Source organism: Xyrauchen texanus, chromosome 31 (genome assembly GCF_025860055.1).
Source record: "Xyrauchen texanus isolate HMW12.3.18 chromosome 31, RBS_HiC_50CHRs, whole genome shotgun sequence".
NCBI lineage: Eukaryota > Metazoa > Chordata > Actinopteri > Cypriniformes > Catostomidae > Xyrauchen > Xyrauchen texanus.
The window spans coordinates 9497134-9641312 of record NC_068306.1 but is presented as its reverse complement, the minus strand read 5'-3'; the positions used below and the strand labels follow the sequence as shown (position 1 = coordinate 9641312).

Here is a 144179-nt window from a genome sequence, read left to right as displayed (position 1 = left end):
TGTATCTAGGTAACAACTCGAGAAGACGTCACTGTGTTAAGTGAAGTATTAAAGTTTGTCTCTTTGGATTTACCACAAAAACTTGCCATGCACAGAACAACACTTGTGTTTGTCTCCCGCAGATGCATTGAATTTTGAATGATGTAATGAATATTAGTGTTTGTCTGCCACGAGCCCGCTGATAAATTGCAAGATGTGTGAAGAATGTGAGCTGCTCCCTGAAGCTGTTCTATTTGGACACAAGCAGGTAGGAGAAATTCATTATACCATAATAATTGTGATCGGGAGCCTGCAAAGACCCAAATTAACGCCATCACAAGCGGTTCACTTCCGCGATTTGGTACAAACCTTTTCAAGCGGACCAGGGTGAGGTTCGCGGGTGTGCACCCGAGATTGGAAAACAGCGTTTACATTATCCAAGTGAACCAAACTTTTACGTAATTAGATCACGGGTGCACACCAAAAGTGCTAGTGTGAAAGCACCCTAAATGAGAGCGACTCAAACGGCTTTATCTCATCTGTGCTATATATGATTGTTTATTTTTGTTGTTTTTCATCAACAACTAACTGTAAAGAAAAGAACGGGTATTAAAAAAGACATTATTCAATGACAAATGGATCAAGTGGACCTCATATTTGGACATGCATTACACAGAACAACTTTTTCTCTCAACATGCAGTGAAAGGACTGCTTTAACTGCTGAATGCTCCACCGCTATACTACAAAATCACTGGTGAGTGAAATCTAAACATTTACCAGCCAGTTACCAAATATATACATTTTAGCGTGAAATGTGTTTGCCAATGAGAGTGATTTCCACTCATTGCAGTGAAGGGTTTCTCATAGAGTAAAAGATTGATCTTGGTATTTAAGATCCGATATCTAATGAAGATGGCGATGCATTGGTAAATCTATATTTATACCCAGCCCTACATTCATCAGTCATTTATAGTGGCCGGCTGTGGCTCAGGTGGTTGAGCAGGTTATCTAATAATTGCAGGGTTGGCGGTTTGATTCCCGGCCCACATGGCTCCACATGCTGAAGTGTCCTTGGGCAAGACACTGAACCCCAAGTTGCTCCCAATGGCAGGCTAGTCCCTTGCATGGTAGCTCTGTTGGCGTGTGAGTGTGTGGGTGAACGAGACACAGTTTAAAGTGCTTTGTAGAATCACTAACAAAAAATTAATAAAATAAAGTTTTGGATTGAAGGCTAGCAAAAATGTTATGCCTGTATTGTGTTGATTTGAAATCCTGTTTGTTGATTGGTCTGTCTTTATAGGGATAAAAGTTGTATGTTTTTGTACTGAATTATTATTAGTTTTCATGAGAAACTATAAGCCATTTGTTGGTTGTTTCCCTCAAAACATGGCACTATCAAACTATTGCTCTGTTCTGGAATCGTTACGGAAAGCTGATTGAAAACTATGAATTATTTTCAGTGTGGTGACGCTAGTGGCACAGAAATGACACACTTCACATGTACTGTAATAGTCAAGAGTCAGTCGCACTGGGTGAAGATAAGGGTTACAGTTTGTTAAAATATGATGCAGTTGATACATACTTGCTGAAATCAAAGAGTATCTGTTATCTGAGGGTGGTGTTTTTCCCAATAGCGACTTTGTCAGCATTTTGATTGAGGTCTACCTAAAGGGGGGACCTCTGAAGGTGACCTGACTTAACCTGACACCACAGGAAACCAAACAGCTTCTGACAGGCATTTAACAGCGGATGGGACTGTTGAGATGAAAACTACCCCTCCATTTCTCCATTGCCCCCCATGGAGACAGAGCCATGTATCCGTCAGCTCGCTCAGGGAGGGAAGGTCAAAGAGGAGAAGGAAGACAACTGAAGCCACTCTTCAGAATCAAATAATTAAAGTTGTTGTCAGATGTAAATTTCCTGAGGGAAATAAAAATGGGTTGGTGGCTGGGGATGTAAAAGCAGGATGAAAGGACACTGTACGTAGACTAGTGCTGATGGAGGAAGCTGGGCAGGTGGAGGAGAGATGACACATGTGGATAGATGTTTTAGAAAGGAAGTCAGGCGTGGTGGACACTAGTTTTCATAAGATGATGAGAAGATCAGTTAATTGTATGATGACAGAGAGTGTGCCTATATATCCAGTGTGAATTTCAATATGAACACTGGTGCCAATGAAGTAAAGCGTTGCAGTTTTGTTCAGGTTACATAAGGCTGTCCAAATGCTGATCTAATGTGAGTGAATGAAAATGCCAATAATTCTTCTATCCTCATGTTGTTCCAAACCCGTATGACATCAATTCTTCCATAATTATGTTGGGCAGAATGTTAGCCTCAGTCACCATTCACTTTCAATGGAAAAATTATGCATTGAAATTGAATGGGGACAGAGGCTAACAATCTGCCTAACATCTCCTTTTGTATTCCATGGACAAACTTTCCTTTAGGTTACACAATAATTTTGGGGTAAACTGTTCTTTTAAGTAGCACTGTCATTTGTAAATGAATGGGTAACACTTAAGGACCCTTGTAAAAAAACTAGAATTCTGGCAAACTAGCCACAAATTTGATGCAAATTTGATGATCATTATTTTCACATGCAAATGAGCTTGTGATTTGCCACAAATGTTTGTCAGAAGTTTGCAGCCCTTCACCAGTAGTGGTGAACCTGCTGCAAACCTTTGGCGACAATGAACAGTTTGCCGCAAATCTAATTTGCATGTGAAAATAATCAGTGGCCAATTTACGGCAAGTTTGTAGCAAATTTGTTATTAACTTTTGAAAGGGGATGTATGTTCTCTTAAAGGGGTCATGACATGAGAAACCAAATTTGCCTTGATCTTTTGGTATATAAGAGGTCTTTGTATCATTAAAACGTCCTGCAAGTTTAATATTTTAAGACGTCCTCCCCATTCTAAACGAATCATTTATTTAATCAAGCTCAAAATACAGCTCGTTCTGGATTCATGGTTAGAAGTGACGTGTCGGTTAGAAGTGACGTACCAGCGTTTGCATATGACCGCCTCCAGCACAAGATAACTACGATTTAAGCACAAGACAACTACGCTCATTTCAGTATCGCCGTCGCCTCACAAGTGTTCAGTCGATGGACAGCGAGCTCTGACAGAGACTACTTGTGCACAGGAAAATTACGATGCCACACAGATGTGCTGTTCCTGGCTGTGGTCAAACAAAACCTCTGAAGAAGCTGCCGAAAGATCCAGACGTCAGGGAAAAATGGATGCAGTTTATTTTTTGCGGACGTTCCAGTCACGGCAGTGTTAACTTAAGCGTTTGTTCTGTACATTTTAAGGATGACTGTTTTGAGAACAAATCTCAATATGATGCTGGCTTTGCCAGAAAACTGTTGCTCAAAGATAAGTCCGTGCCGACTATTCTGGGAACAACGACGACACAAACTGTAAGTAATCTATTTTAAACTTTAAACTACTTTTTAAAGCGCAATTTCATTCATTATGAATAATCACAGTGTTTTTACTTAGTTTACTTGCATATTGTTCTGGCTGGGAGCGTCAATAATTGATACATAGGCACTGACGTTAGCCAATCATAACAGTGGGCGTTAACACTGAAGTCTTAAATGGAAAACGCCCCCAAAACAGACTGTTTGAATCAGAGGATGAGAAACAGGGTGGGAAAAGGTCATAAATCACTAGATTTTAAAAGTTTTTCTTAAAAAAAAATATATTAATACTATAATTGCACCTAAGGGAACATAATAATACAATAAAAAAAACCATGTCATGACCCCTTTAACTATGTAATTACTGTCACATAAAATATTATATATCAGGAACCATAGTAGGTCATTTAAAAAATGTATGTTCAGTATTTACAGTTAGCTCTCAAGTTAACCATTAAGCCTACTAGTTTAGCATACAACTAGGGATTAGCCAGCTATTTTAGCATTCCGCTTTCTGACTACTTTTTTAGCATAGCATACCGCTGGCGAGTAGCCTGCTTGCTCATCATGCTGGTAGCAGTATAGCCTGCTAGTTTAGCATGCTGCTAGCAATTAACTTACTAGCTTAGCATGCTGCTTGTTGATTAGCCTTCTAGCTTAGCATTTACAAGTTACTACACTAGTTACCTGTTTTTATTATTCGTAGATTCTACTGCAACAAAACTATTACCCAAAATATTATTTTGATTTTCCAGAATGAGATATTGCAATAACTTTGTTCTCTGTAAATTTTTGGGGGTTCCAAAGGAAATAGGATTCTGTGGGGGATTGAATATTGCAATGTATAAACATGACAGCAAAATGGTGTAGTTATGGCATCTACCAGCAGAGGCTAACTGGCTCATGCTTCTCAGGCAAACACTGAACTCTCCCATACTATAATGTGGATTTCTGACACACTTGCCGCAAATTTGCCACTCATTATGCTCGCATGAAAATTAGTTTTGGGAAACTCTTCAATGCCACCAAAAGGTTTGCTGTAGGTTCACCACTTCCAGTGAAGAGCTGCAAACATCTGTAATTTACACAAATTGGAAGCTCATTTGCATGTGAAAATAATGGGTGACAAAGTTGCTGCAATTTTGCATGAATTTTGTGGCAAGTTTGATAGAACTCATTACTGAGTTTACTGCTTCATACATTTTTGTTGAAGCACTAAACGGAGCTAAACATTAAACAGGCCCTGCTCCATCCAAGTGTCAAGATTGCCTGGGAAAAGATGAACTTTTTGCATTTTAGCAGGTGATGTGGAACCTTATGTGCAAGTCAACTACTATAAAAAATGTTTTTATAAAACAAAAGTTGCCCTCTGGCTAGAATGCATTAAAATCACCACCCACAGAATAAAAACATATCATCTGATCATTAAATTTGTCCTACAATGTTTGTTAGAGCTGCTGTATGATAATGAGAGTGGAAGTTTTATAGAAATAAGTTATAATTATAACACAGAACAAACTAAGAGTTCAGGAGTAAGATTTTTACTTGTCTGTTCCGTGTTCACTGCAATACTTGTTATTGCAGTGAACTGCAATACTTGGGGTACTTACAGTACATGTATAACCAATCAAAAATTCAGCCTTTGGGCCAATTACTGCTTTTATGCAGTTTATTACAATTGCAACAGATATGTCCATTCAGAACAATACAGAGGAAACCCTTTGCACCTTTCACAAATCAATTTTAAACACAACACAAACAAGCAAGCCCTGGAGCGACTTCTATAATTATCAACCTCCAAAGCATAGAAAATTATAGGCTCTCAAGGTGAATCTAGTGAGTTTTAATCTCAAGTAGCTGGCATCCCTTTCTCAAACATGGGGTAGAGGATAATTAGAGATAATTACGTGTGATAAATACAACCGTCCTTGCTGCACTCCAAGGTCCATGTCACGTGATCTCCCCCAGCCCACGCAGGAAGTGTGTTTCTACGTGGACAATTGACAAAGCTAATAAATTAAATGCTGATTAACTCCCATTTAAATTGGATCTGCTGTCTATGTGAGTTTGGTAGAGCAAGGTGCCTGCTGTTTTCCTCTTTTTCTAAGGCTAATTTCTGAGTCCCAGTGAAAGAAATGTCTATAGCCGTGGCCATGCATTCACTAGGATCTGCGGTAATGATGGTTGCTGACATGGATTCATGCTTATCATTACTTTGTGCTGTTTACAATTACACCTTGGCCAGCTTGAAAGTGTCTGCGGGGAAGCGGTATTAAGAAAAATGCCCAGCATTACATTTTAGCCTGCAGTGCAAAAATGCCTATCCATCTCTCATTCTGTTAGTTAACAGATGGATATCAGAATATTGCATTAAAATGGGCTGGCCGGGACATTTTCAGAACGTTCCTCACCCTGTTGGACAGGGTTTTTTGCATGTTTTTGTGTGCGCGCAAGAAAGACTGCCAAAAGTTAGTTAGTGATGTCCAATTTGCGAACAAATCATTCTTTTAAACAAATTCTTTAAATGATTTGATCGAAGCTTTGGTAGATCAGCCGACTGTAGGGGAGGATTTGTTTAGATGTAAAACTGTGAAACTGTAACAATGTTGTTATCAAAATGGAAATGGGAATAATTTATAGAATAACACAATAAAAATAAACATTATTAATAATATTGGAAACACTATTGCTAGTGATGTTCTTGAAAAGGTTTTTAATAATAACGTTGGAAGAATAGAAGTGATTTAGCTGATGTTAGAAAAATCTTTATTTTTTTTTTTTACGATTTCTTGACACATGTTCAGTTCACATGTACCCTCAGATCATGGTTCCAATGATGCATGCCAAATGTCATTTTGACTGAACACTGCGTTGTTTAGAATATGTCCTGACTTCCTGTTTTTTGGCAACATCACCAACTTCATCATGATATTATTTGCTAAGAGTTGCAAAAATGTATATAAAAAATTACAGCAACAAATAACTTTTGTGTGTTTCATATTTTAGTGACAATTAGGCTAGATAAGATTTGTCGTCGGAGAAGTGGAAAAATGATACATTTAAGCTATTGCATGAACAATTTGTCATGCATTGAATGGACCAGTTTTAAGGCACAATGAGTAAAACCAGAAGAAAAAATATATTATTCTTCTACGCACGGCTGGACTGGGAAGAGAAATCTGCCCAGGATTTTACATGGCAACTGGCCCAAAAGTTGTCCTTTTCTGCATATCGCCGCGCTGTTTTGTGGTCCGTTCTGCATAACGCGGCGGCTCATTTGAGCTTATTGCACGTTTCACGGCTGGCCCACCGGCCTGCTTGATACTCCCAATTGGTTCACTGGGAAAATGCACGGTATACCAGATTACCAGTCCAGCCCTGCTTCTACGCCAAAGGGATCAAAAGGTATATGTAAAAGAAAAGTGAAAATTTGAGCTAATGATGGCACTATAGAGTTTGACTGGGAGACCCCAAACCTGGCCTGATGACTTTTTAGACCACCCCCAAATGTCACAATTTCAGTTCATAGGGCTGCCATATAGTCCAAGCCAGAAGATAATAACACTAACAGATACAACAGGGGCTATGCCCCTTCGAGGCTTGGCCCCTAATGTTTTTAATCAGGTTTTCCAAACCCTCCGCTCTCATTGGTCAGTCAAACAAAATGCCCCGCCCCCAAACTCACACATTGGTTTAACCAATGTTACTGTGTCGGGCTGGATTTGAAATACTGTTTTCGTACTTTCATTGTAGTCAGGTTGTGACTAGGTTATCAAAAGTTTTTAAAATGTGATATGTATACCATATATACCTTGGCATTTTGCTTGACTCCACCCTTAGCTTTGATCCTCATATAAAATCACTCACTAAGACTGCCTTCTTTCACCTCCGTAACATTGCTCGCCTCCAACCCTTTTTCTCTGCTAGTGATGCTCAGATTTTGGTAAACTCCTTCATTATGTCCCGTCTTGACTACTGCAACGCACTTTTCCTTGGTCTCCCTGTTAAATCACTTAAAAGGCTACAATATATTCAAAACTCGGCAGCCAGGCTGCTCACCCGTACCAGACGATCAGCACACATCACACCCATTCTCCACCAACTCCACTGGTTACCAGTTCCGTCCCGGATCAAATACAAAGTACTACTAATCACCTTCAAAGCCCTCCACAACCTTGCTCCCCCCTACATCCGCGACCTCCTGACCCCGTACACTCTTTCACGCTCACTGAGATCCTCTGACCAAAATCTCTTGGCTATCCCTCGCTCCAGACTTTCAACCCTGGGTGGCAGGTCCTTCAGTGCATTGGCCCACAAACTCTGGAACAGCATCCCACAACCTCTTACGTGACTGTGCTTCTCTTCCTTTCTTTAAAGCACATCTCAAAACCTTTCTGTTTAATGATCATTTCTCCACAACAAACTCATAGCATCATACAGATAACATGTCTTTGTTGAATTGTTTTGGTTTGTTTGCAGTTGTGTTTCATTGCCTTTCCACTATGTAAAGCGACCTTGGGTTTGTGAAAGGCGCTATATAAAATAAACTTATTATTATTATTATATTATATGTATACCTTAAGCATTCAGAAATAAAGTTTGCATCTTTCTAACTGTAATTGTGCACATATAAGACGATTTTACTGAAAGCAATTATTTGCAATAAATCAGCAGGCCTTTAGCGTTTTGAGTGGCATTAAGCTGAATTCTTCCACGACAATGGGCACATAATCATGTCTTTTAGACATTATTAATGGAAACTGCTAATTTTTGCATGTCTAAATTGTTTAAAATATCAAATATGTACGTATCAAGGACATTTTAAAAACTGAAACATCAAGGGGGCCAAATCTTGCAACATCTGCCTAGAGCTCCCCTCAAAGCATTTAGTTCATCTTTACAAATTAGTTTGGACACATAAAAAATCTTTACTGTATTTACTATCCCTCTTTTCCCTTTATGTGTGCCACATTAATCCACCATAGATTTTCTCTCTATCTCTTAAAAACAGACATTTTCTCTCTTCTCCTTGAAAAGACACACTTCATTATCCCTCTTACATCTGTGCCACATTTGCATTACCAACAAGTTTAATGTGGAGGTGGTTTTAAACTTGAATGGCATTTGAGAGCATCTCTCTGGCTGAAGTTTCATTATTGACACAGAGGCGGGGGTCATATATACATAGTGAGCCTGTTTTGGTTACGGTTTCATTAACTCATGTCAGTCCCATCAACACCTCCGACGGCGCATTCAACACGTGTGTGAGTGGCAAACCCGGGGATTGTGGATTGCCAGATCACTGATGTGCGTATAAATGACGACCATATGTTAAAACAGTGAAATGAAGCATCTGTTAGGAAATTACTGAAGTGCAGTGCCAGTAATGAGTATATCTCATCCGCAAAGGCACATTCACAACATAAACTCAGGGCCTGACAAATGGATGCGGTGATTAAACTCGGAGACTTGATTTTGAACATGACACATTTGTGATGGTAGAAAACAGCAGCATAAGTGTGGGTTCTTTGTAATCAGTGTTGAGAGGCAGCACGTATTTGACGTGCCTTTTCAATCAAAAGCAATCAGTAGTTAACCTATTACTGCAACTTGCCTAGCTGGCAATGCATGACTCATGCAAATCTATGTTGGAAATGTTTTGCTGGACTAAATTCTGCTTATGTTTTTTTGACACAATTATTGCCAGAATGTTTATCCATCCATCCATTCATCTTCAACCGCTTATCCGAAGTCGGGTCGCGGGGGCAGCTGCTCCAGCAGGGGGCCCCAAACTTCCCTATCCCGAGCCACATTAACCAGCTCTGACTGGGGGACCCCGAGGCGTTCCCAGGCCAGTGTGGAGATGTAATCTCTCCACCTAATCCTGGGTCTTCCCCAAGGCCTCCTCCCAGCTGGACGTGCCTGAAACACCTCCCTAGGGAGGCAGCCAGGGGCATCCTTGCCAGATGCCCAAACCACCTCAACCAGAATGTTTATTATTAATAATGTTTTATTATTCCTTTAATACAGGGATTGTCCTGGAGGAACCTGAGGTAAGCTACCTTGCTCCAGGACATAATAGATTATGGATCAGCCTGATCTCACATAAATTTCGGCAAGTGTATGCCGATTTTTCTTTAGACGAAATCGGTATATGTGAAAACAATGCCTCCATATTTTAATTAATCTACACCCAACCAAAACTTAAATCTAACCCTAACCATTAGTAGAGACCAAATGCAATACTATAGATTAAAATGCAACCTCCTTATCATGCTTGTGATACTTTCTACAAACATGATCACTTCCTCGTTTGAATGGGGATTGAACTGTGAACTCCCATGCAACTTATGCAACGTCATAACAGTTGTGCCATGAGGGAAAGTAATTGTTGTTGAGCTGTTCCAAATATGTCCAATGAGAGATAGGGCATGTTAGTGAGCCGGCATACTGTTGCAGACTTCCCGAGTGATCATGTTGCATGGATCAACCCTTGTGGGGTTTAAACTTACAACCTTTTGGAAACCATCCAAGCCTAACCAACACATCTGGTGCATATTGTTTTGGATGCATCCATTCGCAGGGAAGGCCTCCATTTGACAGCATAAGAAATAGCCTTTATCATTTTGACATAACCAGTCCTTGGCCACATGGCTACAGTTGAAAATGTTCCTACAGGAACTGCTTGGCACCAGCATTGGCTTACTTTATCCTGGTCTTTACATTGACTTGACTCACCTCTGAGTAAATGGACCTGAATAAACCGCGACCTGGAGATGTCACTTAAGTTAGCGATTGATTAATTAGTCTGCTCTTGAACACATGGTTCAGGGACAGTTAATCTTTAATGAGATTATTTAGCCCAATGGCTTTAACCTGGATTCAAAGCTCAAGCTTGGCTGATTCCATCACTCAACTGCGAAAAGACCACCAGGACCCCTCACACAGGAGCTGTTTTCTGAGATACATCAAAGTTCTTCAAATAGTTCTTTGAATGAAGGGAATTGATTTATACACTATCCACAGTCCACAGCACAGTGTGAACCCCTTTAAGACTTGATTGTTTGCATCTGTTGCGACAAGCTAAAAGGAGGACCGGGCATTGTTGTTTCATTCAGGATATATTTAGGTTAGTGGAACACGAGTCCAGAAGGTGTTGAGTAAGTGCAGTGTTGAATACAATTTGAATACTTAGGATTCAGGTTTTACAACAAACCCTAACCAGAATGAGGAGCATCCATACGTGCAAGCATTGTAATTAAAAGATATCAATGCATTGGCAAAGAAGGTCATGCAAAGTAATCATCTGCACCTCTTGATATGACAGTGTCATGAATCAAACATGCACAGTTCACATCTTTGACGTGTGAGAGTATAGTTCAGATATCAGATGCTTGACATTAAATGATTAATGTGTGATGTTATAGCATCCCAGTACTTTACTATGACATCATGGATGACATCACTGTGAGCTTTGAGGGCAGTCACAGGTTACCAAGTATTGGCAGTGCGCCATGTCCTCTGTCTGTTTTATCATGATTAGGCCAGTGTTAAAAGGCGCAACTTTACACAGACTATTAAAGAATAATAGGTTGGAGATTCTGTTACGTTTCCACACGACCTCATGTTACTTTGAAGGCTGTTACGGTGTGTTTAAGCATTCCATTCAGGCATACAGTAATGCTCAGCTGGATGACCAATTGGACAGGTGTCATATCTTGACATAGATCAGATTAAAAACAAACAGTACAGTTTAATAAATAATTGAAACAAGGACACGAACATCAAACACCAGCTTCAAAGTTATTCTAGTGTGGACTAAAAATAGAATAGAATACATTTGCATGTTTAAATTTTATGAAAATTCCATATGGAATTTAAAGTCGTAAATGGGATGCAAAGCTGTGGATTGTTAACTGAGTGTATAATTAGTGGAGTTCACCAAGGCAAGCATCACTATTGTTGTTGTACATACTTAAAATAAGGGATTTGATCAAACCCTAAGTATTAAGCTATGTTGTGTAATGCATCCCACACCATTTGTGCATGAATGATACCTCAAATTGTGTAGCTTGTTGAGGATAGGGGTACTAATTATTTTCTACATGGACTTGTGATTTTCACCTGGTGGATTATACTATAAAAGGGTGAAAAATTACATAGACTTAGGCATTGAAGGAGTGAACCAGAGCCATATCTAGGGACCAGAGATAGCACAAATCTAGGTTACAGCGAGGCACTTACAAAGGAACTGAATAGGGCCAATACATATACAACATTTAAATATGTTTTTAATGTGATAAAATCGCTTATTTACCTTTTCTGAGTAAAGTTATTTCTATCGGGAAGACACGCAGGCTTGAGTGAAGTTTACGATGCCATTTATTTAATAAATGTAAAACAGAAAGTAATGTCTGTCTCTTTGGCGTAGGCCCCGTCCGGCGGTCCGAGGGAGTTGTATCCGGACCCGTCATGTCCTGCCGGAGATAGGAGGCAGGGGCGAGGAGCCTACCCCCCGTGCGGGACAGGGCTCAACTGGTGGTGGTGGGGTGGTGGAGGTTGCCGTGTTAGCACACTGAAACAGCAATTTATAAGCAGACATATAAAGCAATGGCTTGCATGTGATTGGCTAGGAGTTACCCAGCTAATGATGTGATGATGTACAGCTGCTAGTCTTCCTGCTAGAACTACACTGCGCTTCCATATCCAGTTTTACAAAATAAAAACTAAATCCCTAAAACGACCATAAAAACAATGGTTTTAACAAATTTACAGCTCAAATGACACAAGTTTAAACAGAATAATTAATCTATGTGCTTTTGTAAAATAAATAAATAAAATGGCTTAATTTTTCTGCCTTTAAACCCGCTAAAAATCGGCCCCATTTACTTGTAAGTGTCTCACTGTAACCTAAATATTTGCTAACTGTATATACAGTATATATATACACTCACCTAAAGGATTATTAGGAACACCTGTTCAATTTCTCATTAATGCAATTATCTAATCAACCAATCACATGGCAGTTGCTTCAATGTATTTAGGGGTGTGGTCCTGGTCAAGACAATCTCCTGAACTCCAAACTGAATGTCAGAATGGGAAAGAAAGGTGATTTAAGCAATTTTGAGCGTGGCATGGTTGTTGGTGCCAGACGGGCCGGTCTGAGTATTTCACAATCTGCTCAGTTACTGAGATTTTCACGCACAACCATTTCTAGGGTTTACAAAGAATGGTGTGAAAAGGAAAAACATCCAGTATGCGGCAGTCCTGTGGGCTGAAAATGCCTTGTTGATGCTAGAGGTCAGAGGAGAATGGGCCGACTGATTCAAGCTGATAGAAGAGCAACTTTGCCTGAAATAACCACTCGTTACAACCGAGGTATGCAGCAAAGCATTTGTGAAGCCACAACACGCACAACCTTGAGGCGGATGGGCTACAACAGCAGAAGACCCCACCGGGTACCACTCATCTCCACTACAAATAGGAAAAAGAGGCTACAATTTGCAAGAGCTCACCAAAATTGGACAGTTGAAGACTGGAAAAATGTTGCCTGGTCTGATGAGTCTCGATTTCTGTTGAGACATTCAGATGGTAGAGTCAGAATTTGGCGTAAACAGAATGAGAACATGGATCCATCATGCCTTGTTACCACTGTGCAGGCTGGTGGTGGTGGTGTAATGGTGTGGGGGATGTTTTCTTGGCACACTTTAGGCCCCTTAGTGCCAATTGGGCATCGCTTAAATGCCACGGCCTACCTGAGCATTGTTTCTGACCATGTCCATCCCTTTATGGCCACCATGTACCCATCCTCTGATGGCTACTTCCAGCAGGATAATGCACCATGTCACAAAGCTCGAATCATTTCAAATTGGTTTCTTGAACATGACAATGAGTTCACTGTACTAAAATGGCCCCCACAGTCACCAGATCTCAACCCAATAGAGCATCTTTGGGATGTGGTGGAATGGGAGCTTCGTGCCCTGGATGTGTATCCCACAAATCTCCATCAACTGCAAGATGCTATCCTATCAATATGGGCCAACATTTCTAAAGAATGCTTTCAGCACCTTGTTGAATCAATGCCATGTAAAATTAAGGCAGTTCTAAAGGCGAAAGGGGGTCAAACACAGTATTAGTATGGTGTTCCTAATAATCCTTTAGGTGAGTGTATATTGGTAATCATCATTATGCTACAAGTGTGGTCGATTGAGCTTAACTTGTATTGAACCCAGAACATTCCTTTAAGTAACCACCTTGCAATCATCTAAAACACCTTAGCAACCACATAGCAATGCCCTGGCAAACAAATGATTATGAAGAAATAAATTTAAGATGAATTGTATGACTAAAATGCATTGTAATCATTGTCTGAGAAATATTTGAGTAATTAGAGCTAATCAAGTTTTTGTGCACATACAACTACTATGGATAACGTAATAGTTTATGGGTTCTAATCACATTTCAGTATAAACTTGTTTAGTGCAACTCTGCAGTAACATGGAATGATCTGATTAAGTTCAGATCTGATTAAATTATCAGAACCAGTTAATCAATCACAATCAGACAGAACCCCGTTGTTGGGCCAGGCACCCCTTCACTCGTCACACGGATCATTTTCTGTGATACATTTCAACCCAAAACTTGATTCCCATTGGTCACTAAAGTATTCAGTCTAGCCGGTATGTCTGTGACCCAAAGATTCTAATCTTTTCATCTTCAAACTGGCAAGATGAGGCTTTCAATTAATATTTAATTTGGCACTGACAGAATGAGCAACCAAGGGTAACACTGAGTGGTCATTGAGTGTTACACCTTCCATAGTGTCACCTCAATGTTTCTCAGCTTTCCAATTAACGTAGGTCTCCTGCAGCTCAACTACATTAACACACACACACACGACGTATATATATATATATATATGTATATATATAAATATTTGTATATGTATGAGTGGCAATGGGGGGTGGGGGGTCATTTGTTGATATATATATATATATATATATATATATATATATATATATATATATATATATATATATATATATATATATATATATATATATATATATGTATATGCACACCTATCAGCCACAACATTAAAACCACCAGCCTAATATTGTGTGGGCCCCCCTCATGCCACCAAAACAGCGTCAACCTGCATTCTGAGATTATATTCTTCTCACAAAAATTGTACAGAGCGGTTATCTGTTGCTGTAGACTTTGTTAGTTCAAACTAGTCTAGCCATTCTCTGCTGACTGCTCTCATCAACAAGGCGTTTCCATCCACAGAACTGATGTTTATTATTTTTGGCAACATTCTGTATAAATTCTAGAGACTGTTGTGTGTAAAAATCCCAGGAGATCAGCAGTTACAGAAATACTCTAACCAGTCCATCTGGCACCAACAATCATGCCACGGTCCAAATCACTGAGATAAACAAAATTCCTCATTCTGATGGATGATGTGAACATTTACTGAAGCTCCTGACCCGTATTTGCCTGATCGTATGCACTGCACTACTGTCATTCGCATGGATGGTTGTTGGTGCCAGATGGGCTGGTTTGAGTATTTCTGTAACTGCTGATCTCCTGGGATTTTCTCGCACAAAAGTCTCTAGAATTTACTCCGAATTGTGCCAAAAAAAAAATAAACCATCCAGTTCTGTGGACGGACTTGCTTAATTGTCATGAAAATATGATCTAATGTTACAATGCAAATAAATAATAATCAATGGCCTTCAAAATAGGCTTTATTTTCTTTGAGCAAAAAAAAAATAATTTCTATTTCTATTATCTCTTTTGATATTGGGGTAAAATATAAAGTAGCCATCTTGACTTTTGTTGTTTCAACAGAACACATTGTTTCAACTTGCCTTGATTAATATACTCCCAGTTCAGTAATACAATAATAAACCAGTGATTCAGCACCCATCTTGCACGTGGGTAAACTGCTCCCTCATTATGTTTGGCAAATGCTCTTCTGCAGTACACATGCTGACTTTGGCCTCGAGATGACAGCTTGGCACAGGAACAAAGGAGAGGTGGTGGAGAGGAGAAAAAGACAGAAAACTAGGTCAAGAAAATCCCTGATTTTACAATCCTGCACACACCTCATGTAACACTGTATTAGGTCCATGAAGCACTATGCATCTGTACTATACTCAGTGGTGGAAATGGCCGAGATTCACTGGGGGGACCCTAATGGAATGGAGCCTTGCACCTGAAACCTGCACTACTGGATGCACCCTAATCTTTACTCTCTCTAGGCTGTTCAGGTCACTCTATATTCTGCCCATTTTCCTGGTTCTTGTCCTTATTTTCCTTATCTTGATCCTCTGCCTTCTCTCTCCTAGCTTTTTTGCCAGGTGGTCCAAAGTAATTTAATAATGTTTTTCTCATCCTACCCAACTGTCTGTCTCTCTTCCATTCAAACTATTCTCTCTCTTTCTTTGACTATCAACTAAAGATAAAGAAAGTGTCAAGTAGTGACAGGTCAGTGTAATAAAAAAATAAAATGGTACAGTAAAAGTCCATAGTGGCTTGATAATCTGCATTAATGACAGCTAACATGCTTAATTACATATCTTTATATTGACATACATAGTTTCTATTTACAATACACATTTAGGCTAGCATAACTATGGATATAATGCTTAGTAAGCTTGTGGCAGGGCGGAGGGCGGGGCCGGGTCGCGATCCTACACACCCGGTCCCGTATTGGGCTAATCAAGCCTTCGAGAGGGATGAAGGTCGACTGCAGAGGATCGTGCGGGAGAGAGAGATCGTTAACGGACATCCGTCATGTGTGTGTTTGTCTTTTAAGTTTTATATTAAACTATTATTTATATTGACAAGCCGGTTCTCGCCTCCTCCTTTCCATGGATCCCTTTACAAAGCTATAATAGTTAAATGAGTAAGGACTTTTAAAATAGTATCAGTAGTGATGCACCGAAATGAAAACTTCTAAAGACATTTTTACTAGATAAAATAATAAATAATATATATATATATAAAAAATAAAAATAGCCAAATCTACTGGATATTTCTCCTTTTCCCTCATAATGAATGAAGCATGACAGAGAGATGCATTCCCATTGACTTTAAAGAGTCGACTAGCAAAAACTGTACTCTTTTGCATCTTACATTAGTTGCATTATGTTTTCACTCTCAATAAGAGCAAATGTGCTGTTTATACTAATACAACCATATTTATGTTGTGTGTGAAGAATATGTCCATCATTGCTGTGTATTTTAGTGCAACCAATTGTTTATCACATGAAAACTCATACTATAGCACAAAATAAAACACTTCCACTGTCCTTTTCCGGTCCAGTTGGTTTCTCATTTCTATTTCTATCCCTCCCATATTTCTCCATCCTCTCTCCTAATGCTGGATAGAGATGATGGATCAGCCTCCACACCTGGATAACCCTCCTCTGCTCTTCCCCCTCCAGTCCGGCTGTGACTCCCTTCCCATCAGCCATTCCTTTTGATCTGCCTTTTCAGAAATCCCCATGACTCAATCACACAAGACATCACATGGAGAAGATATTTCCATGCTATTATATTCAGTTCTTCTATTCTATTCTATTCTATTCTAAAACAGCTTTCTATTCTGTTCTATTATTTTCTGTTCATTTCTATTCAAAAATAATTTTTTATTTTATTCTAGTCGATTCTATTCAGTTCAACTGTATTCTAAAAAACATTATATTGAATTATATAATTTTCTGTTCAGTTATTTTCTGTTCAGTTCTATTGTGAAAATCTTTCTGTTTTATTCTAATCTATTCCATTCCATTCAGTTCTATTCTATAAACATTTTCAATTCTATTTATATTATGTAATGTAATTAGTTCTATTCTATTCAGTTCAGTCAATTCTATTGTGTTCTACAGAAATAACATTTCTATTATATTCTGTGCTATTCTTTTCTGTTCAGTTCAGTTCTATTATGTACTTTTTTGTTCAGATCTATTCTAATCTAAACACTCATTCTATTCTATTCCCAATGTTTGTGAAACTCATAAATTATCTGCTGTATCTGAACAAAACTGGTTTTAATTTATTGTTTTTAAAGGTCGACTGAGATCTATTAATATTTAAATTAGCGCCTGCAGCTCTGACAATGGTAAAATATTAAAATAAATTCTGAGTCGAATTTTTTCTCAGATCGTTATTTTTAAAGTTAGAGAAGATGGAAAATAGCATGTAATCACCAGCAACAAACAAAATAAGATAAAAACTTTACTCAAAGTTAATGAAGGTTGAATTCATTTCAGATTAATTACTATGTTTTTGAACACCTTGATGAATAAAGCATATAAGGGTACATAGAACAAACAGAGCAAAAGATGCACAAAAGAGGCTTTTTAACTTAAAATATTTCAGATTCATATCAAAAGACTGTTTGTCATTTTGAATATTGCATATTTATTTTACTCCACAAGGACGTCCAGGTTGTTCTGCCCTTCAGAAGTTTTTTTTATTTTTACATAAAAAGTATAATTAAGCCTGGTATTCTTGCTTGTGAATGTGCTCTTAGGCTTTTGTGTATAAAACTGTGTCTAAGCGGCCACAGTATGTGCTAATGAGCGACGCGACAGGGAACATCCTGGTTTTCTCACTTATTCAGCCCTCATCTCTGCTGAGACAGCAAGGCCTGGCCCAGGGGAGGAGAGAGAAAGAGAGAAAGAGAGACCATGGGAAAGGTGAATGGAAATGAGGGCAGGAGGAAAGAAGTGGAAAGCAAGAGGGAGCTGAGATGAGCGATATGCAGGAAATATTGTGGCAACATGTGCAACTTATAAAATAAACATGTGTCTTTTCTTTCTGTAAAAGGCTTTTTCTGCCAAAACTACATTTTCCATGAGACTCAAATTATGTTAATGCATTAGATCAGTCTGATAAGACTGGATTTTCTCCCATAATGATTTGCCCTTAAATCATAAATTAAGGTGAACTCATTTGCCCCATACCACTACACTCATAAACCGTTTCGGTGGCATTTTTGGTTTACAGCCAGATTAACAAGCATGCTCACATTATTAGTAGTATACAGAAAACAAACACAATTTGTCAGCCTTTTACATATCACATTTTACATGCACAAAATATAAATGAACAATGGCTAGCTCCTACGTTTATTTAGGAACTCAAGGTGCATAAGTCCTCTAGGAAACAAAATGGTCTGTACAGTGAATGTTTCTAGCTGACGTGATCACACGGGAACTGTTTATGTTGCTGTCGAATGTTCCAGGACTGACATTGGACCCCATTCTGCCAAGTTGCTGACAAGCGCCATCCCCATCAGATATTTTTGCATCAGTTCAAATATATTTACATAATTTTGTGGAGTCACTAATAACGTGTTGATTGAGCAGTCTCAGAGACAAGGGTTCTAGTTTCATGGAAACCAGGAAGTAATTGCGTTCACATAAACAATGATGAGCATGATTTGGAGGTTGCATATTCCCTTCTAAGATCAAATGTTTATTCCACTGATGGTTAGATTCACTCGTGTCCATATGTTCAACAACACTTCCAACTTCGGCCACTGGGAGAAGTGTTTCAAATTTCGGTAAGCACAGGCCGATTTCAGCTGAAGAACTTTTGAACTTCTGTCTCCAAATTCACAGTGAGATCAGTCTGTTATTATCACTGGCTCATTCCATCAAAACTTTTGTTTGATGCATTTAAGTACAATACTGTATTTCGCTTTGTTTTACATTAGATTTGACATTTATCTGCACCAAATCTTCATGCAAAAAGGTGAATTGTGATTAGATCTTATAAATATCAGTCAGATGATCTCTTCCTCCAGTCTAAGTTTGAGGTTCTTGTCTGGAATGAGTGTGAGTGGTGGTGGTGTAGTGGTCTAAGCACATAACTGGTAATCTGGTAATCAGAAGGTCGCTGGTTCAAGCCCCACAGCCACCACCATTGTGTCCTTGAGCAAGGCACTTAACTCCAGGTTGTTCCGGGGGGATTGTCCGTGTAATAAGGGCTCTGTATGTTGCTTTGGATAAAAGCGTCTGCCAAATGCATAAATGTAAATGTAAATGGAATGAGCTGCAAAGCAGACTTGATTTTATGCTAACAGACACTAGAGACTAGGGTGACGCAAGCCTACATATACAGCTATATATGAAATAAACAGATATAAACGTGACAGATTCCTATCGCAGACTCTAAACAAAAGTAGATGAATCATTATATTCATTTACAGAAGTATTTCACAATTTGAGGGGCTCATTTTGAAATTAGTTGTAAAGCAGAACGACAGACAAGGCCAGACTTTTGATTGGGGATTTTCTTGCTTTGTTCCAGAGGATGGACTTCAGCAGTCAAGCACTGTGTGAATACCGATAGCGCACACTGACACTCAGGTGACGAGAGCCAACACAATGGCAGAGGCTGTTTAATTAGTGTTTACTTCATTCGCTCTGAAGTTGAGCTGAGCCGAGTCAGAGATCCACTCTGAAGACAGACAAGCTCTCAATGTGGAATAAGAGACCATGAAGTAATGACCATGACCTTTATATCTGAATCTGTATCTGTCTTTATCTTTTTGACTCCCTGTTTGTCTCTTTATTTCTCTCTTTGTTGTCTATATGTATCTTTACCTCTCTCTTTCTCTTTCTTTGAATTGTAGGGTGCAATGGTGCTAAAGGCACACCTTAAGGAAAATGTTCTTTTTTATTTTCTTTGTTTTTCTTGTTGTTGTTCACAAAATATATCAAGATAGAATTGTTTTTTATTATTATTAAATATTGATAGAACAACATAATTTGTGTGAAAAGATTTTTTTGATTAAAAATTCAGTTTAAAAAAGTGGCAACCCCACACTTGGTGTAAAAGGCCCCAGGGGGTTTATAGTGATATAGTGTAGATATAGGGACAAAAGTTATACTGCAAAATGTGGCTACTAATAGAAATAATGTTCTATAACGGAGTGGTGGTGGCATAGTGAGCTAAAGCACATAACTGTTAATCAGAAGGTCACTGGTTTGATCCCCACGGCCACCACCATTGTGTCCTTGAGCAAGGCACTTAACTCCAGGTTGCTCCGGGGGGATTGTCCCTATAATAAGTGCACTGTAAGTCGCTTTGGATAAAAGCGTCTGCCAAATGCGTAAATGTAAATGCATAAATTAAATTTTTAGATAGCAAGATTTACAAAATTCATGTTAATTAAAAAAAAAAAAAAGGGCATTTCATAAAATCTCATGTATTCTTTAAACAAATGAATCCCCATTGTGATTATATAATTCAATGTGAGCCCACTATGAACATTTTTCATATAAAATCTATTCTCCCCACTTAAGAAAAACAATGTGTTTTATGGAGGCCTTTAGCGCCTGCAACAGGGGGGCTTTTTACCCCAAAAACTATTATTAAAACATTTGTATTTAATTACCTTAAACAAAACAACAAATAACAGATAAATATTTTGTCTCAGATTAAATATGATCATTTCAAAGATTTTCAATAGCTACATAAATTATTAAACATATCAAATTGCTTTAAACCAAACTTTAGACATTACATGCAGTGATCCCATGGATCTGGACAATTTTGCAATGCATAGTAACTAAGAGGTGTTTAGGAAAGTTCTGTGTTATTTTTTATTGCTATTAGTGTTTTGGAAGAAAATACGATCAAATGTGCCTTCTACCCAGTTGTCCACTATATGCATATTTTATCCATTTCCCTACACCAATCAGAATGAAAACAGAAACATAAAAGTACCAATCTCTCTTTTCTTTCATGTGTGATGTTAGCTAAGCTAAGGCAAGCATCACTATTACTGCTGCACATACTTAGGGATATTGATTTGAACCAGAGGCATCATGCCCCCTCAGATTTCTGAGCAAAGTGTATTTTGAATGGATTATTTTAACTTCCAAAAATGTAGGCAATTTGTTACTTAAATTCCTTAGACCCTGGTGCCTCCTAAAAATAAAATAAAATAAAATGTTGTGGCTAAACGACCTGACCCTCCCTCTTGTTATCGTTGCCCTGCCTCTGTGGGCCATCCTTCAGCCAGGCTCACGATGGGATTGGGAAGGAGAGAGAAGAGGCGCATAATTAATAAGCCTCATTTGGACAGCGGGTTTGAACGAGGGATACCTGATGTATGTTTGTCCTTGACACCGCTGCTAAATAAACATAGATCTTCTCATGGATCCGCCTTCTATTCTCCATGTGTGCACACACTGTCATCCTTGCAGGTTCCAGGAGCAGAGCGGTGAGGAAACCCTGGTGCGGGTTGGATGAGTCGCCAGGGAGCACCGCTAGCGTGCAGGGCTGCCTTCCCCTCACACTTGCCGCGGCCCTTGGGAAGACAGGCTGACACAGAAGCCGCCGCCCCTCGCGTTGCGGACTACGGAAGGGCGCACGAGCATCAGTCAGACCACGCCCTCTTCCTGGACCATTCCTGTGGACACCACCCCTTCCTGCACATGCCCCCATTCACAATGATGACACCAGATTCCCTGTATATTTGGAATACTTTCCCCCATGGATACTTTATTGAACCACCTTTTGGACATTTTATGTTATTATGCATATTTTATGCAACTGTATCTCTGCTCATCCCACCACAAAAATCAATTAAATAAAAAGGTGCATGACACCCCTGATTTGAACAAAACCTCTAGTATTAAATTTCAGTGCATAGCTCGTTCTGTACAATTTGTGCTATAAGAACATGAATGATACACGTGATGCAGGTGATAAAACTGATGATAGAATATCCCATAGATTTACTTTGAAGGAGGAACCCAAGTCATTTGGGCTCATTTGACCCAGAACACTCCAAAACTGTAAAGCAACATGCTAAAAACACTCCTAACACCTTAACAACCTCACACTGTGCAATCATCACTCAGAAAATGTATAGATCTTTTATTTATTAATTTATTTATTTTACAATTAGATGATAGCCAGATGACAAAATCAGGAATAAAAACGAATGTTGAAAAAGAGAAAAAGAAAGTAAAAATGAGAAGAAGACCTGCTAAAGGTGCAAAACATGAGCAGGTGTGGATGTGAATACTCCTCTCTTATTCTCAATCGGATTCTTATGTAATCCTGTCTCAGATCTGTCTTGCATCATGGGTCATTGTGTCTGCATTATGGTCTCTGGGGAAATAAAATACTATTACTCTGATTCTGTCTTACCATATCAGAGGTAAACTAACAGCACGGTGTCAACGATCCTGTTTTAGTTTCCAGTTGACCTTGTGCTAGTTCACGTGTAATGTTGCAGGGGCTTGTCAGAGCAGTTTCACCTTAACTGCATTGTGTGAATATGAATCATTTATCTGGATTAAGGAAATTATGTTTAAGCTTCTCAGTTCTAAGTTAAAAAAAATACAATAAAATCCTTCTCTCTGCTTGTTCTCTGCTATTTCACCCTTAGGGGACCAAAAAGTTCTCCAAAGAAACACATTCTTCAGGGTTCCCATGATCATGGAAAACCTTGAATTATCAGGGCATTTTAAAACTTAAGTACTGTATGTAATTTCTGGGCCACTTGCGCCAACGAACAAAATCGCACAATTGCACACACACACACACACACACACACACACACACAAAAAGAAATTTGAACAACTTTGAGTCAGTTCTTTCCAATGAATTCAACAAAACAGCTCACAAATCGGTCTAAATGGTTCATTTGCAATCAGTAATTACAAATACTTAGAATGGTCATGGAATAGTCATGGATAACAATGTTCAAAAACAACTTTATTTAACAAAAAAAACACACACATACATATATATATGTGGAGCAGAGGGGGGCGGGGCCGGGTCGGAATATCGCAGAATTACGGGCATCCCTCCTCCTTCCCGGCTTTCGGCACCAATGTAACACAGTTCAGGATGGGCAAGGAGGAGGCGAGAACCGGCTTGTCAACATAAATAATATTTAATGAAAACTTAAAACCAAAAGCACAAACATAAACACACATGACGGACATGCCCGTAATTCTCTCTCTCTCGAACCATCGTCACCGGCCGCCTTTATCCCTCGCGCCTCATCAGGCCGATTGGGGACCGGGCGCGCGATATTCCGACCCGGCTCCGCCCCCCTCATATATATATACACACATCAACTTATATCTGCATTAACATAATTTGGCCTGTGCTCTTGTTTTCATCCTTGTCCTCCACTACTGATGACTTGCTAATGATTGATTTCTTCAGACAAAACTGAGGGTCAGTCTGGGGCCAGTCCACACCGTGTAGATTCAAATCCTCCCGCGTAGGCCATTCAGTCTGTTTCCAACTTGTGTATCCATAAAATAAGTGGCAAAGGAGAGGCATCAGGACATTGAAACTAAAATTGTCCTTCCAGTGGCTATGAGGTGTTAACTCTAATGTGAGGACACTATCTTAGCAGGAGACAACAAAAGGGAGGGAGAAAGAAAGTAGGAAAAGGGTAGCTTCAAAATGGTATAAAGAGAATGTAAGTAAAACTACATGTGGGGATTGGTGCTTGCCTGTGTTAAACTTGCTGTCACAATGCAATGATGTTGCTATGTAGTTGCACTGTATTTTGTTGTTTTTGTAGCACATTGCTATGTGGTTGCTAGGGTGTTTTGGGTGATACCACGGCGTTACTAAGTAGTTGCTTGTTAAATGTTAAAATATCACCGTACAAGTCATGTGCTGTAATAAAAGTGTTTTGATGTCCTAAGACAGTAGTATGTGAGGAACATGCCGAAAATTATGTATTTATGAACTGATAATCTGCCGTTTCATTCTTGATTTGTATGAAAGGGAATAAAAGTAATTGGTGTTGTAGTGCCTCTAGTGTTCATTTCAATGGGAAACTGCAGCGATACATACAGTGAGCCACGCAAAATTAATTTAGCAAAAAATGTAGGTATAGAAACATGTTTATATAAGGCCAGGTAGTATTTTAGTCCCTAGATATGGCTCGGGTTCCTCCAATGCAAATCTATGGGTTTATTTTTAGCCAATTTATCTTCCGGCAGGGAAAAGTTGCATATATTAGCACACTTCTTTGCAACAAGACGCACAATTTATATGAATCATATCTGTAATGCATATGTGGGATGAGTTATATGCCAAAGTATGTATCATAGTAATGCTTACCTTAGAACCAGTAATCAACATATTTGTCAAAAATAAGAGCCCATATAACTGTTAAATATCATTATAACATTGTATAACATTATTAAAACTACTATACTCTCCCTCTTATTGCCTTCAGATATTATAGACATTTTATTCTATAAAGATACAGTATTCTAGCACAGATGACTGTGAATGACTCAGCAGAAAGATTCAGCCATTTCTAAAACACAATCTGTGTTCAGAGTGTTGTTAGAAATGTGGCTCAGGTGGTAGAGCGGGTCGACCACTAATTGCGGGGTTGGTGGTTCGATTCCTGGCCCACACGACTCCACATGCCGAAGTGTCCTTGGGCAAGACACTGAACCCCAAGTTGCTCCCAATGGCAGGCTAGTGCCTTGCATGGCAGCTCTGCCGTCATTGGCGTATGTGTGTGTGTGAATGGGTGAATGAGTCACAGTGTAAAGCGTTTGAATACCGTTAAGGTTAAAAAGGCACTATATAAGTGCAGTCCATTTACAATTTGTTTTGTTTTTGCAGCATTCTATATTTGTTGCACAAGGAATAGCTGGGATGAAAGAGCTTGTAATGTTTCACGTCTGGATAAAATATTGTACTAAGAGTGAATGTAGCCCAATAGATGCACATGAGATCATTAGCCCCACAGGATGCTAAGCAATTCAGCTTCCCACATCTGTGTATAATCCAGTTGTATTAATTAGCTTGTGCAAGATGTCTAATAATACACCATAGAAAGAGTACACTTAGTGAAAAAAATCACCCACAACACAAATGTTAAGACAAATAGACATTTTAAATCACTTTTTTAAACCAAAATTGACTATTTGGTCACTTTTAGAAACATTTAAGCCACACTTATGTCATTGCATTACATACTATACAAGCATAAAACCAATTTGCATCTGTCACAAAATTATATTAGACCGCTTCTCAGAAATGTAAGTGCAGCGTAGTTCTTGCAGGAAGACTAGCAGCTGTACATCATCGCACCATTAGCTAGGTAATTTCCAGCCAATCACATGTAAGCCGTTCTTTATAAGTCTAATCACATTGCTGTTTCAGTGTGCTAACACGGCAACCTCCACCACCCCACCACCACCAGTTGAGTCCTGTCCTGCACGGTGGTAGGCTCCTAGCCCCTGCCTCCTATCTCCGGCAGGATATGACGGTTCCAAGTACAATTTCTTCGGACCACCAGACGGGCCTACGCCAAAGTGAGAAATTACTTTTCTGTTTTATATTCATCAAATAAATGACATCTTAAATCTCACTCAAGTCTGCAAGTCTTCCTGATAGAACTAACTTCACTTTTCTGAGCCATTTTTCCAATTGCTTTTAACCAACTGGTGTTAAGGTAATTTTTAGTGGCTATATGAAGCCACAGGTGTCGTTTATGGCATTCTGGACATGCTCCACAAATTTTTGACAAGCAGAAAGTGTCCAAATAGTGTTTGTCTTTATTTAAACTATATGTCTGTTTTATCATTTGAAACGCAACAAACCTCTTTTTGTGAGATGTTTTGATTGAAAGGTGTGTATGTGCAATATTTCTTTAAAATAAATGTCATTGGTTTTATATTTTGTCATATAATGCAAAGACATTTATAAATTTGTAATTGTGGCTTAAGTGTCCAAATACATTTTGGACACTGTATATGAATGTAATATATTTTATTCCATTACAGCAGCAATTGTACATTTTCTGATATGAAATTTACAGCTTATATAAAACGACAATTCAATGTCTCATCTGTTGCAGTCTTGTCCTGCGAGACCTTTGCATATGCCAGAGTCTCCTTTGGCCCTCAGCACACGTGATCAAGCGCTTATGCTCTGTGGTCCGTCTCTGTGAGCTATTACCTTGTGTTCATAAATTACGCAACATTTGCCCCAAAACTAAAGTTACACAAGCATTCTGGACCTTGTAAGGGAACATTTGGTATGCCAGATAATCCAGGCAAAACTCTGGCTAAAAAAGGAGTTTAATTTGGTTAACTTTGAGAGCTTTATATAATGACCTCACTGCCAAATGTGCAATACGGAATAGTCTTCATATGAATGTTGTCCTTTTGGTTTGATTTGATTCCCTATACACAAAATGTGTTTCTTTGTACACATACACATATTTTAAACATGAACTGTGCTAATTACAGTACTCTACCTGTTGCATGTAAATAAGTAGATAAAACGATGGCTGAAATAGCATGCACCTAAATTTGCATGGAAACCTCACTGTTGAATTTACCACATCTGTTGATTTATGAGTTTGGTTTGGGTGAGACTAGATTCAAAAGCATTGCTTGAAATGGGAAAATGTTATGTTTTAAACCTGACATGTGCAATCACAGATGGGCAGCAGGTGGACTTGGTCTGAATTTCATAAATGTATTCAGTTTTCACCTTCCTGTGTCCACTATACCAGCACACAACTGTCCAGCATGCACAAATCGTTATCACTATTATCATCACCGACATACCAAAACCTTATTTTCTTTAAATCAGTTTGCTGCAACCGGAAACAGTGTGAAAACCTAGAAAAGGGGCTGATGTTTGGGAAATGGAATAAAATCAATAGCATGAGATTACATTTTTAAGATAAAATCTAAATATTTTATGTTAAAATATTTTGTTTTATTTTATTTTAATTAGTTTATATTTTCATTTCACGCATTAAGGAACATCAGTTAAAGTACGGGAACATTAAATAAACCGTACATTTTGCCACGGTCAATAAAGTACACTTTCTCACATTTCTCGCAAATGATGTCAGAGCACTCACAAGAACAGCTTTATTTTGGGAAAGCTATCAGTTCAAAGCCAGTGCTTATGGTGTTATTAAGGAGCCTTTCTCTCATGGTTGAAAGAATGAGATTAAATCGAGTTTTAAAGACCTGAAAGAGTAGTTAGTCATATCTCCAGCTTATTTTTATCTCTTATACTTACGATTTAATATTTACACTTATTTAGGGGTTCAATTTGGTAACACTTTAAAATAAGGTTATATCTATATATATATACATTAACATTATTAACAAAATTTGTTACGATGAACTAAGCATGAACAACACTTGCACAACACTTATTAATATTTGTTAATGTTAAAGGAATATCCCGAGTTCAGTACAAGTTAAACTCAATCAACAGCATTTGTGGCATATTAATTACTACAAATATTAATGGGGACGTTCCCCATTGTAAAAATGCTCTTTAAAATACTCACTGTTTCAAATGTATAGCTGTTAGGGATACCTTGTCTTGTTTCACCTTTGCCCTTTGTTTACCTTTTTTGTCCCTTTTGTTTTCCGTAGTCCTTTGTTTAGCTCCACAGTCTCCCTGTTAGCGTTCGTGTTCTCTGTCATTGTTTTCACCTGTCTTCATTAGTTTATCATTGGTTTCTGTTCATTCACCTAGTTATCTTGTTTGAGTTCTGTTTGTTCATTGGTTCCTGTCTTCCCATGTCCACGTATTTAACCCTGTCTGTTTGTTTAGTCACTGTCTATCGTTGAATGTTGTTAGCCTGGTGTGTGTGTTCCCTGCCCGTTTTCCTCAGTCTTGTGTTTATTTCCCCATTGAGGGTTTTTCCTTTGTGTTTGTTTATTGTCTAAATTAAATAAAGTAGTTTGCATTTAGATCCGCTCTTCTCGTCTGCCTCCATTCGTAACAGAACGATAGACCGCCCAAATATGGATCTAGCAGCTTTCTTTATGGAACTGGCCCAGGCGGATCTGACCTACCGCGAGTACTCCCACTTTTTTCCACTGTTGCCATCCACACCGGCTTTGACGACACATCCCTCAAGACCATCTACCGGATCGGGCTACCAAGCCTGTGGTCTTGTCCGTCCCAGCACCAGTAGCCATGACCGTCCAAGAGCCAGCGCAAGTAGCCATGACTGTCCAAGAGCCAGCACCCCTCGAGCCTCCCAGGGCTCCTCCTTCCGAGCTTTCCAGAGCTCCGCCTCCCGAGCTTTCCAGAGCTCCGCCTACCGAGTCTTCCAGGGCTCCTCTCGAGCTTCCCAGAGCTCCACCTCTGGAGTCTTCCAGGGCTCCGCCTCCCAAGTCTCTCAAGTCTCTCGAGCCTCCCAGGGCTCCTCTCGGGCCTCCCAGGGCCCCGCCTCTCGAGCCTCCCAGGGCTCCTCCTCTCGAGCCTTCCAGGGCTCCTCCTCTCGAGCCTCCCAGGGCTCCGCCTCTCAAGCCTCTCGAGCCTTCCAGGGCTCCTCCTCTCGAGCCTCCCAGGGCTCCGCCTCTCAAGCCTCCCGAGCTTTCCAGAGCTCCGCCTTCCGAGCCTCCCGAGCTTTCCAGAGCTCCTCCTTCCAAGCTCTCCAGAGCTCCGCCTACCGAGTCTTCCAGGGCTCCTCTCGAGCTTCCCAGAGCTCCACCTCCCGAGTCTTCCAGGGCTCCGCCTCTCAAGTCTCTCAAGTCTTCCACGGCCCTTCTCCCCGAGCCTCCTACGGCTCCACCTCCAGAGCCTCCTACGGCTCCGCCTCCCGAGCCTCCTACGGCTCTGCTCCCAGAGACTCCAGAGCTTTCTAGGGCTCCGCCTCTCGAGCCTCCTTCGGCTCCACCTCCCGAGCCTCCTTCGGCTCCACCTCCCGAGCCTCCTTCGGCTCCGCCTCCAGAGCCTCCTACGGCTCTGCTCCCAGAGACTCCAGAGCCTTCTAGGGCCCCGCCTCTAGAGCCTCCTTCGGCCCCGCCTCTAGAGCCTCCTACGGCTCCGCCTCCCGAGCCTCCTATGGCTCCGCCTCCCGAGCCTCCTACGGCTCTGCTCCCAGAGACTCCAGAGCCTTCTAGGGCTCCGCCTCTAGAGCCTCCTTCGGCTCCGCCTCCCGAGCCTCCCTCAGCTCCACCCCTAAAGCCTCCTACGGCGCCCCCTTCCTCGGCTCCGCCTCCCGAGCCTTCCTCAGCTCCGTCTCCCAAGCCTCCCTCGGCTCCGGAGGCGGAGCCTTCCTCAGCTCCATCTCCCGAGCCTCCCTCGGCTCCGCCTCCAGAGCCTTCCAGGTCTCTGCCTCCTGAGCCTCCTACGGCTCCGCCTCCCGAGCCTCCTACAGCTCCGCCTCCGGGACCTGTCCCTGTCCGATGGCCTCCTCCCAGGTCCCCTGGGCCGGCCCCTGCTCTGCGGCCATCTCCCAGACCACCTAGACCTGTCCCTGTCCAAAGGCCGCCCCCCAGGCCTCCTCGACCTGTCCCCGTCTTGTGGCCGTCTCCCAGGCCTCCTCAACCTGTCCTTGCCCTGTGGCCAGCTCCCAGGCCTCCTGAACCTACCCTTGCCCTGTGGCCAGCTTCCAGACCACCTAGACCTGTCCCTGTCCCAAGGCCGCCTCCCAGGCCTCCTCGACCTGTCCCCATCTTGTGGCCGTCTCCCAGGCCTCCTCGACCTGTCCCTGTCCTGTGGCCACCTCCCAGGCCCCCCGAACCGGTCCCTTTTCCCTGTCTGCCCCTTGTTGCCCCCTGGACTGCCTGTCTGCCCCTCGTTGCCCCCTGGACTGCCTATCTGCCCCTCGTTGCCCCCTGGACTGCCTGTCTGCCCCTCGTTGCCCCCTGGACTGCCTGTCTGCCCCTCGTTGCCTCCTGGACTGTCTGTCTGCCCCTCGTTGCCCCCTGGACTGCCTGTCTGCCCTTCGTTGCTCCCCTTGGTCTGTCTGCCCACCACAAGCTCCCCCCCCCCCAGTCAATGGACATTTGTTCTTCCTGTTTTTTGTTCTGTTAATTATGCTACCTCATCTGTCAGCATGATGCCGGAGAATCACATTCAGTCTTTTTGTACATTACGTCATAGTTTTGGTGTGCACAAGCTCGAGCACGAGCAACATGCAGCTGGCTGCAGTTCACTTAACGGCCAGAGGTGTCATTAATAACAAGGGTTTCTAAATCTCACATACTGCGCCTTTAAGAAAAGTTTTTTTTTTTTTTTTTTTTTTGTAGTTATCAACACTATGCCACAAATGCTTGTTATTGAGCTTAACTTTTATTGAACCCATCATTCCAACATATCCTAATACCTTTTTTAAATGTAGTATTAGTAATGCATTATGAGCTAACGTGAACTAACAATGAACAATTGTGTTTTCTATCAATTAACATCAGGCAAGATTAATAAATGCTGTTAAAATCATAAGCATATTAATTTATTATGCCTAATGCATTAACTAATGTTAAAAAAAAGTGTTAACTAAAATGATTTGGTCATACTTCCCACCTCTGATAGATTTATAATAAATATGTGGCCATAAATATTTTACCTTTCCATCCCCAAAAGCTTTACATAACCCTTATTTGCATCGGCAGTATCACGTTCAAATAGCATTCCTTTGTCACTCTTCTCAGACTTGAAACATATCCATGCAGCGCATTATGGAAATGCAGCATACGTGCACTGACTCAACTGTTCGTGACGCGCGCCGACAATGCCACACGGACCGCAGCCCGCGCCCAATCCCGACAGTAGATGGCAGCAACCCAAGAAACCATATGCGTCTGGTTCACCGCAGCTCTGCCTCTCTCAGTTGTGCAGCAGCACTCGCACTGGAGGCAGGACGTCAAATGAAACAGAAGAGCCGCCAGCTACTGCTCCTCTCGAGTTTTACGCGTAGCCTGTCCTCCGCACCCGGAGACAGCACGTTTTGAAACCGCCATGGAAGACAAATCCAACTCGTTCTCGAGCAACAAAGAGGAGAAAGCGGATGGGAATAATGTGTTCCAGAGGCAAGACTCGATCTTGAAGAACAGCATGGGGAGCCAGAATATGAAGGACCACGGCAACTCAGTGGGTGTCAAGGGGGACCGGGAGGAAACCATGGTCGGTTTTGACGATTTAGACGCTGCGTCGAGGCAATCTGGGTTTATGCAGCGGCAATTTGGAGCGATGATGCAGCCCGGGGTGAATAAGTTCTCCTTGCGGATGTTCGGGAGTCAGAAAGCTGTGGAAAAGGAGCAGGAGAGAGTCCAGACTGCTGGATATTGGATCATTCACCCTTATAGTGATTTTAGGTAAGGAGTGTGGAAAGTCACCTTCCGCGGCGCATGCCGTCACGCATACCACAATAAAACGGGCTCTGCTTGTGCTGTCCAAACACACGCTCATCCATGCGTATCAGAGGTGCTTTTGCCATAATGTTCCGTGGCGTGTTGGAGAGACAAAGCCGGAAGGCACGCAATGCCCTTGGCATGAGTAGGGGTGAATGTCATCTTGGTGAATAAACGGCACAGGACGTGCCATCATTGGGAATTATGGTGTTGCATACAGTAGATATGTGGTGCGCGCTGTGAATGATGCACCACTGTTTGGCATTGTAAACACATAGCTGTCAATGAGGGTGGCTGTAAGATCACAAATGATGGAAAATCTATATAGACTGTTCTGTGGCATACACACTCGGATTACTCTATTGTTTTAGCTCGTGGTACTGTACGATGGCGTGTGGCTCTCACCAGGTAACAACCCATGCCAATTTTAGCTCTGGGACAGTTGATCTAAAGCAGTTTAACGCTAATCGCGTTAGTCAGGTGAATGAACGGGATCTGCAAACACAATGGCCCCCAGAAAAAAAAAAAACATTTCATGTTCAATATATCTTGCTTATCTGAGATGAAAATATATAATACATTTCAAGGATACTATGGACAAAAGCTCTAAGGCTTTACATTTTACCCTGCAGTAAATAGATAGTTAGGAGGTGGTTAATGTGAATTATTACATAACCAACACACTCATCATTTTCAAAAGTAATTTCATTTTTCCTGTACACCAGTGGGATTTGGTTAGTCCCCTTGAGGTTTTAAAGTCTCCAGTTAGTTTCTCACTCATTATGCCTGATGGATGGATAGTTGGATGGGTATATTTAGTCTTTGAGGTGGGCAAAAAGACAAATATTGTCTGTAAGAATGAAACAGACTATGCTGAAGAATCAGATTTTTTCTAAATATATATATACTGTGTATATGCATGTGTACACACACACCACACACACACACACACACACTCACACACGCACACACACACAATTTATAATATATACAATTGTATAGATTTATGTTATATATATATACGTATCCTATATAATATCTATTAAAACGCCAATCAGAAGGATTTCTGATGTTCACGCTTGTGTTGAAACACATGACTCGCATAACATAAGATATAATTATCGTTTCCGGTGTATCTCAAATACTATATATGCTGAAAGCACCATAACGTTTACATGCTCTCTCTCTTTCTCTTTCTCTCTCTCTCTCTCTCTCTCTCTCTCTCTCTCTCTCTCTCTCTCTCTCTCTCTCTCTCTCTCTCTCTCTCTCTCTCTCTTTCCCTTTGCCGTTGTGCGCACGGATAGGTGACAAGGCACCTCACGTGCTCGTTTTGCCCTGGCAACTCCGCAGGAGTTCTTTGCAAACACGAGTTTCACTTCCCATCTGGCCCAACGCGCCGCTCTCCATGGTACTGAAATCAACAGCTCCTCGCGGTACATGCGGAGAACACTATCCGCACAGGGTCATTAGCTCGATTAGCAGGGTCACTTGGTGGGATATGACAATAAGGGGGGAAAAACTTTGAAGTTCTTCATTTAGGCATAAGATATGTTAGTCTAGTGGTACCATTTTTGTTTAGCATGCAATGACAGCCGGGCTAAATTCCCAACATACTGAATTATTTAAATAAACTAAGCTAAAAATTGAAACAGCACTTGATTGCCAGTGATCAACATGCATTTTTGTTGTAAGGGGAAAGAAGCTGTAACATTTTGATGCAAAATTATTTTGTGCTCCATGTGGGACAGTTTGCCTGTTTGGAAGGACAAGAGGCCAGTTGGTAATTAGCTGTGCAGAGTGTAAACCTCACTCCCTTACCTCAAGAGGTACACTAGCGACTGACACTAGGGGCTGTGGCCTTTAACCTCCTAGTTAGCTCCCATGCTGGAGATGCCGGTTCAAGGTTTGCCTGTTCAAAATAGTAATTATTTTTGCAATTCTGTGAAAAAAGTAACTAATGCACTACATGTAACAGTTGATGAGCAGGTAAAAGGCTTCAAGACTTTTGAATAAATTTGATTGGCTAATACTTTCATTGCATTCTTAGATGACCATGCTTCAGTTCTGCAGGTGGTACACCTGATTTTGAGCCTTTGATCAGCCTTGCCAAATGGGCTTTACATCAAAGAGAGAAACATAGAGGGTGAAAACAGGGGAGAATGGAAGCTATGGAGAGGAAGAGGTTGATAGCAAGAAAAATAGAGTGATTTGAAAGGGAGAAAATGCATGACAGGCAAAGAAAAAACAGTGCAAGTGTGCTTTTGACAGTCATCACGCCTTTAATGGCCGGACCATGTGACTATTCTACACCTCCATAATACACTGACGCACTGGCTACACTTGGCAGACATTAATGTTTCTGCTCTTTTAAAATGACATTCCTTTTCTCACCCACACATGGAACTGCTCTTTTGTACCTCTGTTATTTTTCAGTATGTCAGAATAACAGTTACTGGGTGTTGGTGCAACTAGGGGCACTTTTGCACTTCTAGAGAGAAAACACACTTTTTTAAATCTCAATTTAATTTATTTTAATTTGTCTACTTACAATGTCCGTCATGCAGTGTATATAACTGCATAACAGGAGAAATCTGTCATTTTTGTATTTAATTTTTCTGAACCAGCAATTTCATTCCCACATCTCAAATCCCCTTTCATTCTGCTGCAGAAATGACATTTTAATGTATTATTTTTAAATAAAAAGCACACTCCTTTCTCTTTCTAAGGATAATTTCATATCAATGGTAGCATTTCATATATATTAAATCAAGTTTATAAAATTCAAAAAATTGGTTTTACTCTTTGTTTAGATAATCACTGTTATACAAATTTTCAATTAAATCTTTTATAAAATAATATTTATTATTTTAAAAGGCATAAAATATACAGTGTGTGTGTGTGTATATATATATATATATATATATATATATATATATATATACCAATCAGCCACAACATTAAAACCACCTGCCTAATATTGTGTAGGTCCCGCTCGTTCCACCAAAACAGTGCCAACCCACATCTCAAACCAGCAATCATGCCACGCTCCAAATCACTGAGATCACATTTTCCCCATTCTGATGTTTGATGTGAATATTAACTGAAGCTCCTGACCTGTATCTGCATGATTTTATACACTGCACTGCTGCCACACGATTGGCTGATTTGATTATTGCATGGATGATTATTGGTGCCAGAGTATTTCTGTAACTCCAGATCTCCTGGGATTTTTACACACAACTATCTCTAGAATTTACTCCAAATGGTGCCAAAAACCCAAAACATCCAGTGAGCGGCAGTTCTGCAGATGGAAACTGCCTCTCAGCAGAGAATGGCCATACTGTTTCGAACTGACAAAGCCTACGGTAACTCAGATAACTGCTCTCTACAATTATGGTGAAAAGAATAGCATCTCAAAATGGCGCTGTTGTTTTGCCACGAGGGGACCTACACAATATTTAGTGGTTTTAATGTGGTGTCTGATCGGTGTTTATAGCGTCAGTCACCATTCACTTTCAAAGCATCTTTTTCTATACAATGAAAGTAAATTGAAACGGAGGCCTTCATTCTGTCTAGTCTCTCCTTTTTATTTTCACGGAAGAAAGAAAGTCGAATGGGTTTGGCTGAAACATCATGAGGAATTTTCATGTGTTTCTAATCTTTTTATTAAACATAAACTCCAAGGACATAAAAGTTGAAGCTACTGTTGTAGAAATTTGAAATGGCTCCCTAATGGTAAACACAGTCATGAATTTATAATGTTGTAAGAAAACAAGCAACATCACGTGAGTGACACCAGCATTCCCATGAGCAGTTTTGCTTCTGAAGCGTCAAAGGAAACCCAATATCCAGAGATATCGCAATGCAGCGGCTGTTTAAAGATTAATAGGAAGTTAGTAAGATTCATTATTCATTGTTTTCAAAAAAGGGCTCATGCTTGACTTCATGTGGCCTGAGCCCCTTTGTCATCGGCTCTTGTCACACGCAAGTCAGTTGTATGTTTCTTTTATCGGTCCTCCATATTGCATATCATCTGTCTCATGCTTTCTGCATTTGTCCATCTTCGGAAAACAGCCTTTGCTCTGGTCATAATTTGTCACAGGGGAAAGGCAACTCTGAATGATCTCCAAGGGTAGTGTCTCCTTCCCAGAATTTCTTCAGCGTTTCAGGTGACTTTGAGTTTTGTTTAGTTTTTTTGTTTTTTTCCTTCTTTGTAGCAGGATTTATCAGGTAACAGATGAGCTTGGGTCATATCTATGGCTTATAAATTAATCACACAGGTTGTCGAAAAGCAGGATTTGTATGTGAGCTGATTCCACACAAACAGCATCTGATTCCTAAACCCAGATTAACCTCTATTTTTAGGGGCATGCAAGTTTGTCTTGCATTATTGATGCTTTTTGCTGTTGCTTTTGGATGCTTGTCTTAAAGATGTGTCCCAATGTCTAATGAAGGTCTTTGTGAGTGTGTGTCTCACTTTTTCCAAACTGATGCCCCCTGGTACTCTTAAAATAGCCTAACGCTGTTTTTTTCTTCTCACGTATAATGCAGAATGCCCGGTTTATTAATACAGTATGACTGCAGAGCACCTCAAACAGGTCACAGTAGGTTAAATGTTCATTTAACCCAATATAATAACTCATTTACTCACTCATGTTATTCCAAACACATATGCAATATAAGTAATTGGAATATCTCCTTTCATGTTTTGCTGTGAAGGCGTATGGGTTTGGGACAAAATGTTGGTGATTATATAATGAGAGAAATAACATTTTTGGATGGACTATACCTTTATTAGTGATTTGTGTCTTTGATGACCATCTTTTAATTGTTAATACCAATGGGAACCAAGTTCCACACTGTCTTGAAGCTCTTGTAGAACAAAAAAGAGCATTAGAGCATTTATATCGCTTGTGTTATGATTGCATCCTTTATGCTTGTCTTTAGTATTCACCAGTGGGACAGATGGTCACATGGCAACCATCCCACCTCTGACAATGCAGCCCGTCTGTCATTCGGTCAACAAGGCTACAGTTACAAAAGCATAACGGCCTGTCACGCCCCTTTTAATACCAACACCTCCATTTACTCAATATGCCATTCTTTCACAAACCCAGCCATGCTGCAACCAACACATTAAACTGCATTAAAAAACAAATCCATACATTATGGTTCAGACTTGAGAGTGTATGCTATTTAAAAGTAGTTGCTTAAAGAACATAAACAAAATATGATATCATTGTCGAAGGCATTTTAATAAAAATGTCTAATATTTATTCAAAAATAACTGACACAAATCAGGTTAAAGTGTTGGCACCTATGGCCATTTCCACCTTAATTTGTTTAAGTTTGAAATCTCCACTTTCACTTTCGTAATGTTGTCATTTTCCAAAGTATGCAGTTATGAAGAGCGTTTTCTAAAATCTTGGTTTTCATTGGAGGAAAATGCCATTCCAGTGTATGGCATAAACAGCTAAATTAATGTTTTTTCAAGCTAAAATGTTGTTGGTGTAACTGGTTCTGCTTGACCCGCTCCGAGTGGGATTTGAACCGATGTCAGTCAGCATGGGAGGTGAGCACGCTAAGGAGGAGGCTAAAGACTACGGCCTCTAGTATCAGTTGCTTGTGCACCTCATGGCACCAGGGGAGTAAGGTTTACACACACTGCACAACTTTCACGTACCACCTGGCTCCCATTACATAGGCCATGTCCACATTAATCCATTTAAGTTTTAAACCTATGTTTTCAGTTTCCTAAAGCCACTGTTTTCCAAAGTAAGCAGTTATGAAGTGCGTTTTTGAAAATGTTCATGTTCGGTGGAGAATACATAGCAAATGGTCAATACTAAAACGTATTCATTTGGAAGTGGACTATGTTCTGATTTACAACAGCAAGACGCCAAAATATTGCTATGGATATCGCTATATCAGTCATGACCATTTTAAGTGTGACTCCAATGTTTTGTACACACACAAAATTATAATGTATTGGATTCAATCCTGCATTTAAATGCATCTGTCACTCCCAAAACTCTGCAGTGTGTACGTGGCTTTAGACACCTCCCTGAAGTAAAAATAACCGATGTAGATACTATTGACCAAAGATAGCCGTTTACACCAAACCCCAGGACAATTAATTGATACTGGATTGGTAGATATTTATAAAGCAAGGCTGGAGAGCTTTTTTCATTTGCAGGGATACATTACAACCAAGTGCATCAGCCACATCGGAGGCACCAGCCAGGGGGGTTTAGCATGAGATAGGATTCTTGAAAGCATCTATTTTAGTTTGTGGATGTACGCCGTTATCAGTGGCTGGGACATTTTGTGTGGTTCTCTTGGTCAGCCCGGCGCCCGTCAAAATACGTCTGGCTTACAAGACACAGGAGCAACATTAATGCAATTACAGCATGTGTGCGGGTGCACTCTGAAAATTGTAATGTTGCAAAGATCTATGGTATGGTATAGAAAGCTGACTCATGTCTATTTTTCATATTGTGCTGAGGAAGCTTTCTTCACATTGTAGGTGGGATGAATAATTCCACCATTGTAGCTGTGTTCACTAATTACTTGTGTTTGGTTTGGCTTGTTTAGATTAGATTAGCAGTTTTATAGGATAAGAGACTTCTTGAAGTCTAGAATAGATACATTTATGACTGGGCCTTTTTACATGTAACAGTATGTAAAGGATGTAGTCTGTAGTCAATCCAGGCACTGGTCTGGTCTAACACAGCAGAAAAACCCTGGGTGACATTAAAATGTGGGCTGACCAATGTTTCATTTTATCTTGACCAGTAAATATCAAAATAGCCTACAGATAATACTGCTGTTAGGAAAGAAGGGGGGATTTTGACAGCATTTTCAGTCATAAAAAATGTACATCATGGATGATAAATGATTACTTTTAGTCCTGCATTTTCTATTTAAAGGGGTAGTCACTCAAAGATGAAAAATCTGTCATCAACAGATCATCATAATGAATATTTTCTTTCATTAACACCCCCATTTTGTTGAAAACCAGTACGACTTACACTCTTCTGCCAAGTAAGTTGATGTTAGGCAGAAAGTTAGCCATAGTCACCATTCATTTTCATTGTATGAAGAAAAAAAAGAGTGAATGTGAAAATTAAATTATATTTAGGGTGAGAGTGAAGAAATAATGCATTTTCATAATTAATATTTACCTCAGTGCTCAGTTGTTAAAGACGCTGGCTGCCACCCCTGGGGTTCGCTAGTTCGCTAGTTCGAATCCCAGGGCGTGCTGAGTGACTCCAGCCAAGTCTCCTAAGCAACCAAATTGGCCCGGTTGCTAGGGAGGGTAGAGTCACATGGGGTAACCTCATCGTGGTCATTATAATGTGGTTCATTCTTGGTGGGGCACCTGGTGAATTGTGCGTAGATGCTGCGGTGGATGGCGTGAAGCCTCCACCTGCTATGTCTCTGTTGCAACTTGCTCAACCAGCCACGTGATAAGATGCCTGGGTTGACGGTCTAAGACGCGGAGGCAAATGGAATTCATCCTTCACCACCCCAATTGAGGCGAATCACTATGCGACCACGAGGACTTGCACACAAGCACATTGAGAATTGGGCATTCCAAACTGGGAGAAAAAGAAAAAGAAAATCAAAATTGTGCCAAACCCTTCTTCAGTGCCTTTTCAGAAAAAATATGCTGTCTTTAAAGCAATTTAATATGCAGTAATTCCAAATCCAGCTGTTCCATCAATTCAAGTCTTTTTAGAAAAGGATGTCTTGTTACATAACTAATGAAGGTTTGAAATTATAATGTGATTCTTCTCGCTGGAAGGGCTGTGCACTGCATCTCCTGCCAAGCAGCTGAAAATCTCTCACATCAGAATCAGAATGAGATTTATTGCCATAGTGCTCTAGTAAAGAGGGAGCATTAAAGAAATAGGACAAAGGAATATGGTTAAGAACAAATGAAGACAGTTGGACAGCAGAATATAATCATGAATTGACATTTTATAATAATTTTTGTAGCCATTCAATGTGTCATTGCATAACACTATATATAGCACAGCACTGTGTTCAAACCAGGTGTGATAAGGCAAAGCAATATCTGATAATAGCTATATCTTCCTTTGGTAATCTAAGTTTCTGTCCTTGCAAGATATTATGTCAGTTACTTGGATTCTATTTCTGTTGTGTTGCCTTTGTGTAGACCTGCCCACAGTGAAATCTCATTGTTTTGATTGGCTGTGTAGTTGTCACATTATTACAGTGTACATTACAAATTACTACCACACCTGGTTAGGACACGGAGTTAGGTTAGGATTATGAACTAGGTTAATTATGGTAATGTTGTACACTGTAAAAAATGAAAAGTTGAGTAACCTTAAAAAAGTAAGGCAACCAGCTGCAAAGCATTTTTGAATTTACTCAACTGCAGGCAAATTAGTTTTACCAACTTAACAATTCAAGTTGGATTGCAAATTCCATGAAATGAATACAATAATTTCAGCAAACTCAAAAATATCAATGATCGTTAAATTCAATAATCTTGAATTATAGCTTTCCATAATTTTCAATATTCTTAAAAATAATATGATATAAAATATTTTTAAGTAGATCTATATTTCAGCATAAGATCATGTATCAGCCCCACCAAAAGACCAATTAGTTGGTCTAACTTAAATGGTGGAGTAGATTACAAGTACTTCAAACTTTTAAAAGTTGAATCAACTATATAAATAAATAAATGTAATCAAAGCAAACACTAATCACCCTGATGGTGACTTTAAACACAGCACAACTTTTTACTGCTAAACATAATTAAAAACACATAAAGAGCAAAAACATCTATTAATTCAAAACAGATTATTTACAAATTATTTACATGTCCTCACAAGTAGGCACGCTTTGACCAAACAAACTTAAATCAAAATTCAAAAGGGGATTGTGGGTAGAGTCTTTAGCCAGGTGCATCAATGTGAAGTTCATAGTGCTCAGCCTTATCAGGTTCGCCCAGATTTTGACCCATGAATTTTCAAGACTTTTCCATAATTTTAACAAATGGATAATATCAATAAAGTTATGAGTCAAAATCAAAGATTTAGATTTTCACATATTTCCTGATTTTCCGTGGTAGAGCCTGGCTTTATAGACTTACAACAGTAAAATTTAAACTTCCATTTCACAGAGCTGCATTAAGTTTCAAATAGGGGGGTGTTAGAGGGTCAGTGATCAAACTGAGCATGCACAAAATTTTGTATGTGCTTACTGTTTAAAAATGTAAGTTCCTCTGACTTAAATGGCATAAAAGTTGACTTAATTGATTGTTTTAAGTAAACTCACTTTTTTCACATAATATAGTTCAATCAACTTTTAAAATAGAGCTTATCTGACAAAATTAAAGTTGGATTTAGATTCAACCCTGCCAGTGTTGTGCGCATAATATAAGATATTTAACTTTAATTTACTACAGTCCCTTACCCAAGTGTACTGTATTGCTTATAAAAATGTTAGCTATGTAGCTAGTTAGCTAGCTATGTAGCAATTAGCACTGTGCATATTTTACTTGATAAAGTTCAGTCATTGTTTATTTAAGGATGTTTTGAAACAGTATGTTGAATTTAGTCCAAGATACAAACTGCTTTGGAAAAAAATACCAGCTAAATAACAAGCTAGCTTGCTAGCTAGCTAGTTAGTTAGTCAGATAGTAGACAATGTAAACACTGTCTTTGCATTATTTTCCTTGTTAAAGTTCAGTCGTTATTTTCAACGAGATTGTGATACAGTATTCATAAAATTTGTGAAGTGTACGAATTGTAATTTCTGGACTCAGCAGGCCATTTATGGTATAGCGTTACCAACCGCCTTCAAGCAGTGTCCGCCTTTCCATTCACCTCTGTGATGATTCCATTCATATGTTTTCAAACACAAGCTTATTCCTGCATGTTCAAGTGCTGCTGTCTCAGCAATTATAGCCTGTACATTTAATTAGCTTTCTGTGTAGCTTACAAGTAAAGCATGCCACACATATATGCTGGTAAATGCACTACATGGCACATACTGTAAGCATGAGCAACCCTCTCATGTTATGATCTCACTCTTTTATTTTCTGTCCTGTCCTGTGGCTTCTTGCCTCCACATCTAGTGTGTAAAGTGTCAAGCTGTACTACGCAGTCAGAGAGCAGCAATCCAGCAGGAAGTGTTGGTGGTGATATCAAAAGGGACAGGGAAATGAGCTCTAGTGCATCATGTGTGGACTGCAGGCATGAGCTGTACTGAGCTGAGCTTTTAGAGTCAGCAGCTTCAAGTTCCTCGGTGTCCACATTACTGAGGAACTCACATGGTCCGTCCACACTGAGGCCGTTGTGAAGAAGGCTCACCAGCGCCTCTTCTTCCTGAGACGGCTGAGGAAGTTTGGAATGAACCACCACATCCTCACACGGTTCTACACCAGCACTGTAGAGAGCATCCTGACTGGCTGCATCACCGCCTGGTACGGCAATAGCACCGCGTACAACTGCAAAGCCCTGCAAAGGGTGGTGCGAACTGCCAGGAACATCATCGGAGGTGAGCTTCCCTCCCTCCAGGACATATACACCAGGCGGTGTGTGAAAAAGCTCGGAGGATCATCAGAGACTCCAGTCACCCAAGTCATGGGCTGTTCTCACTGCTACCATCAGGCAGGCGGTATCGCAGCATCAGGACCCGCACCAGCCGACTACATGATAGCTTTTTCCCCAAGCAATCAGACTGTTGAACTCTTGATCTATCAGGATCAATAATTAGCACTGCACTTTATTAATCTATAATCTCACACTGGACTGTCAACATATTCTCCTCAATACAACTGCTATATATATATATATACACATATATATTTCATATACTCCCACTTATTGTATTGTATTGTATATTCTGTTCTATATTCTGCATTGTATATAATTATTGTGTTGTGTAAGTATGTGTACATCTGATTTGTAAATTGTTTTGTGTAAGTATGTGTACATTTGATATGTAAATTGTTTTGTGTAAGTATGTTGTTTATTGTAATTGGTATATGTCTCGTCACTGTCATGACTGCTATGTTGCTCGGAACTGCACACAAGAATTTCACCTACTGTTGCACTTGTGTACATGGTAGTGTGACAATAAAGTGATTTGATTTGATTTTGATTTTGAAGGTAGTCCATTAGACAGCACCCAGAGAAACATTGCAGATATCTGAGGGCATTTGGAATGATGGCATTCCAGCAGAAAAGAGCAGAAATTGAATCTTTCCAGTCCAGCTACATCACATCGTCTTGGTGAATAGGCCTAGTATTGTTTGATTTCATAAATAGAATAATCATAAAATGAAATTTAAAATGCTTTTTCGTTCTAGTTGGGCTAAAGGAACTTTCTGGTGATGCTGATTGGCCAAGGAAGCCTTGCTAGTTAAGTTATTTAAGAAACCTTTTGGAGACACCAGCACACCAGCATTCAAAACACAACATATGCTGGTTTTTTCAACAGTGTTTTATTCTGATATTTGCTAACAGAGCAAATGCTTTCACCTTTTCAAGTGGTTCCACTTTAACATGTCGCTGTTTGTCTTCCCCGGCAGGTTCTACTGGGACTTGATAATGCTCATCATGATGATGGGTAATCTTATTATCATTCCTGTGGGAATAACCTTCTTTTCCGAGCAAACCACCACCACCTGGCTCATCTTCAATGTGGCCTCAGACACAATCTTCCTGGTGGACCTGGTCATGAACTTCCGAACAGGGATTGTGAATGAGGAGAGCTCAGAAATCATCCTGGACCCAAAGGTCATTAAGATGAACTACTTGAAGAGCTGGTTCGTGGTGGACTTCCTCTCCTCCATCCCAGTGGATTATATCTTTCTAATAGTGGAGAAAGGTTTCGATTCTGAGGTCTATAAGACGGCACGAGCGCTACGTATTGTACGGTTCACCAAAATCCTCAGCTTGCTACGTCTTCTCAGGCTTTCACGCCTCATCAGATACATCCACCAGTGGGAGGAGGTGAGGGGACAGTGTGTGTGGGTGTGTGTGATGCAAATTATGATGCAGATGGCCTTTAGTAACACATCTTGGATTTGGTAGCTTCAAATATAAAACACACATGGGCATGAACGAGAGTTGATGTTATTTGACATTGTAAGTGTTTGTGTGTGCCTGTGTGAGACAATCGACCCAAGGCATTGTGAGCTCAGGTGTTGTTCAGCAGCACAGGTCCTATCTCAGAAACGTCTGATGCATGCTCTTCAGAGATGGAGAGATATATTTTGGGGTTAAGGTAAGCATATCTGCCACTTAGCCCTTGGTGATAACTCAAGAGCTGCATTGGTAAGAGGAACCAAGAGTTCTTCAACATGGCTAGTGTATCAGAGAATAACTATTTACTGCCTCTGTATTCATGCTAGAGCACTTTACTCCCACCTCTGAGACACCTCAAGCTAAAGTATAGAACATCAATCTTCAAGTGATGCATTTGGCTTGCACACCCACCCCAACTGTTTGGTTTCACTAGAACGTTGTTAATTTAAAAGCACTTATGGTCACTTTCATCAGAAAAGTATAGTATGCTTCCCTTCAAACCTACTATTATCTTCAGCCAATTGTGAAATACATGATGACTTATGTTATGAAACTTACTGTTAGAAAACACTGCAGATTTCCTTACAGTCTAAATTGTTTTTCCTAGACACTTATGAGATTAGATGGAGTGCAAATTGTGAGCTTTAAAGTATATGCTAGGTTCTATAGAAGTTTATTGTAGAAATTCAATAGCATTTGTGGCATTTAGACTCATCCCTTATGTTCTTTAAAAAAGAAGCAAAAACGTAGATTACAGTGAAGCACTTACAGCTGAATTGAATGGGGCCAATTTCTGGAGGGTTTAAAGGCAGACATGTGAAGCTTAAAATTTTATTAATGCACTTACATTTAGACTTCTGTTACATTTATACTTCTACGGCAGTCTGGACACCCTTTTTATCCCCCTCAAGCTCTCAATGAAACACAGAACAGTTGTTAGAGGTATCTTCCTCTCCTGGCCTCGGTGTCCACAGACATTCCTCGGCCACGTCCACATCACCACATACCCCCGTCAACTGCCAAACCGAGGAACCGTCTGGCCTGTCACTTACACCCCCTTAAAAGTCTGGAGAGCCAGATACCAGCGGGTGACTAGTGTGTTGGCATCCTTCAGGTCCGAACAGAGGGTGAAGGCCATCCCAAGCAGCTAGTAACAGAGGGTAAGGACCACCCATTTTCATGGCCAGGCAATCCTTCTCAATCGTGATGCACTATGTCTCTCATACCGAGAGCTTCTGACTAATGTACAGCACAGGGCGCTCCTCCCCCTCCACTACCTGGGACAATACAGCCCCCAACCCTCTATCCGATGTGTCCGTCTGCAACAAAACAGACAGAGAGAAGTCAGGAGAATGCAAGTGTGGCCCACAGCAAAGTGCACCTTTCATCCGTGTGAACGTCTGCTGATACGGCTTTATCCACTGGACCGGATCTGGTGCACTTTTGAACTGCAAATAATAGGGGCTCGAGCTACTTGTACCAATTTTGAGCATCTTCGTGCACAAACTTACAAATCATATTCTTTAATATCTCATTAAATCGTTCGACCAAGCCGTCCGTTTGGGGGTGGTAAACGCTGGTCCGAATCGATTTAATCCACAATAATTCATACAGATCGCGTAGTGTATGTGACTTAAACGTTGTGCCCTGATCAATGAGGATTCCTTTTGGAAAAATCCCCATAGCCCACCTGCTGTTTGCTCTAATTGCCCAACGAGGTCCATGCAAATTCTTTCTAATGGGACCTCGATCGATGGAAGGGGGCACAATGGTGCTCTTGGGGTGGCATGTGGATGCACCAGCTGACATTCATGGCATGCTGCACACCACCTGTGAACATCGTTGCGAATGTCACATGTCCACATCTCGGCCGTCAGCTCGAACAGCTCGATGTAAGCCTCAGGGTCATCTTGCGGTCCCATCTTAGTGGGCGTGGCTGTAGTCACGGCTGGGGTCATGGTGCAAGATCACTCCTGGAGTACTAAGCTACAAAACACCTGCCACAGTGCCTGTTTGCACTGAAACACTCGTTCAAAACACTCTTTTAGTGCAACACACAAACAAATGGCTTTTCAGTCCAAACAGAATCACACTCCTTCACCATTGTGCATCTCTTTCTCTGTTCTCCAGTAGTCTGGACACCCTTTTATATTCCCCTCCAGCTGTCACTGAAACAAAGAGATAATTTCCCACAGGTGTCAATCCTTGCCGTTCTTCCTCTCCCAGTCTCAATCTCCACAGACGTCGCTCGGCCACGTCCAAATCACCACACATTGTAATTAACAAATTCTATCTAATGAGCTTATTCATAATAAAATATTCCTTTAAGTTTCTTGCATCTCAGATTTTTTATTGAGAAAAAGACCTTAGTGATCCAACACATCAAATTTCTCATCAAATTATTCCGAGATCAAATTATCTGACTCTATCCACATTTTGTAGATCTATTCTATAGGCCTACTGTACTTTATTCAACAATTGTCTCATTTGTTTATATTTGAACTCCAAAGGAATTTTAGGAGAAATTTCTGAGACAAAATGTATACTTAATCCAATAAATCATAATACAGAACTTCATAAAGTCTCCTGAGCAAGAACAGTTTCTAACAATAACATTTTCCTCTAAACAAATCACTTTCAGGTCACTTTCATCAATAAAATTTATTTTCTCTATTTTACTATTTAAATTTACTAAATGTATTTTACTATTTTCTCCAGCAACGATTCAATAAGTTACAGTTTAGATTATGAAAATTAACCTAATTCAGACAACCCTGGTTCCTTGCTGTTGCAGATATGTTACATGATAAAAACAGTAAACAGTGTTTATGGAAGCTGATCTGATTAGGTATAATTTGAAAATGCCACAGCAAATGCTTTTGGGGTGTGAAGCTACAGCATATGCAATAAAGGAAGAGCAGATTACTATGCCCAAAACAAAGTGAGCTGCCTATCTAGATAACAGAAAGACCCCAGCATACTCACTGTGAAGTGCTTCTTCATTCTTTACTCAGAGCCAAAAAGAAATTTGAAACAGCTAAGCAATGACATACTGTTTGCGAACATTTAGACACCTGCCATGCTGCTGCGGGAGGTGATTAGTGGTACATTTAAAAATGAGGATGCTCAAAACTACATGTAAAACATCAACTAATATGACACTAAAATGTCTTATCAATGCTTTCATGCCTTATTCAATGAGTAGAATTCACACCAGATCAGTAAAATAAGCTGTTTTAATCGCTCGATGATGATTTAAAGTAGTATATATGTGTAATTTACCTTGCGCATTCAAGCCGCTAATGCGCTAACATGATATATGCGGCCATAATATGTACCGGTTATGCTCTGTTATTGGAATTTATGATGACACTGATGGTACTGCACTGATGAGTGTATAAAAGAGTGTTCATGGGTATAATAATGTCAAAAGAATGAAGATAGGCATGGACAGATGTGTGAGTAAATGGGCACTTAACATTATTTGAGTAGATTTTATTTCATTTGTACACTAATTCTTCTTTTTCCGGCTGTTCCCATTAGCGTTTGCCACAGCAGACCATCCGTGTTCCACATATTTGACTTGGCACAGGTCAGAAATCAACATAGACCAATGGCCAGATTATATCAAACCTATTTGTTATTCGATTTTGTAGGAAGTGTGCAGGGCCTGAACTTTGCTGCATTCTCAGATGACTTATTTTGGCCAAATTATAAAACAGAATTGCATGGGAGACCTGGCAGTCCATCTTATTCTGGTTTAACCCTAGAAAGCATATTTAACTTCACCCCCATTCAATGCATATGTAGGTAAAAAAAGGCCCAGGTGAAATCTAGATACAGTATGTGGTGTGCCCATGTAGAGACAGATACAAATCAGTCACTTACAAGGTTTCATTTCAGTTAGGATGCTTTAAATGGCAGCTTCTGACAGTATGTAGGCCCATGATATTCAACATGCAGCATCCGGCCTGCAAACCATCTTTTTGTGGCCCGTTTGATGTTGTCATGACATAAAATGATTAACTTGCATGAATTTTGAGGTGTCCATTTTCTAGAGCCTTTACGCTAATTCTCAGGATTGTTAAGTTACTGGAACGTTATAGAGGAAAAGAAACAGCAAAAGAATGGATTACATCTGATTATAAACTATAACATTTGCCGGTGTTAGTCTGCTCATGCATTGATAGAAACCGTTTGTGTGCAAGCTGTCTCTTCCACACACGTTCATTAATTCCATAATGCGAGTCAATGAGTGTCAGGTGACAAACCCATTTGAAGAGCTCAACAGAGATATATAGTACGCTCGCCGTGAACAGTAATAACGGGCGGAAAAAAGGTTTATCCTGCAATAAATGAGTTATTAATCTGTTCCCAAATGCTTTATTATTAGTTATTTGTGTTAGTTACCTAAAAATAACTATTAAAAGCTGGTAATCATAGATGGTAATGATTTCACACTGAAGCACATTTGCAGCTAGTGTTGGATATAAACTCAGCAAAAAAATAAATGTCCTCTCAATTTTCAGCAATCTTAACATGTGTAAATATTTGTTTGAACATAAAAAGATTCAGCAACTAAGACATAAACTGAACAAGTTTCACAGACATGTGACTAACAGAAATGGAATAATGTGTCCCTGAACAAAGTGGGGTCAAAATCAAAAGTAACAGTCAGTATCTGGTGTGGCCACCAGCTGCATTAAGTACTGCAGCGCATCTCCTCCTCATGGACTGCACCAGTTCTTGCTCTGAGATGTTACCCCATTCTTCCACCAAGGCACTTGCAAGTTCCCGGAAATTTCTGGGGGGAATGGCCCTGGCCCTCACCCTCCGATCCAACAGATCCCAGACGTGCTCAATGGGATTGAGATCTGGGCTCTTCGCTGGCCATTGCAGAACACTGACATTCCTGTCTTGCAGGAAATCATGAGAGGAATGAGCAGTATGGCTGGTGGCATTGTCATGCTGGAGGGTCATTTCAGAATGAGCCTGCAGGAAGGGTACCACATGAGGGAGGAGGATGTCTTCCCTGTAAAGCACAGCGTTGAGATTGCCTGCAATAACAACAAGCTGAGTCCGATGATGCTGTGACACACCGCCCAGACCATGACGGACACTTCACCTCCAAATCGATCCCGCTCTAGAGTACAGGCCTTGGTGTAACGCACATTCCTTCGACAATAAACGTGAGTCCGAACATCACCCCTGGCGAATAGTCAGTGAAGAGCACTTTTTGCCAGTCCTGTCTGGTCCAGCGAAGGTGGGGTTGTGCCTGTAATCAGTTCAATGGAAAGGAGGAGGCGAGAACCAGCTTGACAATATAAATAATAGTTTAAATGGTAAACTGAAACAAAAGACAAACACACACATGACGGATCTCTCTCTCGTCGCACCACCATCTGCCATCAGCATTTTTCCCTCTCAGAGGCCCTCCGCCCTGCCACATTCCTCTCTCATTCTCTCAGGCTGGGGAGCCCCTGGCCTGACGCACATCCCCCTTTCCCTGGGGGAGGGTGTTCTTTAAGCCTGGTCTGCAGGCAGGTCATCCCCATCTACCTGGACGAGGGAGGGGACAAGGGGAGGGAAACAGAAATAATTAAAATGGGGGGGAACTTCCTGTAACAGTGTAGTACCCCCCAAAAAAAAAAAACACTGTAAAATTTAAACGAGAGGGAAAAGGCCAATGCAGAGCGGCAGTGAGAGAGAGAGAGGAGAGAGAGATTAAAAAAAAACCTACTCGCCGGTTCTCCGATACACCGTCGCATGGTCCTCGATCACTTCTCCACCCTCTCAGGCGGACGACAGCCGCTTCTCCCCGGGCGGACCGGAGTCAGACTCACGACCCCCGGCGGTCAGAACGCCCCTCCGCATTCTCGGTGACTCGTGGGGACACTCCTCCGCCCCTGGCAGCGACCCTACCGCTCCAGGCGGTCGGGGAGAGACTTCCCTCCTCCCCTCATCCTATCTCTCTATCGTCGCACCACCATCTGCCATCGGCCTTTATCCCTCTCTGAGGCTTAATTAGCCTGATAAGGGACCGGGTGTGTAGAATCACAACCTGGCCCCGCCCTCCGCCCTGCCACAGTGCCCATAGGTGACGTTGTTGTAGGTGATGTCTGGTATGGATCTACCTTACAACAGGCCTACAAGCTCTCAGTCCAGCCTCTCTCAGCCTATTGCAGACAGCCTGAGCACTGATGGAGGGATTGTGTGTTCCTGGTGTAACTCGGGCAGTTGTTGTTGCCATCCTGTACCTGTCCCGCAGGTGTGATATTCGGATGTACCGATCCTGTGCAGGTGTTATTACACGCTGTCTGCCACTGCGAGGATGATCAGCTGTCCTTGCTCTCTCCCTGTAGCGCTGTGTTAGGTGTCTCACAGTACGGACATTGCAATTTATTGCCCTTGCCACATCTGCAGTCCTTATGCCTCCATGTATGTGTGTGTGTGTGTGTGTTTGTGTGTCCATAATGTATTAAACAGCAAATTTTGCGTAATCTACTTGCCTCATTCATACAACAAATTATTTCCAATAAAAAGTGTGGTGGTGGCGTAGTGGCTAATGCACAGGGCACACGGCCACCACCATTGTGTCCTTGAGCAAGGCACTTAACTCCAGGTTGCTCTGGGGGGGATTGTCCCTGTTATAATTGCACTGTAAGTCGCTTTGGATAAAAGTGTTTGCCAAATGCATAAATGTAAATGTAAATGTAAAAAAAAAATTTATATTACATATAAAATTATAAGAGTGTGGCTCTTGAGGCTAAAGGGACCCAGCTTTCCAAAGTTTAATACCTCTGATGTAGACAATAGACAACAGGGTAGCACACTAGGGTTTGGAATAGAGCCTTTGTTTTGGTGGCCTGTGTGCCATTAATCTCTTAAAGCAAGTTCATCTGCTGTTCAGCTGGCAGCTGCCCAAGTTAGTTCAGATATAGAGTCTTGTGAGTAGGCGAATCAACAATTTCTGATCAGTCCTAATTGTAATGCAGATGTACCTCTCAGGAAGAATAAAACAAAGTAATGCAGCCAGCAGTAACCAGGGTTGATTCATTACCATTGTTTATGCTGCACTTTCCAGTTATATTGGCTCTATTAAGACAAAGACTCCATTAACATCATTGTTTACTTGAGTTAAGCGAACAGAGGCGTAGTTTCAACAAAGTAGAAATATGTTTAGTAATCAAAGAATTTTGTTGTTTATAAAAAAAAAAAATATTTGCTAGAGTAAATGTGTGTGGCGGTTGCCCATGCAAAACCAGACGTCATGGTGCTAGGGTGTTGTGAGAGGTTACCATGAAATTGCAATGCGGCATCTGAAGTGTTTTGATTGTTTTCTGTGTTGCTCTCAAGTTGCCAGGGGTTTCTGGGTGGTTTTGCATTTTCTTAGGCATTTTGGGTGTTTTTTTATGTTGCAATGCAGTTGCTAGGTTGTTCTTGGTGGTTGCTAAAGCATTGCAATGTGTTCTGATGGATTTCTAATTCATTGCTATGCATTTGTTATGGTGTTTTGGGTGGTTGCTGGGTGGTTGCTAGGTAGTTAATTACGGTGGTTGCTAGGTAGTTAATTACGGGTCCCCCCTCAAGTCTTAGTGATATTTTGGTCTCTAGATATATGGCTTGGTTGCCAACTTCAATGTAAATCTATGGGATCTTTTTCCAGTTTTATCGCCCACCAGACAGAATGGTAAGTCAGATCGCTTTAAGACAAATTAAAAAAATTTGTCATTACAGCTTGAATTACTTTAAAGCTGCTTTGAAACAGTAAATTGTGTAAAGCGCTACACAACTAAGAATTGCTTGATTTGACTAGAAAAAGTAATAGCACTTTTCTCCTCATTAAGCCGCATGATTTGAGGTGTCATTCCTGTAAGTAGCACAAACCACTTTTGTTTAGATCCTTCAACCTAGAATGAGCAACTAATTAAGTAGAAGTTCCTCTGAAAATGTTGATTCAGAACTGTAGGCTAAACCAAGCGGGAGGCACCGAGCACTTATTTACGGCATCTCCAGAAGCGCCCACATTATACACACCATTTCTCCTCCCTGATATTCGACTGATGCATTCTGGGTAATGACTGTATCTCTCTCACTCCCTCTCTTTCTCTCTGATCTCACTGTGGTTCTGTTATCTATGTGAAGGCCATATTCTGACATGTTTTCTCTTTGTGAATCATAACAAGATCACATATTTATATAGGCATATATAATTGGGTTCAAAAGTCTTTGTCCACATGTGAAAACGTCTGAAATGAATGAAAATGTAGCATTTATCTGTTTTGATAGGTTTTTATTCATTACAAATTCTATTATCAGCTTTGCAATTTGAGTGAAAAGTTAAAACTGAACCAAGTAACTTTTTCAGTGTTAAAACACTTCCTTCTATTTCAGCTTAATATGCAAAAACAGTCATTCAGAGGTTACATTATTTATTTATTTTTAAACTGTAAACGCTTTGTTAAATTTTTTTTGTAGTCTAAAACTTTCAGTTTATATCCAGGCTTAAATTTAATATCGAATCCCAGGTTTTTTATGTGGACTCCTGTATTTATCACATATTCTCATCACATACTATTAAATATATCATTGCATATGTTTTCAAACTCTGGCAACTTTAAACCTCCTTTCCCTTCTCGTAGAGATGTTTTTATGGGGAGGAGTGCATGTTTATTTCCGACCTGGTGTTGCGCTCCTTGAGCACACTGTGAGCACAGGCTAGCCCGGTGTTCGCCATCACTGTCCGAATGCACACGGTGACTTATCTCCAGACTAGAGCAGGTCTGTGTGCTCTATACTTCATTATATATGCCTCTGTGGAATAACCGCCATGTTGAGTGAAGTCACAGCACATTTATCGGCTCAAGCGCAGCTGTTGTGCGAGTTAGTGTGTGTATCATGCTGCTGCAGTGCATCATGGTGCAGAGTCTAAATGGGCTTTAATGAAACCTGGAGTGTGAATCAAGAGGCCGCCGCGGCAGAGCATGCTGCATGGTGGTTGAAAAATTTAGATTATATAGGCATGCTAACATGAATTCTATCTATCTGCCTCTATCTACCTCTTTATCTCTGTCTTATATCCTTGCCTACTATCTTTTTGTTTTCACATAACGTTGTTGAATCACTCTCTTCCATTTTACTTCCTGTCTCTCACTTCCCCCATGTCTGTTTCTCTTTTTCTCTCTCAATTTCCTCCAATTCCTTCCAATTTCCATAAGACACCTTAAAGGGATAGTTCACCCAAAAAGGAAAATGTTCTCATAATTTACTCACCCTCATAATATTCTAGGTGTATACGACTTTCTGTCTTTACCAGAACACATTTGAAGGAATTAGAAAAATACAGTATCTTAGATCAGTAGGTCCTTAAAATGCAAGTGGATGGTGATTCAAGTTTGAAGCTCCAAATAGAACAGATAGTTAGCATACATGTCATCCATACGACTCAAGCGGTTAAATTAATGTCTTCTAAAGCGACATGATCGCTTTTGGTGCGAAAATAACTTTTTTAACTGTAAATCGTGTCGTAATCGTAATCACATTGGCACATGAGACACACGAGAACTTAGGCATGTGCGACACTCATGGTAGAATAGTGCTGTTTACAGTCGAGAAGGAGGAACGCAGTACAGAAGCTTGGTTGATTTTGGTAGATCTTTATTTATCTTCTTTTTTTTTTTTTACTCACAATGGTGCATTTGTGTGCTTATCCTGGATGTCTCAAACGAGAGCAGAACATGAGATTAGGTCCGTAACATGGCAACGCGAAAAGGTCACACGAGAGACCGTGCGATCTCCACCCTCTTGTGAAGCATACCCTCACGTTGGATTATAGTTGAAAAGTACAAAAATAATGATCTTTTTCTGCACCAAAAGCTATCGTGTCACTTTAGAAGACATTCATTTAACCACTGGAGTTGTTGGTTTGCATCGTCAGACATTGCTATACTTTATTCATATAGGCTCAATGACTAATGTAACATTAGTATTATTGTTTTGTTTATATTTGCCAAGTTATAAACCAAGTATCTCTGTGCTCCCTAAATGTACAGAATGTCCAGTAAAGATTTTAAATCTTCTTATTGACGTTCTTCTTTTCCACAATACATCACACATACATTTCTTAACCAGAATCTCCTCAAAGTGTATCAAAGCTGAGATTTTCTGCTGTTACATCACATGGATAACATTGCACCACAGTGGAAAAAATAATGGCATAATAGCTTCTCTTTTCTCCTCTAGGGGGAATCGTCATTCTCACTTTATTTTCTGTGTCTGAAATGCTCTTAAAAGCTTGTTTTACACTATTTTGATTGGGATAGAGAGGGTCAAGCATGTATGGGTGGTACTGTATATTACAGTGAAGGAATGAAAGGAAAAGGGGAATAGAGAAAAAAAACGAGGGCTTGGAAATGTATATTTTAAGTGATTTTGAGAGAAGAGAGCCAATATAAACAGATCAGGGCAGGGGGACGAGTGAGCACTCGAATTCCCAAGTCATTGAGAGTCACATCTGTCCATTTGCTTTCAACACCAGCTTTATATCTGCTCTGTGAAGGCCTTGTAGTGTGTGTGTGTGTGTGTGTGTGTGTGTGTGTGTGTGTGTGTGTATTAGTGTAGTTCCCACAACAAAACACAGCTGTTCCCTCCCAGTGCCCAGCACAGGTAACATCACCAACCAAACAGTTTTCACATTCCAACAATTGAAAGAGAACAGATATTTAAAGAAGCCATATCATGGAAAACAAGATTTTCCTGTTTATTGTTATATGTTTTTGAAATAAAAGAGTTAAGTGTACTATTACATACGCTAATGGAATACTAGCAGGAATGCACACATACATGCATATATTGTATGCTGAATATGATTTAAAAAATGGTACATTAAATTGCATATTAAAGCCAGTGAGGGCTGTCTAGTTATCAGATCAGAAATTAAAGTAGTTATTTAAAATTTGTGAATTAAATTTTGTATATTGAAATTCTATGTGATATACTGTATTCCTCATAGTATGTTTTGTTTAGTACCATACATTTTAGCATCCAGTTTGTATGGAACATATGCTGCAAAAATTGGTCATTCAGAAACCACTATGAACACATTAACATGATCGATAATGTTTACATATGTAAAAATTAATACATTTTTAGTAGGATATCGGTATCATATCATGTACTGATGCTCATAAACATGCTCCGTGACCAAAAACTGTTGCCATCTGACTTCATGCACAAATGCAATTCTGTAAACATTCAGTGCACAAATTAAATTAAATGATGAATTGAATGACAGCCTTTTGCGGTTTAATAATCACATTGGGCCACTTAGCGACCTGCTTTTTCGGAAGTGAGAAGCTACATCAAAACTACAAAGAAACACTTCAAAATTAAAGCTTCCACCAAAATAAAATCTGAATTTAAATGGGGAACAAAATATGAAATAAACATATCACTACTGTATAGATTTGTAATATTCACTGTAATACTACTACTACTAATAATAATAATAAATCAATGGTAATTGTATTATATTTAAGCAATATCTCACTGTGATGCTCTGCTATGCAGCACTTTATTATTGACCAAAAATATGTCCAAATTGTATTTTGGATTGTGCTGTGAGGTTCTGTATAAAAGCACTTCATTTGATGGAAATATTACAATATTATGTTGAAAACGAATTGTTCTATTTTCATATGATTAAAGATTTTGTAATTTATTCAGAGACAATTTTGATGATCTAATTTTAATAAATGGTTGATATGGAATTGAGAGAAAAAAAAACAACAAAAAAACAGGTATTGGATTGGCAAGTACCGAAAAGAAAGAATCGGTACTTGTACTCATTCTCAAAAATATATATAAAAAAATTGTATAGGGACATACCTACTTTTCAGTATTCAGCAACTTGGCCAACCCTTGCTAGCAACAATATGAAGTATGCCAGTATGCAGCAGATAGTAGAGTGATAGGAAATTTACATGTAGAAGATTTAAAGGTACAGTAGCAAAAACAGCCAGTTTAAGGGTGGAAAACATATCTTGTGGGGTAAAATGTGGTAGAGTTTCTAGTGGCCCTAAAGTCCAGTAGGGCCCACAACAAATCTGAAACTGTATTATTTTAACAGGTAAGGGTCCCAGAGCAATATATATTCAGTGGGACCAGAATCCCTTGCTACGGCCCTGCCTATTTCATATGTTTGGCCAATATGACTGTTTTACTCATCAGTTATCACAGAGTAATGTCTTAAATAGTCATACATTTCTCCAGAGAGGATACCTTCATTTTCTTGTTTTTTGTTTTCATTGTTTTAATGGGGATTGCAAATAAGCCCTGACATTTGCCCATAGAAACAAAACCCAGATGATACTATCTCTTTAAATAAGTCTCAACCTGACTTTCAGGTGGAATAATTCATCAGTGAGCTGCTAAATTGATCTAAAAGGGGAAAATACGACCTATGTACTCAGCTCACTTAAGAAAGGAGCACAGTACAGGGGCAGAGTGATATTTAATGATGACAAAGTTAGTAAACTGGTCTGTGATGAGGTCATCTGACCAGCCCCAATTAGACCTCTAGGGTTCTTTTAGGCTGTTGTTAATCCTGAGGGATGTTTTGCAGGTCTCATCTTGGGTTGTGCCCTTGAAGAAAACCTCTCAAAAACTGACCCTGTACACTTGCCCCATAGACTTCCATAGTAGGTGCACCACTGTAAACATGCAGTATCTGTCAATGGAGCCTAAGTTGCATTTATCCCAGAATATTCAATTGTGGACATGATTAGGACAAGCAAGTGTGTTGCTGTCTTGGTGCTTGGCACCCAAAGAATACACACTGTATTCAAATGTCACATTTGTCAGGTCAATGCTGGCCTTTCTAAAACAAAAGGTCACCAAATCCCAGAGTAAATGTTGCTCCTGAAAAGCGACTACATCACTTTGGTCGGGGATAATACCTTGGTTCCTGTTCATTGTTCGAGTCTTCCTCTGCAGCCAGACTCTCTCTTTGTTGTCCACCTGTGAGTTTTTTTAAAGCACCTGTGCCTGTTTTTGATGACTCACCATTTCCCCCGCCTCTGCATAGCACACAGGTGTCAGAAAGCTATGCTAGGTGAGGGAGTTAATGCTAGGTGAGGACAGGTGATGATATGGCGTACTTGCCACCTCAGCAAGACTTTGCACCAGTGCCAGGTATTAAAAACAGAGGCACAAACAGTTTGATTGCACCTTTAAGAAGTAAGACCAAAGCAGGGCACCAACCCTTCTCCAAAAATATAACACAGCTGAGTCAGGATAAGCTGGTTGCCTTGACAGCAAGATTCCAGTGATGTATGATGACGTTGAGCACTATTAGTTTTTCGAGGGTGAATAAAACTTGAAACCTTGAAACACTTGAACTTGAAACCTATTGGTTGTGTTTGCAGGTGTTAGATGTGGTATGTGCCAAAAGATGAAGTGTGTCACTTTTTCAGTGCTAAAATACTTTCTCCTATCCCAAATTAATACTCAGAAACAACAAGTAAGCCATTTATGTTTGATTTGCCTGAGAAGTGTCAATTTTGTGGCTTTGTGGATTAGCAAAACATAGGTTGCTATGTTTGATAATCCCGACCAGCCCGACCAGCAACATTGGCTTAATAATTGGCTTGAGTTTGGGGCATGACTAACAGTTTGCTTTTATTTGTCTACAGGAATACTTATAATCATGCACATTCCCAACCTGCTCTCATAGATTCATGTTACTATACTGGCATTTTTGCTAGAGGTGCCAAAACAACGACTTTTATTCCTTTTCACACAAATCATGAGTAAAATTTAATTTTATCAGTTCATATCACTTGCACTATAGTGCATAACTTGGTGATACATTTTAATGTTTGTATTACACAAAGAACTACATTTAAGCTTGTTGGGTGTGATCAAACTGATAGAGCTTTGCATCTACGATGCAAAGGACTGGGGTTTGAGATGACACATGAGTGAAAAATGTCTTAGAAGCACCACAAAATCATTCGTTTGCTTCAGAAATTGCATTTTTCTTTTCCCATTTGCTTTTTATGACACTATTCCTTTTATGTTTAGGTTTAAGGTCTGGTGTAATTCAAAACTCAATAGAGCATTAACATTAAAAACATTTTAAAACCTTATCAAAACATACTATGGCATTTGTATACTCTGCTGTGTATTTGACGCTGCTAAACCAGAACTTCAAATGCATACTAGACTTTAAAATCAGATGAACCGCGGTACAAATGCATACCACATTTACATTTACATTTATGCATTTGGCAGATGCTTTATCCAAAGCGACTTACAGAGCACTTATTACAGGGCCAATTCCTCCAGAGCAACCTGGAGTTAAGTGCCTTGCTCAAGGACACAATGGTGGTGGCTGTGGGGATCGAACTGACAACCTTCTGCTTAACAGTTTAGCCCACCACGCCACCGCCACTCTCCAACCCACATAACCAACTGATATACTCAAAGTCTAGATAAACGTTTTAATGCAAAGAGGAACTATGACTGCTAACTGCCCTCCATTTGTAACCTAACCCCTGTCTACTAATTTGCTCTAATTGGCCCCTGGCATCCTTTGAACGCCCTCTGGGGGGTGGTACCGACTGTTGAGAGCCCCTGGTATAGGAGAAAATGTAACTCGCTTTTAGCGCCACACAGTGGGCATTTAATGTTTGAACTACCACATGTAGAAACCATGTAATTTTGCTAAATGTTGTCACGGTCATGTAGTTTTCATGAGATCTGGCTGCATATTTCCAAGTGAAACAAGATATTCAACAAGAAAATATGTTAGGCGGGACTTGATTTTATCCATTGGGAATTGATTGGATCGTGAAAATTGGGCATACACTGCAAACTATAATTTAATTTGAAATAACACACTGATGCATTGTGCATAATGGGAAAAATGAATATGCATTAAGAAAGTACACTTTATGTTGACTTAATTTTGGTTACATTTGGATCACCTTGGAGGCCTTCATTGGTGAGCCAATGGATTGTCTGGACTGTTTGCAAATTCTGACCTCTGACCTCTAATTATATCGAAAATACTTTTCTCTTTCTCACACACACTCTAAAGGAAGAAAGCCTAAAAATGGCATGCATTGAGCCAAGGTGAGATTTCAGATATGCAAATGGAAGGTTTAAGTGGCGGCCGTAATTGGCTAAAGGATTGTTTCTGTAGATGCTTACACAAGCCTCTTGAGCCTCTGTTACCCTCTCACTGCTCTGTGTGTGCGTTTGCATGTGAAAGCTGTGTGCCTTCTTCAGCAGGCTAAAAGATCAAGCGGGGAGTATATGTGACTGGCTGTTTGGCACACCAAATCTCCTTAACTGGAAGTGTGTGTTAATGGTCGGCAGCCTAAAGCAGTCCTGAGAATCTAAGCAATGTCTGTAGATGGGATTCATTCATTTAACAGACATTTACACTTATATAATGCTATTTGGTCAATTTAGTGATTGTTTTTTTGAGGATGATAGGACTGTTATTTATTCAAAATGTATGTAGACCTCTTTCTGTTATTTGCATCTATTTGTTTGGCTGAATCCCATGAAGAAATGTCTGGGTCATATTTCACCCCAAAATCTAAATAAATTCATGAGTCATTGAATAATTTTACATTTAGACAAAGTCTTTGATTTATTTGCAGATTGTATTTTTGTCTTGCTACACTTTAGAAGCCATTTGAGAGCAAATGTTTAAATCCTGAGTCTCAACGGTGCAGTTTTGGCACAAGATTTAAAACCTTTTAAAGTACAATTACATATAAATATTTTCTATTAAAATCCTGCTGATTATACGTGCATGTGGGAACTATTCCCAGATCAGTAACCATAATTTGCAAAGATAAATTCCAGGGACCAGGTTTGTTTTGTCCCAATCGCTTTCTTGTGCTCTTTAAACTCATGTGTCTTAGCTTAATTAGATTTCTCAAGAGGTTCCCTTTTGTCTGGGCAGGCTAATGCAATTTTTCCTCTCTTCCTGTCAATTAACAATTAATCTTAGCCCAAAACTTGCCCCTGCTCCACTGTATGGAACAGCGGACAAACGGCGTTACTGCAGCCCGCAGGGCAATAAACAAGAACTAGTCGTTCTTTCGCTTGTTGCCCCTGGGCACCAGACACCCATCGCCCCAAAGGAGAACAGGGGATGCTGGGTAATATATACACAGTGTGCGAAGCTGAATCAATCTCTTACCCTCCAGGGCGAGAACCAAATTATTACACTGCTGCTTCATTCTCCAGTGAATTTAGAGCAACTCTGGCAGATTAAAACAATTTGCGCAAACATGCTTTTGCCCTCAGTGGTTGATGTCTCATGCTCTGTCTCATTCTGTCTCTCTGCCTGTCTTTCTTCCCTGCTTGCATGTGTTTGTGTGCATACTGTATGTATATCTGATATTGCTTAACACATTCAAATTACACAGATGCCTATGCATCATGGTCTTGCACGTAGTGAAACAGTGTGGACTTTAACACACATCGCAGATAGGTGCTTATCCATTCAGAACAATGTTGTCAGTCTTTCTCAATTAGAGGTATCAGCTCTTGCCAACTATTAGAGAATATCCCCTGCCTTGTCCCGCACTTCGCTGTTCACTGTGCTAGTGGGGATAAACTTGGATGCTTCCATTTTTGGAAGTTCAACTCTATTTCTCACGCCACTGCCTTGCAACAGAACACAACATGGAAAAGTGATTTGTCTGTTTTCCATGACATTTAAAAACCACCTACTGGGGTTTCTTGCCTTCTGAAGAACAGCTTGCTGGAGTTTTGCATCTTTAGTTATACTTCACTACCTTTAATAACTTTGCACTTGCTAAGCATATGGTATGAGATTTGCTGAATCATTCAAAAGCCTATTTTCTAACCTCTGCCTCCTGTTGGCCACAGGCGAAAATGCAGCTGTAAAATCTCATATATGATTGTTGTAGTTTTTTATGATACATGCAGGACACTGTGTGAATAATGCAGATGTAACTATTCTGCAACACAGTCTTGTCTTCATTACTCACAAAGTACTATTACTCCTGAGGCTTAGCATGACAGTCAAACACATGCTAAGATTTTAGCGTTATGCTAACTTCGGCAAGATTTCCACCTTCGACCATGGTTGACTGCACTCACATTTCTTCAAAACATTTCTGCAAATGTTGTGTCAGCAAACCCATGCATGCAATAGTATTTACAGGCAGAGAGCATTTCTCTTTTGCTAGTTTTCGGATGAGCTAAAAATACTCTAAAAGACTCTTTTAAGCTGTTAATAGACCGCAGAGACAGGTGTGATTTCTCAGGACACCTATTTCAGTGATATCTGTGAGGTAGTAGGGATATTTTGCATGTTATTTTGAGTTTGTTTTAAGCTGTGATTCCATCAAGCCTTTATTATTATACAGAGAGCAGCATTAATACAGTCTAGATGCCCCATCTAAAAGACCACTTTGGATAATGAAGGAGAGGCATGGACTGTTTAAGATTGTTAAATCCACAGATATGGTCCCTTTTTTCTGTAGCATTGGCTGTGTATATAGAGTAGATGTGGACAGATAGGTGGAGGTCATCTCTACTACCACAAACCTCATCCGAAAATCGACGGTTAGGCTGCATTCACACGGCAAGGTTCAGTGAGCTCTAAAATATCTAAAGAAAGCTCTCCATTAGCACTCTTATTTATTTCAATGGCATCTGCGTGGCTAGCCCAGGGTTCCACAGAAGTGCGTGACATTGAGGCTGCAATCTTTGCTTATGGTTGCTAAGTTGCAGGATCAGCTATAATTTGACTGATCACTAGTCAGTGGCAACAGATAGGGGAAAATATAGGCTCAGTAATTTCACGCTTTTAAGAGCATAACATTTTGAACCCCTGGCAAGATCTAATGCACAGATCCATTATTTTGACACATATTTGTATTTGTCCTCCTTGTTTACATTTACTTAGGACATTTTTTATATTACTAATCCACCAAAATGCACTTATCTAACAGCCATATCTGTAAAAGATCTGTAAAGTTATTTGGATTTTTACAAAATTATCTTTAAAATACAGTGTCCTGAAAAAGGGATGTTTCTTTTTCTGCTGGGTTCATATGAATGTATTGTATATGTGTATGTATTTTAGGAAATGGTCACCATTTATTCAACTTGTTTCACCATTTTAAATCACCTTTTTGCCTTAGCTACTTCAAATGGTCCTGCGGTGTGACAAATATTTTTTTTAATTTAAAGTACAAATATTGCATTTAGTCTACCAGTAAATGAGGTCATAATAACTGCATGCACAATAATATAAGAATGTGCAAATGCAGTTTACATTTTGTTTAGATAGAGTACACCATGTCACACTGCAGGGTATGTCAACTTCCCAAATGTATGTAATTTCAACTAGTACCCAGATGCATAAATCATCACTTATGTGTAGGTAATTTAGATTAATTTTCAGCAGAATGATCCGCCATTACAACATGCTTTTGAGATTCTGGTTGAGTGATGTCACAGTGTGAGGGTTGATTAATTATAATGTGTTGGTGCGTTAATGGGTCATTACCATGTGGGTTTCCGAGTTAATGTACTGAGACATGTTTTTTGAGTTACATTTGTCACTGATTTTTTTGCCCATCTGTGTTATGTTCCCCTTGGGGAGCTTTCAATTATGGATATTTACTGTAGCTGAAAGTAATCTTAAAAGGAAGTTGCTAATTTGTACGTTCGAACTGATATTAATGTGCCAACCATGCAAATGTGCTAAAACACACACTGTATGCTATCCAGTTACCCGAAGATGTAACTTAGGACAATTGAACTAAAAGTGGAGTAATCCCTTTACAATTAAACGGATGCTAATCTTCACTCTAGTCATGTGATTGCGTGACACCAGGCCAAGTAATGAGATTTTGCTAGGAAACAGCGTTTCATTGTCCTGCATATGAAAAACGATGCAATCGTCAGTGAAAATTTACTCCAGTCCTGTGATGATGTCACAATGAGTGAAAAAGGTTTTCATACCTTGAGTATTGAAGCTGAATCAGTCTCATGGATACTTCATTGTAATGGTGTTGCTGGTGATGATCATTGGATGATGACGCAAATGGTAACATGAAAAATTATTTTCATGAATGTTTTTGGCAGGCCCAAGCTTTATAACAGAGAAATATTTAAATCCAGAGGCTGTCATTTACTCAACCTGTATGACGAACACAAAGGTAGATTTTTATAGCAGAATGACAAAGCTGATCTGTTTCATTCACACAATTATTAATACATTTTGGAGTGAACTATTCTGTTATGCAATGCCGATATATATATATATATATATATATATATATATATATATATATATATATATATATATATATATATATATATATAAATATATATATATGAGAGAGAGAGAGAGAGAGAGAGAGAGAGAGAGAGAGAGAGAATGTCACCAAAACAGGACATCTGCTTTTTAGAGAAAAATGGTAGAAAAATCAAATCCTCCTTTAAGAAGTCTTTGCAGTGTTTAAGCCTCTTTATTCCCCCTCTTTCATGTTTGTGATTCTCTTTTATGGCTCAATCTTGTGTGTGTCGTCCAAACATTAATGTTTTGCAATCATCATTTGCTGCTCTGGTCTTCTTATGCTCTTAAATGATTAACTAAAGCAGAGACCATAAGCGCGAAATAACAAGACCAAAACATTTTTGAGGGTAAACAAGAATATAGATGGTAATTGTAAAGAATGATTCTGGTTCTTATTCTGATTCACTTATGAATATTTTAGTACTTTTGCAGGAGCACCCCTTATCCCCAATAATGGGTCCTCCTAACTATATAGCTTACTGAATAAATAGAAATTCAACACTACTTTTGGCAACAAGTTTTCTAAGTATGACTTATTACACACAAATCTCTGTTCCAAATGTGTATCTTTAAAGGGATGCTTCACCCAAAAATGAAAATTCTCTAATCATGTACTCACCCTCATGCCATCCCAGATGTGTATGGCTTTCTATCTTCTGCAAATACAAACAACAATTTTTCAAAAATATTTCAGCTCTGTTGGTCCTCACAACACAAGTGAATGGTGATCAAAACTTTGAATGTCCAAAAGGGACATAAAGGCTGCATAAAAGTGACTCTGAAGTGATTTGATAGGTGTGGGGGAGAAACAGATCAATATTTAAGTAATTTTTTACTGTAGTCCCTTTAAGTAGTCTACATACTGTAGATTTAAGTCTTACAAACGTTGATAGTACACATCGTTTTCAGTTGAGTATGACAGAAGTAATGATTCACATTTGAGTAAGTAAAACAGGAGCCACTTTATCAGATCAATTGAGAGAGTCATTCAGGGAGTGATTCAACTGATTCAATCTGATAACATGAGTTCAAAACTGATTTGTGAGTCCAATCGATCATTTCAAAGACCAGTTCATGCTGTAAGAAAGTTGTTGCGGACAACCAGCAAGGACAGCGTAATAGAGCAGGACAGTCTGGTTCTGGTGGGAAAAATATAATTAATTATTACCATTCGGGAATTAATTTTTAACAATAACTTATAAACCATTAAAGACAGACCTACCACTAGCTCAGAGGTTGTTTAACAATGGTATATGCTTCTGATAAAGCAATCAAATAGCCCAATTTCAATGTAATATTTAAAAAATCTTGTTTTATAGCACAATTCCTTGTGACAAACTTTTCTACCCACAGCAAAAGAGCCCTGCGTGAATGCTCACTCGCATGACATACCATGAATGACGCAATAGAGACTCCTAACCCTACACTCTCAAACTACTTATATATTTGGATATTTCTAAATGTGTTGCATTTTAATTTAAATATATTGTTTCTATTGTACTTCTACAATTGTGAAGCATTGTGAATGACATAATCGAATAAAAAAAATTGGGAAAATGTAAAACTATTGATTTAAAATGGTTGATTATTCTCTTTGTATTATTTCACAGTATTGAGTATTTCTCTCTCATAATTCAAAATTTCAGACTGCAAGTACACAACACAGATAATTTTATTATTATTATTATTATTTCATATGTGTTCCATCCGTGTCATTGTGCGAATGCAGGCATTTAAAAACCTTTAACGGAACCAAACATTATGAACAAGGTTGCAGATCTTTCTTTTGCTGTCCAGATTTCCGTAATCTCACCATTGTCTCTCTCTCTCTCTCTCTCTCTCTCTCTCTCTCTCTCTATCTCTCTCTCACTCTCTATTTCTTTCTAGCATGTCCTAATCCATCTAGACTGCAGTCTCAGCACATACTGTATGAGTGTTGCCAAATTGCTGCCAAGTCTCTCAGAGCGCCCTCTTTTCCTCTCTGTTTCAGTCTCTTTATATTTTATTTACTCATTTGTCAGATGACCTTCAACAATGGACACATCACTCCGGACTACAGTCTAATGAACTGACATAGAGAATAAAAGCTCTTCAAGATGTGCAGACCTTGTAGCCCTCTCTCTTCCACCAATGACTGCTTGCATCTCTGTCTCACCTCACCTTGTGTTGTTCTCTCTTTTGGGACTGATACACATCCTTCCCAGTCAGTAGGGTGAGTGGATCAGGATTTGTTTAAGCCTTGATTGTTCCCTTTATAGAGTTAGAGCTGAGTCTGAGAATGGACTGCCTTTGGCCTGACTTCACTTCTCCCTCCTGCTCCTCTTCCTTCCACAGAACACACTTCCTTCTTCACACTAGACCGGATCCAGTGCTACGCTGGCTATGACAGCTAAAATGGCTAATCTTTTTAACCATCTGAGGAAGTGAAGCTTAAATCAAAATGGCAATTGCAGCACATTTGACTTCCGTAATGTGACATATTTCCGAATGAAACTGAAAATCATCCATGAGCATTCCTTCAAATTTGACTACATTATACGAGAACATGAATCCACTTTTAAAAACTAGAAAGTGGGCTAAGAGAGAAAAATGTCCGCCATTTTTAAATCAGTGCACTTTTATGCTTTCTGCTGGTTTTACATTGAGATCTGTTATTGGAAGATTACAGTGGGAGTGTGTGTGATATCTGCATGCATAACTCTGTGTGTCTACAGCAGAATGCTCCCATTGGAATGAATAAGCCAGGATGGCTAAATATGGTCCTTTAGATTAGAGGCAGTGGCAGAGGTTAATGAAGTAGCTTCTTTCTTTAAAACTCAGAATGGATTAGTTAGCTGTACAACTGCATTAACTGCCCAACTCAAGATTTGACTAATCAAAAGTTCAGTCTCTAGCACAGTGCTTTATGTTGCGCCCATGACTGCAATGAGAATTGCTGTGATTTGATGTATACATTTTTTAATCATAGTCTTGATTATACTAAGCGATCAGAAAGCTCTGGCAGTCTCGAACACATTTATTTTTTTTACTCTCATGAGGACAGTCCCCAAACATAAAAACAGAGTGAAGAAACATTTTTAGTCTGTTTGAGAAAGAGACATTCACTCAGAACTCAAAGCATTTCAAGTTGTCTTTTAACTGTCAAGATTGAAGGAGTTTAATGAGAATTCAGGCCTTATGGTGTGACTATCATTATATTACATGTCTTCAACACCAATATGTCATAATATAGATGTTTCTTTAGTGTCAACTCTTGTAAACCACTAAATGTTTGTTTGACAGCAATTTCTTTTCCCTTTTTCTCCCAATTTGGCATGCCCAATTCCCAATGTGCTTTTAAGTCCCCGTGGTCATGTAGTGATTTGCCTCAATCCGGGTAGCGGAGGACGAATCCTCCACATCTGAGACCCTCAACCCACATCTTATCACGTGTCTTGTTGAGCACTTTGCCATGGAAACTTAGAGTGTGTGGAGGCTTCACGCCATCCACCGTGGCATCCAAGCTCAACTCACCACACGCCCCACTGAGAACGAACCACATTATAGCGACCACGAGGAGGTTACCCCATGTGACTCTACCCTCCCTAGCAACCAGGCCAATTTGGTTGCTTAGGACACCTGGCTGGAGTCACTCAGCATGCCCTGGGATTCAAACTAGTGAACTCCAGGGGTGGTAGCCAGCATCTTTTACAACTGAGCAACTCAGGCTCCCATATACCCACAGGAGTGGCTGCTGCTCAGGTGGTAGAGCGTTGGTCACTAATCGCATGGTTGGTGGTTCGACTCCTGGCCCACACGACATGCTGAAGTGTCCTTGGGCAAGACACTGAACAAGCTAGCGCCTTGCATGGCAGCTCTGCTGTCATTGGTGTATGGGTGAATGATTTCACAGTGTAAAACGCATTGAAAACCGCTAAGGTTAAAAAAGAGCTATATAAGTACAGACCATTTATTATTATATATTTATCATATTATTATCTATATCAAAAATGTTATATTTTTATAATACATGCAGCCATAATTTTGATCATCCGCATAAAGTCTGGTCCACTTGCAGCTTATTCTGGCCAAGAACTGCCCACTTAGATAGGAAAATGCTGCCTGACCAAAATGTAAATTGATTAAATCTAGCAAATTGTTTGTATCTCTAAAAACAAATCGTTATAAACAGTTGTGCACAATAATATTTTGTCTCAAAAAACCTTTTGAATATCTTTTTTATAATATTCTATGCCACAAACCTTGTAATCTTTGTCAAAGTCAGAAGGTAGTTCTTCAGTGTAGTTGTCTGGGAGCTTTTAAATACTTATTTTCTTGCAAATTGATAAAGATCTGTGCATTCCAACTACTGGAAACAGTAAGCCAATCAAATCAGTGCTAAATGGTCCATGGGTAGGGTGACCAGATTTGTGCTTGTGGTAAATGGGACAGCCCCGTCCCAGCAAAAATGAAATTGACGTATCCTTACCTAGGCGCAGATCAAAGCGGAGTAGAGGGAGCATCGAACCTGTAACTGTTGTCACCTTGTACTTTTCACTGCCAGCCGTTTTTCTCAGAGTGCTCTTGACTTTCAAGAGTTTATCATAAAATGCAGAGCAGTCCAGTCCAAAATTAATATGTACAGAAAGCATTGCCTTCATGACTGCTACACTGAGTCTAGATTTATCCGGTGTCCATGCTGCGTTCATTAATGATAGCACACGCTCCTCAGATGCAGATGTCCCAAGCAGGCATAACTCTGCGACCTTGGATAAGTCTCAGAAGTTGATGGTCTTGCTCTCCAGCTCATGAAAAACATCTGTCCATCTCTCAGACATGGTCGTCTTGTTCATGTTCCACTCAGTGATGCGACGAGTGACAATGTTTTTAGCGCAAGCCCACTCATCAAAGAGTGTCGTTTCATCAATCAAAACGAGAGCTGGTATTCTGGAGTAGAAGTGTTTGAGGCTGCTCTGAATGTCTTTCCACTCTGGGATGTCTCTCAGTAGGGCCCACTCGAGTTTTTCTGTGTTCTCCAATGAGTGGCTCCAATTATAGAGGTAATCCAACGATGCTGGATAAAAGTTTCTCACTGCACAAATGAAATAATCTGCTCGCATGTGACCTTTATCAAGGGCTTCCAACTGCTTTTTAATGTAAGAAGGTATGAATGATTCCTCCAGCTTGACCTGCAAGACTTTTCTCAGGTCATGAATGTGCAAAGCCACTTCAGTGGCTGATATGTGGTCTTGCTCTACTATCTCCAGTGCATCAAACATTGCAAACAGTTATATTTGCCTGAAGGTATTGTTTTCCAGGAATCTAAGATGACATGTCTTCTCTCGGGTGCAGAATGGAATACATTTACCATCATTACCGATGTGTGGATGTTCACTTGTGTAAATGATCACAGGCTTGCTGAGTGATGTTGTCCCCAATCATGAGTTTGGCATTTGAATCATGGGAGGTCAACTATCTGACACAACCATTAATTGTGGCCTTGATCAATAATTTAACTATGGTAATATAGGGCTCTATAATTAGGGATAGTGAATGATCTTGGCTGCTGACTAGGTTATGGCTATTGTAGTAATGTTGCAATGCAGGCAATAAGTGTCTCTTTCTGAGAGTCTCCCTTTCCCTTAATATCTCTCACTGCTGTCAACCTTTAAGCCTCTGCATACACATTAATCCTTTTAAGGAAATATCGGTATGTAAAAGCCAAGCGGACTCTGGGTATGTGGCCATTTAATCAGACAGAGTAAGAAACAAAAACACAGAAGTAATAGAATTGGTTGAAATTCTTATGATTTGCCTGAGATATATATATATATATATATATATATATATATATATATATATATATATATATATATATATATTCTGCAGAGAAAGGTTACTGATACATCTTAATATTGACAAACAAATATGGATATGCATTGTGGCCACAACATTGGACTTGCAGTACGTGAATGAGTTTAATCGATCTGGCTTTCCCGGAACTGCATTTTTAATGGACAATTGTTCCAATTGAGAAGGTACAGAATGACACATAAATGAAAGCAGGAACCTTAAACAACATCTACAGAGTTTAATGTTACACAGAAATGACAGACAAACAGAGCAAAGTCCTTACAAATGAGATAAATAAGGTATAAATCCAAAAGAAAAGCTATGTAACAGATCAGATTGGAAAATAGAAAATGACTATACAAGGAAACTTTCATAAGAAAAAAGTTTGCTATCTGTGCTGTTAAGGTGCTAATGGGAAATACAGTACAGAAGCAAGTACACGGCTGGTACCCGAGAAATGCTGTTGCAATAGAAGCTAGCAGTTTGTGTTGTTTAGCCTGATGTTCTTGTGTTACATCCAGAAATCGATTGACTATGCCCTCAGACCATAAATAAGTTGTGTTTAGCATAGAAATGTGAGGCCCTAGGCGTGATAGGTTTCAAGGTTTGCTTTAGAAGCCCTCCACACCAAAGGTGATCCTAGGATTTCAATCTTAGGGAGGCTTAGCCCCCAATGACACTGTAAGATGACACATTTAATGTGTTCCACTCTGTTGTATATATTTATTTTTATTTATTTATTTATTTATTATTGTTGTTTTTTTACTGTGTTTACATATTTCAAGATAATATTAATTCAGAATATTGCTATTCTCTATAATAAACACACTTATAAATTTAAAAAAGCTAAAATCTAATATTTTTTAGATTGAAGTTTTATCCTACTAAGAGAGTTTTTAAGCATCATAAGAATGTCCCCACAAATGAAAACAAAGCATATCTTTCATTTTAAGTGCTGTTCATGACTGGCAAGCTACAAACAAAACAACAGTAGCCTAAGCAGTTCAGCGGCTCAGCGGTTAAGGTTCTGGGTTACTGACCAGAAGGTTGGGGGTTCAAGCCAAAACACCACTGTTGGGCCCTTGAACAAGGCCCTATCTGCCCCAGGGGCTCCGTATCATGGCTGACCCTGCACTCTGACCCCAGCTTAGCTGGGATATGTGAAAAAAATTATTTCACTGTATATATGCAGAAATGTATGTATAATGTGTGACAATAGATCAATTATGTTTATATGTTACTCTTAAATCATCCAGCCCCTATCTCTCCTTGTTAAATGAGATTCCCTAACAAAACAAACAACATGTCTCCTCTCTTTCAGTCAGTCAACAGGTGATTATCCTCACTCACTCACATATAAAATGGTGGAAAGGGGCGTATTCCGTCAGTGGGTCAAACCAATGATATGCTTCTTCACACCCCACATTGCAGTGCTATTGGCTCTCACTATAGTCAATAGGTTGGAAAAGCCACCAAAGCAGCCTCACATTTCAAACCAGTGCAGTGCTGCCGCTCTTTGAAAGATTTGCGTGCTGCCTACAGAGTCACATGCCTACTATATGCTCTAAACAACAATAGTGTTACAATAACACACAATGTAAGTTACTAATATAACATCAGCCATATACCTGTGTCTTGTTATTGATTTGTACAATATCTAATTCAACAGCAAATCAAATTGGCCTAATTATTTTATATTCGCTCCTGATATTATTGTTTACAATTATTCCAAAGGGGGGAAAAAAAATCAATATGTCTTTCCTTTTCTTTTCTGCTAATGTCACCCAGGCCATGCTGGCTTTTGGTTAATGTTTACCAATATCCATATAGCTGTTTAGGCATTATTACAGCACTTTGAAAGATTGCACAGGCAGCGTTGAATCATTTTGATTGACACACAACAGTAAGGAGAAGACAGAAGTTAATTGAAAGAGTGGTTTTGTATGGAAGCTGTGTGTCTTGTTCAGGGCTCAGTGTGGCAGACCTCAGATTAAGAGAGCAGAGAAGTTAAGGTTATCATGCTCTTGAGACAAAAATAGACCCAAATCAACCCAGACCAGACAGAGCTGTGACACTGGGAGGATGCACCACTTAAAGCATGCAAAGATGTAGCAGCAAAAACCCTACCGCCTTTCTGTTGCCCATTTCCAGTAATTCCAGACCACAACACAGGGCCCGGCACGTGTTTTATGCCCCAGATTAATTCCTTAAATGTCAGTTGAAAATAAACATAAGGAGAGAATTTATATATAAGAGTAAGAAACTAGATTTTTCTTTTTCTGAAAAAAACTTGCTGTGCAGTTGCTAGTGTGTTCTGGGTGGTTGCTAGGGTGTTGAGGATGGTTGCTGGGGTGTTGTGGGTGGATTATTGTGTTTAGTGGTTTTGAGTGGTACTTTGGCCATTGCTTGGGTCATTGCATTCAGGGGTATAAATAAATAAATGAAATAACGTCATGTTTATTTAGCACTTTTCTGATACTACACTCAAAGTGCTTTACATAGTGAACAGGGAGATCTCGTCAACCACCATCAGTGCAACATCCACCTGGATGATGTGACGGCAGCCATTGTGCGCCAGTATGCTCACCACACACCAGCTATTGGTAGAGAGGAGAGTGTAGAGTGATAGAGCCAATTCATGGATGTGGATTGTTAGGAGTTTTAGGAGTAATAGGGTAGTTGCTAGGTCGTTGCTAGGTTGTTGCTTGGGAATTGTGGGTGGTACTTAGTGTGTTTAGTGTTCTGAGTGTTTGCTAGACCATAGTTAGGGGGTTTAGTTTGGTTGCTAGTGTGTTGTGGGTTGCCGCTGGGTGATTGCATATTGGCCCAAATTAAATCAGCCCACCCCCAAGTGTTTGTGATATTCTGGTCCCTAATATGGTTGTTGGGCCATTGGTAGGGTCTACTGGGTGGTTGCTAGGGCATTGCTTGGTGGTTTCTAGGGTGTTGTAGGTGATTTTTAGTGTGTTTAGGGGTCAGAGTGGTTGTTAGGGGGGTCTTAGTATTTGGTAGGGTCTTCTAGGTGGTTGCTAGGGTGTTGAGTGTGGTTTCTAGGGCATTGCTAGATGGTCACTAGGGAGTTGTGGGTGGTTTTTCACCGACCTTGTGTATTGACCATTTAATCGGATATTGGTATTTTAAATGAGATTATCATTAAAAAAAAAATTACATATCGCCCAGCCCAAAGGGGAAGTACAATTTTTCATGAAGTAAAATTAATACATTTTATGGAGACCCACACAAACACATGTACTCAATTCCATATTGCAACATTTTGTTTTTGAGTAGTGTATGGGCAATACAAGCATTTTATTTTATTGAAAAACTTTAATAAAATAGCAAATTATTTGTTTGTGGTATGGCTCTTTCTTAAAAATGTATCTACCAAAAATGTACAAATTGGCTCCTTAGTGAAAAAAGGTTCCCGACCACTGCCATAAACCATCAAGCTCCAGAAAAATGCACCATAAAAGTAGTCCACAGGGCTTGTGCACTATGTTCCAAGTATTCTTAAGTAATTTGATAGCTTTGTGGGAGGAACAGACCGAAAATTAATTTTAATTAAGTCATTATTCACTGATAATTGTGCCTTATTCCAAAGCTCGCATCCAGAATGTGACAAAAATGGTGCATTGCATATTTGACTACACATGCAAGAAGGAAAAACTTTTTGGAATTTTTTAATCAGGACGCAGACTAGATAAAAGCTTTGGCAAAGATGAAGATTATCAGCAAATAACAATTTAAATTTTGGGTCTGTTTCTCACACAAAGCTGTCTAATGGCTTTAAAAACCTACAATTCAGTGCACAAGTTGTATTGACTTCTTTAAGAGCTGCGTAACGACTCAAAAATGTCTATATTTGTGTTCCTCGAGAAAAGTAACCGCAAACAGGTTTGGAACTAATGTACATGAGTAAACAACTTCAAGTAAGAACTTAAATTTTTGGGTGAACTGGATGTTGCAGCTTAGCCGTAGATTACTGGGAAAGATGTAATGTTTAGAAGTGGCTTTACTATATATCAAGGAATGTAAAAACCATGCCCTCTTCCACTCTTGCCTGATCTGATACTTTAGAATTCAGCAGGATGTCCCACATTTCAGCACACTGAATCTTGAGGCTCTGACAACCTTTGAACTTGTGGACATCTTCTCTGTGTTTTTGAAGAAAGATACTCATTTTATTCTATGGACGTAAGACGGTGAGATGACCTTTGGATCAGCGGCATTCTCTCTCCACAAAGCTTTTGAACTTCAATAATGGAAGTGTCAGATGTTTTTCTGCTCTGCGGTAAAACAGAGCCAGCAGAGATGAGTTGTTGTTACCCCTGCACACACACACACCAGCAACCGATCCAATGTTTTTATTGACTGTTCCTTTTGCTTGAATTAATAATGTCTCTAGTTACTAAATTACAGCAGGGATTAGTCAGAGAAAACTGGCTCCATTGGGCAGCAGTATCTGGGCTTTACAATTTATTTGTTTTTTACTTTTATGATATTTTTTTTTATGTCTCAAAGAACTTTAATTTGTCTACAAGTATATGTATACATGCCGTAATGTTTGGACAATTTGGGCAAAATCTTCTGCCATTTTCTAGTGGACTTTTGTAATAATAGGATCAATTGGGCAGATTCAATTCATATAAAATATTATTGGCAAGAGAAACTTAAGTGTACATTGTCAATGCATTATTAGACACTATACATACAGATACTGTATAAAACGTTGTGGCAGGGCGGAGGTTCGTGATCCTACACACCCGGTCCCGTATTAGGCTAATTAAGCCTCTGTGAGGGATAAAGGTCGACTGCAGAGGATTGTGCGGGAGAGAGAGATCGTTTACAGACATGTCCGTCATGTGTGTGTTTATGTTGTCTTTTAAGTTTATCATTAAACTATTATTTATATTGAAAAGCCGGTTCTCACCTCCTCCTTTCCATTGATCCTTTACACCATTACTTACTAGGTCCTCATGGCGGTGCAGTTACTCACCTCAATAAGGGTGGTGGAGAACAAGTCGCTTCTGAGACAGTTATTCCATGCATCTTATCATGTGGCTCGCTGTGCATGACAGCCACAGAGACTCACAGCATGTGGAGGCTCATGCTATTCTCCACGGAGGCTCATGCTACATTTACATTTATGTATTTGGCAGACGCTTTTATCCAAAGCGACTTACAGTGCACTTACTACAGGGACAATACCCCCGAAGCAACCTGGAGTTAAGTGCCTTGCTCAAGAGCCCAACAGTGGCATCTTGGTGGTGCTGGGGCTTGAACCCCCAACCTTCTGGTCAATAACCCTCAGCCTCAACCACTGAGCCACCACTGCCCATGCTACACACACAACTTACCACGCACCCCATTGAGAGCGAGAACCACTAATTGCGACTACGAGGAGGTTACCCCATGTGACTCTACCCTCCCTAGCAACCGGGACAATTTGGTTGCTTAGGAGACCTAGCTGGAGTCGCTCAGCACACCCTGGATTCGAACTTGTGACTTCAGGGGTGGTAGTCAGCGTCAATACTCGCTAAGCTACCCAGGCCCCCTGTTGTTATGCTTCTTGTGATTGTCTTCAATGTGATTATTCCAAAACGGGCAATTAATCGACCTGGCTGATATATGTGCTTAAATATCATATGCATTTTTATGTTATCGGACTATAGGTAAGGCGCTAACTGATTTAGAATAAGTTAAATATGGCCATTATTAATCGGTATGACCAATAAATCTGCCTGGACATCAAATGCATTTTTTCCATATCAGACTTTGATTAATCACTGATTGATTTCTACAATAATAAAACAATGGCCAAACATTGGCCAATAAACCAAAGCCTAGATATTGTATGCATTGTTTTCTGAGGCAGTGATTGACTCACTTATGGCATGTGCTTTATTCATTACTTTCATTTACATTTTTTCCATGTCCTTACACTTCCTTTATTCTCTAGGCTTCCTGCTTTTTCTCAGTCTATATGCATCCAGACTTCCATCTCTGTTCCCACTTCCTCCATTAAATCCCTCATTCTTGCTTTTTCTGTATTTTTACACATATTTCACTGACATTAGGCCACCCATTGGTTCTCTGCTCTCTTAGATGCCTGTCAGGTTGTGTTGAGTAGGACGTGACAGTGCTAAATGAATCAGTAATGGACTGAATCAGAAGGTTTAATGACTGGGGCTGCGCTCAAAGTTCTGGCCCATTCTCCACCACACCACGGGGTACGATTCACAGGCCCTCACACAGATGATGTAATTTCCATGCGGCAGTTTGCCAGGCACACTGTAAAAAGCCTTCTTCCTCTAGAACAGTGAAACCCCCCCAAAGCAAATGCAATGAGTCACATTTCGTCTTCTGTGGAAAAGCTCTTCCACTTTCTTTAGCGTTTTGGGTCGTATTAAGATTCCTAAAAAAAGTCACATCTTACCCTGAAATTGGTAGGCCAAACACGGCTCCAAAAAAAGTGATTGGATGCTTAAACCACACTTAAAAATGTACAAATGCTATAACATTAGAAAACTAAATATGAAACATAGTGGCATCTGCAGATATCTTAGAACTAACTTCACTTTTCTTAGCTATTTTTGCAATTACTTTTCAACCTGCTGGTCTCTTAGGCCACTTCCATAATACGTTTTCTTTGATAACACATTCATTTAGCTACATCTGGCCAAGTGGATACATTTGAAAATACTGTCTTCGCCTTGTAGTGTCAACAGGAAAAATGGTGATATTTGCAAATGATGACGTATTTGTTGTCATGTGACGCAGTCATGCAATCCATTCAACCCAAAACAATCAAGATGGTGGCCCATTTTGTAATGGCATTGTTGTGCCTACTTTCCACTTTGATTGCGTTGTTAAAGATTAAAGCTACTTTGAACAACCTTAACATTGCATTCCTTCAAATGCGACAGGAAATTTACTCATAATCGCTGTCCGGCAGCGTAACATGAGGACTAATGCGTTTTAGACTGTACATGGAAATGATACAGTGCCACGCTTCTTACATTTTCCATGCACAGTAATGGGATTTTAAGAGTTTTCAGATGTTTTAGTGAGGACGAGCAACTTTTGAAAAACTTTTTCTAAGTTATCTGGATCAATGTGGACATACCCTCAAGGTGATTTTGTACAGTGTGAAGACGAATCCCCTCAAGTTCACACAGGTTTAATTTTGAACAATAGGCACATATCTATAGTTTCATCATTTGAAACCTAACCATCTTAATTTTTGTATATTTTGCTTGAAAAGTGTGCCGTTTTTTTTTTTTTTTTTTAAATAAAAAAAAAGTCTTTAATGTGGCTGTATAGTGAAAAAAAGAAAAATCCAATGAATTTCAAAGGAAGGTCATACCTGCTGCAGCTATTTTCTTTGACATCCTTCCCATCCTTGATTGTAACGAGTCCAGTCGTAGATTATAATCCTGGGAAATTAGTCCATGTTAATCCTTGGTAACCTTTAATAGAGGTCATGCACAACCTCACAGAAAGGAATGTCAGCACGCATTACTGGATTAGAAGATTAATTTCAAATTTGTTTTATGTTCTATTGTAATGTCACAATGGGATTGATTGCAAACAGGAAACATGGAATGTCAGTCAAGAAAGCCAAAGAAAATCTATTTTTTCATTGCAAAGCAGTAGTATCATACTTGCGTTAATACAATGCATTGCAACACACAGAGATAAATCTACCATTTCTTTTTTTTCTTACATAAAAATCTACAGTTGCTGCAAAATTGCTGCAAATTCGACACTAATAATTATCACATGCAAATAAGCGTATTATTCACCACAAATGTTTCCTCGTGGTGGCCCATGCTATTATCCGCGGCATCCACGCACAACTCACCATGTACCCCACCGAGAGCGAGAACCACATTATAGCTACCACGAGGAGGTTAACCGCACGTGACTCTACACACTCTAGCAACCGTGCCAATTGGTTGCTTAGGAAGCCTGACTGGATTCACTCAGCATGCCCTGGATTTGAACTTGTGACTCCAGTTGTGGTAGTCAGCATCTTTACTTTACAGGCCCCCCAAGTATGCTAATTTTAGCACAAAAAAAAAACAAAAAATATATATATATATATTTTTTTTTTTACATGGCTGTATAGTAAAAAAGTCCAATGAATTTCAAAAGAAGGAAATACCTGCTGCAGCTATTTTCTTTGACATCCTTCCCCATCCTTGATTGTAATGAGTCCTGTCATGGATTTTAATCCTGGGAAATTAGTCCTTGTTAATCCTTGATAACCTTCAACAGAGGTTGTGCACAACGTCAGTTTAGAGTGACAGAGAGGAATGTCAGCATGCAATACTGGATTAGAAGATTAATTTCAAATTTGTTTAATGTTCTATTGTCACATTGGGATTGATTGTAAACAGGAAATATTAAATATCAGTCAAGAAATGCAAAGAAAAACTATTTTTTTCATTACAGTGCAGTAGTGTCATACTTGTGTTGATACAATGTAAAGCTACATGAACTGCAACACAAAGAGATAACATTAGATTTTTTTTTTGGGCAAAGTCTCCCCTTACAAAACTCTAATTGAAGCAAATTTGACCCTAATTATTATCACTTGCAAATTAGTTTATTATTCACCACAGATGCTTGCCAGAGGTTTACAGCTTTTTACTAGTAGTGGTGAATCAGCAGCAAACATTTTGCGACAATGAAGAGTTTGCTGCAAAGCTCATTTTAATATGAACATGAACGAGTGGCATACTTGCGGCAAGTTTGCATCAATGGTCTTTTTTGCGGGAATCTTCCTTTAAACAATTTGATTGGATGATTTGGTACAACAACAATTATACAGTTTATTCTGTTAGCCTGTGAAACCCACACAGGAAGAGACTGATAAACTCTTTAATGGGATTAGAGATACATAAATCTGATTGAGGCAATTGCAATGCCTCCTCCGCCTGTCCCCTGATGATTGGAAGGGTATGAGATGCCAGTAAATAAAGCGTTGACCTGAATTTTACTTTAGCCATCCTGTTTTTGATGAAGGGGACCCCACACTTTTCAAATGTAACCTACTGTATACCAGTCTACCCCCAATATATTATACTGTGTGCATTTGTATGTCTGAGTTAATGTATGAATACAATAAAAGCAATAACAATGTAAGATACAGAAATACTGTATTTGAATAATTATTTTAGAATATAACCTTGGAAAAAAGGAGTTGCAGCAAAGTGGTTCAAAGCCAGACAGTCTCTAGTCTAACAAAACCTGTTTAAGCCCCACCATGCGTGTGCGCGCACGTGTGTGTGTGGTGAGATAGTGATGGAATGATGATGGAGGGTCATGGATCTCTGAAACATCAGGCCTCACAGTCGTCAGCTAATTTTAGCCCTGCTGCACTGTACACTGCTACAGTATCTCTCAAAAGGTAGATTAATAGAGTTACAGAAGCCTCTACTGTATCACCGCAGCTCAAGCCCATTCCCAGAGACAGCAATGGGAGGAGCGAGAGAGAGAATGAGAGAGAGAGAGAGAGAGAGAGAGAGAGAGAGAGAGAGTGGAAATACAGAAGGAGGTCGATAGGACAAAGACAAATAGGGAATAAAACATGAGAGAGAGAGAGAGAGAGAGAGAGAGAGAGAGAGAGAGAAAGAGAGAGAGAGATTATGGAGTTGGAGGGTGATAGCCCTTAGCATGGTAACCATAGTTTCTCCCAACATAAACAACAATAAAAAAATAAATAATATATATATATATACATATATATATATTTACTATGGAATTGCCATGTTTTTGAACATGGTACCATGGTGTGGCAGGGCAGAGGGCGGGGCCGGGTTGTGATTATACACACCCGGTCCCTTATCAGGCTAATTAAGCCTCCGAGAGGGATAAAGGCCGATGGGAGACGGTGGTGCGACGAGAGAGAGATCGTTGATGGACATGTCCCGCCCCCCGCCCTGCCACACATGGTTACACCATAGTTTTAGGCATATATCCTGTACTATGGTAATACTGTTATTTTTTGACATGTGCTTGTTGTGATACCATGGTACTCTTTGAAGTAACTTGAAGTACCATGCAAATACTATGGTACATGAATATGGTAATGATACAGTGCCATTGAATATCATGATATGTATCCATACCTGGTCTCATAGAATCATGTTACAACGTCTATATTTTTATGTGGCTCGTTGTACGTATCGCAGCAGTTTTCCAGGTGCTACAATGACAATGACTATTATTCACATTCACAGAATTTACATTCATGAAACACTTTCTTTGTGCTCTGATCCTCTTACAATGCTATCTTATGAGATCAAAACACTTACACTGTACCGTATGACTTGTCAGGGGATCTGCATTGTGTAACCAACTACATTTACAAGTTTGTTTAAGTGTGGTATCTTTAGCATTTGCATTGTTCATGTCAGATTTTCTTTTTCTGACACTATTGGTTAGGTTTAGGTTTAAGGTTTAGGGTATGGAGGTAGGTTTTGTTAATTTAACACTCGATAGATCATTAACAAAATATTGTCAGTTTGAGAGAAAATTTCTGGGGAGCCCCCAGCATGACGTACACCCCCTTTCCCTGGGGGAGGGCATGCCCTAAGCCCAGTGTGCTGGCAGTTCATCCCCGTCTACCTGGACGAGGGAGGGGACAAGGGGAGGGAAACAGAAATAATTAAACTGGGGGGGTACTTCCTGTAACAGTGTAGTACCCCCCCAAAAAACACTGTATAATTTAAAAGAGAGGGAAAAGGCCAAAGCAGAGCGGCAGTGAGAGAGAGAGAGAGAGATGAAAAAAAAAATCTTACTCGCCAGTTCTCCGATACACCACAGCTTGTTCCTTGGCCACTCCTCCACCCTCTATCGAACGACAGCCGCGCCTCTCCGGGCAGATCAGAGGCAGACCTCCAGCCCCTGGCGGATGGAACACCCCGCCGCGTTCTCGGGGAACAGAAGGGGTCTCCACCACCCCTGGCAGCGGTTCTCCCGCTCCAGGCGGTCGGCAGCGAGCCCCTCCCCGCTCGCGGTCGGTGGTCTCAAACCCCGCCGCGTTTCAGTGGCCGGTAGGGGACTCCTCCACCCCTGGCAGTGGCCCTGACCACTCCAGGCGGTCGGTTAGTAGCCCCTTCTCCCCTCACGGTCGGCGGCCATCGTCCTCTTTCAGGCGGCTGGGCTCCTCGTCCCCCGGCAGATGGCCGCGGCTGCTCCGTTGGGGTGGACGGTAGTGGCGAGAACTCTACTACGGTGTATCCCTCCTCCTTCCTGGGTTTCCGGCACCAGTGTAAAGTGATCAATGGAAAGGAGGAGGCGAGAACTGGCTTTTCAACATAAATAGTATTTTAATGAATAAACTAAAACAAAAGACAAACACACACGACGGACATGTCCGTAAACGATCTCTCTCTCCCGCACGATCCTCTGCAGTTGACCTTTATCCCTCTCGAAGGCTTGATTAGCAAAATATGGGACCGGGTTAGTAGGATCACGACCCGGCCCTGCCCTCCGCCCTGCCACACCTGGATGCAAGTTAAGGTACTGTACCATATAAACATCAGTGCTTCACAGCCAGGGCTTTAGTTGTACACTGTAATGAAGCCATTAGCCCTGAATGAATAATATAGCTGAACGCTCATTTGTTTGTTCTTTAAAAAATACACAACTTCCTGTGTCCATGGCAATGCCTGGCAGTGGTTATGTGATGCTGGTGGCAGGGGCGTAGCAGTCATTTTAAAAGTGTGTGTGTGTGTGTGTGTTGGGGGTGCACAACTGTCTGAACTGGTGGCTGAAACAGACCCAACACTTGTACAGTATTGATATATTACAGTATATATACATTTGTGTCATAAGTATTATATTAATATATAAGTATTATATACTTCTATTTATAGTATTTTAAAGGTTCAAGTATTGAAAATTTATTGCAAAATGTTTCTAAATTAGCTGCAAATATAAAGGGCATCTTGTGGAGCACTTGCTTATGTTTCACACATTACAATAAAATACTGAGCACAAGCTGGTCCTGAATAAATTATTTAATCAGTTACAATAATGACAATTGTGCATGTGCACAATTTTATTTTCACTCTGTGCTTGTGCGTTTTCGGATTTAAATGTATCCAAGTGGCTCGAGTGTTTTGACTACATTCACCAAAATGTATTCAGATCCATTTAATGATTTGTTGTGGTGACAGGTGAAAGGTGGTGACAAATGAAATGAGTTAGTCACTGAATCAATGATCATAAGACAATTTAGACAATCCTTTAAAATTAGTTTGTCTACAGACCTACAAAGAGACTTTAGTCAAGGTTTTAAGCATTATAAGAATCATTCATTAATTAAATAGCTTCTGAGCAATACTTTTATCAAAAAACACCAGTAATAGTTTTACAATAATTATAATGATTTTCAATAACATCTGTACGTTTTCATGTATAAAAAAGCATTCCCTACATTTTGTAGACTACACACCAACATAGAGGTAAAAAAACAGGAGCTGATATTAAAAATAGTTTTACATAGTTAACACATATCAAGTAATCTATTAAAATTGGCAAAAAGAACCAATCAAACTTTTACCTCTTACTTACAATGTGCAATTTCCTGCAGTGCATTTAATGTAATAAATGGTCTGCACTTATATAGTGCTTTAACCTTAGAGGTTACCAAAGCACTTTACACTGTGTCCCAATCACCCACACATTAACACTCACACTCATACACCAATGGCAGCAGAGCTGCCATGCAAGGTGCTAACCTGCCATTGGGAGCAACTGGGGTTCAGTGTCTTGCCCAAGGACACTTCAGCATGTAAAGTCATCTGGGCCAGGAATCGAACCTCAAACCCTGCGATTGGCAGCCGACCTGCTCTACCGCCTGAGCCACAGCTGCCTCAATCAAGAACAATATGCCAATAAATAACTCTCGTTTGTGTGTTCCTCATCTCTAAATTACGAATTTAGTTCAACATCAATGCCGATAACAAACATGGATAAATGATCATTGTTGAAATCAACTTTGTAGAAATTAATGGAGCCACTTTGATTAGACTATCTGACTGATGGCATATTACGTAAGGGCTTAATATATTGGGGCCTATATTGTTTTGGCTCATAAAACTCACCTGTGATTGGCTGGATGGTTGATCAATCTGCCCAAAGTAACAAAATGCAAAGATTAATGTAAACAAATACACCATTTGGACTTGGTATGGGTTTAACTTGAAAAAGTGCGGGGGACAAAATCACCTTTTTAGCGGCTGCTACACCCTTCGCTAGTGGTCGGAACTTATAAGTTCCATTTGTCCTTCCATCAATAACCTTGAGTATCAATTGGCTCTATGTCATTGGTTAGCATTTATATAGCGCCTCACCTCTACATGACATACATGTAGTGTTTGTTAGTGATCAGGGCACAAGCCTGAGGAACATTTTTAATGACCTTCTTTCTTAATACACAACAATTATTGGGTTAAAGTACATTTTTAATATAATTAAACTCTTCTATTTATACTTTTAGATATTGATTACAATAATTGATTATAGCATTTCCCTTGAGTCTCTCCGCCATCTTGGATGAAAATGCACATTTTGTTTTCTTTGGAACACAAAAGCAGATGTCTGACAGAATGTTCAAGACTGACAGCCTCAGTCCCCATTCACTTTCATTGTATGGGACAGCGCAGCGTCAATATTTTCTCTGTAAATCATGACACAATTTGTATTTTCTGGATGAACTATCCATTTAAAGCTGTTAGTTGATCATTCTGTAAAGTGAAATAGATATTGCAATTTAGCTAACTTTTTTATCCAAAATGACTTACAGGAAAACAATTGCAAACATGGTCCATTTTGTTCAAAGGTACAATGGGGATAAAACAGGTTTGTGACCCTAGTAACTTTTGGAATTCTCGGAATCACCTCCAACTATGCATTTCACCAGAGGACTCAGCAGCTTTAACAGTTAGTTAGCCACAATTCTAGATGGGGGAACTTGTTATATGTGTTTGCAGGTATTGGCTTTTGATTAAATTGTTTTTACTGTAATTGAGGGTCTTTCCCATGTCAGCGGTTTCCAGATATTGTGTGTCTGTCCAGGAGGGATATTTACAAGGACTGGAAAAACCAATATGGATACAGTGCTAGTTGCATGTATATAACATTCACACCTCAGGCTGTGTTGTTGAAGGTTAATGTGTTTTGACAATATTTTTGACCTCACACCTAAATGACTGTTACAGATTTATGTGGGAGTTGCCGTTTACAGGTTTTATTCAGAAGTCGTTTGAGAGTGTGTTGTACAATGTTATTTATTTTTCCACCAAAACTTAATTCTGAACTGTAGGGGTTTGACTCTTTGAGTTGCAAGTGCATCGATTTGCACGATTCATCGTTTTTTCATTCGATTCAAAAGTTATTTTTTTGCAAATTCAATTCAATACACAATTAAATTGGATTCATAAACAATTCTATTTTGTTTTTGTTTTTTAAATACATGTATAGGATTTTTTTAAACATTCCTGCTAATGTTTATTTGGCAAGAAAATCAAAAACAAAATACTTAAGATAGTGTAGTATACCAGAAGCAGCTTGAAAGCAGCTTGGAACGTCTTGGTTACCTTGAAGCATAATCCTGTTTCCCTGAGTGAGAACGTCTTTATGCAGAAAATGTGACTCAATGGCACGAAGCGAGTACCTTTATGGAGCCCATGATGTAGCTCCCTAGGGGCAGCGTCATTTAAGCACCATCAGCCAATAAATTGGCATGATTGTATAATGGCTTCAGACCACGTGACTCTCAGGGCATGTCCCAATAATATACGCAGCGCCAAATGCATTGGCGTATCATCACGGAACTTAGTACACATCATTGGTACCATGGCCTTATGTTACCTATTCAGTTTGGGGACACAAGTTAATAAAACCTTTTCGATAGACTAGACTGTTCTCGAATAGCACACCAACAAATTAGATGGCATGGTGGCATAAAGGATCTGAGGCTGTATCTCTACAGTGCTTTAGTGTACTGTCATGAAACTTTGTCTCTGCCATTGTCACTAAACCCAGACCTCACCATATAATTTTGGTGACAGCACAACGTATTGGTCAAATGTTATAATGAACTGTATTCTAACATAAGCAATTACGCTTATGTTTTTTATACCCCTTTTCTTAAAATCATAATCAGTAAAGTGCAATAATACTTCCTTATGTGCCATTGGTGGGCTTGGCCCCAGTAATTGCTGTTTGCATCTATATTTTAATGTTGTCAATGTCAAGGTAAAATTAGTTTCTGATCATGTTTCTCATTAGCAAAACTACAAACCATAATAATCTGTCTATGACAAAAGTAATACAGCTCTTTCCATTTCAGCAGGAATGTTATGCTCCATATTTATCTCACTAAAAGTGTCAAACTATAAGCAAAGGACAACAATTTCACCAGCCTGTTCTGTTAATCCGACACATCTTTGCAGTAATGCAAAAAAAGTGCGGCCACAATAGGTCACCACGTCTCACTGTGGGTTTTGTCAGGCATAAAATTAATTTAACCCATCATTGCAAACTTGCAGCCCCATACCATAAACATCCTTTAAAATGCCATAAAAATCACACACAACTGATTCCAGCTGTTTGCGAAGCAAAATCAATCCTATCGAGTTAACATAGATAACAATTACCTCCTGCTTCAGATCCTACCTTAATTTGGTATGGAAAATATCCCTGCAATACAGGCTTTATTATGCAAAACCTGTTCAGTTTCTTCGGCCAGGGGTACGTAATGAAATAACGTGATTGGGATAGGATAGAAAGGGAAAGATGTGAGAAATTAATGGTTTTTTTATGCAAATGAGGGATGGCTGAATTAGCGAGTGTGCCCAAGGAGGCGGTCAGGAGAGAGAATCGTTTTTTGTCCAGAGGCAGTGTCATTGAAATCTTTTATCCCGTGTCGTTTGCTAACGATGGCTAGAATATTCCATTTTAATGCAAGCTTGTCTGATTAACAAATGGGATTTGATTGGTCTCTTTATTCATGTCAAACGAAACCGGCTATTTCTCCAAATGATCAACCTGGCAATGTTATGGTAATGATCAACCTAGGTAATGTTAAAAGTTGGTTGGATTTCACCTGTAATTGTAACTTTGACATTTGATTGTAGTGATAGGATTTAGTCATTATGATTTAACTTAAAATACCTGAAATGTCTACTTGATGTTTCATGGCGGCAGGTATCACATTGTGAATTCGGTAGGTTGAAAGTTATACAGCTGAAATTGGTCTGTGCTTACCAAAATATAAACTGCTGCCCCCAGTGGCTGAAGCTGGAAGTGCTGTTGAGCGTGTGGCGCCAAAAGTGAGCTGTTTTTCATTTTAAATTGTGTAACAAAGTCGACATGAATGCATATTTTATAATCCCTACCACCTAACCCTAACTCTAAACCTAATCATCAGCGGAGAAATCTTTTTAATTTTAGAGTGAAAGTTTAACCTCCAAATCAAACACAATAATTTATTTGAACGATTACTTCCTGATTTCCATAGGACCAGAACCCATGTTTCGGAGGAAAAATGATTCCCTTGCGCTAGAGGAATAATGTGATTATTATGTGATAAAAGTATGCTAAAATGTCTGATAGGGGATGGTGCTTGTAAATAATTCAGCTGAATGGGGTTGATTTCAGGGTACATGAACTTTGGGAAGCAACATGTCGATTTTCCATGGGATCGTGTTAATGGCGACAACGTGCATTTAAACCCATATAGATGTCAACATGATGTCTGTTCAATGTTTTTATTAATTTAGCTCAGTTTCCACACTTAATTATTTTGTTGTGAGTAATTTGTCCCCAGTTATGAGTCTCTCATTGTCTGTTACACAGAATAAAACAGCAAATGACTCCTTATGAGGACTCTCTTTAGACATAATGATTTTTATACTGTACGAACTATAGATTCTATCCCCTAACCCTACACTTAATCCTAACCCTCACAAAAAAATTTCAGCATTTTACATTTAAAAAAAAAACATTGTTTAGGATGTTTTTTAAGCGATTTTAATTATGGGGACACTAGAAATGTCCTCATAAACCACATACTGTATATAGCATAATTCCCTTCTAATTACCAGTTTGTAACCTAACAAAATGTCCTCGTAAACCACCCAAACCCACACACACCTTCCCATCCCTATTAATTTCTTTTGCATTATTTCACTCCTTTTAAAATTGCTACTCCCTTTCACCTTGCCAAGCTTGAATTGATTTTTTAGTAATTCAAAGCGCGCTTTTACCCTTCCTTGTCTCTGTTGTGCCAGTTCACAATGTAGTTTGCATTTGACTAATCGGATGCCGTGTTTATATGTAATCTCATATCATTTGTGGCTATGTCCTCAGTTCTCTCTCTCTCTCTTTCTCTCTCTCTCTCTCTTTTCTTCAGTCTCTCTTTGCTCCTGGCTACATTGCTCCCATGAGTACTCAAAACACATGCTAACATCCAAGTATTTTGCTAAAACAGATGGGGCTGTTGCAGAAGGTTTAGCACTACCTAATATTTCACGTATATACGTGTGGGTGGTGTTTTCAATGAAAGTCACTCTAACGAAATGGATTTAACTGGTGGGTTTTGACCCAAAAACTGTCTTAGGACAGTTGTAATAGGGTCTCAGAATGCATGGACAAATAATACAATGCAACCATCTATATGATGATGCATAGTTAGGGTAACAAAATTAATAGGGTTATCAACTCATAATAGGGTGGATACATCTTTCATTATTGACGTAAAAGGCTATGCGTCCAATCAGACTTTATGTATTTTGGCACATCTGTAACTTTAGAATATTTTTATTTTAAAGCTGAAGTATATGATTTCCCACATGGTTTCATAGAAACACATTACAATACCTACATTTAGACTCAATCATTATTACATGGATTGTTGTACACTTCCTGGTAAAATGAACACAAGAGGTGCCAAAACAACAACTTTTATTTTCTTTCACACTTTTTGCTCTGTTCCTCACACTACTATATCTTATGACATCAAAATAATTTTACTATATTGCACGATTAGATAGGCAGTACATTTTAACATTTGCATTACATAAACAACTACATTTACAAGCTTGGGCGGCTGTGGCTCAGGTGGTAGAGCGGGTTGTCCACTAATTGCAGGGTTGGTGGTTTGATTCCCGGCCCACATGACTCCACATGCTGAAGTGTCCTTGGGCAAGACACTGAACGCCAAGTTGACAAGCTAGTGCCTTGCATGGCAGCTCTGCTGTCATTGGTGTGTGAATGGGTGAATGAGATGCAGTGTAAAGTGCTTTGAATACCGGCAAGGATAAAATGGTGCTTTATAAGTGCAGAACATTTACAATTTGTTCCAATTAAATTGCACAGCAGCTCAACTGATAGAGTGTTGGACGTGTTGGACTTGTGATGCAAGGGACCAGGGTGTGAGTCCTGAAGTGCATGTGAGTTGTCACATGAGCCAGAAGTGATGCTATTGCTTATTTTTAAGGTTTATTGTAGGGAGGTAGGTTTTGTTGATTAAAAGCTTGATAGACACACCTGAAAACCTCATAGTTTTAGAGAAAATGGAACTGGCTTTTGGTGCAACACAGAGGACATTTTACAACAGAACTGCTGTATAATGTCACCTTAATCAAGATTATTTCTTTTTTATCTCTTCATGAGATCAGATTAGTAATTCAGACTGATCTCACAGTGAAATTGGAATCAGTAGGTTGACTTTTCTTGAGCTAAAATTGGTACTTACCAATATTATGCTTCGCATAATTGTACATTTTGATCTTCAGCCTGTGTCATGCTAATAATTCTGCATATATTTCTGTACAATAAATGTTGGTACTCAGTATCCAATGTAAAATCTGTGCAGCAAAACAAGCAGAGAATTGCTGTTCTGATGCATTGTGTGGACTGTGAAACAGCTCTTTTCATTGCCGTTTTATTGATGCAGAACTTGATTGTGTATCATGGCTTTGAGTGGGTGGAAATGGGTAATGTGTCTGCTCCACTCTTGTGTTGACTGTTGTCTTTGGAGTTTAGTATAATCTTTGTGAATCCTCCAGGGCAGCGACTCGTCATTCCGTGAGACGCAGTCCTCCCGCAATTTTCTCTCTATTCGCTCTGCATTATTAGCAATATAAATCTACAAGGAGGTGAAAAGCTTGACATTTGTGGCTCTGCATGTCTACAAAGCAATTCAGATACATTAAAACATCACATTCACAGATTATTAAGGAGAACGATATGAACAGGAAATGAAGGATAGTGTTTTAGAGTAGAATATCTGGTGTATCTACCAGCTTTACTATTACTATGTATACTATGTATGTTGATTTTCCCATGTCTTTTTGAGTTACTGTTTTCCATAACCCTATCCTGACCAAAATCTGGGTTCTTTTATGTAACAACTGAAACTTTTTTCCTTGTCTTTCTCTTTCAGATCTTCCATATGACGTATGATCTGGCGAGTGCAGTGGTAAGAATCTTTAATCTGATTGGCATGATGTTATTGCTGTGTCACTGGGATGGCTGTCTTCAGTTCCTTGTGCCCCTCCTACAAGACTTCCCTCCTGATTGCTGGGTGTCACTAAATGGCATGGTTGTAAGTATCCAAAACCTTTCTTCACTCTTTTTCGGAAGTAATTCCACTTCAAGTTTCATTTAAGACAGAATACGTTTGTCTTTTTTCCCTGTTAAAATATCTTGACATCTATTCAACAAGTTTAATTTACTTGAGAAACAAAATTGTGTACTGCCACATAGTTTTTTCTCATTTTAAGCATTACCCTCATTAAGAAAAATACACTTTATTTTTCTGCATATTAATGTTGTATGAAGTTTTGCTTCTTAAGTAAATGTATCTTGTGTAAAGGATGTTTTAGATCCTTAAAAGGTGCTACATTTAATATTTTGTACTGTATTAAATCATAAAATTACCATAATATGTCATTAGAGATTTAGGAAACATGCTATGTTGAAATACTGGTTCCCCTGATAACAATGCTACAACCAGTATATTCTACTTTAAAGTTCCCATTCCAGGATCGAATTTCTGTGTGATCCCACCCACTGCCCACTCACTAATAGTATTTTGACACTGCCGGGTTGCCAAATTTGAACAAGTTTTCAGGCAAACCACACTGCGTGCTGCAGCCATGGAAGCCAGCAAAGGAACAGATTCCACCCAACCTAAAAAAGCCTCGCCATCCTTCTAAAAACCACCATGACCAGAGGTATAGTAAAACAAGGATAAATATTGGAGATTTCATTGGAAGATGGAGACAGCTTAAACCCCAGAAATTCTTTAAAACGGATGCTGAGTTGGCTAATTGGCGTGTCGACATTCTGGCAACCTGCATGAGCTTTGAGTCTGGGGCGGGGCAGACTACTCTCCAATAGTTTGAATTTGGACTGCAGTACCCATTTCAAACACTTGTTGTAAATACTGATAAAAAAATACAGATATATTTGCAGAGTTGCATTTGCCTCCATGTGTCACAATACTGAAAATGGATGATGCTGTTGACAAATTAAATTAATTTAGATCAGGTCAAAATGATCATTTGGACATTGGATAAGAAAATGATTCAGTGGAAATGTTCTTTAAATGTTTTTCATTAAGTAACTTCAGAATGACAATAAATATCTGCTGGGTTCATGTCGTCTTGGAATTACTGTAATTAGGAGATGACAACTCTGTTGTTGTGAGTACTTCACATCCTCAGAATTAGAAATTATTTGTTTCTATGGCAACTTTGGTGGAATAATAGGGTTCAAAACAGTGTTACTATGAGTGCAAACTTTAATACAGTGAAAAAGACACTCTATTAGCATAGCATAAATATATATATATATATAAATATACAATTTCCAACATTCTTTTGAATGTCCATGTACTAAAATAAAATATTTGATGCCATGAGTGTACCTTCATTTACTATTACTATTATTTTGAATGGCCATAGTAAATGAAGTAATGTGATAACAATTTTACCTGGTCACAAAAAGTAGTCTCACTAGTACTTTCACCTTATGCTGACCCTTTATGCTTCACAGAGCCAATGTGTGCTTCTAAATTACTTGCACCTTTATTAGCAACTGACACATAAGTGTCAGCTTTACATTTCATACATTCTGCATCCCACTGATCTCGACCTGGACGAAAGCATGGGAATTCTTTGTGCAAATCTTCTGTAAATTTCCATTTTCATTTGGGCATTGTTTCCACTCAGCTGTCATTTGCTGCTACTGTCAAGCAACTGTTTGATGCCAAACACAACAGTGCTTTGCGCATTTGCGGAGAGATTGACAGGAAGGAATATGGCTAATAGTTGCTGCAAGCCTCTTATAATCGACCAATTAGTGTACGAGAAGGTGGGACTTACAAAGAGGTGTTAAAGCAATGCAAATATGCGCGTGCACAAAATGAAGTATTAGACCAGATGCACATAATAATGCAACTAAAGCCGAATCCCAGACATTTTCGCAAATTTAGAAATCCCGGCCCGGACACTTTTTTAAGGTCCGTAAAAGAGGACATATCTGGGAAAAAGAGGACGTATTGTCACCCTATATTTTTAGTTATATTTGAATGAATATTTAAGTCCCATAACTGTCAATACAAGTTATGCTCAGTCGACAGAATATGGCATAATATTTCTATTGGGAAGACGCGCAGGCTTGAGTGAAGTTTAAGATGCCATTTATTTGATAAATGTAAAACAGAACTTAATGTCTCTCTCTTTGGCATGGTCCGGCAGTCCGAGGGAGTTGTACCCGGAACGTCATGTCCTGCCGGAGATAGGAGGCAGGAGCGAGGAGCCTACCCCCGTGTGGGACAGGGCTCAACTGGTGGTGGTGGGGTGGTGGAGGTTGCAGTGTTAGCACACTGAAACAGCAATGTGATAGATTGTGAGCAGACTTATAAAGCAACGGCTTACATGTGATTGGCTAGGAATTACCCAGCTAATGAAGTGATGATGTACAGCTGCTAGTCTTCCCGCTAGAACTACGCTGCGCTTCCATTGATTACCACTACTAATAGTTTCGACTTGTCCCTCCTGTAAAGTTGTTTAAATCGTTGTTATTATGGTCAATATAGGGTTTAGAGTGTTATCTCACCATGGCAACAAAGTTGTAAAACTGGATAAACTTTACAAAGAAAGAGGTTAACAAACGATTTTATCAAACATGCATGTTATTTACATCTTGTGGCTATACTTTTGAAACAGTGAGTATTTTAACACTTCCACTGTATGCCACAAATGCTGTTGATAGAGCTTAGCTAGTATTGAACCTGGAATATTCAGTTGAAATCAGAGAAATACTATGCTGAACATTTCACACTTGACCTTTATCAAACGAGAGCTGTTTTGCTAACTGGACAGATGGCTCACTGTAGTTTTTCACTGCACATCATGTTGCTGCAAAATGGATGGGAAAATGCCAAGATAATTTTTTTCCTGTCCCTGCTTTAACTCATAATTTTCAAGGTCAAATTGCAGTCCTGGTATAAGCATTAGGACTTATTAGTTCAAGGCCATCCGGGTCACACTGTTTTAGAAACCAAAGATTTCTAAAAAAGATTCTGCATATATTTTGAAAGTGTTTGCAGAAATCAGCAAACTGCCCATAATGGGGATGTGCAACTCTCCTTGCATATTTGCCTGAGCCTGTTAGCTTGGCATCACATTAGATAACAGTCTTGGGTAGGGGGTGATACAACTGTTTGCCGTTATGCAACCATATCTTCTAAAGTGCCACAGGGCCCAATCTAACTTTGAGGTGCTCTGTGAGATATTGCGGCCCCAAAGCTCTGCAGGGACTTACCGGGAATCGATGATAGTTGTATCTTGTTGAAACCTCTGGCTATATTGAATGCAGCATTTCCGACAAATTAATGACACTCTGTGATGAGTGCAGAGAAAATTAAAATCTCAGTGGTGTCTGTTTTATCCCATAACATTTTAAACAAACTACCTTCCTTTCTTTACTGACAGGAAATCGATTATAAGTTTGTAGAAGGAAACATATACAACATTTGTATATATCAAAACTACTACTCCAATAATTAACTTTTGTATTTGTAAGATTTTTTCTCCCTGTATCCAAACCAAAACATCTCTTTCTCCCCCTCTCTCTCTCTCTCTCTCTCTCTCTCTCTCTCTCTCTCTCTCTCTGAAATTGCCCCCTGTGGCCCTGATTTAAAATACTGGCCCTGGGTTTCTGCTTTTTTCAAAATAGAGGATGAGAACCTATTGCAAGGCATACATACACACATACAAGCTTTGTTTCAAAATCCAATGAGCTGCTTACAGTGCCTACAAAATTTCATTTTAAAGCATCGGTTTATTGCAATTTCACTTAATACTGAAAAGTATCAATAAAATAGTTCAGTCTAATTAGAAATATACTCTTTTACCCAATATTCCTTTGTATGTGCTATGAACTATGTGTAGCCTATCAACATGCTAATGCCAAACCAGAGATATATTAAATAAATTAATATGGCTACTTTAGGAAAGGATGTCCCGTCTCACAGTTACGTAAAAGAGCCAATCACTCTTTTAGGGTAAGATAGGGACATGGCATGTCAGTTTACTCAATAACATGCGTGGGCTTTTCAATTCTGAACAGATTTCACATAATCAGACATCATACCATTTTGGAGATTTAGGCCTTTTCCCATTTTCCAAGTAGAAAAAATGTGGAGCTGTACTTGAACCCCGCATGTATCCAACAGAGAGATAGAAAATAGCTGCATAGAAGAGTTAAAAACATGGCCGCCGAGGAACCTGACTTGTTGAAAAAGACAATGGTATCATGTTGTTAGCCTAGCAACATGCTAACCTAAACTCAGTTGGAATCGAGGTTTCTTTTTTACTATTTGTGTGGTGCTAGCACGGAGTTGCTGATTATGAAGAGAGCTCTTGTGAAGAGTGCACAATTTAAAAATTTTTACTTATGAGGTTCTGTTTGATGTATCCGCAACAATGTGTTTCCAAACTGAAAGATGCGTGCTTTTCCTCTCCTACCTCTTTCTGTCGCTCACTAAATTATATCATGACTGGAACATTATTTTCTATTTGTCTAGTTCCCTCCTTGGTTTGTTCGTGTAACAACCTCAACCAAGAAAACAAACAAATCCAACCGCAAGGGAATGATTTTGGCCAGGTGTTTTTTCTGTACCATCAGACTCATCAATTTCTATGTACCTTCTTATTCCAGGTACTTAATTCTCTCCTTTCTTCTTTTGACTTTGAATCAATGACCTCCCTGTTTACTTCTGCAGCACTTTCTCCTCACCCAAAAAAATCAATGCAGATGAAAAATGAGCAAAGATTCCCAGTGCTGTCTTCTCCACGTGTGCCAGCGGGGGTCCCTGGGGGAGGCTGTGGCCCTGCTGCTCAGTAATTCAGGGTTAAGCCGTGTGAAGGGAAGAGGTGAATATAATGCTCTGGTGGGGGAGCTAATTGGGACATTGAGTCTGAGTAGACAGGAGGCTGTGTTACCGGTCAGGCTGTTGGGTTAATTTAGCCATCAGAGAGGTTAGCCTCGCAGAGGTGTCTAGGGAGCTCAACATGACTTCCTCAGCAGGGTCCAAACCAAGTAGCTGTAACTTATGCGGAAGAGTTGTTAGAAGAAAAGTGGGTCTTTGGTCAGATTTATGGTATATGCAAGGCAAATCAAAACAAAGTAACAATACAGATTTCCTCCCATTGAGTACAGTGGTAATTATGCTGATTAATCTTGCAGTTTACAACTATACCTCAAATGTTGAAGTGATTATAGAACACCAACAGCCGCCAAACCAAAAGTGGTTTTGAGTGAAACAATGTCAATAAATCACATTTTAAACATGAGTGCTCTGAAACTACTTCTGCATAGAGAATATACGTATACTGTATCAATAACTAGAACTTTTTTTCCACATTATAAATGATAAATTATGATTTTAATTGAATGATGTTTTGCACACACTTCAGTGTCAATGTACATGTGTCATGAACATGAATTCTGCATTACTGTCTGCCAATACAGCAGCCAAACATATATGACATGCTTTATTTGATCTTCTCTGCATTATAATAATCCACATAGTCCCTATAGATGAATAGATAAATCACATACAACACAATCTGTCCTAGAAATGCTAGGAATTCATAAAGACCACAGCATTTTTATCCATCAATGCATTTGTCCAGTAGCCCATATTTAAATGTGAAGTGTGTAACCGTTCTTGTGGTATGTACTTTATGTGCGTGAGTGTAGGAGATATAAAAAACCTTTCTCACACACCTTTTGACAACACTGACCTCATGTTAAGGCAAAGTCTTAAAACAAATGTGACACTAAAAGCCCCCTAGCCTCTCCGTGTGTATTTTTAATCTGCTCTCTCACTTATTTAGAATTGGTAAGCGTTTGTTTTATTGGCCATGGCGGGATTTCTCTCGTTTAAGCCATTACTGCAGATGCCAGTCCGGGCCGTAAGGGCATCTCGACTCTTACCATTGCACGAAAAAAAATTTCTGTGTGTCTGTTTGTGAATTGGAGGGTTCATTATGTTGGTAAAGGTGACATAATGTGGGTGTGAGAATTGTTGTATGGTAGCTGATTTATCTGTTTGAGTAACAGGCAGCTGTAATCATTCGAACCGATAAAACAGCAATAACGTAGGTCATTTAATTCAGCATAGTTATGTTAACTTTTTGCTTTGACATAATGGGCAAAAAGTAATTTAAAGGTAATGTGCCTCATTCATGAAATACGTGCAGAATGAGTTTCTGTGTAAATCGTTCGTAAAGCCGTTCTTATGTAAATTCTCGGATTTATGAAAGTGTTCTTATTTTCAAAACATTAGTTGGTACGAACAAAATTTACACCTGCACCCGACCTCGTGTAAATTGAGCGTAAGACATCCTAACGTGTTGTGTTCTTTCAGGTAAACTGTTATGACTTCATTTTGATAGAAGTGAAATTAAATAAGTAATGAAAAAAATAACTAATAATTAAATGAGTAAAATAAACCTTAAAAAATTACATAAATTAGTAAAAAACAAAAAGTTTTTTGTCTTTTTAAGCCATAGCCTATACTTATTTAGAAATGTTTCTTTAAAGATTGAATTTTTTCAAATTTCCAATTGTTAAATCCATAAATAAACTGAATGATGCTGGTGATGCCCTGCAAACTGAACCAGAGAAGGTTAATGGTGGTTGATATCCTCCTACTTTATGAACAGTACTGACATTTTTTTATAATTTTACGATTTTAGTGTGATCAAATTGCTTACTTACCTTTGCTGTGACAAACATTGTTCTGTATTCATCTCATCCAATCCACTTGAAGAGAATAAGACCTTATAAAATGGATTAAATCCAGTAATGTCATGAAGCGAAACTTTCTTAAGTTCTCTTATCTTCCACATATGGCTCTTGATCTTCTGTAAAGATGAATTAGGAAGAATATAATTACTGTACTCTCACAATGACCCCTTTTTTTCTGAAAGAGGGCTTTGAAATTTGTGGCTAGTTAAAGCGATAAGACAGAGCGATGTTGTGTCTTTTTTTGTGAGTCTATGTGTGTGTGTTTTTTCTGAGCCCTATTAAAATGTGTATTGCGCAGTAGCTCATCAGACGAGAAAAGCCCAGTGGAGTAACAGTGATTTTGTTTTAATAAGCAGAGCTACTATCTGGTTCATTATCCTTCTGCTTAAACTTCTTACCTACAATGCATTGCATAATATACCCTTCAATATTCAAAAAGACAAACAGCCCTATTTACAGATTAAATGAACTGTTTACTTACATCTTCAAAGGGGCTTGATTAAAAGGGAAAGTTGCCCAAAACTTATCCTCATTTGCTTTAGCCCATATTGTTCCCAAACTGTATGTCTTTCTTTCTTCTGTAGAACACAAAAAGATGTTAAACTAGATGAACGAGGCTGTCCGTCTCTTATAGTAAAGAAATTAACAAAGAAACTCAGGAGAGAGATCAAGGTGGTAAATGATGAATTCTCATTATTACAACCTTCAGAATTCTCTAAGGTTTAACATCTCCTTGACTTTTTGTTTGGACTGCTAAGACATTTTTACACAAAACTGTACTATAAATTCAATATAAAAATTGTATTTCTGCGATGATAACTGTGGACACCACTTGTTGCGGAGATAATTGATGTTATGTGAAAACAATTAAATGTTCATTGTTACATAATGTGTTTTGTTTCACATACTATTTCTAAAAAAGATTTTAGGCGACATTCAATATATGCTGCACAGTATGCCGTATGTTTCATTCCATTCCAAGCAAAGCCTGGGTCTACCAAGGCACAGAATTTTACAATATGATTGTAAAAATGTGTATAGAAATTCAATAATGAAATAATAATTGTATTTAGAACCCCAGTGAGCAAGCTGAAGTCTGTGGCAAGGAATGCAAAACTCCATAAGATGTTGGTTATTGGAGAAAAATAACATTGGGAGAAACCAGACTCACTGTGGGGGCCAGTTCCCCTCTGGCTAACATCATGAATATAATGCCAATATTAGTTATTTATGTGCAGTGAAGGTCATGGTTTTAAATTAGTAAACGTTAAGGTCCAGTGTTTTAAAACTAAAAAAGTTTGTGAGGTTCGGTGGGGTCCATCCTAAATCCAAGGTTCAGGCAGTGGCATATGTAGGATCCGATGACTTAAAGTTGTAGTTGACATCAGTTCATCCACTGAAGTCAAAAGACTGAGTGAGTGAGTGAGTGAGTGAGTGTGTCTGCATCCCAAACAGTGTTAGGGAGACAATTCCATAGTTTAGGAGACAAGTATGAAAAGGATCTACAACCTTTTGTGAATTTTGATATTCTTGGAATTATTAACAAGCCAGAATGTTGTGATCGTAATGAATATGATGGAATATATCGTTTCACAAGGTCACTTAAGTACTGTGGAGCTGGACCATTCAAAGCTTTGTATGTATTTAACAGAATTTTAAATCAAATCAAAACAAATCCCTTAATTGTCACTCAACACTATACACAAGTGCAACAGTGGGTGAAAGACTTGGGTGCAGTTCCAAGCAACATAGCAGTATGACAATCACAATAAATATCTGATATAAAATATAATATATACATTTTGCAGAATGGCTGATGTCCACCTCCAGTGTGTTTGTGTGATGTCATTTCATAACATATATCTTCAATGAAAGGTCATAGTATGACATAGCAGGGTGGACAATAAATCAAGGGACACACAAAAACCCTCCACTATTAGTGTTAAAATTACATATTTACCACAAATGAATACTTGCTAGTAAGAGAATGTAATACTAAACTTTTACTATATGGGGAAAAAATAGAAATCCAATGATTTAGCACTTATTTTTATCAAAGATGTTTGACGTGCCGTTTTGGGGACATGAGGAAATGGATTTCAATGATTTAAAATGTAACTTTTAAGCAGAAACAGAAGTGTGTAACATTATAAAAAAATCTTTATTCTTTTTAACAAGCCTATTCAAATTGCAATAACAAGCCTATTCAAATTGCAATCGGGTGAAATTAAACAATATAAATATCACACACACTCTTGTACTGGGGACTTAAAGTCACAGAATTGTAGGAGTGACACATCAGGCGCTCCTGCACGAGACGCTGCTTTACTTTGAAAAACAGCACGGATGGATGCAAAAACACGGTCAGTGTGAAGCCGTCCATTTTAAAACAACTCACACGAAAGGTGTGTGTTTCAGGTCAATTTCTCTCGATTTGCAAAACATTCTCATCAGTTTGAGTGTTTGACACTAAAATACAGAACAAATGGCATCGCGTATGGATTTCATATGGAGGGCAATTTTTTTCCCTTTATTACGGGATGATTCCTTATTATACGGGACGTTTGGCATATTTCGTTAATTAATTTGACCTGATACTGCTGCTTCATCAAGGGTGACTCTTTCTCCACTCACTTTCATGAAGTGGAACAGCGGTTGTCAGGGGTGGGGATTGGCAGAATTTAAGTGATAATGCACCAATTACAACAAAGAATCTCCAGTTTCACAGGGAAACTAAAACAAAAGTAGATTATGGACTTCTTAAGTAACAAAACAAGTGGGTAAGCCAAGGGTATACACAAATATTCATCCTTAGAAGTGGTTATACGCAAGCAGCCCTGGGAACAAAAGTAAGCATATGGTGTATGCGTGCGTATTGCCCCGACTACACCTCTGGTGAGTCGACAGGCATAATGTTCTCGATCCTAGGGTACCGTAACTCTATGAATAACATGCCGACTTCACATGTGATCATGTTGTTTGATTTTGCCAAATGCATTTATCTGCATTTGAGATATATAAGTTATATACAAGTATACAATGTTTTATGACATTCCATTAGCATTTATTATTTTTAGTTAAAACAGCTCAATCATATTCAGTGGCGGAACTAGGGAGTGGCCAGGGGTGGCCTTGGCCACCATGGACGGAAACTTGACCACCCCATTGGCCACCCCACTCGCAGTTGCTGTTTTAGTCATATTTTTGGTACAATTTATTTCTTTAGAGGTCATTGTATCCACCCCCCACCCCCACCCCCCTGCCTGGCCACACCTTTGCAAAACTCTTTAAAATATTAAAATGAATCAAAAGAGCTAAATTTGATAACACCAAATTCATATTTGTTTATGTTTGTTCCTTTAACTGTTTGCTTTATCTCTTGACATGCACCAATCAATAGTAAGCACTTTTATTTAATAAAGTCTTCTCACTACAGTAAATAAATAGCAGATGTAAGTGGTAAACTTCTGTTTGGGGGCCTGTTTTCCATTAAAAGATTGCTTTTAATTCTCAAGAGGCCTTTTGTGACTATTGCTTGGCCTTTCGTTTTATCTCACATGTCACTGTAGATAGCTTAGCAGACATTCATCAGGGGAGAGAGAAAGAAGAAAAAGTGTGAGAGAAGAAGAAACATAGATGGAAGGTCAAGGAAGAGAGAAAGCTAGATAGATAAGAGTCAGAAGCAGAGACCAAGAGACAGAGAGAAAAGACAGGTTGCTAACTGAAAATCGAGCCCAGGACAAAACATTCAATGCTGAGTGGAAAGACAATTCCTCATTTCCTCGCAGTGCTGTCCTGTGGCATATAGTTTTTTCTTAAGATCGTTGTCTTTTACAGACCAAAAATCACAACCAGTCTGAGATTTAATTAGAAATGCAAATGTGCAATGAAGACAGATTGTGGGTATTGAACAAATATGCAGATTGAATTTTCAACATACTGCAAATGAAATAAACAAAATGTAATATTTGGTGAACTTAAGTATCTTCATTTGCAATCACCTAATTAAGGATCATTTTAATACCTTTTTTCGATTTCGATCATTTCCCAGCTTTGATTTTCACGTTGTAAAATTCTCTTTAGTATGTGTGTGTGTAAACAGCAAGACATTGTTACACCTGTAAAGGATGAAATTATTCAAACCTTCCAGGAGTGAATCTGATTGGTTAGTGTGGTTTTGTCTGATTGTGATTGGTGTATAAACACCAAAGGAACTTCCCTTGTATTTTCTAATGACCAAAAAAGAAGAGATCCAATCCAATCAGACTTGCTCCACACATACATACAATATGTTCTCCTCTGCAATCAGACAACACTTTAAGCCAACTTATTTAATAGTAGTGTGTGCTCAAGTGCTTTGCCTTTGATTAGAAGACCCCCGCTTGGGAAATGAGTTGATTGTCTTATAATTCGTGTCTATGTTTTTGTGTGTGTTTGTAAGTGTGTATATTCGTACTTGTGTGTGGAGTACATTAAGTGTCATAGACAGCTCTATGTAAAGGTGCTTAAAGAGAGACAGGGAGTATGCAACTACACACAAGGTGTTTATGGGTGTACTTATATGTGTGTGTGTTCTGATCAGGTCATATTTCTCGCTAATCCCCTACAGTAGCTATACGAGACGCACATGTGCGAACAAGTGAATAATCCAGCGTACACACACACACACACACACACACACACACACACACACACACACCCATGCAGTGTGCACATGTACATGCAGGTTTTGCACATGCACATACACGTATACTAAATTACATGAAGTGTTAGGAAACAGGCTATACTTTTGAATTTCAACAATTACAGATCGGCACCCTTATCCATTTTAAGTGCCTCACTGTAACCACGATATTTGCTTTTATTTATGTATTTTTTATAAAAGGAGGGATGAGCCAAAATTAGTTTTAGTTTTAATCAACATTACGCTACAAAGGCTGTTGATTAAGCTTAACAGGTACCGAACCAGGAATATTCATTTAATGATAGTGTAACACGGTTAAGGATGGGCAAGGAGGAGGCGAGAACTGGCTTGTCAATATAAATGATAATTTAATTAAACTCAAACCAAAAGCACAAACATAAATATAAACTTAAACATAAACACACACATGACGCACATGCCCGTTATTCTCTCTCTCTCAAACCATCATCACCGGCCGCCTTTATCCCTCGCGCCCCTCATCAGGCCGATTGGGGACCGGGCGAGCGATATTCCGATCCGACCCCGCCCCCCTCCGCTCCACAGATAGGTATGAGTGCGTTTGATTATTAAACTCGCTAGGTTGTAAGGCTGCCTGCAATACAGTATGATATTAAAAACAGAAATGTTGCATTTTTGTCATGTTATAGTTGTCTCAAATTGTAAAAAAAAGTTTTTACTATTCATACTAGTTTTAATTAATTTATCATTACTCTCTAAATCCTAAAGTTGCCACTATTAAAAATATGTAGGTTGTCCTAATTAAACGTCACATTTTGGAATCAAAACTACTAACTCAACATTATCAAGTACAAAATTGCAGCTGTTTGGAATACCCATAAACCCTTGCGCTTGAATAAATGATGTATGTTTGGTAAAAACAAGGGAATTCATGTAGAAAGTACTTGTAGTTAATGAAAAAATTCAGCATGAAGTTTTAACATGTTTCCATTGATCATGTTCTTGGGCCAATAAGCAACCACCTAGAAACCGCCCTAGCAAGCACCTAGCAACCAACCACAACATCCTAGCGTCATAATGGCAAGTTTTGCTCATCAAAGCATGAATAACATTCTACTGAAAATGTAGTTTGAGTTTAATGTCATATGACATTGCAGATGTTGATGCAATTCCGACGCAGAAGGCTTTAGGGAATATATGATGCATTTTTTTCACAATCTCAGTGGGAACAATTATCAGATCATTTTTCTATCAATCTTCGAAAGAAACAAGCAATCAGTATGGAGATTAGATTTAGCATTAATCGGTGACTCATACTAGCATTAATACACCCATCAATTTGCCATTACCACAGACAGACAGAGAGAGAGAGAGAGAGAGAGAGAGAGAGAGAGAGAGCATTAGCACCATTTTCCTAAAATTATTCTGACACAAGCACATGCACTCAGCAGAATTAGCGAGTGTGATATATCCGTGGGTTGAGGGCCTCGTGGGTTGGCAGACAGTAGTGCACAGATTTAAGAGCAGGTTCAACAAACTTAGGTCGGCTTCCTCAGCACTTTTTCTTCCTAAAAAAAGCAGGATTTAAGCAGTCAGCAACTCATTCCAGACCCCATCCACGAACACAAAGTTGTCACATCCCTCCAGTGAGGAGCCGAGATCCTCTGGAAATAATAAAAGTCTTGTTTTAGTCATTGTTTTCAGCACAAAGCAGTAACTAATGTCTGAACGGGTATGCTGACATTGAGGAGTGACAAAAAACAAACTGAAAATAGCTTCTGGTTCTAAAAAAAAGTTCAAGAATCAAATTTATGCAAAGTAAACAGAGTACTGTTAAATTTGATATGAATTCTCAAAAATGTCCTGTGCTCATACGGCAAGGATTTTGGAAAACATGGAAAGATAAATAGGAATTACAAGAATTTATGTGGTAGATCCTAAAATCATTGTGCCTTATTGTTCAATAGCAACTAATCATATACTAATTAGGGCTGTCAATCAATAAAAAATTTGAATCAAATTAATTACATTGTGTCCCGATTAATTAATCGTGATTCATTGCATTTAATTGCATATACAAATATTTGCTGAGAAAGCCCCTCATATAACAATAATTAAATATATAATGATGAAATAATTATACATAGTTATCTTTAGAAATGTAACAATTATATATACATATATAATTTGCGCTCCATCAAGTGTTTTGAACGCAAGAACGTAAAGCATGTCTGTGTTGTTGCTGCTGAAGGTTTTTTTCTTCACTGTAAAAACTGCTCGTTGCCACGCAGCTGAAGTTTCACTTACTGCCCTCTGGAGTAAACAGGTGGTACTACAAGCTTGCATTTCTCAGGAATCTTCCCTATACGCATTTTTTTACACGTTATTTTTAATAAAATTAATCGCACTGAATTAACACATTAAATCGACAGCCCTAATACTAATATATAAAGACAGTTCAAACTTCTGTAATGTAATGTATTTATGAGTGAAACACATAATTCATTGGGACATATTGTAAGACAGGACTTGTATTGGTGTCTGATGGGATTTTATTGATTAATCTTGATTTTACCCACCCATGTGGTCTTGGTTACATTATAGTTATTATATTTTGATGAAATATTTTGAAATTATATTTATTATACTATATTTAAAAAATATCTACAATATACAGTATCAATTAAAAGATATTTAAAGAGATAGTTCTCCCAAATATTTAAAGTTACCTCATCCTTTACTCACCCTCATGCCACCCCAGATGTGTATGACATTCTTTCTTCTGCTGAACACAAACAAAGATTTTTAGAAGAATATCTCAGCTCTGTAGGTCCATATAATGCAATTTAATGGTGATCAGAACTCTGAAGGTCCAAATGGTGACCAGGTCCAGAAAGAGCATAAAATCAACATAAAAGCAATCCATAAGTCTCTAGTGGTTAAATCCATATCTTCTGAAGTGATATGATAGGTGTTGGTGAGAATAAAGCTCCACCTTTGACCAATCTGAAATAGTGGGTGGCTAAATGTGAAAGTCACTTCCACACCAGAATGTTGAAGTAAAAGTGAAAGTGTAGATTTACAGGAACGAAGGACTTAAATATTGATCTGTTTCTCACCCTCACCTATCATATAGCTTCAGAAGATATGGATTTAAACCACTGGAGTATTAATGGATTCATTTTATGCTGCCTTTATATCCGTATTGGACCTTCTGAGTTCTGGTCACCATTCACTTGCTTTGTGAGGACCAACAGAGCTGAAATATTGTTATAAAAATCTTTTTGTATGTTCTGCAGAAGAAAGAAAGTAATACAACTGGGATGGTGTGAGGATTTTTAAATGATGAGAGAATTCTCATTTTAATGTGAGCAATACCTTTAAATATTTATTACATGTAATATTTATATAGTTTATATTATCATCATTATTATTATATTGTCATATTATTATATTACATATAAATTGTACATAATACCACAAGAGACAATAATTATTTTTTTTGGCAGTTGGGGTCGTGACCTCTTAATGTAAGGTATAAAAACTATTTTTGTAATGCTAATGTAATGTTTATTATAAGAATGTGTGGGAGAGAATAAGAGATATTTTAGGTAAAAACAAAGAGAGGTTTAGGGTTTATTTAGAGTTCAGCTTTGAAATGATTCAACCTTCTCTATCCTGTTTTCATGTGCTGTAAAGTGTATTGAGTCTGCGCCGGTTCAGTCACACTGCAGTACATCTGCAGTACAGTTTGTCTCTTTCTATTCATGCAGTTTTAAATTAAAATCAACTGCTCTAATAGTCTGTGAAAGCACTGAATGTGTCCTTCCTTTCTTTCTCCCGTCTGACATGAAGGATCCACAGAGTCGTACATCAACTCATGGTAGCTAATGGAAGTAATCCAAGTTGATTAGCAGACATCAGAGCATCACTTGTTTTCACACCCCACAGCAAATGAAGGGGAGAAAGACAGGGTGCAGGGATATATATAGGTGGAGTGAGGGATTGAAACAAGGGGTTTTTAAACGTTTTTTTTTATGCCAAGATTTCCATAAAATGAAAGATAATAGTGACTGAAGCTGCCATTCTGCCTAAAATCTCCTTTTGTGTTCCTTAGGAAATAATAAAGTAAAAAAACGCATTTGGAATAACAAGGTGAGTAAATGATGACAGAATTTAGATTTTTGGGTGAACTATCCCTTTAATAATAATAATAATAATAATAATAATAATAATAACGATGATGATAATGGTAATAGTACTAAATAATAATAATAATAATAATAATAATAACTTATTCCTGACACTGAGAGATAGAGGAACAGAGAGAGAGAGTTTGTCATGCATGAAGGGTAAGTTGGCAGAACTCTATGGGGACTCAGTGATACAGCACAGAACGTTTGCCTGCAAGCTTACATGTGTTAAATTCAGTCCATGAGCTTTTCCAACTCTGACTCGCACTTTTTTCACTCATCTTGCCCTCTCTCTGTCTTTTTCGCTCTTTTAGAACGACTCCTGGGGGAAGCAGTACTCTTACGCCCTATTTAAGGCCATGAGTCACATGCTGTGCATCGGGTATGGAGCCAGGGCACCCGTCAGCATGTCAGACCTTTGGATCACAATGCTCAGTATGATTGTGGGTGCCACCTGTTATGCCATGTTCGTGGGCCACGCCACAGCCCTCATCCAGTCACTAGACTCATCCCGAAGACAGTACCAGGAGAAGGTAAGGAGAAGCTCTCCTCTTTTACTTGTTGGTTAACTATTTCAAGATAGAAGTTTCAAGAGTCTAGGCCCATTTGAACATTATGCCAGTGGAGGTCTTTGGTACATCTGGGATTTTGGATCATATGCTACAGGAAAACTAAGTTGTTAAGTAAAAAAAAACATAGCAACCCAAGTCAGAACAATCTGAAAGCTTGTGCCACGTTTTGTGGATGTAGCTTGAAAGCTCTAGAATGACTTTCAGAAATGTTGGTCTTGGTTGTGACAATGTGATTACTTCACCCAACACTGGGAATAAACAACAGTCATGTCCACTGATAGCTGCACAAAAAATCTAGCGTAGATACTGCAATGGGACAGCAAACTCTCTACCAGTTGAAATACCCGATTTCTGTATTTCTCCATTGCACGATATATACTGTCACAGCCCAGCCCTATTCCAATACATTTGAATTTTTGAGTTTGTTTTCAAAATAACTTTTGTGACTGTGTAATTCTCACTTACACAAGTTTGTGTACAGGTGTCATGGCTGCTTGTAATAATAATAATAATTCCTTGCATTTATATAGCACTTTTCTAGGCACTCAAAGCGCTTTACATAGTATAGGGGGAATCTCCTCAACCACCACCAGTGTGCAGCATCCACCTGGATGATGCGACGGCAGCCATAGTGCACCAGAACGCTCATCACACACCACACACCAGCTATTGGTGGAGAGGAGAGAGTATAGTTATGTAGCCAATTCAGGGATGGAGATTAATACAATGCCATGGTAGATAGGGGCCAATGGGGGGTATTTGGCCAGGACACCAGGGTTACACCCCTACTCTTTACAAGAAGTGTCTTGGGATTTTTTTAATGACCACAGAGAGTCAGGACCTCGGTTTAACATCTCATCCAAAGGATGGTGCCTTTTTTGCAGTATAGTGTCCCCGTCACTATACTGGGGCATTAGGACCCACACAGACCATAGGGTGAGCACCCCCTGCTGGCCTCCCTAATACCACTTCCAGCAGCAACCTTGGTTTTCCCCAGGAGGTCTCCCATCCAGGAACTGGCCAGGCTCAACCCTGCTTAGCTTTAGTGGGCAACCAGGAAAGAGATGCAGGGTGATATGGCTGCCGGTTCTGCCATTGTAGAACTTTGTCACATTTCCGCAGACCACTTGTCTCATGTTTTGAGTTCATTACTAAGCTTATTCGAGGCTTGTGATACTTAAGTCATCAAATCAGCAATGCCACTGTGTATTGATTCCTCCCGGAGACACCATGAGAGAAGCACAAGTCAGATAATCCCTCATTCTAGCATCTTGTCTTTGAGAGCTTGTTGTACCATTAGCGGATCATTATGTCCCTTTGCTTTCAAAGTGGATTTATACTAAGTTAACAACAAAAGCACTCTCTCAGGGCCAGAGTACCCAAGGTGAGCCCATGCTGGGGTGCATTTCCCGGACACCGACTGTAACAAGGTTAAAATGGGCAAGGAGGAGGCGGGAACCGGCTGAACAGTCAAAATAATGTTTAATGAAAACTTAAAAGCCACAAACATAAACACACACGGCAGTCCATTTGGGGGGGGGGGCGGCCGTGCGTACTCATGGCCCGGCCCCGCCCTCCTCCTCGTCACACTCCTCCTTCCTTTGCCTCAGGCCGGGGACCCCTGGCATGACGTACTAAACCCTTCATTAAACCTAAAAAAGAGCATGTTTTGGTGAATGATTTTATTGGGGATTGGCCGATATTGATTAAATTTTTTGTATTACTTTTTTTATAACCAATGTGAAAGCATTTAGTTTTATGTTTACATGTCTGATAATGGATATTCAGAACTGATATTTAAGAATTGACATTTTAGGCGCACCCAACAGATGGCACCATGTACCGTTGATTCGATATAAAATAAATTATTAAGCAGAAAAGTGTAAATATAAATGAAAACATCAATAAAACCGATCATTGGTCGGTCTCTAGTTTTGATAGCACCAAAGAGCCACAGTGTTACAGTTTTCAAGGAAGTCAACCTATGGATGTCTTACTAATAGTTGCCTGCCTATTAAACTAATTTAGGAGAAAGTATTTTAACTTTGAGTTTTTAAACACTGCACACTTTGCGTTAAACTTCGCTCTTTGTCAAGTGTACTTTAAGTGTCTAAATATCCAGTTAAATGTCCGGGGCAATGGGCATCCTTTAAATGTATCTCATTCTCTGTGTAGTAGCATATATGCATGCTGACAATCTAACCACTATCCTAGATGAGCACAAGCTCATTTTCATTTTATATCTGTTGATTTGTGACCACAGTTTTAAAATACCATCCAGGAGATTACATACATTTAAAGTTGCATTTTCTCATTACACATGGCCTATACATCTTCTTGATTGACAAAGCCATTAAGGGGCAGCCTTTCCAAGTTAATTAAATTCCTTTACTCTGGAAAACAGGGTGCTTCTTACAGCCATGGACCATGCGCATAATCAATTGCACCGTAATGGCAGCTGTGTACAGCCTTATTGGAGTTCCATGCATAAGTCCTATTCGGACGGCAATTATGTTACATGGTAACATGTAGGTAAGACATCGTAAGGTGTAGACATGAGGTAATGCCGGCATTTACAGGGGGCAGTCATTCATTTTATTGCAGTCAGAATCCGAAATGTCTGTGTTTTTCTCCCAGCTCCCTCTAGAAAATTCCTGGCCAAATTGCCTACTGTTTTTTGACAAACACCAAGGTCGTGTGGTAATTTAATTACCGTCTGAATCCACATCACTGAATTATAATCCAAAAGCCATTTTGGAATTCCTTTTTGACCACCGCTAAGTGTTGTATGTTTGCGATACAACTCTGGAGGTAATGGACAGTTGTGAAAGTTGCAGGTTTGTGTAACAGAATTTTTTTAAACATGCTTACCCCGCAAGAATTTTGGCTTGCTCCGTATGTGAAAATGTACACTGTAAATGTCCGCAGTGTTCCCTCATGCTTTCAAAAAATATATTTTCACGTAGCATAATTCCAAACACATTTAAATGCAAATAAAGAGGATACAGTATGTGGATTGGTGAACAAGCACAACTGCATTCATGTGATCGACAAAAAGTCTCGCTTGAGTTTTGACACAGAGGAACCAAGAAAATGTACTTTTTACAGACGTCACCCTGAGAAACAATTGCCATCCGAATTGTCCAATAGCCATTATCACCTTCACTGCGACAATGACACAGCGGTCTGTAATGGACAAAAGGCTTCAATGAATTTACATTGCTCTGCCTGTCCTGGCGCTGACTCTTATCTTCCATTTAAATATGATTTTGTGACCTTGCTGTGGCCGTGTGGCATTCAGTACAGGCAAACGTGTTACACTCTTTACGTTCTTTTTCCATTTAGAATCGCAATGTGACTGCTGTGGTTTCATCCCGATATATTGCCAATTAAAATCTAGCTCCATTGCAAATGGGTATTAGATACAACTCCTCTGCCCAGAGATCTGCAAATGGCATTCCTATGGCCTCTCATTGGTCACTATATATAAACAGTGGAGGAAAAAATGAAAAAGCCAATGTCAATGGCCTACCCTACTGAGACAAGCATTGCTGGTCATTAGCATATGTTGTATTTTTGGGGTTGACTTCCTTGCACAACCTACACATTGGAAAATCATCTTTACCAGCTAAGGTTTGCTGATAAACAGCATAGCTATGCCAGTCTGCCAGCTAGACCCACATAAAACCAGCTTAAACCAGCCTGGACCAGTTTAGGAACTATTTTCAGTGTTGTAAACTGCTAAACTGGATACTAAAGGACTAATAGCACTGTTTCCAAGCCTAGTGATGTCTGTTGCTGTCTACTGCATACATAGGTATACTTACTAACTAAGTGACTGATGTGGAAAGCTCTACAAAGGCAGCAACTTTGTACGCCATAAAATAGCACTTCAACACGAGAGTTTTTAAGTTATCAAAGCACTAATAAGCATAAAAATATATAGTGAACATAAATATTACATAACATAGTCAATTTTAATTAGCATTTTTTTATATGCAGTATTGAATGAAATTTAAGTACATATTTTTATTTTATTAAATGTTTTTGCAATCAACATTTTTCTTATTGTGTTATGTGCCTTTTTTATTTTAATATATATTTTATTGCATATAATGCCTTAAAATGCTGTCTATGTAGGCAGCTCACTAAGTGTCGGATCAGTGCTAAGCCCCTAGAGGACAGGCAAGGAATTTACAGTATTTTCAGATATAATTTAACATTCCCTTGCAAATGTTTTGTGTTCCCGCGCGATAGTTTTGTGTTTTCTCGCAATTATTTCACTTTCCCTTAAATTGCTTTATTTATCCCTACCAAAAATGAATCATGAACTATGGTATTTGTAGTTCAACCATAATAAACACTACATTTACCATGGTTTTGCTACTGTAACTATAGATTAACTATTATGTTTGTAATAATACCTTAACCACAAAATGTATCAGTAACCACATTTGAACAGTGATATTCATGGTAACACTGAAGTGGTTTCATAACAGATCTGGTGAAGAATTTCGTGACTCAGCTCCCCAGCTACCTGACTCACTCGATTCTATCTGCTGTTCCATTTGCAAAGATAAGCATAAGAAAGCCTTCTAATGAAAGATAACCACACTCTCACAACATTATCTCTTATCGGTTCTCTCATCTGTGGCTTTACAGCACCAGATCTCCTATGATCAGCAGATCAAACCAGCACATGGTGGAGATCAATCCCACATATTTTCAAACAATCGGCACGTGGTTATGTGTTGAGTGGGGAGTTGCATCTCAGTAGAGAGTTCTTTCAAAATGCAACATCAACCGCAAACTGCAGGAGAACATTTTGAGTAGAAGTTCCTTTGATGTTAGGTTCACCTTATTCACCTGATATGTTTTGATATCTTTTTATAGGAGTTAACTCAGCCGTTTTTCTCTGGCATTTACAGAATATCCCACAGCAGGAATGTAGGGGTGGTATCTTTTGTGATCAAAAATGGAGTTAACAGCAGGAATTCCACCTCAGACCAACAATCTTATCCTGAAGTGCTTCATAAGTAAAGACCGTTGTGTGAGTCAATGCAAAGGTTAAACGGATGGGTTGTTGTTTGGGTGCAACTAAGCATCTTAGACATTTGTATCCTCTAGCTTAGTCTAACATAGCCAGACTTCTACGACATAGCGTCCAAGAACAGCCCATTTAGACTGGGAGAGACAGTACGATTGGCATAACCACAGTTTGTTTAATTTTAAGGTGCCATTTAATATACTGGACATTATACCACAGTAATATAATGGCACAGAATTTTTTGTGTACGGACTTGTGATAAAACATACCTTGAATGCACTGTAAGTTAATTTAGACAAAATTAATTCATTTAACAGCTGCTATTTGTGTGAATGTTTGTGTGTGTCTGTTACTATCCCAGCAGGGCCCAAAACATAGACATATTAATAAAATAGCATTTTTGATTGCAACTTACGAGCTCTATATTATCAAACTCTTGCATGAACGCACTGCAGTCTTTCCTCCTGAGCTCCGTATGTGTTTGGAGAGAGAGTACAGGACACCTGCCATGTGGGAGAGAGGCAGACAGGCTGGTCAGATTGTTTCTGACACCTGAAATAACCCTGCCAGAGCCCACCGCACATTTAATGTGATGACTGCTTCTGTGAGAAGAAATGAAAAAGAAAGAAAGAGAGAGAGAGAGAGAGAGAGAGAGAGAGAGAGAGGTGATAAACAAACCCAATCTTTACAAAGCATTTCTGTCCCCACACTTATGATAAAGCTAACCAAAAATCAGCTTTCTGTGAAAACCAGCATAATGTTTAACAAAGAGGAAAATCATTGTGGAAGTGTGTCATTTAGCTGTGCAAGAATCACCTTGTTGAATATTTTTATAAGGAAAGAAATGAAAAGAAAAGGAAATATGACAGGAAAAGGAAGGAAAGAAAAGGAAAAGGGGACAGAGTAGGCCAGGAAAAGGGCAGGACAGGAATGGAAAGGAAAGGAAAGGAAAATGGGAAAGAATAGGACAAGAAAAGGAAGGAAAGAAAAGGAAAAGTAGACAGAACTGGTCAGGAAAAAAGAAAGGACAGAACAGGAAAGCAATTGAAAGCAAAGGATAGGAAAGGAAATAAAGGAAGGAAGAGTTTTTAGTGAAAAAGTGAAAAAATCTATCAGTGCAGAAGAAGTAATACTTAGTATTTAGAATACATTACTAACCTTGAGTAATCTAACGAAATATGTTACAAATGACATTTTACAGCACATATTCTGTTATCTGTAGAGGAATACATTTCAAAAGTAACCCTCCCAACCCTGCTTATATTTCATCTCCGAAATAATCGTGCAAATGTCAAAGTTCCCCTTCTTTGTGAGCTCAGTGTAAATCGATGCACTGCAAACAGAAAAGGGCCTTTTCATCCTCTGACAGAGGCTCTGTAATCAATTTAGAACAAGAAGTGACATCTTTTTATTATCACCCTCAATTCAGGGGCGTCATACATTTATAATTTTGTTGGTAAAACTTTACACTAAGGTTCCATTTGTTAACATCAGTTAGCATGAACAAACAATGAACAAAACTTTTATTGAAACAGCATTTATTCATCTTGGTGAATGTTAATTTCTACATAATATATTATTTAAATCAGAAGTTGTAATTGTTAACATTAGGTAATGCACTATAAAGTAACATGAACTAACACTTTATTTTAATTGTTTGTTCAGAATTCCTAATGCATTAACTACTGTTCATTTTACTTTATTTTATTTCTATTTTATTTCATTTTTGAGGGGGCACCAGCGGCAGTACAGGCTTACTTGACCACAGCAAGATCAAGATATGATCAAAGGAAAAATAACACTATAATAGTTGTTTAGTTAAAGGGATAGTTCACCCAAAAATGAAAATTCTGTCATAATTTACTCACCATCATGTTGTTCCAAATATGTATGACTTTATTTCTTCTGTTGAACTCAAAATGATGTCAGGTATAAAAAAATGTTTAAATGAAAGTTAATGTTTACTGAAACATCTCCATAGGTGTTCCACGGAAGAAAGAAAGTCATACAGGTTTGGAACAACAACACAAACACTTACCTACAATACTTGTCTAGCTTAATTATTAAAGTTACAAATATATATATATATATATATGTATATATATAGTATATATCACACATAGCATAGAGTGTATATATAGCCCTACATATACAGGCATGCAGGTAATATCACAGTAGTCATGTGTGTGATGTGTGCTGTCAGTGCTGTGTGTGATGTGTGTGTGTGTGTGTGTGTGTGTGTGTGTGTGTGTGTGTGTAGAGAGAGAGAGAGAGAGAGAGAGAGAGAAATGGAGCATGTGTGATCACCTATTGCCACTCCCAAGCAGATATGCTGTCAGCATTCTGAAGGTCAGCTTTCTCAGTGGAAAAATAGCGTCCAAGAGGGGGTATTTCTCCTATATTTCCTTTTTTGTGGTAGGCGTGCAAGAGTCATTCACTATAGAAACGACAATGTCACTCCGCCATTTTAAACAGTGTGTATCCAATGTGGAAACTCGGTAAGCACCTCAAGTTCTGTAATCAAACAGTCCTTTGTGTCTCTCGGCTGCAATGAGCCTTAATCCTGAAATTGTTCATTTAAAGCCGTTTAAAACAATATCCTAGATTAAGTAATGTAGTGGTAATACGAGCGATCACAGAGCGCTGTTTTATGTAAACAGTGATTAACGGATTCACTTTACGTCACCAACTGGCTCATATTACACACAAAAATTGTCTTTTGCCACCACCTGAGGCTAACATATGTAATGATCTCACTGCTCTTACGCCATAGTTTAGAATGGCACGAACACAAGCGGAGTGATACACACAGTGAAGCATCTGAGTGCTGATCCTGTCAGACCATCAGTGCTCATGGAACGTCTCTCGTCCAATCAGATTTGAGGATATATATATATATACAGGTGAAACTCGAAAAATTAGAATATCGTGCAAAAGTTCATTAATTTCAGTAATTCAACTTAAAAGGTGAAACTAATATATTATATAGACTCATTACAAGCAAAGTAAGATATTTCAAGCCTTTATTTGATATAATTTTGATGATTATGGCTTACAGCTTATGAAAACCCCAAATTCAGAATCTCAGAAAATGAGAATATTGTGAAAAGGTTCAGTATTGTAGGCTCAAAGTGACACACTCTAATCAGCTAAACACCTGCAAAGGGTTCCTGAGCCTTTAAATGGTCTCTCAGTCTGGTTCAGTTGACTTCACAATCATGGGGAAGACTTCTGACCTGACAGTTGTGCAGAAAACCATCATTGACACCCTCCACAAGGAGGGAAAGCCTCAAAAGGTAATTGCAAAAGAAGTTGGATGTTCTCAAAGTGCTGTATCAAAGCACATTAATAGAAAGTTAAGTGGAAGGGAAAAGTGTGGAAGAAAAAGGTGCACAAGCAGCAGGGATGACCGTAGCCTGGAGAGGATTGTCAGGAAAAGGCCATTCAAATGTGTGGGGAGCTTCACAAGGAGTGGACTGAGGCTGGAGTTACTGCATCAAGAGCCACCACACACAGACGGGTCCTGGACATGGGCTTCAAATGTCAAACATCTTACCTGGGCTAAAGAAAAAAAGAACTGGTCTGTTGCTCAGTGGTCCAAAGTCCTCTTTTCTGATGAGAGCAAATTTTGCATCTCATTTGGAAACCAAGGTCCCAGAGTCTGGAGGAAGAATGGAGAGGCACACAATCCAAGATGCTTGAAGTCCAGTGTGAAGTTTCCACAGTCTGTGTTGGTTTGGGGAGCCATGTCATCGGCTGGTGTTGGTCCACTGTGCTTTATTAAGTCCAGAGTCAACGCAGCCGTCTACCGGGACATTTTAGAGCACTTCATGCTTCCTTCAGCAGACAAGCTTTATGGAGATGCTGACTTCATTTTCCAGCAGGACTTGGCACCTGCCCACACTGCCAAAAGTACCAAAACCTGGTTCAATGACCATGGTATTACTGTGCTTGATTGGCCAGCAAACTCGCCTGACCTGAACCCCATAGAGAATCTATGGGGCATTGCCAAGAGAAAGATGAGAGACATGAGACCAAACAATGCAGAAGAGCTGAAGGCCGCTATTGAAGCATCTTGGTCTTCCATAACACCTCAGCAGTGCCACAGGCTGATAGCATCAATGCCACGCCGCATTGAGGCAGTAATTAATGCAAAAGGGGCCCAAACCAAGTACTGAGTACATATGCATGATTATACTTTTCAGAGGGCCGACATTTCTGTATTTAAAATCCTTTTTTTATTGATTTCATGTAATATTCTAATTTTCTGAGATTCTGAATTTGGGGTTTTCATAAGCTGTAAGCCATAATCATAAAAATTATATCAAATAAAGGCTTGAAATATCTTACTTTGCTTGTAATGAGTCTATGTAATATATTAGTTTCACCTTTTAAGTTGAATTACTGAAATTAATGAACTTTTGCACGATATTCTAATTTTTCGAGTTTCACCTGTATATATATATATACATACAACAGTTAGTTCTGGCCGAAAGAGAAAAAAAGGCAGAAAATATGAGCCTAAAATATATATGCCTCCCCGCCCCTCATTGTGCAGGTTTCACTCTCGATCGATCTAGCAATTATCACGGCGCTACCAAGCAAAGGCCGATGTCAGCGGTGTGGAAATACTTCAAAGCAGTGCCACCGCTCCCTATACGCATACTACGCAGTCTGCGTAGGGCACCAATACACCAACTCCCTAGGGGGGAACCAGAAAGTCCACCACCTGCCCTTATTCGTACGTTATATGTTATCCAAGGACCGGAAAGCAGGTGCGGAACACAGACTATCGCTTCACGCTCATATCACGCGAACGCAACAATCTTCTTGACTACTGGTACGTGAAAAAAGATCACAGACTGCACACAGGTATTTATCTGCCCCAAGCACCAGCACAGAGAGAGAGACTATTCAGTGCAGCATCTCACGTTCTTGATGAGAAGAGGAACTGTCTCTCCTGCCAGAAAGCTGAGCAACTTTTGTTCTTGAAGAGAAACCTGCCACTTTTACTTAAATAGAAAGCAGTCCAATTTGCTGTGTGTATAGCAATTAGATTAAAATTGGTTTAGCCCTGCAAAACTTTGTTCTTCACTTGAGGCTACATCTGTCGTTTACAGATTGAGGTTGGTTTTAGTTCTATTACTGCTGTTTTGCACTGTTGTTTTGCACAATCATTTTATATTAAAGTGGAAATACGTTTACATAAACAGAATAGAGGCCCTCTGCCGTTCTGTGTTTTGTCAGTTGTTTTCATTAAAATGACTGTGTAGCATATTTAAACTTTTTGTATTGGTAAGATGCTATCCTAGAGCTGCTAAGTTCATTACTTGACTGCTGTTTTGCATATCATTATAGTTTTCTAGAATTTGGATGATTGATAAAAAAAAATCTGTTAAATTTGAATGTTAAAGAACTGAATAAAGAATAATATATTTAATATTGTTTTAATATAATTTCTGTCCAATTTTGGTGCGTTACTTTCAATAAAAGTGTGATCATTTTATTGGTTTGTAGTTTATCAATTCAGATTAATGAAATTAATTAAAAAATATAATATTAATACAATTATAAAAATTAAAAAATAACTATTTAAATAATACTTAATTAATACTTAACTATGTCTTTGCTTTTTGAGAATTTAACCATTTTCTATATATCATATATATACGGTACATATTTTTATTTTATTTTTCCTTTATCACAAATAAAAGCATATTATGTTATATTTCTCACAATAAAATCACCATGGTAGTACACTTGTTTATTTATTTATTTCAGGCATGGTCTTTGATAACCCCATGTTTTTTACACGTGTCATATTAAAACCATGGTATTTGTTAAAGTATCTTGGAGTACCATGACAGTATCATGAAATATTAACATGACCATTCATTACCATGGCATTATCCTGGTAACGTGGTGCACATAGGGTATGATGGTGTACCCCTAGGGAGATGGTGCCCTGCACAGACTGCCTAATATGCACATGGGGAGCGGTGGTACTGTGGTAGCCTAATGGTATTTTTCTGAAAGTGATTAGTCTAATGGCTTATTAGTTTAAATGAGTCTACTCCCCCAGGTTATTGTTATAAACATGAGCCTTGTCTGGAGGGTCGAGGAGGAGGTGTTGCTAAAATTTATAGTTATGTTTTTGGTGTTACTCAGAGGATAGAATACAAGTTTAAGTCTTTTGAACTAATAATGCTTAATGTGACATCATAAGTATAAATAAAAAAAGTCGTCTTTTGCCCTTGCTACAATATATAGATCACCTGGGCCGTATTCTGATTTTGAATTTGCAGATTTTCCATCAGATATAGTAGTTACTGTGGGAAGAGCTTTAATAGTTGGTGACTTTAATGTTAACATAGATAAAGAACATGACACATTGGGATTAGCATTTATCGGTCAGACAAAATGTGACAGGACCAACTCATTGCCATAATCATATGCTAGATTTAATTCTGTCATATGGAGTTGATGTTGATAACATAGAAATTCTGCCACAGAGCGATGACATCTCTGATCACTACTTTGTATCTTGCTTGCTGCGATCAACTAATATCACTCAATCTACATCACGCTATCGTTCAGGTAGAACAATTTTTTCGACCATTTACTAATAACCTTCCAGATTTGTCTCAAATACTTTGTAAGCCAAGAAGTTTAGAAGAACTTGATGTAGTAACAGAAAATACAAATATAGTGTTCTCTAGCACTCTTGATCTTAATTAAATGCATTGTTATTCATTTAACGATGCATTTGGCAACAGTTCTGTGAAGTCCTTTGAAGAGGAATGAAAAACAGTGAGAAAAGTATTGCAATATATATCACAGTTTTGAATCGCAATACACCAAAAATAAAGAATCACAATTAGATTTTATTGTGACCTAGATATCAATGTAATATTGTATCGCCTTGTGATTTCCACTCCTAGTGTTTGTGTATGTGTGTGTTTGCAGGCTCTAATTAAAATGGATGAGTTTCTGGAGTTTTAGTCTCTAGTTAGTCTTTTTCAAAGTGTGTGTGTGTGTGTGTGTGTGTGTGTGTGTGTGTGTGTGTGTGTGTGTGTGTGTGTGTGTGTGTGTGTGTGTGTGTGTATGTGTGTTTGTCAGAGAGAGATAAAATGCACCGTCTTCTTGGTATTCAGATCATTGTGGTTTCTAAAATTACATTTTCCTTAGATTCTTGTTGTTATTTTATTGCATTTTGTTGGGAGTCCAGCATGATTGTTTTGTTTAGTTTTTTTTTTTTTTTTTCAATCAGTGTTTTTATCATAACCTACTTTACTGGAACTTTTACATTCTGTAGGTAATGTTATTTTAGAATCATGTCCACTCGGTTGACCGCTGTCTATTCTGGTCATCCACTGAATGTGATTTAATTAAATGCTTTCATATTAAATCTGAAACGTGGTATTGGGTATATATAGTGCACCTATTATGACTAGATCTCATGTGTTACCTTTAAAGACCATTTTTAATAGCATTTACAACACATATCTTCTATCTTGTATAGAAGAAAAAGGGTTAGAGAGTGTTGTTACATGTTGGTGCAGGATTATGAATAAAAAAATCTTTAAAAAACATGTTCTGATTAACCATGCGAAAGGAGATAAAGTGCTTTTATTAAGAAAGTGAATAGAATCCATTTTGATTTAACATTAAATGAAAATAAAAATTATGTCATCATCCTGTTTCTCCTGTGGATCTCCTCAGAGACTGATTCTAAAATCAGCATGGTCAAGCTAAAGCAGTCTGGACCGTCTTTGAGTCCCACAGCTTGAAGACATCAGCACTCAGTAAGGTCCATATCTGTGTCTCAGCAACAGAGATAAAGACTTACTGTCAAGACGTTGTGAAGCCGTGGGTCTCCCTGCCACAGATGCTCTAGACTAGATAGAGACAGGAGGTTTTGGAACATTAGTGTAATTGCTCGGTGCTTGAATTGTCCTCCAAATTGTCATTCAAAGCTTTTACACTCATAGTGAAAAAAGACCATATGGGCCTCACTCTGTATATTGACCACTTTCTTATTCAGAAAGGCAAACGTCACTTTTATTATTTATTTTAAACCCCCCAGGTTTATTGATTTTCAAGTATAACACTTTGTAAGTAGGATATTACATGCAGTGTAACTCATACTATACCATTAATCATGCTATGAACATGACAGATGTTGTTGAGGAGAGGTGAGGAATTCGTTTTGTAACTAAGTTTCTGAATTTCCAAACGACAAGTGACCAACCTCTACCCTCAATCTGACCATTAGAATTAAAACAGGCTGCTGTTACTGTACCTTTAAGACTTGTATGGGTATAGAGTTGCTAATGTATATCTAACAGCATATGTTGATTAATCATGAATCAAACTAAAATCTGTAAAGATATAGTCCAGATCTATTTAACAGTATAAATAGATTGTTCTCAGACAGGTATACTGTAGACTGTCTTGGTAATATTTCCTGTGACATTATCGAGTTGGTAAAGTGTGTGTTTGCATTTATAGAATATTAGTGGGGAGAAGTAGTAGTAAGCAGGTGCAGGATTAGTCATTGCTACTGTGCTGTCATCAGCTGAGTTAGCAGACAGGAAGTCTGATGTCTTATTCAGTTGATCTACCACAGTCACCGTCTGCCTACAGTCAATGACCCAGCACATGTGAGCATATGTAGATGCATTTACACAGAATTGATCAAAAAGCACATTGCTAAATGATACACAAATTGAAAAGTCTGACTTTTGATTGCAGAAGATGGTGTCTTGGCAAATCTGAGCACAATCTGAGACTTTAGAAATGACACATATGAGATTATAATGTCTTTTTCTCTGGAGACAAATCTGAGAAGCAGAATGCTGACATGAGTTTGGGTGGGACTACTTGTTTGTTCCACCAATGGAAGAGCGGGGGAGTGTTTGGGAAGCATTGTAAACATTATTTTCATTCTTATAGTATCATTATTATTTTTAAGAAATTCATTTGATATCTCTAGAGGAACAGAAATGATATACTTCACCTTTAAACAATAGTCTCCCATTTGCTCTCCTTTTATCTTATTGGTGTCTGAGATTCAACTGAGATTTAAGAAACCTCCAGGGTTTCCACAGTCATTTGAATACATGGAGATATCAGGGAATTTTTAACTAGTAATTTTTTGTCAAAAAGTCAAATTCCTTAAAAAACAAAAAAAATGAAAGATATATATATATATATATATAAGCACTCATTTCTGCACTCATTCTGACTCTCTATCTCTCTCTCTCTTTCTCTCTCTCTCTCTCTTTCACAGTACAAGCAAGTTGAACAGTACATGTCCTTCCACAAGCTGCCAGCTGACATGCGGCAGAAAATCCACGATTACTACGAGCATCGCTACCAGGGAAAAATCTTTGATGAGGACAGCATCCTTAATGAGCTAAACGACCCGCTCAAAGAGGTAAGACGCAAAAATGGCATAGTAGCACTGACCTGGGGTCGCAGCTAATACGGTCCTGGGTCCATTTGTACCTAAGCATCTCAGACTAAAAGTGCTCAGCCAGGATTATCTCCTTGCCTGGACGCATAATCCTTTTCATTTGGATATGAAAGAAAACAATTTATCTTAGGTCTTCGCTTTATAACTCTGACCCCAGGTCTGACCACCACCAACCCTCACCTGATAGATGATCTACTCATCTGTATTGTTAACATTGTGCAAGACTATTGGTAGTTTACATTAGATTGATTTATAAAGTACAATATCACTGGGGTATGTTAAATTAAAAAAAAACTTTACTTGTTGGAAAAAACAAAACAGTATTTTTTTTACTTTATCATATACACTTTTCATGATAACAACTTCATTATATCATTATTTTCAATTATTATATAAATGATTGGTACAATTTACAATAATGTTTTGTTCATTAAATCTAATTGACACAATATTTAACAGGAACGAACAATAAACAATATTGTTACTTAATTTATTAATGTTGGTTAATGTTAATTTCTATATTTAATAATATATTTTTCCATTTAAAGTTGTAAACATCAACATTAGTTAATGCAGTGTGAACTAATTTTGTTTAATAGAACCTTATTGCAAAGTTTTACCAAAGTTCTACTGCAGGGCATGAAACAAGGTATATTGGTTTGTGCGCTTACTATCAATATAGTCTGTATCAGCCATTATACATGCTTATTAATCCAATTAGTGCGAGCTAGTTTATACAAAAAATCATCCAAACATGTAGTCAATTCAAAGCACTTATAGAACGCTCCACATAGACACTTGAATATTATGAATTTTACCCAGCATCCCACACTCTGCCATTACCACCATGATTGTGCAGACAGAATGTGTGCCTGGTATGACACAGCAAAGTGAGATAGCTCTAACTGCTTCATACCCAAAACACCTTTAACACCCCTGGCAGCACCTCCCTCCCACTCACATCTCTCTCTTTCCCTCAGTTGGTCAGGACTGCTATTTTTACATGGACTGCCTTGTGACAAACCAGCTTTAAATAGATAAAATCTCCAGCTTGTCTCCCTTGTGGAAGGTAAAGGGCTGGACGCAGCTATCAAACTCATTATTCCTCCTGTGTGATTGCGGTCAGAACATTGCTGCAGCTTTGCCAACTATGCCGCGATTTAAAGCACAGTGCAACTGTCGTCTTCACGCCAATGCAATTCAAAACAAACAAATTCTGCACCTTGGTAACATAGAGACAAGAAAGTCTGTGCCTCAGGCATCAGCCTTTTAGCTAATGGATGAAGTAAACGTGATGCTAATGTTAGGTTACCATTAAATAAACTCACTGCAATGCAGTGTGGAGAGAAACGGTATTCAGAAAGCTACTTTGAAACTGTTGCTTGCCCATAGCTCATAAGTTAAAGTAGTTAAGCTACAGTAAAGCAACAAAAACAAAAAGTAGCTAAAGTAGCTACATTAAAGCCAAATTCAATTGGTAAATAACATTTAAATATATTAATTTTAGCTAAATACCATCAATAAAACTGGAAAACTTCATAATTAACATTGTAAAAAGTACTAGAATGTACTGTTTTAGAGCAGCATTAAATGGTCTGCACTTATATAGCACTTTTTTATTAGAGGTAACCAAAGCACTTTACACTGTGTCCCAATCACCCATCCACACACCAATGGTGGCAGAGCTGCCATGCAAGGCGCTAGCCTGCCATTGGGAGCAACTCGGGGTTCAGTGTCTTGCCCAAGGACACTTCAGCATGTGGAGCCGTGTGGGCCGGGATTCAAACCATCAACCCTGCGATTGGTAGCCACCCCGCTCTACCATCTGAGCCACAGCCACCCCCAATTAAATTAATAAATAATATGACTGTTTATATCGCTACAAAGCAGGGTCTGATATTGACAAGGGTTATGGGCAAAAATGCCACCGAATGCTCCCTTAATAAAACATTTGGGGTACATTTTTTTATTATTATTTTAAAGGTAAAAGGCAATAAATTCTCAATCTTGAAAATTTGTATAAATGAATAATTAAATTAAAGCATTAAAGTATTTTATTAAAGTAAATTCTTAAATTATTTGACATAAATGGATGAGACACAGTTTGTTTAAAATGGCTAAAAATAAATTGCCCTCACAAAGGTAAAAAATGTCTACATGAAATGCAGCAAAGGCTTCAAAATCTCACGTTTATAAAGATGTATAGCTCTTTTATTTGTATTTTTTTTAATTACGCTAGCAGTTTAGTGGTTAGCTAGTAGTAGTGCAACTTACACAGCTATTAATATTAGAAAGAAAAATATATATATAAAAAATTATTTATAAAACAAAATCTTAAAAGCAATACTTTCTTTAACTGTAAAACAAATTGTTGATATTACTATTAATATTTGCTGAATGTTTTGTCCCACAGGAAATCGTCAACTTCAACTGTCGTAAGTTGGTGGCCACTATGCCCCTGTTTGCAAATGCAGATCCTAACTTTGTGACGGGAATGCTGAGTAAACTAAAGTTCGAGGTGTTCCAGCCCAATGATTACATCATTCGCGAGGGCACCGTGGGTAAAAAGATGTACTTCATTCAGCATGGAGTGGCTAGCGTCATTACCAAATTCAACAAAGAGCTCAAACTCACTGATGGATCCTACTTTGGAGGTAAGTTGAAAAGTACACACTGTTATACATATACTTTTATATGAAGCAATCTGTAAATAACTTTCCTAAGAAAAAAAGAACTTTTTTTAGAATGCACTACAAAGCCAAAGCGAAGTGACTACGCCAGCACTGAAACTGAGTCACCAAATGTCAAAAGTCTTCGTCTGTTTTCTCTAAATTTGAGTATAGATGAGTCAAACCTGTCTGTCACATGACAGATAATTTTGACAACAATTATGTAGTTACTGCATTTTGGTTTTGCAGGGCAGATTTATTTTTAGTATGTTACTTTAATGTTTTAATGTTTGTTCAATAATTTGAACAGTTTTCAAACTGATTTTACATTATTTTACCACCATAAAATCTAATAGAAAATATTCCAAAGAAAAATTATATTTTTGTTGGTTCCATGATTTCCATGCTACATTGACAGTAAATGTGGATTGTTGATTACTGTTCTACCATACTGTGAGGTGATTGGTAGGTTGAACCAATATGAGCAATCAGAGGACTGAAGCAGGGCTCCACTGGGCATGCAGAGGTTGCATGTCAGTACATTGCAGATATGAACATTTAAAAATTTATTTTTTTTGTAACTGATTGTGCAATTCACTTCCAGTCAATATTTAGTACTCTATCCATTAAAAAAGCACTTTACCTTATCTAATTATTTAACCATTATTGAAATTTGTATTTATATGAAACCCCAACATATATTTTAAACAGGGTGGCTGTGGCTCAGTTGGTAGAGCGGGTCAGCCACTAATCGCAGGGTTGGTGGTTTAATTCCTGGCCCACATGACTCCACATGCCGAAGTGTCCTTGGGCACTGAACTCCAAGTTGCTCCCAATGGCAGGCTAGCACCTTGCTTGGCAGCTCTGCTGTCATTGGTGTGTGAATGTGTGTGCACCTGGGTGAAGGAGACACAGTGTAATATTGTTAATATTTTCAATGGAAAAATGGCACGCTTTCTAAGGGGAGACAGTCAGTTGGAACTCTGCAAATTGGACTCATAATTTACAAGTCTCTCTGACTCAGTACAGTGGGCACTAAGTTGTAAACAATAATTTACAATCCTGCTGAATTTTACATGAGGAAAGTTATTGCTTTCAAAGGTGATGTATAACTCTTATTGAGAGCTAAATGCAGATGCTATAAGATCTGCTCAGATAATGAATTCTAGAGCTGTAAAATAAGACAGTAACAAAGAATACCTGTCCAACTGTAGAGTCAGATCTACACCTGCTGCTACTGCAGGCAACGTGCCTTGCCAAACCACACTTACCAAGAGCAGGCAGCACAGAATAAGTAGCCGTTCACTAGGCTTTTGATCGATCTCTTTTTCATGCACTGATAATCAGAATGTTTTCAGGCATTTGTTTCAGATATTAATAGAGCTAATTTTTGCTACACCGAACCCTTAAATCTACTGCAAAGGCGAAGGCTCTAAAACATGTTAGTGGAACTGAAACTGGATTTTAAGTTACCCTGCTGCTCACACTTTACTAACGTTGTGTTGAGAAGTACATGACACAGTATTCATTGTTATATACTGCTCAACACAGCGTTAGTAAAGTGTAAGCTGCAGGGTAATTTAAACTCCAGTTTCAGTTCCTCTAACCTGTTTTGGAAAAAGGGACTCTCCATCAGTTTAAGAGGCTGCACATCTCTGACTATAAACTTAGCTACACAATTTGTTAGCTTATTGGCCTGTGGCGAATCAATTTATTTTTTCTTTCCAAGGGTTCAAAGCTTCAACAATTGTACATTGTACCTGTTTATTGCCTTTTGCTGCACATCCCTGCCATTCGCCACAATATCTTTTCACATGGGATATTAGATTGGTTGGGTTTCCGGAGTTTGGCAATTCTGCTTTCCAGGTCCATCAACTTAGATTCCAAAGTGACTCCAAATTTCTTTTGCCTTTCCTGAAAAACAAATAAAAAATTTAAAAAAATATTCAATTTGGTTATCCACCATAACATTACCCACAACTAAACACCATGTGAAACACCAGCTGCACAAATGTAGGGGTGACAAAGGTGATGATAACTTAAGCATTAAGTACAGTAAATGTTATTTCACCCCCTTGTGGTCTCCAAAATCTATTATGCCAGACTACATTAAACGGAAGGCCAACTGACTGTTAATCTGAAAGCACACAATTAGGCTTCTCATTTAAATGCCTCAAAAACATATTGAGAAAATAACATGCAGATCAATAATCGATGCATCAATAATATAGGACATTCCTATCATTTACATAGGACATATTTTTACATTCAAAAACAGCTAGAGGTAGCACAACTGAATAGAACTGAATGTATGTGTCTCAAGTTTACATAGTTAAACTGTTTTTAACTTGACATGGTGACATGACACTCATGGAGTGAGATGCTGAAAAAACAGTGAGACACCACACAATGGATAAGGACATTAATTTAATGCATGTTTACTTAGACCAAGAATTAAAAAATAGCTAAATGGAATGTGAGACTGCATTCTGTGTGAACAGCCCCCTAAGTCTACTTCAAACAAATTGTAAAATGTGATTGCAAGATGTTGTGGACTGTCATTCCACTATTTGGAATGTCTATTCAATGATTTCATAATTTGACACAACTATGTAATGTCTCTGAATTATGTTCATTTGAAAGTTTTTCTCAGCAAATATTCAGATGTTTTTTTATTACATTACTATTATTATTACAAACAACAAACAAATAGATTTTTGTTAATCGCGTTGTCCTCATCACGCACAGACAAAACAAAACTTCTAAACATCAGAGTCACAACGGATCATTTGACTTTCTGTATTTACTGTTAGAGTAGATTACAGACATCCAGTGTTTTATAATTCAGGATTATGCCACTAATGACCTTGATGTCATGAGTGTGGGTATGAAAACTGAAATTAAATCATATTTCTTTCTCACGATTCATGAAGGTTGTGCCTGTTCTACCATGGTACACTGCGATGCCAGCCACCTGCTTCAGTGGAAAACCATCTGCTACTGGTATTTTGGCCCACAGCAGGAGTGCTGCTGTTGTGTGAATGCGTGTGCGTGTGCGTGGGGGTGTATGTGTGTCGACCCTGCTGGCAGTGTCAGAAAATCAATTCCTCTTCACTGCATTGGGATATCAACCCAACACACACACTGGTCTTGGTCCTAAAATGCACACAGATCAAACAAAAACATGCAGGAATACAGAATTTACACACTTCTTAAAATGTCACGTTAACTCTGTATCTGTATCTGTATCTAGGATAGTGGTATGCGAAATGGGTTTTTCAATGGTTAATGCAGATTCCGAAATCTAGGGTGACCAATGGGAGATATAATGCTGATATATATACAGTGTCGTCCAAAATTCTGAGACCACGTTGAAAATCTGGTATTTAAAGATTTTGCCAGTTGGGATTACATGGATCATTAGGTTCTGCACAAACTTGTGGAGTTTATGCCATCTCAACTGCCATTAAACCAAAAGCATGTGGTAGCTGTGAAGTGCAAAGCAAAACCACAAAATCTGAGAAACAGAAACAGAAAATCCAAAAACAATCTAACAATTCAGACACAACAACAAATCATAAAACACAGCAGCAAATCTGGAAATAAAATAACAAATCCAGTAACACAACAGAAAGTCATAAAACCATGGGTAGGTTGTAGCTTCACACCTGATTTGCTGTGTGGATAATACATTTACATTTATGCATTTGGCAGACGCTTTTATCCAAAGCGACTTACAGGGCACTTATTAAAGGGACAATCCACCCAGAGCAACCTGGAGTTAAGTGACTTGCTCAAGGACCCAATGGTGGTGGCTGTGCGGATCGAACCAGTGACCTTCTGATTACCCGTTTACCAGTTATGTGGTTTAGACCACTACACCACCACCACTCCATAATACAACATAATACCCAGCCCTTTCTTCTGGACTGGTTAAAGGGATAGTTCACCCAAAAATGAAAGTGTTTTTATCATTTACTCACACTTATGCCATCCCAGATGTGTATGACTTTTTCTTCTGCAGAACACAAAGATTTTTAGAAACATGTCTCAGCTCTGTAGGTCCAGACAATATAATGGTGATCAGACCTTTGTAGCTCCAAAAATTGCATAAATGAAACATAAAAGTAATCCATATGACCCCAGTGTTTAAATCCATGTCTTCAGAATCAATATAATACATGTGGGTGAGAAACAGAACAATATTTAAGTCTAATATTTAAGTCCTTTTTACTCTAAAACTCCACTTTATCTTTCACTTTCAGAATTGAAAGTGAAACTGAACAGGCATCACATGTGTCTTTCAGATGTAAAAATGAAACTAAATGATGAGATCATTAAAATGTTTGGGTGACCTATCCCTTTAACTGATTATTTCAAAATCCATGTCACATATCTCACTGATTGAAAAACGAAATCTTTTTGGAATGGTTTCTTAACACAGTAAAACAGTTTCTTAACACAGTAAAACAGTTACAGGACACTTTAGAAAAAAGAGCAAAAAGAGCCAGCGGGATAAGGTTAGTTTAAGGTACGACAATCTTAAATAGCTATACATCACCAATGAAATTAAAATAGACCACTAGGTGAAATTAGCAGGTAATTGTTCCAGCTCGATAAATCCAAAACCTTGATTCTGCATTTTTGCTCACCAAGATGTAGCAGTTTGAAGTGTACATACAGTGAAGTTCTTGCAGTGTGCCATTTGAGGTAATTAGGCAAGCCAGTCTGTTGCTCACAGCTGGGATGTGTGCCAAAATGATGGACTTCCAAGGTGCTAAGGTCAAGTGTCAGCTCCATTTGTGGAGGCCCGGGAGGAGGGTGAATTGATTGGACGGTCTTTCATGAGAATGAGAGAAACACCTTCAAACATCTAGCTTGGGCGTTAACTCGCTCAGGCACTCGTCCACCCATGGCAGCTAGCCACAAATGTGCATCATGAATTTTGGAACATTTCATCATACAGTATATTTCTTATCTGTAATCATTCTCCCCCTGTATTTACAGTTACTACTAGCATTTTGGGGCTCTGAAAATATGCTTCACAGTGACATTTAAGGCTTATGAACCAATTAGAAAGGGTGCACAGTAGGTTCTAAGTACTTCTCCTGCCCTCACCTTTATACTGTGCTACATGGAGTCTTGGTAAAGCAAGAGAGATGGCACATTGCCATTAAAATTCTCCCAACACCTTGTTCCCGCCCTCAGCTGGAAAGTGTAGCTAGCTTGTTCCGCGGGCTATGCACCATGTTGGCTTTTTGGTTTTTCTGTGCAGGACAAATTGCCAAGGGTATCTGTATGTAGCTGCAAATAATACTAGAAAGCTGTTATTTTTAAGAGCATTCCTACTTTTACAGTAAATACAGTGTATTCAAAGAATCTTTAGTCATATATTAATAACTAATTTATTATAAAATTGGCCCTGTCCATATCTCAAAGTGAAAGACATTTCCAAGAGATACCCCAACGGACCGTAGATCTTTCTTGAGGACTATTTTTCACCAAAGACAAATAAAGCCAAATTGTGTGCAATATTACACAGCCAGTGAGGACTCTGTAGGACTCTGTAGAAAACAATTTATTCAAGGTTTATTCTAAATCTAAAGCCACTTTTCCACCATTTGGCCGAACGGTTCTGAGCACACAATCATGCTGGTAGAATGGCTTTAGTGCGTGGTAACTCGTTTAATATATCTTAATGATTTTAATCACGATGGTTTAACTAGTTGGCTGATACTCAAGTTTTTTGCTTCCCTGCTAATCCAGGTAGCTTTGACAAAATTACAATGATCATTTTACATAACATATTTGTTTCTGTTTTGTCTATTAACAACAGAGATCTGCCTGTTGACAAAAGGTCGCCGTACTGCTAGTGTCCGTGCAGACACGTATTGCCGACTTTTCTCTCTGTCTGTCGACCATTTCAACGAAGTCTTGGAAGAATATCCCATGATGCGTCGTGCCTTCGAGACCGTGGCTATCGACCGCTTGGATCGCATCGGTAAGACCTGAATCCCAATCCTCGCTTCTCCTAGTTTAATGCCTGTACTGTATGTGTTTGTTTGTTTTGTGTTTATCTTGTCCCTCATCGCACCCCAGTCATCTGCAATTGTGTTGCATGTTGAGTATATATGCTACTCTTGTTTTCTTAGCTCAAATGTCTCGGATTGATTTAATATGCATTAACAAGACATAACAATTCATAGCAATTAAACTTAAACTGCTAGCCTTTATTAAGTGGTCTGTTGGTGAGTGACAGTGCATGTAGCTGTCCTGTACGGGGCTGGTTGCCCTGCTAGCTTTGTTTTGATGTCATCACCGAATGGGCGTGTGGAGGGTGGACGAAGGCAAACCCTCACCAGCATGTGCCTCTGGTCCACTCCCCCACCTTGCACACCTGGTTATGAGCACCACCCCGTTCCCTCCCTTTGCCCTAGTTTACATCCATAACGCCCCCTACAGAGGGTTTTAGCTTGTGCAAAAATGGGCAACGGTTTTCAATGATCAATAGGACCAGTTCTTCACATGTTAGTGTAGTCCTTGTTCATTTAATGTGTTTGCCTTTTTTTTTTATTATTATTATTTTTAGTAGTAAACATGAATAATTATAATGTTAATTTAATTTGTATTTCCCAAATCTACTATTTGCATGAATCTCATCAACATCCATTGATGATAATGTTATAGGAATAGTTCACCCAAAATTAAAAAGTCTGTAATTTACTCACCTGTCTTGTTCCAGACCCATATGACTTTCTTCCGTGGAACACAAAAGGAGATGTTAAGAAGAATTCTAGCCTCAGTCACCATTCAATCATTGTATTTTGACATTCTTCAAAATTTCTTCTTTTGTTCCACGGAAGACAGAAAGTCATACAGTTTGAACGATGTGAGGGTGAGAAAATGACATATATTTATGGGTGAATTAAATCTTTAACGTCTAAAATATCTGTCTTTACAGGATGTTATATACAAAATGTTCTTAAGTTAACAGCATTTAAAAATAGTCTTAGTTGTTAGATTAAAGTAAATTGGGTTGAGGCACATTTTTATTTCTGAGCATAAAGCATCCCCACTACACACAAATCCATTATCACTCACACTTTCTTCATAGAAACATTAAAAGGAAGCATTTTTATTTCAGCCAGTTTCAAAGGAACAATGGAAAGGAAATAAGGGATTTCATTCAAGTTCTGTTAAGGCACATCAAGGTTCTTTGTCGAGATACAGGCCACCGTTCATCATGAATTTGAATTGTGTGCAATTCAAATGTGAGCTAATACATTCTGAACATTCGTAGAACATCTATTTGATGTTCTGCATCATTCAGTTGGTTTGGTCTCTGACCTTGTCACTTTTTTGTGATAATAAATTGAATTTAACTAAAAGGTTAACTATAGGGTCTTAGCATGAACTGTAACTGTTCACCCAACATTTAAATTAATCTTTAAGTCAATTGCTACAGTATATGGTTTGTGATGGACAAGATTATATTTATATTTAAATTATTATAATATTTACAAAGGGATAGTTCATCCCAAAATGAAAATGATTCACCCTCATGTTTTTTTTTAAACCTGTATGACTTTATTTCATCAATGAAACACAAAAGGAGTTATTAGGCAGAATGTTAGCCTCAGTAACCATTCACATTCATTGCATCTTCCCCACACACAATGCAATGGTGACAGAGGCTACCATTCTCAACATTTTATAATTTTTGGGCGAACTAGCCATTTAAGATAATTGGCTACATAAAAAGGTATCTCTAAAAAAGGGGGGTTGCTATGATTTAATAAATTTGTATTAAATAAATTAAATTGTGTTATGTATCTTTTGATTTTGCAGTTCATATGATTAAACCAGAAGATAATCTAAGATGTGATCTCAAAACTGGAAGTAAAATGTTTCTCCTTTAAGCATATGAATCGGTTATGACGGTTACTAATATAGCATGAAGCCTTGCATAATGTTACAACTTGAGTGCATGAAAAAAATGCTAGAAATATGAAACCAAAAATAGCATTTTTAAAGGGGTCATGTCATGAGGAATAAAATGTTCCTTTATATTTTGACATATAAGTGGCCATTGTACTACAGTATATAAAGAAAGATAATCTTAAGTTTCAGAACTCAAAACTTCCTCTTCAGTCCAAAATGAGTATTTAATGCTTCCACTCTGCAAAAATAAATAAATATCCCCACCCCCACAACATTGTGGTGAATTGATAGAGAGAAAGCAACTGAGGTACTCCAACACTGAAAATGATACTATTGTTACAGTAGTTTGCTTTTAACCAATGAAAAGTTTAAGATATTGAGTAAGGTCCATACACGTTGTTGTGCTCCTGGTTGTGGAACACTGCACCTATGCATATGCTTCCAAATTATGCCAACTTTAGGAAAGAGTGGCTTAAATATATTTAAACAAAGTTCCTGAACGCATCAAGGTGGAATTATACGTTTGTTTGGCACATATATTTTTAAAGATTCTTTTGAGAACCATTAACTATTCATGGCAGTAATGTCATATTCAATTTTATTCTAATGTTTATTATCTGTCTGTGTTTGTTAAATATGTAAGGAGTAATATAGTCAGCCATTTTTATAGCAGAATAAACCATTATCAGGACTCAAGCATGATCATATCCGCATTGATTAAACCGTTACTTACCAAAGAAATGCATAATTGCTCACGAAATATTAACTTGAGATTAATTGTTTTAAGAAAGCGTATCGTGGAGTGCAAAGAAAACAATGGTGAAGGACAGTATATGTTAGTAAGTTTGTATTAGTCAGGACATCTCGTATTTTGGCCAAAATGAATGCATGGGGATGGCCATTGTCCTATATTTAAATGACGAGATGATTGAGAGGGACCCCCCCATGCAAACATTCTGTATTTCCATACACAGGATGCGTATTGAAGCAGCAAAATGACAGAGAGGAAGCCTAGGGCCGACCGTCCCTTTTAACTCTTCTTTCAGCTGGAAATAGATTTATTAACCCTTCACATTTGCAGCTTGTGTTAATCTGGACAATCTTCACGGTTGTCAGCTTTACAAAGCAATATTTTATCACAGAATCTTGCATGCCTAGTAATAATACTAATTGGGCTTTTCCACTGCACGGTACAACTCGACTCAACTCAACTCAACTCAACTCTGCTTGATTTTTTGGGGTTTTCCACGGTGGATAGTACCTGGTACCTGATACTTTTTTTAGTACCACCTTGGTCAAGGTTCCAAGTGAGCCGAGCCGATTCTAAATGTGACGTCAAAATCCTGCAGATCACTGATTGGTCGGGGAAAATCGTCACTACCAGCGTCACTTTATTTACATTATTACGACATCAACCCGCTAGTTTTATAGTTAGCAACAGCGAAAACAGTATCATTTGTTAACGCAACTTTCGAATTGTGAAAAAAGAAATGGCTGTGCGCAAAACCACACCATGGTCAATAAACAAGGTGCAGATGGTCCACTCGTTAGAGATGAGCGAAACGAAAAAGTCTCTTGGGAAGTGTCTCAGTTGTTGGCCACACACGGCTAACACCGGACCTACCAACAGTGTAGGGAAAAGATAAAAATAAATGAAAAGTGACTACAGAACCATCAAGGAAATGTGGAAGTGGTTCGACCAAATGGATGCTATCTAAACCGTCGAGCAATGGGAGGGAGAGTGCCCTGGACGCAGCCATGATGGAGGATGGTACGTTTTGTTACGTTAACTCTATACTCTGCTTGAAAGCATCACTTTATTTAGTTGACCAGCTACTGGAAGCTTTCTTCTAAAACAACCAGGCCAATTTAACTGTTACACTTGTGTAAAAATCACCATGCAACAACTGATTTATACAGCACAATGAGCTAGTAGCTAACAGCTAGCGGTTGTGTTATTGTTTTGGTCAGTTTGTGTCGTGTTTAAGATGATGTCATGGCAGTAGAGGCGGCGCAACTATTATGACGATCATCCTATAATCCCACCCACGTTGAGGTGGCACTAAACTGCAGCGGAAATGCAAGCTCAGAAAAGTGAAGTCAGTAGAGTTGAGGCGAGTCGAACCGTAACGTGCAGTGGAAAAGTACCATAAGTATTTGGAAGAAACAGTGTGTTGACTTTGTTCAGTCATCAATTGTTATTTCAGTCGAACAACTGTAGTAGTTTGATTGCGTGCTTCACATAAATTGGGACATATAGCTAAGCTACCAATGATTCGCTTGAATGATTTCATGCAAAAAAAATTATAATTAAAAAAATTCCACACATGTTATGATGGGTGGCATTTACTGCAAAAGTGTTATCCAATCATAAAAGTGGGTGAGTATTTTGAAGTCTTAAAGGAGAAGTAGCATTGAAACTGAGTGTTTCAGACAGAGGACCGGAGACAGGGTGGAGAAAGGTCATGTAAGACTACATTATGACTGTTTTTGAGCTACAAAAAAAAAATCAAAGGATAATAATAATAATAAATGCATGACATGGCCCTTTTAAGTTCCATAATGGTCATAGGGTTAACTTGTTTTCTCAAATTTAGCACCTGCTTGCCTGAATCCATATCTTAATAAGTTATTAAGTATCCAGCATAGGTTATAATATTATTTCAAACAATTTTCTTTGTTTCTGTTCTTTTGTGTTTGTTTTCTAAATTCCGGCATGATACTATTGACTTGCCTTCACTACAAGTTGGATTGGATTTTTTTAAATCAATAGGCCCACACCACTGTGACATGCACGACAATTAAATTAATAATACATAAGAATTGATGCAATCAGGCCAATCAAATCAAATATAACCCTCAGATGACAGTATGCTAAATGCTGTCATAATTCTAAAAAAGGATCTACACCCATCTCTGTTTGTAGCATTGACGTTATCATCATTTAAAGGGATAGTTCACCCAAAATTAAAAATTCTGTCATGATTTATTCACCCTCATGTTGTTTCAAACCTGTGTGACTTTCTTTCTACCATGAAACAAAAAAGGAGGTAGGCAGAATGACACCCACACTCATCATTCACTTGCATTGTATTAAAGAAGAATATGCAATGGAAGTAAATGGTGATTGTGACTAATATTCTGCCTAACATCTGCTTTTGTGTTCCATGTGTAAGTCAAATAGGTTTGGAACAACATGAGGGTTAGTACATGATGAAATAATTTTTAGTTTCGGTTGAACTTTTTCTTCAAACTTGGTGGACGTCAATCATAACACAAGATGACCGGTGTAAACAAAGCCACGACGTGCATTGGTCCTTTCATGTGGAGAACGGGCTTGTGCTAGATTGCCACTGCAAGTTGCTTTCACAAAACACTTCCTTTGTCAGAAGTGATTTGATATCCAACTAAAACAAGGGGTCTTGTCTCATACAAGGGAAAAATAAAAACCGTGACTTGATTGATGCTCCATGTACTGTTTTTGGACTGCAAATGCTTGTCTCGTCTTAAGCAAAAGAATTTGACAAAAGAAAAAGCAATCAAAACTTGCCATGCATTAACCAGAATGACATGTTGTACAATTGATGTATCTATCTTTATTTAAAAATTATTTGACCAGGAGCCCCTCTTGAGATGAGCTCATCTCGTTTTCAAGAGTGTCCTGGCCGACCCGTAGGCAGCAGGTAAATTCCTCGTAATGATCCAGATTTTCCCCCTCACATTTGAAATGATCCACAGGCTTAAAGCAGCCAGCATGTGTTCAGTCCACCCAGTGGACCTCAAAATGAAGGTTAAATCAAAGAAGATTCAAATTTGTAAGTAAAAACAAGGTCGCATGTTCTTGTTAAAGTCAAGGCAAGTAATTTTGTGCAGAAGGTTTTTAATGCAGGAAAATTACCATAATGATAATAGCAAAAATGCTGCTTGCTATTTTGATATTTGTTAACACATAAAGACTTAATTTTATTTTTTTTGTCATTATTTGTCTATGTTACCACAATTTTTGAACATTCAGTGTCCTAAAAACTGCTCTTGTAACACTTTACAGTTCATTTATGTACATTAACATTATTTAATACTTTAGTTATCTGTTAGTTCATAGTGTATTAACTAGTATTTACTTATACAACTAATACAATGTATTAGTATATGTATATGTACATTAACCAAAATGAATATATACTGTAAATGTATTGTTCATTGTTAGTTCATGTTAACTTGTGTCAACGTATACAACTTTATTATTAATGTTGCCCAAATATTTGAGATATTGCACTTACAAAAAGGAGTTTTCAGTTCAGTCATCAGTATATTCTAGAGCTGAGCAGTGCTAAAAAAAAACAATTGTATTTTCCCAATATATCTTTTTAATGACTTTTTTCATTGTTAGTTCCTGTTTATTATTGTGTTAACCAATGTTAATGGTGCATTCAGTCATTTTTTCCTCAATTAAAAAAATTATGAGATGAACACTCCAGTCATAAGAGTAACCTTATAAAAGCTGTTTCTTTTATTATTTTCTCGATGGGGGGCAGCCAGCTTAAGATCACATGACCAGTTGAATACTACTCACTTAATCTCAATAACTGCCCTTTTATTGGACACTTTCACTCGTGGATTAAATAAACCATGACAGACTGTGAATAGTGAATTTCTACAATGGCATCAGTTACTAAAAACAACAGTTTTTTCATGATGCTGCATCCACACCCCTTGGTATCAGTGTAAGTCTAAGATGACAAATGAAAAAGTTACTGATTGCACCTTTAACGAATACAACCTAATTTGAAATTGTTGTCAAGTAAATATTTTAGAACTAAGTATAACTAAAATATATATATATATATATTCATGGTAGAAATTTCCATTGACTAATATTTGTTTGATTTCCATGGCCTTTTTTAAAAATGAAAATGATTTTATATTCCAGGTTTTCCATGCCTATTAATATAACACACTGTAACTAAATATCATATCATTATCGTGGATAGCTTGCTTACTTATCTGGCTTTCTCCTGTTAGCGAGTGAGGCTAAAACATAAGCTGCTTTCTCCAAGCCTATTTATAGTCATGTTCCAAACGTCATGATGGCCACCTGGCAAGGTGCTTGAGCTCAATGGTGCGCCATGTTCACGCCTCACCGTGTTCCGCTCATTAATTAGAGAATGGGAGGCAGACTCCAGGTTATTAGGCATCGTCAATGACACAGATATAGAGTAATTCAACTCTGGAAGAATGCAGTGTGTGAGACTGGTGTGTCTCAGCGGAGGCCGTTGATCTTAGAGGTCAAATGGAATGTTCCGTTCTGATGAATGTCTAAACACATTTAGTCCGAATGTCTCTTTCTCCGTACAAGCTTCACGATAGGCTTTGTTCTGAAAGGGACTGTGGGTTCCTGTAAAATCAAAGCTATAAGGAAATGTTCAGGATGTCTACTTTGAAGGCTTTCTCAAAATGAAATGTTGTGACACACTGAGAATGTTAGTTCTGATAAACTCTGCCCCATTCTGCAAGTATAATATTCTTCCTCTTAACGTAAGGGTAGGCTATTTATACATCAAAAATCGATTGCTTTCTCAAACTTTGTTCAAATCTAAAGGAAGAGTTCAAAACGAAAACTCACTATTTTCTGCAATTACACTATTTAGCCAAAAGTACATGTGGTCACCTGACTGTCACACCTATATGAGATTGTTAGGCATCCCATTCCTAAACCATGGGTATTATTCTCTGTATTTTTTATGGCAAATTATGGCAACATGACAACAAAGTCACAAAGTGTACAAATGTCTGAGAAACTTGAGGGCTTAAAATATTCAGCAGAACACATTTAAACCTCTTCAGAACCTGTTCAAACCCCTAGAGGTCATGATTGTTGTTGATCTAGGACCTTAATCTACAAACCCTTCTCCACTGGCTGTTTAAAGTCCTTAAACCTGTGAATAACATATTTACGATCAACTACTTATTCATAGAAACTGCGTTCCATCCAAACATCTTTTCAAAAGACATGTAAGTCTCTAGACAACATAGTTCGTGTTTGTTAGAAGTAAACAGTAGTCTTCTCTATATTCCACTGGATTCATTTCACTGTGACTGCCAGTAGACACATCATGGCCTTTAACTTTTGAAAATAAATGAGCAAAGGCCATTTCTTTCAGTGTGGGTTCCAAACATCAGACACAATCAGTCATGAGTTCACCCCCCTCCCCACGCCAAAATGATTCTCAGGTCTGGCACACTGAAATCTGGCCATGTTTACCGCTACTGATGTAGTCGGTGCATGGAGCGAGCAGTGTGTGATTGGATGTGCAAGGACACAAGATGCCGGTAACCACTTCCAAATGTCTCATGGGAGCTCCTTGTCCTTACTGTGATGATGTGCACATTATTCCTGTCAAATTCCTGTTCATCCTCTGGAGCCCTTTTCTTTCTCAAGTGACATACAGTATACTGTAGTCCCTCTAATTTACTGCCTCAGTTAATAGCAGATCGCATAGTGCTGAAACTCATATTCAGCGTTATTGTTTTTTCTAATTTATATGTTTGATTGGATTTATTTGACAAATGTTTAAACATGTATAAGACTTATTATATGTACACCATCTTATACAATAAAAAAGGATATACAAACACAAAAAAGCCAATGGATAATTTCCATTGTTTTCCTCTAGTCCTCTGTTTATTGATTGCTTACCCCCAACACGTCTGCACTTTTGATTTTCTTATTCATTTATGGTAATAAGTAAATATACTTATAATGAAGTTATAAGTAGACTGTATTTAAATGCTTAATACTGTTCTTAGCTACAATATTATGTTCTGAATAACAGATCACATTATACTTATTTTAATTTAAACCATAATTTATCTGGCGCTTATTGCGAAATGATGAGTTTAACATTCTGTAGTGCTACTCTCCTAAAAAAACTGACTAGAGGTGTCATATTTGCATAAAGAAAATTCAGTCTAGTTTAGGACCAATAATAGGTTATTAATACAATTACTATTTAATTACGTATTTGTAAACACGATAAACAATCGTATTTTATCTAATTACACAATGATGATTCATTGACATTATAGACATTAGTTTTATCATCTGTTAATGCCTGATATTCTGTAAAACTCCTTTGAATCTACTTGCCGTTTGCCACCGATCTTCCCACCTACTGTGTGTACTTTAGATATGTTGCTCGGTTTTTCTGGAGGAGATTGTTTCGCAGCTCTCAATGTTGCACAGCTTGGTTTTAATTACACTATATTGCGTTTGTTTATGTATCGTACGATATCAGCCACAACAATAAAACCACCTGCCTAATATTGTGTAGGTCACCCTTGTGCCACCAAAACTGTGCAAACGCATCTCAGAATAGCATTCTTAGGTGATATTCTTCTCACCACAATTGTACAGAGTTACCGTAGACTTTGTCGGTTTGAACCAGAATGGCCATTCTCTGTTGACTTCTCTCATCAACAAAGCATTTTCATCAACAGAACTGCTGCTCACTGGATGTTATTATTTATTTTAATTTTTTTGGCACCATTCTGAGTAAACTAGGGACTGCTGTGTGTGAAAATCTCAGGAAATCAGCAGTTACAGAAATACTCATACAAGCCCATCTGGCACCAGGCCCAGGTGGTTTTAATGTTGTGGCTGATCGGTGTAAGGTATTTTATACTGAGTATTTGCCGCAAAAGGACCCTAAATAAAAATTATTGAATAAATATTGATTTAAAGGGCTAATTGTAAATTGTAAAAGGACCCGACTATGAACACATGCATCAGACAGATGCTTATGGAGTGTCTTACTTTGATAACATCATAAACAGCATAGTCTGAAACTTAAAAACACATCACCTACATATAGAGGGAGTAATGTTCAGCAGTTGAATGCGGGAATAACCAACAGCCCTAATATATTTATTTATATGTATACACTGTAAACTGTGTACTCTGTGTGTGTGTGTGTATATATATATATATACATACAATCTCAATCTCTCTCTCTCTCTCTCTCTCTCTTTCCCTCTCTCTCTCTATACAGTATATATACAGAGAGAAAGAGAGAGAGAGAGAGAGAGAGAGAGAGAAGAGAGAGATGGTATAAATAATGGTATTATTTGTTTTATTATATTAAATTAATGCTAATTTTATTTAAAATTTAAAAAATGTGTCCAGACAGGGTGATTTCACTTATTGTATATAAAAACAAAATCTGAGATTTTATTGTTGCAATACAGTGAGGAAACTTTTTGGAACAATTCAAATGTAAAACAATTATGAGGAAAATAATTAATTGTCTTAATCTAATGACTTATTGTCTGTGTGAAAAAAATATTTCATATTAATTTCTATCTTAAATTAACTTAAATTTTTTTTTTTTTTTTTGTTTCTTTTATTTGATAGGGACAAAGCATGTTGATGAACATCTGTACAGAATACAAGATGTAAACAAGCCGGATTATGGCAGTATTGCTAATTTACGTCCGCGGAGTTGTTCATTGAACCTTTGCAATCAGATTTTTTTCAGAATATTTTTATGACGAAACAAACGTGAAATTGAACAATAATCAACCCCACTTTTGTCTTGACAAATAGCATAACTGTAAGTGGACTAATGAATTTGTCCCTTAAATTAGCCCCAGAATAATAAGTAATCTAAACACATTAAAATGTAACTAAATCTTCAAAAACAAAATATTATGAAAAAAAAATCTTTATGAATAAATAATAAAAAATAGTTTATATTCTGCTTCTAACACTATGGGCAGCTTGATAGTAAAATTGTATGTCTCATAACAGCTGAGTCCTAAAACTGTTTTCACCTTGAATAGTAAAAACTTAGAAGAATGCATCCTACCCGATTCATTCTTGAGGTTATGGCTGGGAGATTGATAGCATATCGCTTTATGCCTTCAGCTCACAAGAACTTTATTCTGTCATCTAATGTAACAGCAATGTTCTCCTCAGCTATTCTGTACAAAAGGGCTGTGCTAGAAGAGGTTCTCTAAAAAAATCAATACATTCCCCATTTACGATAAAGGCAAAAGAGTGAATTAGGTAGAAGGATTTAACATACCTAAATCAATTTGGCACACTGAAGTCAAGTTAAATTGAAATTAAGAAATCCTAATAACCATCGCCCATAGCTAATCACCCCTGCAAGCACTCTTTACAAGCGTTAGCAGATCAATCATTTGATTTTTGTCATCGTTAGTATATGGAAGAGAGCATTGATCTCACAGAAACCCACTAATAAAGGACCACTATTGCCACGATCAATGATCCTCACTTGATATATTAATGCATCTTTTGTTGGCCATCAACATAGAGACTTGGTTAAGCTTAGTTTAGGAGACACTAAAAATTTAATAAATAATAATTTGAGAGGAGACACAATTACGCCCATGTCCGCAAAAACAACTAATGTATTATGCAGGCCCAAAAGCATAAGTATAATATATGTCAAGACACATAGAGAACTATTGGCTGCTGATGTAGCCTACATGTTACACTCTACATTCTATTATTTATTGTAGTGGCCTACTATAACTCATTTTAATGCCATAAAACTTTGTCACATTAAAACAATATTATACCATGATATTAATTCATACTTTAAGTGTGTAGTCCCTGTTAGGGGACTGTGATGTTTTAGAACACTTAAAAAGTGTGTGTTTGTTATATACAAAGTGAAAATGTGAATTGAGATTCAATGAGGTAAACACCTCAGATGATGAATCCAACATCTCAACCAATCAATCCTACCTAAAGGAAAGAGAGACAGTTAACCCTTCCACCATTTGTGATATTTTTGTTGCCCTTCTCTCATTGTTAAACATGTTTTATTTACACTTTTAGTGCTAAACTGGTATTTTATCGACTCGACCCCAGCTAAAGATTGACTTTCTTACGGTTTTGCACCCAAACAGGGAAGAAGAACTCGCTCCTGCTCCAGAAATTCCAGAAGGATCTGAATGCTGGCGTGTTCAACACACAAGAGAACGAGCTGCTGAAGCAGATAATCCGACAGGACCGGGAGATGGTGATGATGGTAGATCGGAAGCAGTCGGTCACAGGGATGAATTCCACGCCGATGTCTGGAAACTCCATCATTAACTCTCCCGCCCAGCTACCGTTCACTACAGCGGCTGCTATTCTTGGGAACCAATTACAGCAACAGGCCGCCCCATTGAGCTATAGCACCTCTGCAACTATCACCCCTTCCGGCCGTGTGCCGCCCTCCCAAGGCGTCACGTTTTCGGTGGCAAGCATATCACATGGGAACCTCAGCACCTCTTCCCTGAATCCCCCTACTCCCTTGCAGCAGCCGCCTTCGGCGATCATGTCCCCATGCTCTTTTACCACGTCCGTATGCAGTCCCCCGGTTCAGACCCCTATAGCTAGCCGAACTTTCCAGTATGGATCACCGACAGCTTCACAACTATCCCTTGTACAGCAACCTATACCCCAGCAATCCTTGCCTGCTTCCATATCCCAACAACAGCAGCAACAACAGCCACAACAACCACCAGGGGCATCCCCTCAAAGGAGTGAGGTTCACAAGAGCACACATGCGCTCCAGTCAGGCAGCCTGAGCCGGGACATACGCCATCTCTCTGCCTCACAGCCTTCACTCCCTCACGAGACCTCAATGGCTGCCCGGGCTCACCCCACATCGGGCGAAATGCTCACGTCCATTCCGCCACCCATGGGATCCACGGCAGGTGTCCAGGCACCGGGTTCTGCACTGCAAAGCGGAATCCGCACCAACGTTCCACAGAGGGTTGCCCTTTTCCGACAGATGTCATCGGGAGCGTTACCGCCAGTGCGCACGGCGCATTCTAGTGGCCAGCACAGGGATTCCTCTGGTTCCAGGAGAGAGTCGTCAGTCTCAAGCTGTACAGAGACGGAACAAGACAAAATGCGATTCGCATCGAATTTATGATTCAGTTTTACTTTTTTCCTGTTATTTAAAAAAAAAAAAACTTTGATTTTTATGGAGATACAAAAAATGGGGGAAAAGACTCAAAAAATAGTATTTTTTTTCTTTCTCCAACATCCTCTGAAAAAAATAACCTCATTGCTATCCTGTACAGAATTTCCTTGTACTATATTTTAGACACCCTTCAACTTAAGAATGTATATTAAACAAATATATATGTGCAAATTCAACTAGAATATTTGGCGTTGACCATATTGGAAAAACTCTATTATAAACGCAAGTCTTCCTCTCTAACATATGTGACTATAATGTGTCTGAACATGTTCTATTCTGTTCATTTTTCTTATTGTTTGGATTTATCGTTTTTGGTACAGGAATACGATGTGTCTGGGAATTATTTTTTTAATTTTATTTTCTCTTTGTAGCGTTAAAAAGACAACAAAAGTCCAGCATTCAGCAGCTTTTGTAAATCACTGTGGAAAATGTTAGCGCTGTCAGACCTGGGATATACTGAGTTGTTTTAAAAGCACATCTATAAATCTTACCTGTTGGGAAAAAAAATATATTGTAAAATGCTTGGAGCACCAAATCAAGGTGTCTGCAATTCTACATGTTGTGCAGTAATTGTGTTGTGTTTCAAGACAGCATTTGTGCATTAAAGGGAATACATTTTATTTTATTTTTATTTTTTTTATTCTATTTTATTTTAAAGAAGGTTGCATGGTGGAGTCGGGTGGTTTTATTTTCTATATCTAATTTCTGAACATGATGGACATTATGAAATGTCACTTAAAGACTGTACATTAACAATATTTATAAGACTAAAGATTATCACCATTATGCAATAGACTGTGATATAAAGATTAACTATATGTGTGTTGTACATAGTTTTGTAGATATAGCATTTACAAAGTAATGTGTGGTGCATTCTCAAACATGGCAATGTTTCTCAAACAATGTCTTATCTCTGTCAGCAGCCTGGGTGTAATGCCTATATACAGTTTATGCATATATATATATATATATATATATATATATATATATATATATATATATTCAAATGGTAATACGTGACTACAAACATCAGAAACAATCATTAGAGATAAGAAAACCTTAATGCAAATAGCAGCCTTACACTGTACTTAGGACCGGGGACAATATCTATATTTTAAAACATCATCAACGTAAGAGAAGCTGGTCAAATACAAAGGTAAAAGAGATTACAGTGCCATGTTGGGGGAGGGGGGTAATGCATCATCTGCAAAGCTTAATGCATTTCACCAATGTTACATAATCATTTATGTTTCTAATCCCTAAATGGGAATTAAATGTATTTAACTGATAGTTTTCTGGTCACTGCAGCTCATTTTTGCTGGCATAACACAAGGACGCCAACGGCTGTGTGCGTATAGAGAAAAGAAAATCCTCCAGTGATTGATAGATGCTTGTTAAAGTTTAATTTTAATATTTATACAATTTAAATGTATTCTCATGAATCAGTATCAATGGCTATTAACACAAAAATCAATATTACACCAGCTCTGTGCAATAGTTTGTAATATTACATGTACTGTTCTGCATTTTAAATGGCTATTAATGTTTTCAATACATTGAAGAAACATTCTAATGTAATCTTTATTTTCAATGTAATACTCCAGCTTTACCTTGCAATTTGCTTCTAGTTTAAAAAAAGTATGTGGACCACAAAGCTGAAATGTTTTCAGTGTAATATATTCAGAAACAGCTATAAGCCATTTGTAGTTTGCTTCCCACAAAAAGTGCAACTACTGTGCCACTTACAAAATATTGCTCAAACTTTTGTTTGAACATTCCGAATGATAAACATCACAGGGGTTTACCGGAGTAATCGGCACCTGTGGAGCACCTATCCAAGTACACGGCATATTAGACCCTGTAGTGGGACTGGCTGTGAACTCCTCCGCCGAGATTGTGAACCACAGGGCTAGGGTGGAAGGACATCCATGGTCCACGACTTTGTAGACTCGACTGGGGTTAAAAGTGCACGTTTTCACCTCAGGTATAGGGAAAGGCGCTATACGCAAGTGATACACCCGGGCAGCTGTTCTGTATTACCGAACTCTACCTATTTGTACTAGAAAGAACACGGACGAAACCGGCTCAACCCGGAGATTGTAAAATCTTGCCAAGGTATTGGGTGTTGCCCAGCCCACTGCTCTGCAGATGTCTGCTAGAGAGGTGCCATTGGCCAGTGCCCATGAATATGCCACACTCCTTGTAGAGTGTGCCCGAACATGCAAGGGGCAAGCACAGCCTGGGTCTGGTAGGCCAAAGCAATGGCATCCATAATCTAGTGGGCAAGCCTCTGTTTAGAGACGGCTTTCCCTTTCTGCTGTCCACCAAAGCAGACGAAGATCTGCTCAGAGCGTCTAAAGCTATGCGTGCTATCCAAGTAGGTGCACAAAGCACGCACCAGACACAGCAGCAACAGGGCTGGGTCTGGCTCCTCCCAGAGTAGCGCTTGCAGGTTCACCACCTGATCCCTGAAGGGGGTTGTGGGAACCTTGGGCATATAGCCCTGTCGGCTTCTCAGGATGATATGAGAATCTGCCGGACCGAACTCCAGGCAAGAGTCGCTGACAGAGAATGTTTCCCTAGGGAGTTAGCGTCCACTGCGTCATGGTGGGCCGCTATATCGGCTGCATATACCTTCAAGGTTGAGAGGGACAGCCTCTCTTGCAGGAAGGAAAGTACTGACCCATCTGCGCATCTCTGGAGGTCTTCGGCTCGAGAAGAACACCAGTTCATGAACAAACGCCACTTCAAGGCATAAAGCTGCTTGTTAGAGGGAGCTCTGGCTTGAGTGATCGTGTCTACGACTGCTGGTAGGCTACTTAGATATTCTGCGTCCCATCCAAGGGCAAGTCGTGGAGGTTCCAGATGTCTGGGCACGAATGCCAGATGGTGCCCTGTCTCTGAGAAAGAAGGTCTTTCCTCAAGGAAATCTGCCATTGAGGTGCTGTTGCGAGGAGCGTGAGGTCTGAGAACGGGTTTGGACTGGAGCCTTCTACCCTCCCCTGAGAGCTCGCGGCTTGATGATTGGTTCCTGGGTTTGGGGCACCGCCACGCGACGAGTTGGAAAACATTAGCCATGCGTCCAAGCACCGGGCGAGGGGCACTAAGGGGACAATCGCATCTGACATACCTGGAGGAGGGCCCTCTCGGCGGGGGGAGCAGGTGACGCCTTGGGGGGGGCGCCTTCACAGGGCCCTGGCTGCACGTGCTTGGTGTCTGGTCACCGTGAAAACGGCGGTCGTGAACACCGATTATGTGTCCCAAGGAGTGAGGAAACGGCTTTCATTTTTTGACAATATGGAACAGGCTGCGGTGAACAAAAGAGAAAAGGAAACAAGGATTTACCTCCCAGCCCTCCAGCAGGGGATGGAGTGGTCTGGATACCAGCTCCGTAGCGGACATCTCGCTCCCTCGGTTGTATTTCTCGGGGCACTTAGGAG

At 38.9% G+C, this 144179-nt stretch overlaps 2 protein-coding genes across 2 annotated transcripts in view; both read left to right on the top strand.

The window, feature by feature from the left end:
• LOC127624804 (calpastatin-like) overlaps positions 1 to 4416 on the top strand; it is a 711053-nt gene extending 706637 nt beyond the window's left edge. The window contains exon 31 of the transcript XR_007968225.1: positions 4407 to 4416. The gene's annotated coding sequence lies outside the window, so the exon portion shown is untranslated. The remainder of the gene's footprint in view (positions 1 to 4406) is intronic.
• Positions 4417 to 30707: 26291 nt separating this feature from the next.
• LOC127624806 (potassium/sodium hyperpolarization-activated cyclic nucleotide-gated channel 1-like) lies at positions 30708 to 140955 on the top strand. The gene is made up of 9 exons (XM_052099737.1): positions 30708 to 31519; positions 43131 to 43554; positions 88290 to 88451; positions 104344 to 104562; positions 118941 to 119087; positions 121540 to 121780; positions 127632 to 127796; positions 139673 to 139794; positions 139924 to 140955. Exons 1-9 carry the CDS (start codon positions 31164 to 31166, stop codon positions 140686 to 140688), a joined length of 2601 nt encoding a protein of 866 aa, XP_051955697.1. The 5' UTR covers positions 30708 to 31163; the 3' UTR covers positions 140689 to 140955.
• The last annotated feature ends 3224 nt before the right edge of the window (positions 140956 to 144179 follow it).

Coding starts and splice junctions, on each gene's coding strand:
- LOC127624806 (XM_052099737.1), top strand. CDS start 31,164: ATGGAAGACAAATCCAACTCGTTCTCGAGCAACAAAGAGGAGAAAGCG. Junction 104,563..118,940: donor GAAGACAGTACCAGGAGAAG/GTAAGGAGAAGC, acceptor TCTCTTTCACAG/TACAAGCAAGTTGAACAGTA. Junction 127,797..139,672: donor CGACCGCTTGGATCGCATCG/GTAAGACCTGAA, acceptor GCACCCAAACAG/GGAAGAAGAACTCGCTCCTG.